Source organism: Xenopus laevis, chromosome 8L (genome assembly GCF_017654675.1).
Source record: "Xenopus laevis strain J_2021 chromosome 8L, Xenopus_laevis_v10.1, whole genome shotgun sequence".
Taxonomy (NCBI): Eukaryota; Metazoa; Chordata; class Amphibia; order Anura; family Pipidae; genus Xenopus; species Xenopus laevis.
In genome coordinates, this window is record NC_054385.1 from 10,344,878 (window position 1) to 10,455,055 (window position 110,178).

The 110,178-nt window shown below is 41.8% G+C and overlaps 3 protein-coding genes across 25 annotated transcripts; all 3 read right to left on the minus strand.

Moving 5' to 3' along the window:
- Window positions 1–5,235: 5,235 nt before the first annotated feature.
- gle1.L (GLE1, RNA export mediator L homeolog) lies at window positions 5,236–34,353 on the minus strand. 2 transcript variants are annotated; one of them, XM_041573209.1, is made up of 16 exons: window positions 34,172–34,353; window positions 25,306–25,512; window positions 24,628–24,744; window positions 24,307–24,455; window positions 24,166–24,226; window positions 23,690–23,935; window positions 21,569–21,797; window positions 21,016–21,128; window positions 20,864–20,933; window positions 19,768–19,913; window positions 13,110–13,300; window positions 12,429–12,558; window positions 12,177–12,281; window positions 7,737–7,819; window positions 7,585–7,648; window positions 5,236–7,093 (listed from the first exon to the last, which is right to left on the minus strand). In XM_041573209.1, exons 1-16 carry the CDS (start codon window positions 34,262–34,264, stop codon window positions 7,025–7,027), a joined length of 2,073 nt encoding a protein of 690 aa, XP_041429143.1. In that variant the 5' UTR covers window positions 34,265–34,353; the 3' UTR covers window positions 5,236–7,024. The 2 variants fall into 2 exon arrangements, with proteins under 2 accessions (XP_041429143.1, XP_041429142.1); XM_041573208.1 differs by having other exon boundaries at window positions 21,569–21,800.
- Window positions 34,354–39,332: 4,979 nt separating this feature from the next.
- Window positions 39,333–53,185, minus strand: odf2.L (outer dense fiber of sperm tails 2 L homeolog). 2 transcript variants are annotated; one of them, NM_001369851.1, is given in 20 exon segments: window positions 39,333–39,549; window positions 40,087–40,212; window positions 40,289–40,451; window positions 41,305–41,405; window positions 43,472–43,630; window positions 45,008–45,112; window positions 45,321–45,431; window positions 46,542–46,677; window positions 46,758–46,867; window positions 47,198–47,383; window positions 47,712–47,828; window positions 47,908–47,979; window positions 48,338–48,412; window positions 48,614–48,745; window positions 48,822–48,951; window positions 49,210–49,397; window positions 49,492–49,662; window positions 49,903–50,025; window positions 50,122–50,272; window positions 53,126–53,185. In NM_001369851.1, coding segments are annotated over 19 exon segments (2,484 nt in total). In that variant the 5' UTR covers window positions 50,227–50,272; window positions 53,126–53,185; the 3' UTR covers window positions 39,333–39,375.
- A 3,794-nt stretch (window positions 53,186–56,979) lies between these two features.
- LOC108704479 (dynamin-1) lies at window positions 56,980–109,817 on the minus strand. 21 transcript variants are annotated; one of them, XM_041573194.1, is made up of 24 exons: window positions 109,461–109,817; window positions 90,088–90,161; window positions 89,470–89,619; window positions 89,127–89,330; window positions 88,938–89,036; window positions 87,346–87,506; window positions 86,304–86,446; window positions 86,049–86,184; window positions 85,758–85,825; window positions 84,417–84,555; window positions 79,058–79,144; window positions 78,092–78,162; window positions 77,651–77,702; window positions 76,512–76,523; window positions 73,869–73,982; window positions 71,259–71,315; window positions 70,806–70,915; window positions 70,224–70,335; window positions 69,194–69,205; window positions 68,128–68,298; window positions 67,620–67,861; window positions 67,318–67,533; window positions 64,053–64,089; window positions 58,999–59,521 (listed from the first exon to the last, which is right to left on the minus strand). In XM_041573194.1, exons 1-23 carry the CDS (start codon window positions 109,619–109,621, stop codon window positions 64,068–64,070), a joined length of 2,613 nt encoding a protein of 870 aa, XP_041429128.1. In that variant the 5' UTR covers window positions 109,622–109,817; the 3' UTR covers window positions 58,999–59,521; window positions 64,053–64,067. The 21 variants fall into 21 exon arrangements, with proteins under 21 accessions (XP_041429132.1, XP_041429128.1, XP_041429122.1 ...); XM_041573192.1 differs by lacking the exon at window positions 58,999–59,521 and adding an exon at window positions 60,923–61,032; XM_041573193.1 differs by lacking the exon at window positions 58,999–59,521 and adding an exon at window positions 60,948–61,035.
- Between the last annotated feature and the right edge of the window lie 361 nt (window positions 109,818–110,178).

The following is a 110,178-nucleotide window of genomic DNA, read 5'->3' on the forward strand; positions in this document are numbered from 1 at the left end:
TTAGGGGGCTAAGTGTCATCTTAGTGTTCGGGGGGGGGCTAAGTGTCATCTTAGTGTTCGGGCGGCTAAGTGTCATCTTAGTGTTCGGGGGGGCTAAGTGTCATCTTAGTGTTCGGGCGGCTAAGTGTCATCTCAGGGTTCGGGGGGCTAAGCGTCATCTTAGTGTTCGGGGGGCTAAGTGTCATCTTAGTGTCCGGGGGGCTAAGTGTCATCTAAGTGTTCTGGAGGGACTAAATGTCATCTGGGGAATGTAGTGCAAGGATGAGTCATATTAGAGTTAGGAAGATGGGCTACAATTGTAAAAATTGCACCAGGGCCAGCAAGACACTAGTTATATTACTGGTCTACCCCATGTTTTGGTGCGATTTCTGCCAAACATTCAGCCCCTGGTAGCATCCAGATACTGCAGTGACAATGCTTTACTATGCCAGCTCCTTATTGAAGCTAGGGCCCATTTCCCTCATTCCTTACTGACATTTAAGCGGTGTGAGTGTGGACCCTGGATGTCCGGTTCTCTGGTGGGCCCTGAGTGCCATGTCCTCATATTTTAGGTGAAATCAATAAAGCAGCCCTTGATACGAGACACTGGAGGCATTGGGCGCACTAACAATTTAGTGTTCTAGGCAAAGCTTTACATGCACTGCAGAACATTTCATGAACAAGATGGATTTCTCTATTCCATTAATACAGCCATTTGCTTACAGACACACAAGTCACAGGCTGAAAGAAACAGCAAAATGTGTCACCGCCGATGCACTGGATAGCGACCGAGGATCTCTCCAGGCCGGCTCTTTGTGCGAGTGCAGCTGGTTGTAACATAGGAGGTCCCAGCTCATGTCTGGAATCCAAAATGTGCCAGGCATTTATTCAGGAGAATTTAACCCTGCCATTCCAGGGCGCTATCACTAGCCAACTGCAACCAACAAGGCTGATCCTTGCTGCCATTTTCCTTTGCTCTCTTCAATAAAAACAGGTACCCCAGAAAAAAAGATACATTAATTACCAATATTCAGGGGCTTTAAATTCAACTGCAATAGAAAGCAACAGCGTAGCTAGTCTATATTAGTGGGTTTGTGGCTTTTCTACCAAAACCCTCATTATAAATAATGATAATCGCTTCAGCCAGCAAGGATCATGGGAAATGTCATTCAGCAGCACTTGCAAGACAGGACTCAACTCTATCATTATCAGGCTACTTATACTCTGATCATACAGACAATATAAGATACTAACAATATACAATGGAACATTGTATATGCTATTCTATATAATTCCATTGCAACATACAATGAAACATTGTATATACAATTAAGCAAAAACCATGTATCCAATCCCAGAATAAAAGCAACAAGGATCTACGATGCCTTCCTGAGCCGATTCTTTGCACATCCCTCCATCTTGGGCTCAGGTTCCCCCAAAACCGATTAAAATGGTTAACTTATTTCCTAGAAAGATAAGGGGCCCCTGTTAAAGGCATTCAGAAAATCTGATATGGTTGAGCATTACATTACAGCAGCTAACACCCTACTCCACCCAAAGCACAGGCCCTACAATAAGATGTTACGCCGCCTTCACGAGAAAATATTATTATGATGATTAAGGTGTATTTTATTAAAGGGGTAACTTTTAGTATGATGTAGAGAGAGATATTCTGAGACAATTTGCAATTGGTTTTCATTTTTTTTATTATTTCTCTTTTTTGAGTTATTTAGCTTTTTATTCAGCGCCTCTCCAGTTTGTAATTTCCACAATCCGGTTGCTAGGGTCCAAATTCCAATAGCAACCATGCCTTGAGTGTATTAAGAGGATGGAATATGAATAGGAGAGGATCTGAATAGAAAGATGAGGAATAAAAAGTAGCAATGACAATACATGTGTAGCCTTACAGCGCATTTGCTTTTTTAGAAGGGGTCAGCGACGCCCATTTGAAAGCTGCAAAGAGTCAGAAGAAAAAGTCAAATAACTATAAAACTATAATAAATAAATAATGAAAACCAATAGAAAAGTTGCTTAGCGCTGGTAATTCTGTAACATACTAAAAGTTACCTTAAAGGGGTTGTTCACCTTTACGTGAACTGTTAATATGATGTACTGAGTGATATTCTGAGACAATTTGTAATTGGTTTTAATTTTTTATTATTTGTGGTTTTAAGTTATTAAGCTTTTTATTCAGCAGCTCTCCAATTTGCAATGTCTGCAAACTGGTTGCTAAGGTCCACATTACCCTAGGAACTATGCATTGATTTGAATGCGAATATGGAATATGAATAGGGGAGGGTCTGAATAGCAAGATGAGTAAGTAGCAATAACAATCAATGTGTAGCTTTAAATTGGCCATAGTCGCACAGATCCTATTGTACGAATCGAGGATTCGTACGATTTTCGGATCGTGTGTGGAGAGTGCCGACATCTTTCGTCCGGTCATTTGGTCGCCGGAGCCCATTGCGCATCGTAATCGGATCATACGTTCAGATTACGCGATGTCGCCAAACGAGCGAATATTTGCGTCTATGGCCACCTTTACAGAGCATTTGTTTTTAGATGGGGTCAGTGACCCACTTTTCCCTTTTGAAAGCTGGAGTCAGAGGAAAAAGGCAAATAATTCAAAAACTATATTAAAAAATGAATGAAGACCAATTGAAAGGATACTTAGAATTGATCATTCTGTAACATAATAAAAGTTAACTTAAAGGTGAACCACCTCCTTTAAAGCAGAAGGGTTTTTTTTACGTCAAACATGCAAATGACATGATGGTTATAAGGAGATAAATAGAGCTAGTAACTGGCAGCTGCTGCTAAACTACATTTCCCAGCATTCTCTTGGACACTATACATTCCTAGAGACAGGAAACTGATGTAGACTTTAAGCAATATAGGAGATGAGCAGGGTATATTTGTACAGCACCCACTGGGTGAAACAATGGCAGCTGCAAGGCAATCTATTATATGGAATGAATAACAAAGCCTCCCATAGGAAACAATGGGGCAAATAATGGAAAGGTCCCAGACATGGCTATATATTAATGCATCCTCAGCCCATTCAACTAACACAGGCAAGCAAGGGTTAATGATAAAGCCTCACACTTTAGCCCCTACATTTCAGGCCAAGGCACTGAAGAGGTTAAACATTAGTCCATTCACAGCATTTAGCAAGCAGGGCGCCACCACCCACACAGATATAGTCCAACTGCAAGTCTCAGCATCCACATTAGGAGCTGCTGCCCCCTATGCATCCCTCTATCACTAATTAGGAAGGTGTAAGGAAAGAAAAGGAGTATATGGGTGCGGCCTCACCGGCTCTGAGGGATTGTAGGATCCGGCTTGTAAGCTCCGACTGTCCGTGTGTGACTGAGCTCGTAGCTCACCAGCAATTCAGTTTTGTTCCGGGGGGGGCTCCGGCTCGGCTGACGTCACCCTCCGCAGAGTATCCGGAAATGCACGAACAGCCGATGGCGGGCTGGAAGAGAACAAGTGCAACGCCCACTCGCGGATACAAGTAGAACTCGGCACGAAAGCAGAAGCTGTCCGGAAATTGCCGAGTGCAAATGGGTCAGGCGCAAAAAAAAAAAAAAAAATGGCGCCGCTAAAGACTTCCGGTTTGAAAAGGAAGTCAAATAGGGCTGCTGCTCATATTGTGAAGGCTGTTTGTTGTTGAACATATTTGACACAACCTTCTCTTTTCCCAATTCATGAATGTTGTTTATATACCAGAGAACAGCACAGTTTCTTTGTAATCCGCTTGAAAAATGAAGTAAAATGTTCTGAAAGCTTGCTATGACTAAATTCATTAGCCAATAAAGATATCACTTTGGTTTTGTTTTTTTATATTGCAAAAGGATTGGCCCTGCCACTCAATTCATTAATAACATTTTTTTAAACTGTTATGTGAAGGATGTTCTATTTGTTGTTGAACAACATATTTCAGTTATCTAATCTTCTCTAATAATTTTTAATGCCAAAGCTATATTACAACTTGACAAATTTCATAGGGGACAAACATTCTGCACACAAACATCCCTGTGTACATGAACTTCCTCTGTGAGTGTAAACTAGGGTTGCCACTTTTTCTGCAAAAAAAAAATACTGGCTTTCCTATATATTTATCTTTTTTCCCTATTAATAACATTGGGATCCACCGTAATTTACTGACCAGGTGGCAACCCTAGTGTAAACGTCAGAGGTAATTAATATGTTTATGTAAGTCAGAGGCAGGGTCGGATGGGGACTGGGCCGGCGGGTAGGGTTGCCACCTGGCCGGTATTTTACTGGCCTGGCCGGTAAAAATGATGCTTGATACCAATGTTATTAATTGGAAAAACAGCAAGAATATAGGAAGGCCGGTATTTTTTCCAGAAAAGGTGGCAACCCTACCAGTGGGCTCCAGCTCTTTTGGGCCTCGCCGGCCCAGACCCGCTCCCTGCACTCCGTCTCCTATCTCTGAAAACGGTCGCACTAACATAATGCACTGGGAAAAGGTACAAGCAAGCACTAGGAGGTGGGATATTCGTTTTGTACGACTATACTGTATCTGTGCTCTATGGTCAGCTTTATATTGGTGCCAAGGGTGATTCTTACCAACTAGACAGGGATACCGTTTTCCTAGAAGCCTGCAAAGGAATGACTAAATTATTTGCAGTAGGACATTAGATACAGATAAGCGTACTGTGTAGAAGAAACCAAGGCATTATGTCAATCAGAGACACATTTATGGCCTTTTCCAAGTAGGAATCTCTTGCTTGGTTGCAAACTACTAGAAATTGGCCCACTGATACAGGGTTATACAAATAGGTAAATCTGGCCAGACAAGTGAATAAGAGCAGTCAGCGGTCCCTCCAGACTAATTGGCTGTGTATGGTGCTCTTAGGAGCAGTGGTGTAACTACCTATACACAGACCTTGCAATGGCAGGAGGCAAGTAAAGGTGTCTGTGGGGGGGGGGTAATATATTAAGGAGGGTACCTAAAATATTTATTTGCATGGGAGCCCAGCTAAGTCAAGTAATAGCACAGCTTGGCAGTGAAACATAATAAATTCTGTGTATAACAGAGCCCTCCTGACTTGAATGGATTCTGCTCTCAAGCTAGCCTTGGTCACTAGTACCCTAGCCTTGAGGGCAGAGCCATCTTCTAGGCTACAAGAGTTCATGTGAAATAAATCGCTTTTACCTCAACTGATCTCCTGAAATTCCACAACAAGAGGACCAACACCAAGCAGAAATCACACAAGGGCCCACATCGAAAGGTATCAAGTTTTCATTTTATTTTGTTAAGACTATATTCACAGTGAAACCTTCACAAAATTCAGCTGCTAAGGATAGGGCCAGATCGGCTACCTGACTGCTAGCCTTTGTTCGCGTCGGGAAGCCTTGTCCGGCAAATTTTGCTGTGAAATCCAAATTTTGCATTTCTTTGCTGAAATTTGCAAAGTATATTCACACACTGAAGCCAAAACAAGGATTTTACACGCAAACAAAGAGGATTCTGCTAGCAGTCAGGGGATGAAATGAGCCTGTGGATTTCAGCAGGCTGATTTCGGCCCCATCAGGCCCTAGCCTAAAAAACACAAAAACATCAAAGCCAGACAGTTGGTATTCAGTTTTTTCTGTCCGACCAACTTGATTTATCAGTATCTTTTTCATCACTGATCACATAGAAGGAAAGCTGGGGTGACATTTTTTATGAATCTTACCCCCTTCCCCAAACCTTAAAATACATCAGCCCAGGGTTCCTTCTATCAGAATACTACTATCATGGCAGCACTGAAGCTTCCATAGAAGGTACCATGGGGCAGTGTGTTTTTCAGTAAAGAAAAGTAGTGGCCCGGGTTCTAAGGCTAGCGACTATTACCTGAGGTGTCCCCAACAAGTTACACCCCCTGTTTATGACTTTCCTTGTCCTTTAATGAATACTGAATTAATGAACACTGAACGGGAACTATTTGCCTAATGGCTACGGCACACATAGAACTCTGACTACTGCTGCGCCAAACGTGACACAGAAATGAATGTGGTAGAAAAGTTGAACACTTCATACAATTTAACATTATACCCAACAGTATAAACATAACACATTATTTTCTAGGTCACCAGCACAAAGGCTCAGCAGAATTCCTGCCAATGTAACCTATACTATGCATATCATTAATAATACATTTCAGATTCAGTTTCATCTTTGTATATCTATAGGATAACTGGAAGCAGTTTTTGGCCAATTCCCAAAGTGCCTTTTAGTTGCAGGGTCCGGATATAAATGTCTAGAAAGTGATCTGCCCAGTTACAAATCAATCAACAGATAGAAGCACTGCATTTCTATGCCCCTGGGGACTCTTAATGGATTTTAATGCATGCATAGCGCATCCTACCCACTAACACACTTCACCAAACAAGTGCTTATCTAACTATGCTGGGTCCCCTCTATGAATGAGCATAGACAGCCCAGCTAATATGACAAATAAGGCACAAGCTATACAAGAAAATTCAGCATTCCCTTTGGTTATTGTAGGGTTAACAGATCATGTGAAATATGGGGGATATTTCTTAATTATTCAGCTGGGGAGGTGTCATTTAAATGCAACCAGTTTAGAATAAGGGTAACCCATACGTCCCACTCTTTGTTTTGCTTATTATAGATAGGACCATTAAGGCTGTTTCTAGTAACTAGATGTTGCATAACATAGGCCCATGCAGACTGCCAATTTTGAAAGGGAAATACAGCAATAGAGCTCCCATTGCTTGCTCTAGGGAAATAGGGTTCAGCAATGGTTGGAGGCTGCATCTATCTTAGGGGACTAAAACCAGGATCTAAATGTTTCTGATCCTAGTGCCCCTTCGGTATATGCAGCCCTCCAGCCATTGCTGAACTCTCAGCATCCCCGAGAGCAAGCACTGGGAGCTGTATTTCTATATCTAGAATGCCTCAGGTTGGGCATCCTTTTATAAAGTTAGGCCACATCTAAGCCAAAAAAAAAATTAAAACATAAATAAATGGCGGAGAAGGCTTCATCATGGAGAAAGGAACAGCACAAACTCAGGATCTCCAGAAGGACTGATTCAGATATCCTTTGGGTAAGGGAATTTCTCTCTTCTTCCTGGAGTTCTGTAATACACAAAATAAAATGAGAGCACATAGCTGGGAAGTCAGTTTCCTTGAAGGGATATGGGAGGCCTCCAAACCTTGTACTTGGTGCTATCGTAATAAGGTTAGGAGAGAAGGTTCCTCTGAGACCCCCAAAGTCAATGTATGTACATTTGCTGCTCATCCCTTTCTTACAACACAAACACAATCCTCACTGCTATTCTTCTTCTAGCCCACACTTGAAGTCTTCCTCATTCACTCCAGACACTCATCCTTCAACCCATGAATATATCTCATTCTTACCCTACAGTGCCTACCCCCTCTCTATTCACTCTTACTTCTCTATCACCTTATCACGCTTGCAACATGACTTGTTTCATGCTACGCATATGACCATACTGGTTGTGTTGAACAGACTGCTCCATAACTCAAGAGCTAACAGAATTAGGGGCATACTGACAACAGAGAAAAAACAACAACCCTCACTTCCCCCACTCCCTTTGGAGGCTCACCTCTAGAAATAGTTTAAGTCGAGCGACAGACCCCATTTGTTCTGAGGTGCTTATCATTTCAATCCTATGGAAAGAAGGAGGAGTATCAATATGCAGTCATTATATAATGGAAAAGGACAGAATGTTTAGAGTGGATGGGAGAAGCCCCAAACCTGGGTAAATATTCCTCTTGGATCAGCAGCAGTAATTTCACAAACTGGTCCTGGTATGTCAGCATCATTGCATTTCCACACACCTGGGAAAAGAGCAGACACAATCAGAACTCTGATCTGTTCTTCAACAACTCCTCAAGGCTGCAGGCTCGGCAACAATTATCTACTGAAAAGGGGATTTTATACTTACCGAAAAACTGAGAAAGAACGGTCAGTGCAGACGTTGTAGGATTTGTCATCCTTCACCTCTGGAGGCAGGAGACAATAAAGTTGTTGACTCCTGGTCCCTCCTCCTGTATATATATGGGCTGGCTCCACCTCTTCTCCTCAGTTTTATAAAGCTCAGTCAGTGGAGACAGTATAGTCAGAAAGAAGACCAAGAGACAACAGATAAAATCGAAAGCGAGAAAGAAGGTCCCTGTGCCCATACTAAAATCCACCTGGGTGGGACTTACTGTACTGACAGTTCGGGTCGACTAGAAGGTTTTTTTCTGTAAGTATAAAATAACCTTTTCTCTAGTCGGCCCTCCCGTCAGTGCAGATGTTGTGGGACGCCCAAAAGCTGTCCCTCTATCAGGGTGGATATAACGCTAGGATGCCTAACTTAATTTGCCCATTTATTGTGCTGGTGTAGCCTGTTAAACTTTTCGGCCAAACGCGGCCGGTTGTGAAGCAAAAACGTTTAACCTATAGAACTTTATAAGTGTTTGGTGAAGCCCAGGTAGCTGCTTTGCAGATCTGTTTGGCTGTTGCCATATTCTGTAATGCCCATGATGTACTCTGTGCTCTTGTAGAGTGGGCTTTTACTGCAAACGGCCTGGGCCTTCATTGATATAATGTGTTTTTTCCACTAGCCAACAAGCAATTGTTCTTTTTGATACAGTTGGTCCCTTGTGTATAGTCACATATGAAACAAATAAAGTGTTGGAACTTCATTACTTCAAGGATCGTTTTAAGTATATTCTTAGGGATTTCACTACATCTATGTTGGGTGAGAATGGAATTTTGTAGCATTGTTGGATTATTCTTAGGACCCATGCGTCTGTTATATGTGTCTCCCATACCCCAAATTAATTTTGCAGTCTACCCCCTTGAAGACTCTGCCCTTCTTGGAGCGAGTCAGGCCGATGTCATTCTATTGGTGGTTGTTTTCTTTGAATTGGTACGTCAATACTGGTCTGAGGGTGTCTGGTCGGTTGTAGATGTCCTGAAGTTTGAGTGAAAGGGCCGAAAAGGTCTGTTCTATGTTTACCACCCCTTTCTATTGGAAAACCTGTTTGGCTTGTCAAATCTTTGTTTTCTTGTTGTGGGGATGAATGTGCTTTTCCCTCCTGTTACTTCAGCTATAATCTGTTTGAGATCTGGGCAGAAGAGTCGCTTGTGAAGCTTAAGGATAGAAGCCTCAGCTTAGATGCTGTGTCTCCAGACCAGTGTTTGAGCCATAAGGCACGCCTAGTGACTACTGCGTTTGCTGTTGCTTTGGCCACTAGCTTGGTAATTTCCATGACAGCCTCCACTAGGAATGTAAATGCAGCCATCAGTTTGTCTACCTAGAAGCTTCTTTGTTTCCACTGGATGTGGTATTTCTCCCATCAATTTTTATAACCTTTATGGTCAGTTCCTGTACCCCGTCCTTGGTACTAGCAATCAATTGAAAGTATAGTTGGTGGAACAGATCAAGGTAGACGCAGAGCTTTGCTGCAAAAAATCATTTTATTGAAACTACGTTTCGAGCAAAAATGCCCTTTGTGTGTTAATGGTGACTAGTACACTTGACAAAGGGCATTTTTTCTCGAAACATGTAGTGTCAATAAAAGGATTTTTTGCAGCAAAGCTCTGCGTCTACCTTGGTCTGTTCCACCAACTATACTTTCAGTTTGTCTACCTCTCCTTGTAATTCCTGTCTTGATGAAGGGGCTGTTGCGTTAGTTCCTGTGCCCAATGTTTGGCTGTGCGGGCTAACCTAGCTGATGCCACTTCTGGACATAGTATTGCTGCAGCCTGGACATAGGATCTCTTCAAGTTAGACTCCATGCGGCGGTCTAATGGACCTTTGAATGCCACCTCCTCTGCCGGTAGTGCTGTATGCCTAGACAGACGGGCCACTGTGGAATCTACTTTGAGGGCTTTGTCCCATTTCTTCTGGAGGTCCTCTGATATTGGGTAGGTCTTGAAGAACCTTTGAGTGAGTTGGTTCCATTCCGTTTCAATAGCCTGTGTGATGGAATTGAATATTGGGAACATTAATTTTGATTTATTCTGAACTCCTAATAATCGGTCAGCCTTGGAAAGTGTGACTGTCTAATCCTTGACTTCCAATGTTTGCATCATCTTCCTGAGTAGTCTCTTGGATACCTCTGGATTAGAGATTGATGTGTGTTCTTCCTCTGATTCTGTATCTGTGGACTGAATCTGATCTGTGGTGTCCCTATCAAGAAGAGGGTCATCCTCTTCTTCTGAGGCCAACCCTTCTTCTGATTCTGAAGAGGATTCTAGTGTTGCTGGGACTTTTTGCTTCTTTGCTTTTCTGTTTGACTGCGTATTTCCCATAGAAGTTGTGGGTTGTGGCTTAACTGTATTCATGATCCACTGCAAGAATTCCTCAGCGGTACCTGAGCTGGGGAACTTGGTACTGGTTGATTCTATGGTGTAAATGTAGTGGCTTCCGCTGCCTCCGACTGAGGAGTGGTTAATGTAGTTGGTGCTGGTAAAATTGGCCCAGGTGAATTTCCCCTCTGCTCATTAATGGGCCCTTCAGCTGTCTCTCCCTGAGTTTGTGCTGGTATAGGTTGGGGTGACAATACAGGTGGCCCTTGTGTCTCTGCTCTCTTTAAACTGGTCTTACAGTCTGAGCAGTAGTTCCGTTCAGACTTTCTCAAAGAACGTCGGCAATTTTTACATTTGAGTAATTTGTCTGGCTTCTTCTTCCTTATGGTTTGCATGTCTGCTCTTAAATCAGCTAGAGAATCTGTTTTCTCCATTATTGGTTGTATACACGTGATGCCTGCCCTCCCGTGCGATGATACTGGGGCTTTGACTGGTGTTTATGCGTTCACTGGTGTATTCACCTCAGATGCGTCTCTGTTCTTGGCCCCCTGCTGTGTCCAGTTATAATTTGGTAGGGATAGACTGTCACTACTACTGCGCCGCCTTCTACACTCCTTGATTCTGGTGCGGTTATGCAGTGCCATCCTGTGACGTCAGTGCGCTAATGGCGAAATATCGCGAAGAGGTTTGGCGCGCTCGGTATCCTGTGCTCACTGTTGCCTAGCAACTGCTTGCATCTCGTGCCGTGGTCAGTTTGTAATGCGCCAATGCCTGCTTACCTCTGGATGCTATTATAGGTGTTCTGGCTAGTTCTACAGAACAACCGCTGCCTAAACTCCCTTACCGTGTACCCCTGTTGTATTATGCCTCCTGCATGTTGCTCTCAGATCCGTCTAGGCTCCTGATCTGCTAGCATCCGCCCAGTATGCTCTGTTGCCCTCTGAAACGTCATGGTTTTGTGCGTTTTTTTAGTTGGGGGTGAATACAACCTTTTTAATTTTGTGTGGGTAGCTCTGCATACCATCTAGGTTGGTAGCCTGTGATAGCTCTGTGCATCACGTATGGCTTCAGGCAATTCTTCCAGTGTCTCACTGAGATCTCCTCAGATATGAATACTTATCCCTGTTGCACCTAACAGACAGCTCTGCATGTCAAGGTGTTAATCCTTGTAGATAGTTTTAAATAATAGAAGAAAGAGAAAACAAAAACAGACATCAGTGCTGTCTGATATACTGTCCTATCCTCCAAGGCAGGACAAAAAACTGAGAAGAGGTGGAGCCAGCCCATATATACAGGAGGAGGGAACAGGAGTCAACAACTTTATTCGGTCCTGCCTCCAGAGGTGAAGGATGAAAAATCCTACAAAGTCTGCACTGACAGGAGGGCCGACTAGAGAAAAAGTGAATTACTGGTTTACTGTAAAGCGAGTTAATGTCACTATCTTGTCCCCTAAACTAACTACTGCGCAATGTGCACAGCCTACAGAAACCACAACCCTGGGTGACAAGATGAAAACGAGATGCTCACATGGGCTTAGGGTACTATTTTACTCTACTGCACAAGCACACAGCTTAAGGCAGCCACACGTTATCTCTGGGATAGATGACATGATAGAGGCAGGGTGGCCCAGGGTACTATTTCACTCTACAGGTACAGCAGCAGCATATAATCCCTGGGACAGATGACATGAATTTATTTTACTGCACATGTGCACAGCCTTTGGCAGCCGCAAGGGATCCGGGGACAGATGACAAGGGAGTAGGGTGCTAGCAAAGAGGAGAGCTGGCCGGGATCTTAGCTAGTAGTGGGGTAGCTATTGGTGGGGTAGTACCAAACAAATTGGCTCATTCCAGTCATTAAGCCTTTCCTTCTTCTTTTAAAAAAGGTCCTTACCTCTAAGAAATCGTAAAGAAGAGTAGAAGTGACGTCAGCTAAGGGCTCCAAGTTCAGGAGCTGGGCCAGCCATTGCCACGCATAATTCAGCCCATGAGGATGAGACTAGGAGACAAGAGCATATAATGACATTTGAAATTTTCTTGATTTTAGCAGATTAGGAGTTATCAACTCAAACTCAAACCCCTACTTGTCACGACAGCAAAGAAAATAAATCTATCCTCCACCAAAACAAACCGTTACAGTGCCTACCTCTTGCTTCAAGCCATACTGCCAACGTATCTGAATGACAGCAGCATAGAGGCGAATCATTCCCGACATCCTTTTTAGGAAGTTGTCCTGTGATTCAACCTGAGAATCCTCCACTTCGTATCCCAGAATCCTGCAAGAAAATACCAAATACTGAATCAAAGGAGGCCGAGACTGAGTTCTTCCATAACACTTTTATGAACAGAAACCTTTGAAAAAGAGAGGTTTATGTTAAAGGGCTGCTATTTTTATCTTCTTTTAGGATTTATCTCATGGGAGGATGTATGCACAGTATTATCTTTACTAATATAGCGCTATGGGAGACTTGTTAAATCTGTACTACAACTGTCCTGAAAATGCTTTCTGACTGTTTTCTGAACTCACCGGAATTTGTGAGTGAAAGCTGAAGCAAATCATATTTATTCCCAACTGGCAATTTACATTATTTTCGGCAGGAAAGCATTTTCGGGAGATTTATGGCCTACTGTAGCGCCAATTTAACCATGGGCAACAAATCTCCCGGTGTGTCATTGCTCTTATGTGCAAAGCAGATATTTCTGAAGTCTTTTTTAGGCTCTTCTGGGGTGAGGATTATTGTAAGATCTTTTGGATCTGTTACCTTGTTATATGAAGGAAGGACTTGTTTCATGTCTATAAACCTCCAGTGTGAATAGTAAGCCATACCTCCGATATTCTTCAATGGGGGTTCCTTTCTTATGTGCAGGGTAAAAAGGCACAGCATATGGACACTTCTTGTACAGATGTGCCAGAAACAGCTCCCCCACCTGAGGGTGGTGCTCCCAGATACCAGAAGCCACAGCTGCTAATGGAAACGCTGCTTCGTGATGGGAAGCTATTTCCTGCTCTCCTTGTTTCTGAAAGTTAAAAAATACATTACAATGGTGCAACAAGTAGCTTTCTAGGGAGGGAGGGAGGGAGGGAGAGAGAGAGAGGGGGAGAGAGAGAGAGAGAGAGAGAGAGAGAGAGAGAGAGAGAGAGAGAGAGAGAGAGAAAATTGTATTAAAGGAATCCAGCCAATGGACATATGAAAATATTCAAAGTGCCTATTGTATGTCTGCAAATAGTGTTTGTAAAGGGGTTGGATTCATCCTGAATCGCTCTAATGAATCGAAGATGATCATTTTCAGCACATTTTTCTTGGTTATAGCTAGAGCACAGTACAAAGCATGAAAATAATAGAGACGGGGGTAGAAAGAGAGAAACCACTTCAATAAAGAAAGAGAAAAGGACAAGATGGAGTGCCATGCGAGTTCAGGTTAATTAGAGGTGTCCTGACTTGTTCTTCAAACACCCTATACCTTATTAGACTTTCTGTGCATGTACAGAGTGCAAACTGTGTCGTAGAAGAGGATTGAACAGTACAAAACCAATCATTCTGATGTAACACAGAAGGAGTTCACAGATGCTCCACTATACCCAAATTAAGCCAGCTGAATTATACTAAAAAAAAGATTTTTGTACTTACCGTTAAATCCTTCTCTCTTGTCCTACATTGGGGGACACAGGCATCATGGGGACGAAGATCCTGTTGCTTGTAGAAAGGACACTAAAAGGTTAAAGTGGCTCCTCCTCCTCCTCCTGTTCTGGGCTTCATCCGCCTACCTCCTCAATCCTCAGTTTGACCGAAGAAGAGAAGATGACGAGCCCTACCAATTGCCCATGTGAAGAGAAGGAGCAACTCTCCAATGCAAACTAAGCACGGTATGATCCACCTGCTGTTTGAACTTGTTGGTATTTGAACAATAACAATTATAAAGATATTAACTGATCAACGTTAACTTTAACTAATACAGGGAAGGAAGGCCTATGTCCCCCAATGTAGGAAAAGAGAAAAGGATTTTACAGTAAGTACACAAATCTATTTTTCTCTTGCCTAGATTGGGGGGACACAGGACCCATGTGGAAGTCCTAAAGCTACCCGAGAGCGGGACTTTTTATCCCTAGTGTTCAGGGAATAACCGCCTGCAACACTTTCCTCCTGAAGCTCGCTTCGGCTGAGGCGAATGTATGCACCTTGTAGAATTTGGAAAAGGTGTGTGTGGATGACCACACTGCAGCCGTACAAACCTGTTCAGCTGAAGCCTGGTGGCAAACTGCCCAAGAAGTGCTGAGCGAACGAGTAGAATGAGCTTGAACCCTGAAGGTACATCGTACCTCATGGGCCTTCAAGATTGCTGACCTAATCCATCTAGCAATGGTGGCCTTAGATGCCTTAATGCATTTTCATGGTCCTTCTGGTAAGACAAAGAGGTTGCCCTCCTTCCTTGTGCTCTTGATAGCCCTGGTGTATGTTCTGAGAGAACGAACCACATCTAGGATGTGTAGCTTCTCTTCCAACTTTGTCTTTGATTCAGGACAAAATGTAGGAACCACCAGGTCCTGGTTAAGATGGAATTCTAACACCACCTTAGGAAGAAAATCCGGGGAAGATCTCAACAATGCCTTGTCCTTGTAAGAAATCAAAAATGGTCGACAACAGGTTAGAGCTGCTAGTTCTGAAACTCATCTAGCATATTAATGTCCTCCATACCCTGCAGTAGATGTCTGCTGATACGGGCTTTCTGGCCCTTAGTATGGTTGCTTTGGCCTTTTTTGGAACTCCTGATCTGGCTAGGATAAGGGCTTCAATGCCACGCCGTTAAAGCCAGCCGCGGTGAACTTGGGTGGAGGATCGGTCCCTGAGATAACAGATCCCTTCTGTCTGGAAGATGGAATGCTGAGAACCAAGTGCGGCATGGCCAGTAGGGTGCCACTAGAAGTGTTTCTACAATTTCTTGTCTTATCTTCTTGATTACCCTTGGCAGAAGTGCCAGCGGTGGGAAGACATATGCTAGGTGAAACTGCCACTAAACCACCAGTGCGTCCACTGCTAGGGCCAGCGGGTTATTGCTTCTTGTGATGAACCTCGGAAGCTTGTTGTTGTACCTGGATGCCATTAAGTCTGTTTCCAGAGTGCTACCACCTTGCCAGAATCAGTTGAAAAAACTCTGGGTGTAGGCTCCACTCGCCCTGATCTAAGGTCTCTCGACTGAGAAAATCTGCTATCCAATTGTCCACTCCTGGGATATGAACTGCGGAGATAGCTGGTACTGTGCTTTCTGCCCACAGAAGAATTCGCTGTGCCTCTGCGAGGGCCGCTTGACTCCTTGTGCCTCTTTGGTTGTTGATTTAAGACACTGCTGTCACACTGTCAGATTGTATTCTTACAGGTAGATCTCAAAGTCTGTCTGACCAGTGGAGCAACGAACGGTGGATTGCTCTTAATTCCAGGATGTTGATGGGGAGTAGTTCTTTCTGTGACCAACATCCCTGTACTGTTAGGTCTCCCAATACTCCTCCTTAACCTTGTAGACTAGCATCTGTTGTGATGACTGTCCACTGGAGATTGGTGAAGGGTTTTCCTGAAGTGTTGTTGGTTGAAGCCACCAATTGACTGAGGTTCGAACTAGTTCTAATAGGGGAATCCTGTGGTTTAGGTCCACTCGGTTCCTCCTCTGATGTTGGAGTATCAGTCTCTGTAAGGCTCTGGTGTGGAGCTGTGCATATGGAATCGCGAGGAAGGATGACACCATAGCACCCAGCACTCTTTAATGGCAAATTGTAAAGGTACCTGATCTGCTTTCTGCAGAGTTGACAGGAGCCCTTGCATTGAGGTGATCTTGGATTGGGGAAGGAAGGCTCTTCCCACTAAATAATTTAGGACAAACCCTAAATATTCTGTACTCTGAGAAGGTATGAGTAGAGATTTTTGAAAGTTTATCTGCCACCCTAACAACGTTAGTGTCTGCATCACTGTCTGGAGATGAGTTGCTGCCAGTGCCATGGAAGGGGCCTTTACCAGGTATGGTATGAGACTCACTCCCTGCAGTCGCAGGTCCTCTAGAGCCGCAGCCATGACCTTTGTGAATACCCTTGGCGCTGAGGATAGTCCGAAGGGGAGTGCCACGAATTGCCATTGTTCTCCTGCCACTAAAAATCAAAGGAACCGGTGGTGGTTTGGGATGTATGGGGACATGCAGGTATGCATCTTTGATGTCGATCACCGCCATGAGATCCTCTAAGTCCAGGGACATTAGGATTGACTGGATGGATTCCATCTTGAAGTGGTGCTTCTTTACATGGTCGTTTAGTGCCTTTAGGTCTAGCACCGGGCAAAAAGATCTGTCCTTTTTGGGTACTATAAATAGGTTTGAGTAGAAACCAAAGCCCCTTTCCCTTTGAGGGACTGCCTGTACTACCTCGGAGGCGGCCAGGGTGTGTAGAACACCTCGGAACGCTGAGCACCTGGGTTCTCCGGTAGGGAGCCTTGAGATGAAAAATCCCCTCGAGGGTAGTTGAGCAAATTCTATGAGATAGCACTGGTGTATGATCTATAGGACCCAGGGGTCCAGAACACTCTGCCGTCACAACTCTCGGAAGTGACTTAAGCGTCCGCCTAAGGGTAAGCGTTCGGGGGTGGGCATCATGCGGAGGCTGTTTTGTCCTGTGTGGGCTTAGGTGCAGCTCTGCTTTCTGACCAAGAAGTGCTCTGCCTTGACTGGAATCTGGGACAGGTTGGAGCTTGTTGTTTTTCACGTTGGGACCTTTGGCTCGGATTTTGGCAAAAGAGACAAAAAAATGGTCGCTTTTTGAAGGTAGTCCTCTTGGGTCTGTTTTTACAGAAGTAAGGTGCTCTTGCCTCCTGTAGCTTGAGAAATGATCTTCTCTAATTTGGTGCCGCAAATTTGTTTTCTAAAAAATGGGTGACCAACCAGAGACTGCTTCAAGGTAAGATCTGCTGACCAGTTCTTTAGCCAAAGGAAACGTCTGGCTGCAATGGATTGTGCCGAAGCCCTTGCGTCAAGCTTAGACGCATCCAGGGCCTCTTCACAAATATATGTGTTTGCATCCGCTATCTGAGCTAGAAGGAGGTCTGTGGAGAGGTCTACTGAGCCAATGAGTTGGGCCACCTGTTCCACCCAAAGCTCCATTGCCCTGGATACCCATGCGGTGGAAAAAATAGGTCCGCCTGCTGCTGTGAAAATCTCCTTGCAGAAACCCTCAAGACGTTTGTCGATAGGATCCTTAAAGGAAGCATCATCGGCTACTGGAATGGTGATGGTCTTGCACAGTCTAAAGGCCAGTGGGTTTGTACAGTCCTGAGTAAAAGGATAAGTTTGAGTAAAGCGCTTGGAAAATTGGACTATATGGTCCAGCATTTTCCATTGTGCTTTAACGGTCATCCAGCTGTTCATAGGCTGGAAAGACACAAGAAGACTTGTTTTGCCTCTTGAAAATGTTTTTGTTTGGCTCTGCTGAAGGCAGGGTGTTTTCTAGACATAGTGCCTGTAATACTGCCCGAATCAGGCTCTCGACCTCTCTTTGTGATCTAGGGGCATCCTGATCCGATTCATCTCCGGATAGGATCTGTCCATCTTCTCCGCATGCCTCTTCCTGTTCATCAGGCGATACAGGTGGGGAAGGGGGAGGTCACTTTGTGGCCGACTGCTGAGTGACCGGTCTGGGAGGCTGTGTAGATAGGTGCTGTAGGACCTTATCTAGAGTCTCTGGTATTCTGGCTAGGTTCTGTAGACCCGCTAGAGAAAGAGCGCACACCAATTCAAAATCCGATCAAGTTTGATTAGCCGTAGCAGAGCTGGCTGGTAGGGCTGTGTGGGATTGTAATTGTGCAGTGACTGCTGCAGGCTTACAGGTTTCACATATTGGCTCAGCCGAAACACTAGCAAATTTAGGTTTGCAAGTAGCACATGCCAAATACGAAATTGCATTCGTGGTACTTGCAGCTGCCTGCTTGGGAAGGGACTGGTCCTCTGCCCATCATGGCTATAGAGTGTGTGTGTGTTGCCAGAGAGGTTTCCTGGGCTTTGGTATAGTACCTTAGTAAGATGGTGCCTGTGAGGCAGGTGCGCAGTGACAATTGCGCAATGACGTAGGCGTGGCACCAGATATCGGTGGGATAGGTTGCTGGGAAATGGCACAGAGAACCCAGGAAGGAAGGTAAAAATTCAGTTACAGGCGCAAGAGGGAGAGGGATAGAAGACGCTGTGTCCTATGTCCCCCTGTAGGAAATTCTCTGGCAGAGAATAGAAGTGAAAGTGAAACAAAATGCCTTTCTGCAGAGAGAACAGGCAGCAAGTAATGGGGGGGGTAGGAGAGAGGGAATTGACTTGCCTCCTCGTGACCAGGGCAGTGGGAGTCCCCCAGCCTGCAGCCTCCGTAGAGCGGGAAGGCTGCAGAGCATCTTCAGATCAGAAGTCCTTGGCTGGAGGGGTTCTGGAAGAGAAACGCTGACCCCAGTAGTGGCATGATACTGAAATCTGTACCATTGTTCCCAGCCACAAAGTGTCCGTCTTCCTTCTGAGGACACTTAAAGAAAACCGAGGATTGAGGCGGTAGGCGGGGATGAAGTGACCTTTCTCCAAGCAACAGGATCTTCATCCCCATGGTGCCTGTGTCCTCCAATCTAGGTAAGAGAAATATGCAGTTACAAAAGCGCTTTATAGATTGACTGGGATACTTGGTGCTGCAAGTTTTAGTTTGGGCATGTCTATTTCTGTTTCCTGTGTGCTTGTGCATATGTGGGTGCTTGTGTGCATGTGTTAAGGTTGTGCATGTTAGTGATATGGTGAAGCGCGGTATTTAAAACAACAGAAAATATATGTATGCTGAGCACTTGATTTATTCCTTCCCTTAGACATCCCTCCATTCGGACAGAAATCTATTCCAATAACTATACAATAAGAAACCGATAAAAGTGGCCATGTTACTTGTTTTCCACATGTAAGTGGAAAGGTAAGGAACTGACAGTGTGAACAGATGTATTCTGTCTCAGGTCTCACCCCAAATTATTAAAAAAGTAGAAGCAAATAGTTAATCGCCTAGCTCAGATCCTAGAATCTAGGACCGCAGAAACAAAAGAGAAGATGAAGGGGTGGCTGGCCATTAAAATAGCATCCAGGGCTGGTGCACTTTTCAGCAAGGAGGCCAGAAGAGGGTCTAAATTAAGAGATTATAGTCACTAAGCAATGTCCAACATATTGACAACCCCTGTGGGTTAATGCTGATAATTAACCAAAGCACCTTTGCCTTTTTTTGTAAGCTGGTCTTGGGGAAGGGGGCAGACAAACAAATATAAGATAACACAAACTGCAAGGGTGGACTGAAATCTTTATTTTAATTATAACCCATAGCAAACAACAGTTATTTGTAACCAGTTAACTCAAGGCCAATGAAATACAATATTCCAATTGGCTGCTCTAGATTAGTATTCTAGAGTTAAAAATACTCCTTGTTTTGGGAGCTCTCCCATTCATTGACTTACCACAAACTTCTCTGCTAGCTTGTAGTATACAAAGTTCAGGGCTTGCGGATGCTGAGACACGGAGATCACAGTGGAGCCACAGGAGGAGACCCGTTTACCCATAAGCAGGTTATTTAATTTTTCAAAAGTCTCCTTCATTTTAGAAGCTACAAAAGAGGACATTAACAAAGAAAAAACTACAGTAAAGCACATTTAGAAAATCAGTAAATCATTTAAAATGAAAAAATTCGTATCTACTCTTATTTACACAAATACAGGTATGGGACCTCCCATAGACTTCATTTTATCTAAATAATCCAAATTTTTAAAAAAGGATCTCCTTTTTCAATGTAATAATAAAACAGTGCCTTATACTTGATCCAAACTAAGATATAATCAATCCTCATTGGAAGCAAAACCAACTTATTGTGTTTATTTAATGTTTAAAAAGGATTTTCTAGTAGACATAAGGTATGAAGATTCAAATCACGGAGAGATCTGTTATCCGGAGGACCCCCAAGTCCCAAGCATTCTGCATAACAGGTCCCATACCTGTACTTCTACTAGTAAAGCTGGCCATACACTGGCCATTAAATGAACAGTTCAGTCTTAAAACAAAAACTGTGTAAATAGATAGGCTGTGCAAAATAAAAAATGTTTCTAACATAGTTAGTTAGCCAAAAATGTAATGTATAAAGGCTGGAGTGACTGGACGTTTAATATAATAGCCAGAACACTACTTCATGCTTTTCAGCTCTCTAACTCTGAGCTAGTCAGCGACTTGAAGGGGAGCCACATGGTACATTTCTGTTCAGTGAGTTTGCAATTGATCCTCAGCATTCAGCTCAGATTCAAAAGCAACAGATAAGACCCATGTGCCCCCCCCTCAGGTCTCTCTATTATTACACACACAGTCACTCCAGCCAGAAACTTTTTTAATTTGCACCGCCTAGTTAGCCAGTTTTGATTATTATACTGAACAATTCCTTTAAAGCAGCGGACTTGGTGATATAATGTATACTTCTATTTCTGTAAATATATATATATGTTTATATCTAAACAGATAATAGACAAGACAATATAAAAAAAATGTAAAATGTGATACTTCTTCACTGACCAGATTCTGTAGAGATCTGGCTGACTGGAATATAGACAGCTTTCTGAAGTTCCACCCTGACGGCCTTAACCTGAAAGAGAAAATTATGTCAGCTGGACAGAGGTGGAAACTCTGTCAGGGACGTGAGGGTGGCTTTGCTCTGGGTTTTGTACCTTAGAGTCTTTGGAGTCTTGGAATGGGGCAATGTCATTCAGAGTCTGCTCAAGCAAACTCTGTAGCTGCTGATAGCGCTTCATTATACATGGAGAGGCTTTTACCTGCAGTCCTACAGAAAGAGAATTACAGGCAGTTATATGGATTTGGTCACTGCAATTGACTTTTAGATATACTGTAGCTCAGCCGTTCTAAGTTTTTGGCATGGGCAATCATCTGCTGGGTGCCTGCACACTTCGGACCACAAAATGTAATGGCTGTCTTTTACTACAGATGATTTCTATTGGAATGAACACACAAAACAAAGTTGTAGCCTCAATGCAGCCTATTGCATTGAGCCATACAATATCAATTGTTTGTTTTACCCACATCTGGTCTACACAAGCAACTAAAGTAGACATAATAATTTACCAACACCTTATGTGTCAATATATGAAGATGTGTTTAAACCTTTGTAGGGTATTTACCAGGTTAAGTGCATCTCTACCAGCTCTACTGAGCAGGTTTGTGTATTCTGTACCACAAATTTATGTGACCTGAACACATACTCACCCTCTTTTTGGCTTTGTTTCTGGGTCTGAGCAGGGGCAGGGGTAGGGGCTTGTGCCTTTGTCTGCTGTTGTTTCTCCAATTCTTTCTGCTTCTCTCTGTCAGCCACTTCTTCTGCTTTCCTTCTCTCCTCAGCTGCACTAACTGTCTGCTGCATGGCGCTGACCAGAGCCTGCATCTCCTGCAAGAATCGCTCCCCAATATTCACATCCTCCTGGGTAGGAAAACCGCTCTGCTGGGATAAACAAGCCAGAATTTGCTTGAGCAATCAAAATAATGCCAAAATAAATACCTTTTTTTTGGGAGGGGGGGGGGAAACTATCTGTAACGCTTGGGATCAGAGCCGGACTGGGAGTAAAAAGCAGCCCGGGCAAAAAAAAAGAAAAAAAAAATCAAAGCAGCTCACATGTAAACACACAATGCTCTTTTACTCAGCGACACATATATAGGGTTAGAACATATATATTCGTGTCCACCTCGTCGGTCTGTTCACCCTCCATGTTTGCCGATAAAAATGATCCTCAAAATAACTGTGATATACTGCCACAGATGCTATAATTCATCAGCACAGTTGCCTATATAAATCAATCAATAGCTTGAGGTGGGCGATATCAAGCTGATCCAATCGTGCACCCTAGGACCCAACGATCGGATCATAATGCAGGCAATATGGTAGATGAATAGATGCAGTCCGCGATCAGACTTGATTTTTATCCCTGCCTGATCGACATCTGCCCGACTTTCACCAGATATCGATCGGGGAAGCCCGTCGGAGGGCCACACACACGGGCCAATAAGATGCCGACTCGGTCTGTTGGCAGCTTTTATCAGCCCGTATATGTCTAGCTTTAAGTAGAATGCTATTAAAATCAAGCAGCCGCTGTGGAAAGGTTCTCCTTCCCATTCCAAGGCATATGCACAGTCCCTACCGCCATGCAGGTATTCAGCTAAACAGTGGCGTAACTACTCGCTGGCAGGCCCTGGTACAGGATGGGAACCCAGGCCCCCCTGTCGGGCCCTCTCCCCTATGAATCGCACAATCACCCCCACACCCCTGGTAATTACTCCACTGAGAGGGGATAAGCAGAACTGAACTTAAAGCTCAACATTTTTTCAGGATCAACCAGATTGCTGAAATTGCAAACTGGATTGCTGCTGAATAAAAAGCTAAAATAACTCAAAAACCACAAAAAATAAAACCTATTGCAAATGGAATGGCTTTCTCCTATAGACTCCATTTTATCTGAATAATCCAAATTTTTAAAAAGATTTTCTCTGTAATAATAAAATAGCTTGTACTTGATCCCAGCTAAGATATAATTAATCCTTATTGGAAGCAAAACCAGCCTATTTCGTTTATTTAATGTTTACATGATTTTCTAGCAGACTTAAGGTATGAAGATCCAAAGTACAGAAAGATGTTACCCGGAAAAACCCCAGGTCCTGAGCATTCTGTATAACAGGTCCCATACCTGTATTGGGCGCGGCAGGTGCAATAGGAAAAATGTAAATTACATAAATGTAAGTTAGATAAAATGTTTGTTTTGATGTCAATAAGCATAGGTAGGATATGTGGTTAAATTAAATGTAAACAACCTGTAGGCCAAATAAGCGAACAGACTACCTTCCTGAAATGACAAAGAGTGTCCTATAGCACACACACCCCTCTACACACACAATTGAAGAGTAAGACAAAATGCAGAACTTGCTGCTAATGCTTTTATTGGCATAGTGCATTTACGAGTATTATTCCCTCCAGCCACACTTCTCTCTCTCCCCCTTACCTCCTCTCTCCCCAGAGCTCTTATTCCCTGACCGCCAATCATAGGAGGGTGGAGGAAAAAAGGCTGCTCGGTATGTTTGTAAAGGGAGAAGCACAGCGTGCATGCTGTACTCTCTACCCCTGCGCAGATGCCCACGAGAACCTTAATCGCAGACGCGGCCCATTTTAACATAAAAAGGAGCGGCCCTTCGGGCATTTGCCCGTATGGGCAGATTCCCAGTCCGGGCCTGCTTGGGATGTATGCTTAATGGAGAGGAGATTTTACTTTGTAAGATAAAGCAGAAGCATTAATACAAAGTGTGCACATACAAGGTAAAATATTACCCCTGATAAATTATTACCTCACTGGAGCGCACCACGCTGGACAGAATTCCACATATCTGGTTCCCGCGCTGGCTATAGGTAGAGAGGTCCACGCGGAGAGTCTCCTGGTGTTTGTAGTCCATTTCAATTTGTTGCACTAGCTGGAGCACCTCTTGCTGCAAATCGCACAACCTGCGTTTACGCTCACGGCCTTCCTCCTGGCGGATGCGTTCCTGCTCCTGGTACCTCTGAAGCTCCGCTTCCCGCAACTTCCTGTTCAAGAGCTAGAGGAGAAAGTATACACAATACATTCAATACAAAGGTGAGATTTAAGTAGTAAACGTAGTGTGGCGTGCAGGTCTGGACTGTGATTGAAAAACAGGCCCTGGCATTTCAAATACACACAGGCCTAATAATCAGTGACTGTCTATGGCATCTTACAGTAGCCCTTCTGGCATTTGTCAGAAACCACAGACTGCCAGTCTGGGCCTGGTGGTGTGTTCTAAACACTAACCTTGGCCCTGGTCCGGTGTTCTTCCTTTAGCTTTTCCTGCTGCCCCAAGGCTTCCTTTGAACTAGAAACCAGACAGAAAAAATGGTGAGCTTTGAAGACAGTTTCTAGGTCCAGAAGACAGAGATTCCTGCCCATACTTACCCTGCCTCCAACTGCTCCTGCAATCTATCCCTCTCCTGCCTCTGCTTTAGCTCCATCATCTCCTCAAAGCGCTTAAGCTGCTCTGCAGCCTGGTCTGCAAAGTTCTTTTCATACTGCACACACATCTCTAGGCGCTTCTGCAGTTGATTCTGGAGGGAGAAAGGTTATCCAGCAACTGCCCAAAATAAACCTTTTCCCAGCATTGATATAGTTTAAAGAGAAATTCCACCTATAAACTGTTCTTTTGCATAATGAAGGAAAATGTGATAAATTACATCTTTTAGGTGCAGATACTGAGTAAAGAGAAGACACTCCTCTTACCTGCATTTTTATCCTTTCAGCCTCCCTGTACAAATAAATGGAGCCTTCCACTTCTGCTAATCTTTCCGAATGCAAGTTGATGGATGTTTGCACCTTCATCAATGAGGGTTGATGGCTCTAAAAAAAAAAAAAATGAAATTATAGATTATTTCCAAGAAAGATTATTATTTCATAATGAGTAACTTTACAAAATACATTGCTAATTTGCTATATCAGTCCCATAGTCAACAGCCCTATGGTTCTAAGGTTAGAAATAATCAAATCTTTCCAAGTGGAACTTTCATGATTCCCCTGCAGGGCCACCATCAGGGGGATAGACTGGGACACTTTCAGGGGCCAAGTTGCAGTAAGAGGCCTGGAAAGGTGCTACAGTATGATTCAGTGACCAGAAAAGGGATGAGGCGTGTAGGGAATAGACAGAGGTTGGGTTGAACATGGGCAGGAGTGCTCAAACATTATATATAGTTTTTTTTTCTTTTTTAAATAGGGCTTCATTCTCTTTAGTTGGCAGGACCCAAACAGATGCAATGGACTAAAGCCAGGACTCGTAGGAGGAAAAAAAGATTTTTCTCTATTACAGGATAAATATATATGAAACTGACATGAATCCTTAAGAAAAGGCTATTGTCTTTGGCTGTAGCAGGGTGATGGGATTTTGAGGCAAGTAAGATGAAGTACCTCTGGGGGCTTCTCTATAACAAGGTCTGAGAAATCTGTTCTAGAGTCCAATGAAACTGGTTTCAAGGAGTCATCGTCTCCGATTTCCTGAGCGGACAGGCTGTTGGTGTTAGAAGTTCTGCGTTGCACCGGTGAAATTATATTATCCAGCACCCGAGCTGAGTGAGGTGACAGCATGCACAACGCCATACTGCGTTCAAGCAATTCCTGAAAGACAAAGAACAGGTTAGAAAATCTGAGTTTGGAAATTGAGGAAAAGAGGTAAACTATTCTATAATACAAGAATCTAAAAATTTAATTCCATTGTGTCGTTAAGGGAATATAGCATCTGGAAAAACTGTTGTGTCTACATCAATAGGATGTTCAGATAGTTAGAATCTCAGCCATAAAGTAGGGCAGGACTGCTTCTTCCAATGGGGATCAGATAGGATCTGTACAGCCACTGGGACAGAATGCTCTGTTATACAGATAGCTAGAATCTCAGCTGCCATAAAGCAGGACAGGACTGCTGCTTACAATGGGGATCGGATAGGATCTGTGCAGCCACTGGGACAGAATGTTCTGTTATACAGATAGCTAGAATCTCAGCTGCCATAAAGCAGGACAGGACTGCTGCATCCAATGGGGATCAGATAGGATCTGTGCAACCACTGGGACAGAATGCTCTGTTATACAGATAGCTAGAATCTCAGCTGCCATAAAGCAGGGCAGGGGTGCTGCTTACAATGGGCAGATAGGATCTGTGCAGTCACTGAAACAGAATGCTCTGTTACACAGATAGTTAGAATCCTAGCCATAAAGCAGGACAGGACTGCTGCTTGCAATGGGCATGATAGTATCCATGCCACTGTGAAAAAATGCACTATTAAAAAAAATAGCTAGAATCTGACCTAAAATGTCACAAGTACCCAAGTAACCCTTAAAGGGGTTGTTCACCAAACTTTTTTCAGTTCAGTTGGCTTCAGGTAGTTTACCAGAAATAAAGACTTTTTCCAATCACTTTCTATTTTCTACGTGTGACTGTTCTTCTAATATTAAAGTGTAAAGCAGCTGTGAGAGAAGGGTTGCCAACTTTTCTGGAAAAAAATTACCAGCCTTCCTATATTTTTATGTGTTTTCCCTATAAATAACATTGGCATCAAGCAACATTTTTACCGGCCAGGCCGCTAAAATACCGGCCAGGTGGCAACCTTATCTGGTGTGGGGGGGGGGGGGGTCACTGACCCTGTAAACTTTTGTAAATTGACTGATACATTTAGCGGATACATTTCTTATCTTTGCCCCTGCTGAGCAGAATCCATAAATTTTTTTTTTTTTTAACAATTCTTTTATTGTGCAATCATAGCAATACAGAAATAAAGTTGTATAATAGCATTGCATCTCAATTTTCCTGCACATTAACCAAAGAAACAATCATTACAAACATTAACCATCTTGATGCCATCCTTCAACACAGGTTATTATACACAGGTTCATTCCATATACTGTTCCATAAAAAAATAATAAAAGAAAAACCAAAAACAGTGTAATAGACAGGTACATTCATCTACTGCAGTTAGCCCAGACTCTCATCCTCCTCCGACCAAGGTGCCCAAATTTTTATTAAATTTCTCCAAACAGCCCCTTCTCATATATGTGAGTTTATGCAGGGGGAGCGCATTGTTAATGAGTTGCTCCCAGCCCTGTACCGTTGGGCCCCCTCTAGATTTCCATTTCAAAGCTATAGCTTTTTTTGCGTACATACATAAAGTGATCAAAAGCGTCCTCTGCGCCCTGTTGTGGGAGATCTCCCCTAGCAGATTCAATATCAACACCTTAGGGTGCAGTGGCACCGGGATACCAGTTTTTACCCTAATGATTCGGCTGACCTCTCCCCAAAATGTCTGCATAACCGGGCAATTCCAAATCATGTGCATAAATTTGCTGGCGAGTTAGAACATCTGGGGCATTCATCTCTCAAAGCATGGTTCATTTTATTCAGCCTGTAGGGAGTAAGATATATTCTATGCAGGTAATTCAATTGGGTCATTCTATCCCTACTGCAGATAATCCCATCCAAACTCAATTCCAGAATCTCCTCCCATTCCTCCGAAGTAAGCCCCGGGATATCCTGTTGCCATCTAGCTAGCAGTTTGGTGAGTGAGGGACTACCGACCCTGACCAATTGGGCATAAAAATATGAAAGAGGTTTCCGAATAGCCTCTGAGCGAATATCTAATTCTACTTTCCTGGGGGTAGTGTCCGGTGGGCCCGACTGAAACTGAATAGCTATAGCATGCCTCAGTTGCAAATACCTAAAGAGCATTGGATTAGGGAGAGAGAATTTCTGCTTCAAGTCTTGAAAGGAACTGAGGTTACCATCAGGCATAACGTCGGAGACGTACTTAATGCCATAACGTGCCCATAGCTGCGGGTCTGGGATAGTGCGGAGATGCCGGAGTCTGGGATTACACCACAGTGGGGAGAATCCCGAACAGTGTGGCTGACATTTGGGGTAAAATTGCAAAACAGTGCGCCACACTGCAATTGTGGTAGACATTAGGGGAGACAAGGTCTGAGAAAGGGAGGTACCCCTATATAGCAGATTCCTCAAACCTTCCCAAGACCCCACTATTTGTGCTTCCAGGAGCGTCGCCGCATTAGTGGGAGAAGGAGTAACCCAGCTTTTCGCCACCACCAATTGTGACGCCAAGTAGTACCAGAAGGGGTTAGGAGCCGCCAAACCACCCTGAGTAATAGGGAGCTGCAGAGTGCTCAAGGCTAACCTGGGTGGAGCGTTGTTCCAAAATAGGGACAACATCGAACTCTTTAGTTTGGTAAAAACAGCTTTGTGTATGCCAATCGGGGCCTGTCGAAATACATATGTGAGTTTTGGAAGGATTATCATCTTAAACAAGTTAATTCTACCTAATAGGGTAAGGGGAAGATGCACCCAAGCCTCCCTTCTCTCCAGTATATATTTAAGGATGGGTTGTACATTCAACTCAACATATTTCTGGAGATCCGAATGTACCCATATGCCCAAGTATTTAAAGGTGTCCGCCCACTGAAGACCATGGACGTTCTGAGGTAGGTTCGGCGGGAGGGGGTCAATGGGGAAAAGCACTGATTTAGACCAGTTAATCTTCAACCCTGAATACCTTGTGTGTAAATTTATAATGGCCAGTGCTCCAGTGAGAGCATAATTCGGATTAGGAAGATAAAGGAGAGTGTCATCCGCATACATGGAGATAATTTCCCTACACGAACCCAGGTGTAACCCCTGCACCTCCTGCGAAAGTTTAATGCGACAGGCCAATGGCTCCATGGCAAGAGCGAACAGAAGAGGGGACAGGGGGCATCCTTGTCTAGTGCCCCTTCCAATTGCCAAGGCCTTTGACACTTTGGTGTTGGTTCTAATTTTGCCCACCGGGAAGCGGTAAAGTGCCTGCACCCATTTGATGTAATCTATGGGCACACCCACCCTCCTCATTGTGGCCCATAGATAGTGCCATTCCACCGAATCAAACGCCTTCTCATTATCCAATGACGCCACCACCCTCTCACCCCGGGTATCATGTACAACTGAGATATTAGTAAACAGCCGGCGGATATTAATGTCAGTAGTGCGGCCCGGCATGAAGCCCGTTTGATCCGGTGAAATAACCTTGGCCAGGTGTGGTGCCAATCTATTCCCAAGCACCTTTGCCAGAATCTTGGCATCCACATTAATAAGCGATATTGGTCTATACGAGGAGCATTCTAAGGGGTCCTTGCCGGGTTTGAGAATCAATATAATGAGCGTTTCCCTCATAGACTCTGGGAGGGGTGCCCCCACCCTAACATCATTATACAAATTAACCAACAGAGGGGCTATCTTTTTAACATTTTGCTTATACCACTCAATGGGGAGGCCATCTAAGCCTGGAGTTTTACCCCCCGGGAAGGCTCCAATCGCCACCTCCACCTCCTCTTGAGTAATTGGCTCGGCTAGCAGTGCTATTGTACCTACATCAAATTCCGGTATGTCCGTGTCAAACAAGTATTGGTCTACCTCCTCATTCGTTACCGTCATCTTGGAAGTATAGAGATCTGCGTAATAACTCATAAACCGATCATTGATACCCTCTGGAGTGGAATCAATATCCCCAGTGGAAACTTTTTATCGCTGGTATAGCCATTGAACCCCCTCTTCTTTGGACAATAGAGCCAGTAATTTTCCATTTTTATCTCCAAACTCAAAAATATTGGACCTCTGATAAAGGATATGCTTTTTTGTAAGCTCCACCTGGGCCAACTGTAGCTCCCTTTGTTTATCCTGCCATAATTTTTGAGTTTGGTCAGTTGGGTGTGCCACATATCTAATCTCAGCTTCCTGCACCGCCGCAGATTTTTGCATCAGATCTCTTTGGTAGCTATCTGACAGCGCCTTAATATTACTGATAAACTCCCCCCTAATAAAAGCTTTAAAGGCATCCCATGTTATTTGTGGGGAGACTTCTTCCTTGTTTAGTGCCAGGAAATTTTCTATGCTAGTATGAATGGATTCCTGAAGCTGGTCATGCTTAGCCCAGTAAGGACTCAATCTCCAAATCCGATCAGCTGGGGATTGCGAGGCCGACATGGTGAGCAGAATGGGGGAATGATCAGATATGCCTCGCGTGAGTATTTCTACCTTCTGAACCCATTTATTAAACTCAGGGCAACCTATCGCCAAGTCAATTCTAGACATATTATTGGAACCAGGAGAGTAACACGTGAACTGCCGCGCCCCCGGGTTACGCACCCGCCATAAGTCTACCAGTTGAAAAGTGTTCAGCCATCTATTCAAAATTGCCGAGGACACTCTGGGGGGGTGAAGTTTATCTATATCCGCATTAGCTACCGCATTAAAGTCACCCATGAGGAGTAGCGGAGTCACTGCAATGGTCAGAAGTTTGTTGGTCAGTTCCTGCAAAAAACCATCAGATAGCGGGGGGGGTGCATACACATTAATCAGAGTTATTTTCTTTCCCAACAAAGTGCCTTGCACTATTATAAACCTTCCAAGTCTATCTGAAATAATCGTTTCTGCTACAAAGGGGCACGATCTACATACCAGAACAGAGACCCCCCTAGAATAGCTGGAATATACTGAGTGGTACATCGTAGTTATCCAAGGCTTTTCATGGACAGCGTTTTCCCGCCCACTAAATGAGTCTCCTGTAAGAATATCAATTGAGGTCTATGCCTACGTATAAATCAAAGACTAATCTTCTTTTTATGGCGTCCCCCATACCCTCACATTCCACGATAAGATGTTAACCGAAGCCATGTTTCTCAGTTTCCTAACTGATACCTTACTCGATATCATGGGCAGTTGTCTGCCAAACCACAGCAGTAGAACCCTACATAACCTTCCATTACATGTGACATCAAGCAACAAAACATTCATAACCAAAAACCCTTTTCCCCACCCCACCCCACCCACTGCATAACATAGTACAAGTGAGTTTACTGCCCATAACTGAACAAGCCTTAACTTTGTCGTGGGGTTAGTACCCCGCACAGAGTCCAGTCCCAGGAGGTGCCACCGACAGTCCAACCGGTGCCCTCCAACCCGGGGCAAGATAGTTAAACTGAAAATGTGTCCCATTAGGCAGTAATATAAAGACCATTACCTGTCTGCGAGAAGTCACAGATGTAACCAGTAGAAATTTGGATAAGCGAATGTGTCCACCAAACCCAGGACAATAAAGAAAAAGGGGAGCCGGATCCTTAATGCCAATCGCAAACCGCCCATACACTAGGCATGGCACCTCCATATTCCAAGCTGCATGCAAATCCTCATCAATCTCTGCGTGGGGAGCCGCGTGGTCTCTCCTCCATCCATTGTATGACCTCCTCCGGCTTGGTGAAAGAAATAGGCTTTACCACTGAGATTGACCCTCAGTCTCGCCGGGAACAACATGGCATATGGTAGCTGTTTCTGCCGCAGGAGCCGCTTTGCCTCTGTAAACCGTGCTCTCTGTTTTCTCACCTCTGTAGAGAAGTCGGGGTATAAAGAGATTCTTTGATTTTCATACAGAATCTCCCCTGCTTGTCGAGCCGCTGCCAGAGCCGCATCCCTATCCCTATAGTTTAGCAAACGTGCTATTAGGGGTCGCGGGGGGCCCCTGGCGGAGGTGGCTTCCCCTGGAACTCTATGAGCTCTCTCCACTATGAAAGCCGATGAGAATGACGATTGGCCAAAGGTGCTAGTAAGCCACTGTTCAATGAATCTTTCAGTTGCAGCTCCTTCTGCCCTCTCAGGTAGCCCCAGGATCCTGATGTTATTCCTTCGGAGCCTGTTCTCCAAGTCATCCGCCTTAGCCTCCAATAAAGCAATATGCGATTCTGCAGCATTTAGGCGCCTGGAATGGGGTGAGTAAGGTCTTCCAGATCACTGATCCTCCTCTCAGCTTCCCCCGTTCTCTCTCTTAGCTTTTGGGTGTCATGTTTCAAAATCGCAAAGTCAGTTTTAAGCTCATCAATCTTCCCATGAGCACAGTGTGATTAGCTGTAATTGCAGACAAAACCTCATTTAACGTGGGTTCTATAGGCTCAGGGCTCAGTGAGGCCTGGGGTAATGGATCAGGCACTGCGGCCTTCCCTGGAGTTTCAAACCGCGAGGAATCAGTGCTCTGTGAGCAACCAGTCTCCCCTTTAGCAGGCCGTGGAGCTTGCGGGTCTCTGACAAACTGCGCGAGCCTCTGTGCAGCCGCATCCCGTGCACCCAGTGTATGTTCAGGCGTCATGCTGCGTGCAGACGGATCGGCGCCATTTTGATTCGACATGGTGCGCCTCGAGGATTTCGCTTGTGCTGCGCTTTTGCTCCGACCTCTCCGCACCATCGGGAGTAGCTGCCACCCTGGTAAGGTACTTGCCTCTTGAGGGGATTGCGAATTTCGCCGGGTATCAACAGGATAAAAGCAGTATTTTTGCGCCCCAGGTCGGAGCTCACACGACACACGTCCTAGCCGTTCCCCATGCAGGCCACGCCCCCCCAGAATCCATAAATTTTATTAAAGGCAGCTGTTAGAATTGATACAACAGTTGCTAATAATCCAGAGATGCTGCTGAGAAGGTATACAACTAAATGTTGCAAAATTGTAATAGTTTAGAGTCAGTACCTTAATTACCGAGTTGCCAGATAGAAACACCAGAGAAAGGGACATTAAACTTTAAATTTATATTTTTGAAAAAGGGTAAAAAGTAACAAATGGAAAGTAACCCTAAAAAAGTCTATTTCCTGAGAACAATCTGAAAACAACTCAACTGAAAAACAGTGTTTGGAAGGTGAACAACCCCTTTAATAACTGCCCAGCAGATTCTCGATGAAGAAAGAAGACACCCTGGCTGTGGTGGTGTGCTGGGCTTCCGTGGGTTCGCTGTGTCACCTGCTTTGCAAGGAAGGGTCGCTGTTGTGCAGGAGCATGTCAGCCATACGCGGGAAGAGTCTCCCCCGTGAAGGAACATAGTTTGAATTTCTGGGAGGCTGTGGTACATTCCATAGGAGATGCCTATAGAGCACGAACGCATGTTGTTCCCTCCCCAGTCCCTGCGCTGATACCAGAGTCTCTCCTGGCAGCATTGTGCGCAGCTTCCCCAGCGGCGGCTCCTCGTCAGAGCTGGGGATGAGGACAGAGGGAGGGCTGGGGATTTCCCTTGTGCCTTCAGAGACTCCGTTCCCGCGTATGGCTGCCCCTGAGCAGACAGCCATGCTCCTGCACAACAGCGACCCTTCCTTGCAAAGCAAGCAAACCCACAGAAGCCCAGCACACTACCACAGCCAGGGTGTCTTCTTTCTTCATCGAGAATCTGCTGTGCCCCGAAACAAGGACGAGAAGAAGCCGCATGCTGTCACTAGAAAAGCCAGGGAGGATTAATAGATTGCTGCAGAATGGATGGTCGCCTTTTCACCGTTTCTGAAGAGGACAGGAAGTGGACTTACTGTAAGTTATTTTTTAATAAAGGCTTTGCAGTTTTAAAATTTAATTTGTATTGGTGTTTTTTTTTTCATTGTATAGTATCGTATCCTTTAAAGGACCAGTAACAGCAACATTTAAAAAAAAAAAGTTTAGTATGCTACGAAAAAAAGACACAAACAAATCAAACTTTAAAACTCCACTTCAGAAAAGGCAATCGGTGATGCATCGTGTGGCGCTCCATTTCTCCTCCCTGCCTTCCTTATAGGAGATAGCCAGGGAGGTGAAATCGAGCGCCGCGCGATGAATCGTCGCTGTTTCTGAAGAGGAGCGCAAGCAGAGATTCACTAAGTTATTTCTTAATAAAGACGTAGTGATTTTAAAGTTTAACATGCGTTGGCGGTTACTGGTCCTTTAATTGATTTGATAACCGTATTGTTTTACTTTATACACTAATGCCCTTTTTTTCAGTGCACAAATTGGGCTATTTTTGGGCTACTTTTAAGATGGTTTTGGCTACGTTTGGGCTAGTAGTTTGATAGCTGGTTAGGAAATATAAACCTGGCAACCCTATTGCTGAAACTGCACACCGCAGAGCAAGGATGTAAATAACAAAAAATGCAAATGGTCTCACTCTTTACACCATACTTAATTTAAAGGTGAACAAGCCACTGTTACAGGGACCCATTGGCTGATCCACATAGTGTGGATATACACCAAGCAAACAGTGGGGGTCATTTATCAACACTGGGCAAATTTGCCCATGGGCAGTAACCCATGGCAACCAATCAAATTGCTGCATTCATTGTTCTACTTGCAGCTGGTTTCAAAAAGCTAATCACTGATTGGTTGCTATAGGTAACTGCCCATGAGCAAATTTGCCCAGTGTTGATAAATGAGCCCCAGTATGTCTCATGATTTGAGGTAAATATATATGATACCTCCTCATCCAGGCTCCATTCCGTCTCATATCTAAGCTTCGCCTTGGGAGACTGCTGCAGGGCTTTAAGAGTCTTCCAATCCCGTCTCGACATGATCGCTTAGATTCCAAAACAAGCAGCACCAGAAAAACTCAGCCACACAACCGAGGGGGGGGGGAAGCGCGCTTTCACTTCCGGGTCACGTTATTACACACGTGACCGCGCCTGCGCGCTGTTTCCTGTCAATTGTAGGGTTGAGGTAGATTTGTTGTGGAAGGGAAATAAAACGGCTAGTCACTGAGTATTTGGTGTCATAGACGCTGATTATGTGACTGCCTAGTTGCCGTGTCTTCCTATGAAGCAGTCAGTGCTGCTCCCCTCCCTGTGTTCTGTGGAAATAAATAATGTCACTGCTCCTCTGGTACCATACCTTGTTCCACCTGCCCTGCCCACTGGTGCAACTTATGGCTCCCATGTCCTCCCCTTAACTCTATAATACCACTTGTTTAAATGTGTCTTCTTCATCCTGGCACTGGCAGTTTTTGTGTAGTGAATTGTCAGGTGTCTCCCAGTCCCCTTCATCCTTGTAACATTTCTACAGCAGCACCTTGATGTGTTTGGTGAAGAAATGGCTCAGAATTTACACCCCTGATACAGCTTCAAACTGGGGGTTCCAGGGCCCAACTTGCTTCTGCATCAGGCACCCCAGCCGCAACTAGGGTGCCACCTGGCTGGTATTTTACCGGCCTGGCAGGTAAAAATAATGGCCGCAACCCCCTCAGGCACTCCTGCGTCTCAAATAGGGTTGCCACCTTTTTCAGAAAAAAAAAACAGCCTTCCTATACATTTATCTTTTTTCCCTATTAATAACATTGGGATCAACCATCATTTTTACCAGCCAGGCCGTTAAAATACCAGGTGTCAACCCTATCCTCACATACCTTCTCTCCTTGGGGCTGAGGCAGGGTTACCACCTTTTCTGGAAAAAAATAACGGCCTTTTAGTGATGTGCGGGCCAACCCGATACCCGCGGGTGCGTTCAAGGGAAGGTCAGGAAGCAAGCAAGTAGTGGGTCTGGGTCACCATGGCCCACTAGGTTTTTTCCTGATGTGCCAATGGGCCCAGTCCGACCCTGCCCTGGCAGTGGCATTTTCACGGGCTCCTGCCCCGCGCTTTCATTTTTTTTTCTGCCAGAGACGGTCCAGGGGGGCTGTATCAATAGTACAGAGAGCTGAATTTCTATGTTAAAAAATGGAAATTTGGCTCTTAAAGGAGAATTCAACCCTAAACTTGAAAAAACGCCTACCCCCCTACCCTACATAGACCCCCCTCCCTCCTCGCCTAAGTGTTACCCCAAGCAAATGCCCCTAACGTTTTACTCACCCCTTGATGCAGATTCAGGCATCGGAGTTCACAAACGCCATCATGTTGGTGCATGCAATCCTCAGTTTTCGCGACAACTGCGCATGCACCGAAACTCATGAAAAGAGCCAGTCTCATTACGAAGACTACCAAAGCAGCTGAAGATGGCGCCCGTGAACTCTGATGCCTGAATCTGCACCAAGGTAGTAAAACATTAGGGCCATTTGCCTGGGGTAACACTTAGGCTTGAGGGAAGGGGGTCTATGTAGGGTAGGGGTTTTTAAAGTTTAGGGTTGAATTCTCTTTTAAAGTTAACAGAGGCGGCTTTTTGCGGCCCCTGGTTACTGGCCGTTCCATGCTGCCTGAGGAAAGGTTCATTGGTAGCCTTACAGTAATTTAACTAAAATCTACCTCAGAACACCACAAGCAGAGCAGTCATCCCCCTTATATTTTGAAACTCTGCATCAAAATTCCAATTTAAAATCAGAACTTTGGCTCTTAATTACCCAGAGCAGATGTTTGCCTCCACTGGTCACCTGTGGCTCATTTATACAATACTTCTGCCCAGAAGAATAGCAGCTCTGGATAAAATATCCAGTGTGAGGTGCACAGCTCCTTACTATGTCCTTATTGAATTGTTATAGGGAAAGGACACAGTCCTATTGTGGCTTGTAGTCTCTACAACTCCCTCAACTCAATGCAGTAGTGATACAGCACCCCCCTTTGACGCCAAAGAGGTAAACAAAGAGCAGGTGAGCAGTATAAGGGCCACTGCCTCAGGTGGCAGCAGCCCCAGAAACAGCACTGAGGAGTGGGCATGCAGGACATTATAACAGGTGTTTAACTCTCCTGTGCACCCAGTCCTCTGAGAATGCACAAAACTAAGGAATAGGTAGACATGTGGAAGAGAACCAATCAGTTGCTGGTGAGGCTGAAGCAGAAGGTGGGGGTACTTATTGCCATGTGCAATTCTCTGGGTATATGAAATTGAAAACACCCTCAAACAAGCTTTTGTGAAAAAGGTCTAAAATTTTATTATAGCACCTTCAGATATTTAGAATTTTTTCCCCTTCCTTTTTTAATACACAATTAAAAAAATGTGGTTGTTGTAAAACTGTAAAGCGCTACTCCGCGGCTTGATTATAAATAAAACATATACATATCAAACACAACGTACAAAAACACACACAGTGAGAAGCACAGACTAACTTAGTATGTCAGGGTAGGGACACGAGTAACATTCACATTTTAGTACAGTCCATGGATTTGTATCCTACAAAAAGAGAAACAAAATCAAGTATGATTAGTATTGAAGGGAAATGACGATGAGTGCCGATTGTGTTTTATTGTTATTTTAAAACATCATTGTTGATATCTAATTCATTTAAAATAAATTCTCATTTAAGCATCTGTATGTGTTTGTTTATGCATTTTTATAACATATGGGTGCTTCTATGACACCTGGGTAGTTATGACTGATAGCTGCCTCCCTTTAAAGGGCAGTATACCCACTTAACGAACAGGGCTTGTGCAGAACATATTTTTGATTAAAACAATATGCAAAATGTATGTATTGGTTTTGTTTTGTCTTGCACTAAACAGGGCAACATTTGAATCAAAGTAAAATCACATTTTATTTACTGGTTTGTATGAGCACAGTCAAATCAAATCAGCAGTCCACTAAGAAGCCTCTAGATAAACAAACCCACCTTCTACTACAGTGAGCAGCACATTATACTCATGCATCTCAGTGGAATGGTGATTTTTTTTATTGTGATTGTAATTATACAAACCAGGAAGTAGAATGTGGTGTATTTGCTAATTGCAACAACAAGCAGAAACTATGTTCAGCCCATGCCCTATTCATTTCACTCACATTAAACAAGGGGGTATATTGCTGCTTTAATCTTGAAAATGCCCAGGGCCAGTTTTAATGCCGTTATCGCCTTATACTGCAGGTATTATGGCACATTGCTCACAATACTAGTGAATTAAATTTACACTGGCTGATGCACATGGAGAAGGAAGAGGCTGAACCTCAGTGGCCTGTGTAGAATTCTGCTAGTTTCCGCTCTATGCACACTTTTAATTTACTACTATTTAAAGTGATAACAGGTGGAAGGGGGTTGGTTCCACTGGGTAGCAGCACCAGACAAATACTCCTTGAGCCATAACTTACTGCCACTTACTGTACCTTGCTAATAAAGTGTTCTGCAGAAAGCAAATTGTATTGAGTCTGAGGCAACTTATACAATGATTTGAATCCCTGAGCAGTAAGCTACACAAATATTGTATAATGCCAACTCATATGTGATAAACAAGCACACATTAATGCATAAATGGGAACACTTACAGTTATCACAATCCATTTCATTAGATAGAAACAGTGAGCTGGTAAAAGAAAGACACACAATCAGCACACAACATATCCCATTAAGGCTATGCTTCATCATGGAGTTCACAGCACACGGCTCAGTGATAATAATGGAAAAAGTCCCTCCTTAGCAGCTGTAAAGTGCCACTAAAGTCCCAAACAAGCATATCTGTGTAGAGTGAGTTGCTTGCATAAGGCTGTCGTACATGTGAACTTGTAAAGCAACCCAATGCAAGATTCTTTAGGGCTCCAGCTGATCTTTTACTTTTCTAAAGCAGCATTTTTTATAACCAGTGCTTAGTGGCATCCAACAGACACAATTAAGAGCAAAGAAGGTAAGAAGTTTATCATCATTCCAGAAGGCATGGTCTATAATCAGGCCCATGTGCAGGCCTCCTTGAGAATCTTTTTTTTACAACCCTACCTTAAATCAACCACCTTTGTACACCCATATACCTCAACACCAACGGGATTGTACAATGGCTCTGTTATACTACGTTAATATTGGTCTTTTTTTTTTGTTTGTTTGTTTAAGCAAAAAGTATGTTCAGCACCAGCTTCATTAATTGGTCCACCCTAACCCTAGTGCTACAATTATGACCCATGTAGTTATGCCCCTAAAATCAAGCATACTAAAAGATAAAAATCTGGAGCTAAAACTATACTTGTTGGTTGCCATTAAAGGAAAATATACCCCCCTTTTTGACATGCACTTTTTCTGTTTAGGCTTATGTAAAAAAAATAAAGTTGCATAAACACTATCTGTACCACCAAAATAAAGGAACATAAGAATTTCAAGTATCAGAGTAAATCACTTCACCATGGACAAGGGAGAGGTTGAATAACCCTGACAGTCATTGATGGGGCTGATCAATGGTTTGTGTGAGTGAAAGGAAAACTATTGTGGTTTCTTTTAACTCTGTGGGGCCAGGGAAAAAAGGCAAGGGAGTTGTTGAATGACTCTGTGAGCCTGTGATCCTGCATGTCAGAGGCAGGTAATCACGGCTTCCTTTTAATCTGTGGATTTATATTTATTTCTGGCATGTCAGATAGTGTCTAATGCAACATTTCTACATAAGCCCAACTGAATGAGCTTTTCAAAAAGGGGGCAATATTGGAAACCTTTAAAACTGGAACAAAACTAAATACTGAAAAATACACAGAAAAAAAAATCCAAATGATCAAACATGCATGTTTAAAAGACTGATTTATCTTGAGGGCCTTCAACCGGCACATGGTAGTCCTATGAGTTCTTTTTGTAACAGTCCATTTAGATTAACCTTTTGTGGATGGCAGCAGGATGGGAGCTGATGAGATTTGTGAAAAGGTGAATGGAGGGCTTATTGTTCTTATAATAGTCATAAAATCAGCTGCCAGATCTTTGTCACACACTACCAGAACTTCGTTAGATTAGTGATCTATCTATAAAACAATCCAACAGGGAATTGAGATGGTGATCACTATGTTGTGTGAGTTAAGCAAAGCACCCTTAGAGTGGAGTGCGAGGTCGAATAGGGGAGCTGGATAAAGTGGCATCACCAAACACATTGGCATAGGAGGATTTAAGGAACTGAACATAGTTCTGCATGCTTCGATTGGTGCTTTCTGACTGCTCCAGTCTATCTTTAAGATCTTGCAGGCGGCTCTGAAATCTTCGCTCAGCCTGGAAGAAAACAACAAAAGCAGAAAAATAATTGCAGCATTCGTGAATTCATTCTAGAAGACAACATACCCTCCAAGCCACTCAACCGCCCGACGGCACATAAAGTATAGGTACAAAAAGCCAATCAAAATGAAGATTCTAGTGTCCTAGGACACACATGCAAAATCACCTGCCAGAACTCTTCCCACTGCAACATCCAGAGTATCGGGGGTTAAATGGGGTTAAAAAACAAAACAAAAGTAAAAGGTATATATTGTAAATTTAACAAAAACAACCGATTTGGCCTGTTTTCAAATGAGACGAATCTGACTTCAGACAGGAACTCCCAGAATTCCACTATGTTAGAAAAATGAAGTATTCTGGAAGTTGTACTTCAGTATTATTTGTAGTACTGATGGTTTCCTGTACTTGATCATGGTTCCCTATTTCAGACCACCCGTTGCCTATGGATCTAGTGATAATAATGGAATAAACATCTCTGCTGCAGACCATATGAATGTGACACTTATATGGCAGTTTTCTTCCCTTGATACTCACATCATCCTTGCTACGTCGGAACTGGTTCAGTTCTGTCTTGGTTTTGCTCAGCTGTGTTTCAAGGTCCAAGATTTTAGACTGAGTTACTCTCTCTTTGGATGTGACACGTTCTCTTGTCTGATCCACCTGTGTGCAACAGAAAAAGGACTCAGTACTGCTTCATGGTAGCAAATAAAATGGTTCCTTTGTTTGAAAGTCTCACCTGCCTTCTGGAGTCCTCAATAGCTGCCTCTAGTTGGCGAGCCAGGGCAGAACACTCGCGAGTTTTCTCGTCCAGCCGCTGTTGGTTCTGATGCATGGATTCATCCCGCTTGGCTACAGCCTGCAGAAGTTCTCTGTTTTGGGTGCTAGCATCCTCCAGTCTCCTAGTTCAGCCAAGACAAAAACTCACTTATATTATAGAATTAGCATATGGAGAAAGGGAAGATGCAGAGCCAGACTGGGCTGTTCCTCAGTCTTGTTTTGGACAACTGCAAGAAGCAGCGGTCTGATGCAAGAAAATGCAGTCATCCTTGCTATCCCTACTACTTGCACATTGGATTTGGAGCAAACTGTTGGCACAATGTTTATTTATCAACAAAATTACACAGGCTGTGCACCCGTAGAATTGCTCTGATCAAACAATTATAATACTGCACTGTACTACCCTCCACTATGGAGCAATCTTTACATAGTTTTGCTGAATATTTCCATGGCTGAAGTGGCACTCAGGGTGAACTGGTAATGCAGCTGAAGTACTCATATTAAAATTCACCTTTGAGCAATACAAGGTACATAGAGGGTCATATTTTACCCTCTCTGCATCCTCAGTATCAAGACACATTCCATCTTTTTTTTAGGAAGTTAGAACAATGCATCCCAACTGATGCACACACAGGTGTTCCTTCAGGCATATTGGTCAAATACTTAGAAGCCTTCCTGCAGCAATTAACACCATCAGACACTAGCCTAGGGGATCAAAGTAACCCCTCTTTAAAACTGTCCCACTGCACCCTGTAGTTCTATACAGAAGTGGACGTGAAATGTAATTGTACAGTAGATGTGAATTCACCAATAACAAAGCAGCTTACAATGGCAAGGGGGCCCCTTAGGGATCCAGCATTTGCACCAGTGCTGGGCCCCTTAGGGCTCCAGCACTTGCACCAGTGGGATTTGTAAATAAGACCCCTGTGTGAAACTGTGTATTTAATAATATTAGTAGACATCTACAGCCATCACCTTTCAAGTTCTTCAAGTTTCATGACCAAATGTTTGTTCTCTTCCACTGCCGACTGATATCGGTCCCTTGTCGACTCCATCTTGTCTCCCTGCTGTTCCATCTGAAAGGTTAACATTTTAAGCAAAAGTCCAAAAAAATATTTTCAAATGTCTGTAGAACCCTGAACCAGCATGAGTAAAAGCTTGGACCTTCATTTGTATTTTTTCCATATGAAGGATTAAGAGATTCTTTTTGAAACTGCTGCAGGATAGACGATAGGTAGCACTGTGAAAGCCAGTTCCCCTTGATGGGCCTGTGACTCAAATTACAAGGCAGACACTCTGACAACTAGACATTTTATTTCTCAGGCGAATGTTCAAAAAGTTGTTTGATGACATTTAACCTATTTAGGCTTCTCTTGTTCAGTATAGTGTGGTTTTTCCTATTTACTGAGAGATTATACATTCCCCTTTAAACAGACCTGTCATCCCCTGCCATACCGGTGACAGAAGAGCATGGAAACAAACAGTGGGGATGGACAGCACATGAAGTAAAATACATTCCCCTACTCCAATCTTGTAGTCAGTTACTGCCTAATAAAACAATAATTGTTAAAGGAACAATAACATAATAAAATGAAAGTGACAATATAATGTACTGTTGTCCTGCACTTGTAAAACTGGTGTAAAACTGGTGTAAAACTGGTGTAAAACTGGTGTAAAACTGGTGTAAAACTGGTGTAAAACTGGTGTAAAACTGGTGTAAAACTGGTGTGTTTGCTTCAGAAACACAACTATACTATATATAAAAAAAACTGCTGTGTAGCCATAGGCGCAGCCATTCAAGCACAGGATACACAGTAGATAACAGATAAGTACTACTATAGTAAATATAAACAAGCTGCTGTGTAGCCATGGGAGCAGCCATTCAAGCACAGGATACACAGTAGATAACAGATATGTACTACTATAGTTTATATAAACAAGCTGCTGTGTAGCCATGGGGGCAGCCATTCAAACACAGGATACACAGCAGATAACAGATAAGTACTACTATAGTTTATATAAACAAGCTGCTGTGTAGCCATGGGGGCAGCCATTCAAGCACAGGATACACAGTAGATAAAGAGATAAGTTCTGAAAAATCACATTGTACACTGCAGAGCTTATCTGTTATCTGCTGTGTTACCTGTTCCTTTTCTCCTTTTTCAGCACACCAGTTGCACCAGTGCAGTGCAAAAGTAAATTATAGTTTCATTACTTCAACACACTTTCATTTTGGTGTCACTGTTCCTGTAAGGAAAAAGTTGCAGTCTACTGGAGAAAGCAAGGATTGGACCCTTAACGTGGATAATCTGGTTACAAAATGGACCAAGATGGGGAGAGAAGAGGTTTTCTGGTTCCCTGCTGGCAAAAAGGGACCTTTAACAAAAGGAGAGCAGTGTCCACAAACAAGTTACTTGCAGGTATACCCAGTTTAGTGCTTGGGTTTCAAGCTGAATTGTTCTTAGGACAGAGGACAATCCATGGTAGCAAAAATGCAATTATAATACTTCTAATGTATTACAAAACCTAGCAAATTTCCCCCTGCTATGGAGTTTATGGTCTAATTTGGCTGACAACACTCTGGTAACATTATGCCATGCCCCTGGGCTTCTAGGTCACAACAGCCCTTCTGGTTTCTTGTAAAGAGATTATAACAAAGCAGGTGGATTAAGGGAGGTGATAAAACCCTTGTGGCTTCCCTTCTTAAAAGACCATGGCAATTTAGGCAAGACTCACACTGCAAAGTCACAGAGGCTAGCTGCGTTCAATTTGTAATATCAAACAGATAATAAAGGTCTACAACCATGACACTGCTAGTAGATGTCTCATCAAGGACAGAGAAAGTCTACCTGCAAAAGTTCTTAGAATAAGTACAAAGGAAAATGGTTGAAAAGAAAGACCTCATGAAGCTTATTAGTAATGAAAACATGCAGAGAAAATTAAACAGTACTGTTAGACATGAAAACAAGACACAGTTAATCGCACAGACATTTTTATTTAGGAATAGGGGAAGTTGATGTGAGCCATGAAGTTCTGACTTCAGAGCCTTGCTATGAATCTGGTTCAGAAAGTTCCTATTAATGATTCTGAATCCTTGTCTCTGCACCTTGGTTTACAGGGCACAGTTGCGCCAATTTCTTACCCGGGTTCGCAGGTCAGAAATAGTGGATGAGAGCTCACTGCTCTTCTGCTCATATGAGCGCAGTTGTTGATGACACTCCTGCAGGTCCAACTCTGTGCTTTTCAGAATTTCTGGGAGGTGCTCCAGTTCTGACAAACGATTCTGAAATTTCCTACGCATCTAGAGATTAAAGATAACAGGGCTTATTAAAGGTAATGAAGAGTTACGGAAAGCACAAAATTGGTTACTGCGTTGTGTCCATTCAAATGCAAGTACGCGTGTCTATGCACACTACTCCATTGCCTTGCCTTAAAGGGGAACTAAAGTCTAAAATAGAAATGCTAGAAATGCTGTATTTTCTTTACTAAATATAAACATGAACTTTCTGCACCATAAGCCTAATTAAACAAAAGATTTATGCTTTCAATGTTGGCCGAAAGGAGCTGTCATCTTGTAACTTTGTTAAACATCTTTGCAAGACCAAGACTACGCACAAGCCCAGTCTGGTCTCAGATTTAGTTGGGAGGTTAAGCTTGGGGATCACCATAAATTATCAAACCAGCACAAGTCAAATAATATCTGCTATAGAAGCTGATACAGCAAGACTGATTAATAATCAGAATATGCAGACTGCACTGGGTCTGCGGATACAAAACTCTACACAGTCACCAGCTGCTTTAGAGGAAACAAACAAAGCTGCTCGAGGTCAGGGAAGTAAGGTGGGGGGCTCCCCCCTGCTGTTTGAAAGTATGATTGTTTCCCTGCAGAGCAGTTCGGGATCGTCTGAAGTTTCCTATCTGCAGCACTCAGAGCAAGTAAAACAAAAGGGGGAATTTCACTGCATACAGTCAGGGTTATTATAAAAATTGTACACATTTTTTAACTAAAGTATATTGGAGATAGATTTAATTTTCAAAAAAAAAAGCAAAAATGGGATTTAATTTTTTTGCCTTTATATCCCCATTAAACTTAACAGTCAGTTGTGTTCAGTATTAGTTTTAGGGTGCATGGAAGCAAGGGAGCCATAAAATGAACACCTCCCTAGACAATGGTTACCTTTGTGTGCTAAACCTACATATGCTTGTACTGACTTGCACTTAATGAATCGAACACTAATACCACTCTACTCTACCTCAAGTGTACCTACTTGGTCACACTGTTTATATACCATACTTATGTCCTTGCAAGCCCACACATTCAAATATAAAGACTGCTCTCAAAGAGAATAATGGGTAAAAGATTGTCTGACCCAGCAAAGGACTGGGCCGGCTGGACAACGGGGAAAAAAAGCTGTATTTTTTCTAGTACGTCTACTTAACCCCTGGCAAGGGTTTCTGGACTTTTGCACCCAATTCACAAGGTTATACAAGGTTGTTGAAGTACACACAATTTCTATTTTTTTGGGGGGTAAATGGGTGGAGTCTGTAAACGGTACAATACTTGATATGAGGTGTTCATTATATTATTTTATACTAATACCATGCATTTCCAAATACCATATGTGTGGTTTCTACGGATATGCCAGAGCCCTATATTTGCATGTAGATTGATGATCACCTGTTCCAGCTCCAAGTTCATATCTTCTTTTATGTTTTTGTTTTCCTTCTCAGACATTTCCAGCTGCAGGCTTATACTATTTGCTTCCTGGCGACTCTTTTGTAACTGTTAGAGGAGACAGATACAAAATGATATCAGGATCTCAAAAACAGTGCATAGGCAGTAGCACCTGTTCCCAATTTGTACTCCAGTCACCACACCAGTGCAGCGCTTTTTGGCTGACAGAGAAAAAGTTGAGGCTTTTGCACAAATCTTATTTTTAGTAAAATTACCCCCACCCAGGACAAAAATGACTGACTATAAATGTACGTACCTGTTCTTTGTAGGTATCAACTAGACCCTCGTACTGCCGTAGTGAGTTTTTAAGCTGTTGTACCTCACTTTGGGCCAGACTTAGTTTTTCCTCTACTGTTGTCAGACTTGCCTACAGGAAGACCAAAGAGTGTCTGTAAGAATTCCTATACCGCCATTAATTATTACAGGTTGCATATAAAACTGTAGAAAGAAACACAACAGGAGTCATATACAACCTCCAAGGCAGTTTGCAGAGTACATCCCTTAGAGCTCTTGCACTTCTTTCTCCAGTTTTCAAATTTCTACTGTGGTTTTACAAGCATTAAATCAAATGTAAAAGCTTCCTAGAAGTCACAACAGAGGTTTCTTTAAAGGGGTGGTTCACCTTCAAATTAACTTTTAGTATGTTATAGAATGGCCAATTTTAAGCAACTTTTCAATTGGTTTTCATTATTTCTTTTTTATTGTTTCAGAATAATTTGCCTTCTTCTTCTGAATCTTTCCAGCTTTCAAATGGGGGTCACTGACCCATCTAAAAACAAATGCTTTGTAAGGCTACAAATGTATTGTTATTGCTACTTTTTATTACTCATCTTTGTATTCAGGTCTCTCCTATTCATATTCAAGTCTCTTATTCAAATCAATGCATGATTACTAGGGTAATTTGGCCCCTAGCAACCAGATGGCAGAAATTGCAAACTGTAGAGTCACTGAATAAAAAACAAAATAACTCAAAAACCACAAATAATAAAAAATGAAATTGTCTCAGATTATCACTATCTGCATCATACTAACAGTTAATTTAAAGGTGAACAACTCCTTTAAGGTAACTTTTAAAGGAGAACAAATGCCTTACTTGCTCTTTTCCCATTTGGTAGTCCTCATATACCACTCCATAATCGCTATGTTTATTTTTATAAAGCATATTTATGCTTTTAATAAAACCAAGCTGTGAAGTTGCTGGCTGGTGGAGGGAACGCAGCCACCTTCTGACTAAAATCTTCCCTTTCGCCTCTCTGTGCTACAGAGCTTATTTGCTATCGGCTGTGTGACCTGAGCCTTTTCTCCTTTAAATGGCTGTCCCCATTGCTACACAGCAGCTTGTTTATAAGAATTTTCTTTACTTTAAAACACTTTTGATGTTACTGTTCCTTTAACACAGCATGTTTATTAACCTTTCATTGTCCTTTAAGAAATATTAAATATCTGAATATAGCATAAAGGTATGCAGAATGCTAACCTTCAGCTTTTCATGTTCTAGTCTCAGGCATGTATTCTCTGTGGTCTGCTGATGCAGCTTCTCCAGAAGGGAGTCCCGTTCCAAGCGGCCCCTCTCTTCTATACCGTGACTCTCTCCAAGCAGGCCTTTGAGTCGACTGGTAGGGAAAGACAGAGTCTTGTAATCTGGAATTAGTGGATACAGTTACCCTTTTCTTTTTCTATACCATTGCCTTACTTGCTCAATACTGCAACCTCTTCTTCATGCTGACTGCTCTCCTTCATCAGTTTATTGTATCGACTCCTCCACGTTTCAGCACTGGATAAGGCCTTAGCCAGCTCAGAGTCCTGAAACAAGATAAATAGGAACATGCTATAAAGCTCACGCTGGCCACATTAAACAGAAGGAAAGTAAAAAAAAACAAAGTAAGCAGGTGCAGTAAGTCCTACACAGCACAGGAGTACACGTCAGCTGCAAGTACCTGTACAGTTATATACGTATGTTGTTTGTTTAGAGATACATGCACTGGGTTATTGAAAAAAAATCATTCTACTAAGCGATCATTAAAAGTTACTATGTAAATGTGTCTCATACACAGGTCTCCATTTATTCCAGGCAGAATTGCAGCAATCTAATGAAAATATATTCTTTATAGGAATGTGTTGGCTTGCACTTACATTACCCACGAGCTGCCTGTTAAGCATCTCTAAGGTCTCCTCACTTCTCTCTGCTCGTTGTTTCTGTGCTCTTACAGATTTCTTTAGGGCTTCCTTCTCGGAATCCACTTTCTGCTTCAACTCTGTTAATTGCTCCATCAGTTTGACAATTTCTTCTTTTTGATGAGCCTCATTACGCTCTAAATTCTGCATATTAAAGAAAAAGCTGGTGTTAAAAGACCAAATGAAACACACACCCACACACAAACACTATGGAGCTGATGAACTGTTAAATGGCGTCTTATATGAATGCTGTTATCACATAGGCCATATGGCTACACACATGAGCTAAAAATTAGTTCTTTGTTTCAGTCCATCAATTATGGAGGACATTCACTAGCAAAAAATGCACCAAAGATCACAACTTTACTGAACAGGATGATTGAGACATGCATAGTTGGCATAAGGTTACAAAATTATTTATAGGTATTCTTGTACATAGAGGGCAAGATGCACTAGGCCTCATTCATCTTACCCTGATCTGCACAGACAGGCGATTGTTCTCAGCCTCACGCGTTCTCAGTTGTCCCTGTAAATGTGCTTTTGTAGATTCTATGGACTTGGAGACTTCAGATGCAGTTTTGGACAGATCCTGTTAAATAAATCACCAACCGTAACTAAAAAGGTCTGACATAAAAACATAATAATCAGGTCTCAGAATATGAATAAACCTTTTCAGTCTTCAGCTGTGCTAAAAGATCCTCCACTTTCTCTTCTTGCTCATGAAGCTTTAACTGTAGATGCTGTGTTGGGGACATGGTAGAAGTGGTTAGTTTGGGATCATTATACAGCAAGATCTATATATCACTTATACATTAATTTAACTTCTTGCATTCTAGAAGCGATACCAATATTTAAATGGGGTTTTACCTAACCCTTAGTAAATACCCAGGCACTTCTGCACTCAACTACTGATGATATGAAGTCAAGTTATCAATACTAAAATCATAAACCCCAATTCATCTCCTATATAGTATGGCAGGCAATTCTGTTGTGAGATTCCCTAGTCTGTCCTTCTCTGCTGGAATCGATGGGATGCCTTGCACATAGAATAGACTTCTCAGAAATCTATCTCGTATGTGTACCACTTTGTAGACCTACCATTTTCTCTGTGTCAGCATCAGACAGTTTCTTCAAAAGCATTTCCTTTTGCTCCATCAGTCGGTATGTCTCTGTCTGAGAGGGACAGAGCAAAATTCACAGTCATTAGCAGCCATAACAACCTGCACTGTCTCACCCCAGGTCTGGACTGAGAATCAAATTAGACCCTGGCATTTCAAGTAGACAAAGGCACAAATAGCCCCCCACTGGCCCAGAACTGAAAGATTGCCAGTCTGTGCCTGCCTCACCCACTACCAACCAATATACAGTGCTTACCTCTTGGCGGTGCTGCTCTCTCAGTAGCGTTCGCAGGCTCCTGTTGGTGTCCTCAAAGGTGTTCAGTTTCTGTAGCAGCAATTCCTTTTGCCTAGTGAGCAGGTTAATATCTGTACTTGTCATTCTTTTTTCCTGCAGACAACAGGGAGGATAAGGAATAGTTTGCTTTAAGTGCAAAAAGAGTGTAAGTATCCCTGGGGCTTCTTACATGCTTCAGTCTTTGGATGGTGTCACTCAGCAGGGTCACTTGCTTCGCTGCCTCTGCCCCATCAGTTTCAGCCTCTAATAGCTTAGCCAGAAGGTGAGCTTTCTCTTCCTGCAACTGCTGCTTCTGAAGTCTAAATATAAAGGCAATACAATATTAAAACCTAAAGAATAGCCATTTATCAAGATCACAGCCACAACAAAAAAATTCATTACATTACCAACCTTACTACACACAGTTTTTTTGCCCTAACATGGTAATGGGAAAGTTTTCAGATAATAAGTGCCACATTCATAGAGCATTTCCACAGATTATTATAGAAAGTGATTTGAAGATTGATTTGTAAGAGCTGCCATGGAATTTTCTGCATATAATTGCTGCAGATACTTACATACTTAATCCCTTCTCTTCCTGGATCCGGTCAAGGCTTCTCTTCAGCCAGACGTTCTCATTCTCTGTCTCTACAAGTTCCTGGGACACCTCGGCCAGCTCCTCCTGCTGTGCCTCCAGTAAACGTTTGGATGCAGCTAGTTGTTCCTCACATTTCCCCAGGTATTTTTCCCTTTTCTGTAGCTCTAACTAACAGCAGAAAATGTTGGCAGGGACAATGGTCATTTCTTATTTATGCTCTGACTACACCAAAGCAAGTCTGCAGCCCACCCATTACCCTCACCTCATGCTTCAGAGTTCCCATTTCACTCATCAAAGTGGCAATCTTTTCCTCATAAGAGTTCATCTTGCTGCGCTTAATTTCTTCTTCGTCTGTAGACAGGTCACTCATTCTCAGAGCTGAAAACATTCTTTCTGTATCTGGAGGTGTGATGTCCAAGCGATGGGTTAAGCCCTGGAGGTGGAAGGCATAAGCAACTGCCATTTTAAAGAAGTCACTTGAATTTAAACTTTCATGTTACATAGATTTGAATATATTTAATTGCATTAAAAGAAGCAGCAACTGTCTCTTCAGTGGTCGGGTTTGAAGGCCAGATGGCTCAGCAGCACCCTGAGTAGTTCTGTACCTTCCCAAAGCCCTAAATACCGCAGAGTTAAAATATGTGTAAAACATAGGTAGAAGAAGGCAATGTACCTCCCACTTTAAACCAGCATCTCGCAAAGAGGACTTCCCAGGTGGGATCCATGGAACCTTGGTCTTCACAGTTGCACTCCTCCTGAGATTTCCCATCCCTTTCTTTTTTAGCTTGGCTCCTTGCTGCACAAAAAAAGGTAAAATAGTTCAGGTTGCTTTAGTTCTTCACGCAATATCATGAAGGGTCTAGAAGATAATCAGTATCTGGTTATTTCCCACCTGTGTCTTTGCAGGGGGTCTGGAAGACTTTTTAATGTGGACATGGACTGGAGTACTTTCATCAACATGAACATGCAGCGGTGGAGAGGGAGAGCGGTTTTTCATTGCCCTCTTCTGGAGGGAGTACTATCAGCTGTAACAGGTGGCAGATCTAAAACACATGGCCAAAAAGAAACAGTTTGATGAGTATAAGGTGTTCATCTGCTGGATTCAAATGTCACTTCTGGGAGTAGTGGTTTCATGATGCCTGCAGCATTACATTCAATGTTCTGGTGCTACATTATGGAGTCATCACAGAGAGGACATCTTTTGGTGCTAAATTACTATAAAATACCCTGGCTTGTCCCTGGATTAGTGCCCAGGAGTTCTTAGATGGGCTATTATTTTGTCTGATCTCTGATTAATCGACTTTTTGCCTGTTCCAGACAATACTTGTCATCTCCCTGCAGTTTGCACTATGCAGATACTTTGATGCTTGGATCTTACTCTTATGTCCATACTTCCTGGTCCTGGCAGCCTTACAGCCCAAAATATGAAGTTACAAAAGAATAGTCTGGTCATTAACAAGACATCTCAGCAGCCATCATTTCACTATTGCCTCAATTTTTCTACATTATTTTTGGGCCTACGTACTGCATTGAGAAAGGCTATATGGAACCTCCTGTGTTATGACATTTCAGTCCCCTGCTTTGTGAGGAGAACAGGAATATCATACACTGTGCAGTTCTTGCATGTAAATTTTCCTTCATTGCAAGTCTGTGTTTCACTGAGCTGACACTCAGGGTGTTGGTGCCCAAGGCACAGAAATATGACAGAGGAGACTTTTCTTCTTCTTTTGGGATTTTGGAAATGAGTCATTTAAACACAAAGGAAACACAAGACTCAGTAAAAGGCTAAACCACAGTTACTCAATTTCAAATTCATACCAATCGCTATTGAGCATGAATGTTCATCTGTGAATACAAATCCAAACTCTTGGCAATATGCATAATATAAAAGGAAAAAACCTAGGCAAGATACAGATCTCATATGTGAACAAAACTAGAACTAGAGACTACAAAATAGGGTGGGGTTAATGGAAAATAAAACAACAGACATGGGGTGGGCCGGCAAAGTGACTACCTGATGCTAAAAGGTTCCCCCCTCACTCATTTCAAACTTGGTTACACACATGAATATCAATTAAAAATAATGCATTCTAAAAGCATAGGAAACCTTAAAATATTTTACTGCTAAATTGCTACCAGGCAGCAAGAAATAACAATCATACTGTATATCCGTAAGTGTTTCCAACTCCCATATTAGCCAAAATAACATAACAAAATAACAATAGAATTAAGAATTTTTCTACCTTTGCAAACAGAATAAAACTTTAAAACCAGAGAAAAGCTGCAAGCAACAATGTAGCATCCCAGTCTGTGCTAAATGAGGGTTATTAACCGTTGCATGGGTTGAGCAACTTTCAATTGACTCTAAACTACCAGCATACAGTTCCCATGGATACCCCTACACTAGTCTAACACAAACCCAAGCTTACATTGCAGATCAGGAATGTCAGAACTCAAAGGGAGGAAACCAACTGATATTAATTACAATGAAGGGCATGGGTAACAAGAATCAGGCAGATACTGTACAAACTGAACTGCACAAAATGAAGCTTATTAAATTAATCTTAATAAGAGTGCAGCTTCCTACCATGCAGCAAGTGGAAATAAACTACAATCCATTAGTGCAGTCTACATTACCGTAAGGGACCCATGTTACCCCTTTTATCACAGAACTATGGTCTGGGAAGCTGTTAAAGGGGTGGTTCACATTTTATTACTTTCTATTTAGGTCTCTCCTATTCATATTCCAGTGCCTTATTCAAAGAAATGCATGGTTGCTAGGGTCATTTGGACCCTAGCAACCAGTTTGATTAAAATGCAAATAGAAGAGCTGCTGAATAAAAAGCTAAAAAACCAAAAATAATAAAAAATTAAAACCGATTTCAAATTGTCTCCAAATATCGCTCTCTGCATCATACTAAAAGTTATCGCAAAGGTGAACAACCCCTTTAAATACTTTCTAAAAGCTTTTGTAGTAGCCAATGCTGAACAGAAAAGAACATCTGATCTTTAGTTATCAATCACATCTATAATGTGGTGCTGTTACGCTCCAAGAGGTTCTGCAGCAGCAAGAGCTAGTAAAGAACTGAAAGCTCAGGGTCTAGGGCAGGGGTACATACGAAAGGAATGACAGCTGTTAACTGGTATTTCCCAAGAGGCTCTAGTTCTAGTATTTACTAATGAATAGGAAGTGCAGTGACCAGAGCATAAAAGGGAAATGACAGGAGTCAATATGTACTGCCCAAGAGGTTCTGCAGCAGCAAGTGTCTGTCATAGCACAGGTGAAATGACAGCTCTTGATTGGAATTTTCCAAGAGGTTCTGCAGCAGCAGCAAGTTCTAGTATGTATTAATGAATGGGAAGTGCAGTGACTGGAGCATAACAGGGAAACTACAGTGGGTCGATCTGTGCTGCCCAGGAGGTTCTGCAGCAGCAAGTGTCTGACATAACACAGGTGATAGAAATAATTGCTGTTAATTGGGATTTTCCAAGAGGTTCTGCAGCAGCAAGTGTCTGACGTAACACAGGGGATTGAAATAATTGCTGTTAATTGGGATTTTCCAAGAGGTTCTGCAGCAGCAAGTGTCTGACATAACACAGGTGATAGAAATAATTGCTGTTAATTGGTATTTTCCAAGAGGTTCTGCAGCAGCAGCAAGTTCTAGTATGTATTAATGAATGGGAAGTGCAGTGACTGGAGCAAAACAGGGAAACTACAGAGGGTCGATCTGTACAGCCCAAGAGGTTCTGCAGCAGCACCAAAACACTACATTAGCCCCAATGGGTCCGTATCAATGACAAGATAAGGACTCCATCCAGAGCACCCGGGAACGGATGGAACTGATCCATTTCAACAAAGGTGACTGGCATGAGAGTGCCTGGCGGCTATCGCTTACCTTACCAACCGTATCCAACTCTCAAAGACCCTCTGGATGCCCACCGATGTTTAGCTCCGTTCGCTTCTCTTCCGGGATGCTACTCCTAGGCGGCTGATTGGTCGGTTTGAAAGCCCTCGCTTTCTTCCGCGCTCTCCTATTAGCTAGCCGGAAGCTGTGCGGCGTTGCCTGGTAACAGACGCAAGCCGGTTCGCAAGGGAGGTTGGGAAAGGATAAAGTCACGTGACGGACAGTGCTCCGTTCTTGGGAAGTAAATAAACGAGGCAAGGCTTCATGAGGGGACAGTGACACAAGGGTGTGTGGGGAAAGAGAGAATGACACATATATCATGCAAAGAACCACATAGGAAGAGGCTAAATGAAAGGCAAAATAAGAGATTGCCACAAAGAGAGAGAGGAAAGAAAATGGTCTGAGAGAGAAGCTGAGAGAGAAGCTGAGAGTGCCACAAAAAGAGCACAGAAGGAAGTGGTGCAGGGGTGAAGCTGAGGGAGAGACTGTTGAAGAGAAGAAATGAGTGCCACAAGGAGAGAATAGGAGATTGGCACTGGGAAGGAAAAGAGAATGTCACAAAGGGGAAAGGATAAAAGGCACAAATGGAGAAGATACAACAATGGTACATAGGATGAGGAGAATATTGCCTCAAGGGAAAGATTATAGGACAGCATAAGGGGACAAGAAGAGGGTGTTACAAAATGATAAGAGAAGGGCACAAGGAGAGATGCAAAGAGTGTCTCACATTATCACATAGAGAGGGAAAGACAATGACACAAGGGCAGAAATAGGGTTGCCACCTAACCGGTATTTTACTGGCCTGGTGGTTACAAATAATGGTTGATCCCAATGTTATTAATAGGGAAAAAAGATAACTATACAGTAAGGCCAGTATTCTTTTTTTTTTTTTTCGGAAAAGGTGGCAACCCTAGGCAGAAGACGGTAATGCCACAAAAAGAGCAAATAAGAAAGTGGCACAGGGGAGATGATAAGAGAGACATGACAGAATGGCACTAAGAGAAAAGAAGTGGTGTCACAGGTAACAGAATGACAATGGAAGAAGAGAAGATTGCCTCAAAGGAAGGATTATAGAATGGTATAAGGGTAAAAGAAAAGATTCCCTCAAATAGAGAGGGAAATGCAATTACACCAGGGCAGAAAAAGGGAGTGCCACAAAGAGAGCAAATAAGAAAGTGGTGTGAGAGACATGATGAGAGATACATAAAGTGGAAGGATAACACAATGGCACAAAGAGAGAAGAAGTGAGTGACAAGTAACAGAATGACACATAGGCAGAAGAGAAGTTTGCCTCAAGGGAAGGATTATAGAGTGGCATACAGGCCTGGATTGGGAGTCAAAACAGGCCCTGCCATTCCAAGTACACAGAGGCCCAAACAGCCCCCTACCAGCCCACTATATGGTAACTTTCTATGGAATCATTCAGCAGCCCCTCTGGCATTTGCCAGAACCCACAGATTGCCAGTCTGAGCCTGGTGGCATAAGAAGAGAAGAGAGTGTCACAAAAATGTCAGAGAAGGGCACAAGGGGAGAAGATTGCTTTAAAAAAGAGTGGACAATAGAAAAGTAGAAGGAGAGTAAAAGTGCAACAAAGGGAAAGGCAAATAGATTCGCAAGTGAGAATGCTGCAAAAAGAGAAGATAAAAAAAGCTCAATGGGTTTGAGGACAGAAGAGAACTATAGTAGTAGAAATGTGAATTGTACAAGTGCAATAGTTATTTTGTTGCCTCCCCTGACCTGCTTCTGCACCCAAAGCTGGTTTTGACTTAGCTAACTCCCAATCAAGTTTAAAGGCAAACAAATCAAGGACATTTTACCATACAGCAAGCAGCTTTGGGAATTGGAACTCTTTGTGAGTTTTGCTCTCATCCACATTCCATCTTCATACAGCTTTGACCACTTGAGTTTTCACAGTAGCAAGGTAATTCGTTTTTTTCGATACCGCTTAAAAGGGGTTAACGAGATTTCCCCTGATTCATTTGCTGTTAATTTTATATAGACAGCGGAAAGTGATTGGAAGCCTGGAATGTAGTTTGTTTTTTCTATGCCTTGTGAAACATGTATTTCTCTTGTTACTGTGCAGCTCTTATTATGGGGCTTTGTATTTTAGGTGTTGAAAAAGTAATGTTCTATTGAGTCATTCTTGGTTTGTGCGAGTGGCTTATTATAGTTGCTAAAATATATCCAGTTTAAATAAAACGACATTACAGCTAGCACAGAGTTGTTTCATTTGTCTTAGGGGAATTGTTGGGTGTGGCTCTGCTGCTTCAGTGTAGTGTAAAAAGCTGCGTTGCCACTTATGGGAATAGTGGGCATGGACTGTCACTATGGGGAATTCTAGGAACTTGTGCTGACAATTGTGGTGGATTATTGCATTTACGACTTTTTAAGAATATCTAAACAGAATTGTGTATGTTTGTTGGTTAGTCACAGGCCTGGACTGGCAATCTGTAGGAGGTACTGTACGATACCATAGACAGTAACCATTTATTCACCCCATGGAAGGCTGTTTATGCCTCTGTGTAGTTGACATGCCGGGGGTTATTGAATTTTAGTCCAAACCGTTACTTAGTCAATCGTTTATATATCAAACCCATATGAAAAGAGCATTTGTAGTAGACACCTGCCTATGACACAGTCATTTTGAGAAAATGGAATCAGCAATTTCAGAAAACTGATGTTTATCTGTGTAAGTAGGACTGTTTTTGCCACTGTTTCTGCCAGACAGGAGGTAAATGTATGATAGTACAGACACACCACTTGTTTCGTTTGCCAAATTTCCTTGACTCAGCTCTGTTCTAAAGGGAATTTTAAAACATCAGTAAGAGGTTCCACTTCCACTACCAAACAAGTTCCCTCCTCTTTCATCAGGTTTTATTGGGTCTTAAAGGAAAACTATACTCCCGAAATGAATATTTATGCAACAAATAGTTTACATCATTTTAAGTGTTATTTTAAAGAATCTCACCAAATTGATGTATATCTTTAAGTAAATATTGCCCTTTTACATCTCTTGCCTTGAGCCACCATTTCGTGATGGTCTGTGTGCTGCCTCAGAGATCACCTGACCATAAATACTACAACTCTAACTATAACAGGAAGAAGTATGGAAGCAAAAGACAGAACTCTTTCTTTTAATTGGCTCATGTGACCTAACAAGTACGGTTTGTTTGGTATGTTTGTGTGCACTGTAAATCATACGATCCCAGGGGGCGGCCCTTATTTTTTAAAATGGCAATTTTCTATTTAGGACTACTCAATGGCACATACTACTGAAAAAGTATATTATTATGAAAATGGTTTATTTACTTGAAGCAGGGTTTTACATATGAGCAGTTTTATGCATTATATTGTTAAAGAGACATCATTGTTTGGGGGGTATAATTTTCCTTTAAGCTGAATATTTAATTTTGTGCCACATTCATACGAATATTAATTAGGTTTCTGTACATAATTGTAAGTCCATAGAACTGCAAAATTTTCATTTAGGTTCTAGTCCCTCAGGAAGTTTTATTAGCAGTTTTTCTAATGTCTGAATTGAAAATTCTCTCTTATCATTATTATTCTCAATCTTAAAATTTGGTTCCAAGTACAACAGTCAGGTACTATGCTACAAACAAATGTCATTACTTGTAATAAGCAATTGAGCTGAAAGCATGTTGGGAATGGAAGTAGTGGAGGTTCCTATAACTGGGAAGTAGATTACTGTATGTACAATATTTTCCTATATGTTCTCTATTTTGTGTTCTATACCCCTCTTTGTTTTTTTTATAAATCTAAACACGTAAAATGCAGCAGGTAATGTATATGATTATTGTCTAGTATTAGGCAGGCACTGGGAGCGATTGAAGAAAAAAATCTTTATGTGGCCACCATTGGTCATGTAAAAAGCAACAGCAATTTAAGGAGGACAAAATATGATTTTTTTTTTAAACAGAAAAGCTAAACAAAAAATAGAAAACATTTGAATATAGTCATTATTTTCTTGTACAACAGTAATTGAATTGAAAAAAGGTGAACTGGTCATTTAATGCTGTATAGTTTGACTACGGAATTTACAGTTATGATACCCTACAGCATTAATGCAGGTTATCACCAAAGAGCTTTTAATTATCCATTTTGCATTTCTGTATATTACAACATTCAAATAATTTATTTTGTTTTGACAGCTGCACCATACCATTCAGACAGTCTCCTGCCAATGGTTTATCTCATTCTGACAACCGCCAACTATTGAGCAATGAAAATGCACCAAAAATGAAAATTCCCTGAATGAACACCCATCTGTTATAATTCGTGAGTGCCACTGACCTGATATTGCAAGTAAATGCTGCTCTTATAGATAACGTTCCAAACTACTAAGCATAAATATAACTATCAATGTGCTTAATCTAGCCTACTGTCATTCTAAAATATCTATCCGTGTGTGTGATTGTTTATTATATATACACAAAAACCATTAACAATTTTTAAAATGTATAGTAAATATTTCCAGTGTGGTAAAATACATAGCAGATGTCCTTGTACATTGATAAGATAACATTTTGAATTTAATTTTTTTCTCACTTTTCATATATTTTATGGAACCAGTGTTTTTGTGTGTGTTTATTTGTGGATTAGCTTCCGGACAGAACTGGGATCCTAGGCTTTGATTCAAGCCAGGGCCTCTGCAAGGAGTGATTATGTTCTCCCTGTGCTTGCGTGGGTTTCATCTGAGTACTCCAGTTTCTTTCAACACTTTGAGAACTTACAGGAAAGTTAATCGGCTCCTGATGTAATTGACTTTAGTGTGTGTTTGTGTGATAGAGACCATAGATTGTAAACTGAAAGACATTGTTTATAATCTCTATAAAGTACTACAAATATGCTAATGCTTTATATATATATTTCAGACTGATTCTGTCATGTCCTTATTAAGAGAGGTAGAAAGGCAAATATTGCATGTAATGTCCGCTTGATATCCATATTATTGTTTACTCACCATGCCTTTTCACCATACTTATTGGCTGTAATGGTGTTTGGATGTATTAACTAGGTGCTTGAGTGCAAGCCATCTGTCCCATTATCATGCACCATAACTGAGAAATGATACCTTGGTAAAAATGTATGCATTCTGCTAGCCTACTAGTTGTTGTCTGCTTGTAAGGTCTGTATTTTGCTAGAAGAATGTGGTTGGTATAGGTGGTTTTATGAAAGTGCAAAATCCAGAAAGAGGTTGTAGACTGGACTGCCTCTTTCTATGTGTTACAATGTGACAGGAGAATATTGTGGTGTTCAGGCTGGTGGAGCTTCTGGTTTTCCCTTGCGTCCTGTGTGTTCTCCCCTTGTCTACATGTATTTCCTCCTACAATCCAAAAACATACATGAATGTTAATTGGCTTCTGTTAAAAATGAATCATAGTGTAGGTAATAGGGAGCTAAGATAGATTGTAAGCTCCACTGTGTTAGGAACCTTTGAGGTTTTTGGAACTATAGAGCCCTTTGTGCACAAGTTAGGGCACTTAGTCAGGGCCTCCTTTATCTGATACTGTAACATGGTTACAGATATAAGAAATGTAGTTTCATTCTCCCCACTGTAGTCCCAAGATTGTAGGGAACAAGCAATATCAGAATTAATCCAATTAAAAATGTACTTCTGAAGAGTCGATTGACACTCAGACTTAGCTTTTATCTAAAAGGTAAGACTGGGCTTAGGGGGGTGGGTCACCTAAAAGAACCATTCCATTTTTACACCCAAATATATAAGCAATCTGAACCTTTAACATGATAGAAAATAACAAAGCATTTTTAAAGTGTATGTATATCATTAAAATAAATGTTTTCCAATGTGGGTGCATTAAAAAGAAGGGGCACATCACTTTGAATTTTTTTAAAGAAACATATTTTATTCAACGCTCTGACATTTATAACAGCTAAACACCAGCACCGAGAACATTTTTTCCAAAAACTGAGGCTTCTTTACATGCAAAGATACAGAACCAGCTGCTAACTGAGCAACATTAGTCATTTCCCCAGACTTATGATATACTAAAGACTCAAATCGACATGGAAGCACATTGGCTTACGTATCATGAAACATATATTTAAGTTCTCATATATATATATATATATGTATATATATATAGGATTATTTATAGTATATATAAGGATATCATACTACCACAGACATAATTTTCCGTAATGCAACTGAGAGGATGACTTGTTTAATTCATACCAATAATCACATTTCATATGTGTGTAGCACAACTATTGTACAACAGAACAAATAGTGTGGTTAATGTCACACAGTCCAAGACAGAACAGGTAGAAAGCAGGCAACAGTCTGAGCCAGAGGAGGGTTACAGGTCATACTGAGTCTTAGGAGATTCTGGCCTTGAAGGACTAACCCTGGTGGGAACCAAAGACGGGAAAAGATAAGAAAAGGAAGGAAAGACAAGAAGTGATCAACTTTGTAGAGGACAAAAAAAACAATTTAGTACCAGCATTTGTGCGCCCTTTCACACTGAATGTAGTACTCTTCAGAAGAGCTATCCTCAAGGATCCCTTGATATGCCAAGATCTCACAAGTCACTTGCTGGTTAGTAATGGGTGAGTGTATTGATTCTGACATGGCAAGAGACTCTGGACTATATAAACCTCTCCGGCACTGTGTTTCCTGTGGCTGTACACTTTAAATACAAGCTTTTGAATTTCCAACCCTGAAATGGGGGTTCAGCCTTAAAGTGAAAAGGAGCTGGCAGATACCACCATTAAAAATGTGTGGGCAGGTATTCAGTAGGAGGTGTGCATTGCATATGCGAATCTGGTAAATATATGGTTTGCATAAAAATGAAATCCTTTCTAAAAATATATATCTATACATCTCTTTAGGCAAAGAATGGTAAAACCAGTATGATTTGGGATAGCAAAACAAGGTTAGGACTGAGTATGCTGCTGGTTTTCAGCCGGTGAGGTACTGTACTGAAGCACGTGTTGGGCAAGAAATGATCAAATACAGATTTTTTTTATTACCAACCTATATGCAAATCGGCAGAAGCATTCATATTTTTCATTTCCGCTTTTAAATTAAATTTGGAGTGTCCAACCACACAATTCTAAACCCATTGTCACCCACCCCTAGAGTGCTTTAAACATTCCGTTTTGCTTTCACCTTTTGGTTACGTTGATAATATCTAATCTGCAAGCACTGGTACTTTTTATTTTAAGTTATATATTCATCCAGTCCTGGTCTTCTTGCAGCTTTCCTGATAATTTTTCACTCTTAATTCTTTTAGGTTCTGGCACCACAGTCCTTAATATATGGAGTGCAGAAATGTAAATTGCTCCTTCAAGATGGAGCCATGAAGAAGAAGGTATGAAACAAGAGCTATAGACCACAGTAAGCAGCAGGTAGATCAGTCACATTAAAAAGGAGCACAGTTTAGGATATGTTAAAGGAAACACAGGCCAAGTTCCTGTCTCTTCCTTATTGAATATGCCTAGAAATTCAATTGTTTTGACAGTTGTCAAAAAATTCTGCTGTAGTGGTGGAGGTAATAAGGTAAATCAATTTTGTAAGCAAGTGAAATGATAATGCATAAGGGCATTGTGAGGAGAACAGAAAAAAAACATTAACCAGAGATTGCTGGCACGTTAACATTACAATATGGTGGAAGGAACAACACTACACTTCTGTACAGTACAATACATTGGTGCGACACTGAACCAGTGTTTACAACACAGTGAAAGAGAGGATAGAGAGAGCGAGAGATTGCACCATGCCTGGGAGAGGTGTAATGAGTGAGCAGAAAGGGAGTGAGAGAGTTGTATTCAGCGGCCAGGCCTCCATTTAATAATCTAAGAGGGACGGATCGGCAGATCGAATAATGGTGGGTCGTGTAGGTGATGCGGGAGCCTTCCTGCTGGATGGAAGAAAAAAATAAAACAGACAAGAGAACACAGAACGTGATTAGCATTGTTTACACCCAGAAGCAGTCAGCCCAAATTCCCCAGGCAGGCGGTGAGACACCTCTAACCACTTATGGAGATTTTGATGTTAAATACATGTGCAAGTGGCTTTCTAAGCCATTGGCAAAAAAAGAAGAAAGTTGAGACATAAAAAGGATAAAGGAGCCATATAGATAAAGAGGGGTGTAACATGTCATGTCATTGAGATATCCCTGTTTATAATGAGGGGTTTGCCAGCTTGGATGGATGGTAAGCTTCTTTTGCCTACAGCACAAATCATAACCTGAGGTTCTGTTCTGTCCAAAAGCAGTGCGTAAGGGATATGGCACACTGAAGGGCACATGGGAAGAACCCTTGTTAACTGTCTAGGGTGCTCCTTAAAACAATAGAAGGGGGACTCGAATAATGTTTTAATTTATTTGTATATATGAGCTAACTGGCACTTTACCCAAAAAATCTTCAGCTTTAAGTACAATAATTTTTGAATGAAGCATTTTCAAGTCATGCCAGGAGTTTGGAAGTAAAAAAAAATCATATCATGGCAAATATTGTTCACACACAAGGTAGCCATTGGAGTTGGAGCGGTGCACAGACATAGGGGTGTTGTACAGTAGCTAGTGCCATGGACATGAACAGTGTTTATTCGTTGTGTCAGTTACTTGTATGGAGCAAGCAGTAATGGAGCCAGTAAAACATTGCCGCTAAAAAGCGTGTCATGTCCTATTTATTAAAGAGAAAAGTTGGCTTGTCTACTGAAATATAAGCTTTTGATAAATTCTGTAAGATACCTGCTATCTGATTTTCATTGTTTTCTGTTCTCCTCAGATTGTGGGATGGGACACTACTGAGCCTTGCTGCACTAAATAATTTAGCTTGGTGCTGAAGAGTGGAGCCTGTCTGGAGGAGGAGTGGAGCCTAAGGGCTATTCCACACGGGGAGATAGCGACGCGTTTGCGGTCGCGGCGACAAAGCGCCGCGACAGTCGCCGCGACCGGCGCAGGCGACAGTTTTGTATGGGCGCCTATGTAAAAACGCCTGTGCTAACCACACGAGGCGATGCGCTTTTCAACAGTCGCCTGAAAATGCCTCGCCAGGCTTTTTCAGGCGACTGTTGAAAAGCGCATCGCCTCGTGTGGTTAGCACAGGCGTTTTTACATAGGCGCCCATACAAAACTGTCGCCTGCGCCGGTCGCGGCGACTGTCGCGGCGCTTTGTCGCCGCGACCGCAAACGCGTCGCTATCTCCCCGTGTGGACTAGCCCTAAAGCTTGTACAAGGCCCACAGAGGAGTGGACATTTATCACCGAAAAGTAAGTAACTGATAATAAAAGCAAAGAGATATAGCCACACTAGAAAAATAAAGATGCTGCATGCTATGGTGGTGGTGGTGGTATATAAGGGTAAATATTCACTACAAATATTCACAACAAAAGATCTGATCTCAACTAGCCACACATCAGGAGCAATTGGTCAGATGCATAAATGGCCAAATTGCCTTATCCATTGTGTCAGTAGTTGGATGGGCCATCAGCCAATCAATATTTACAATTGCTCCAAAGAGCAATTACACGACTATACATTATCAATGTAATCAGTTGTTGTGTCCAGCTGTAGGAATAGTCACATACTACTATATTGGCTCTGTGTTGAGATCAACAATAGCCATTTACAGAATAGAAAGGAACCCCTTGCCTATCCTGGACTTACAAAATAGAAGCTTCCCCACATGGTGAACTTTTATGGGATTTTGTGTGCTAAAAAAAAGTCCCATGTGACTTGAAAAATGTTAAAGTAACACACCCAGAAAGCTCAAGAATGACACTGTTAAGCTGAGTGAAACTAACTACTCAATTTTTGAAGACTACAAATATTTAACCATTGAGGTTGTAATAGTTTTAGTTGTTAGTACTAACAAGCTCCTCTCTGTGTCTTTATTGTGCGGGCCACAATTGTGATCTGCTTGTGTTGTCTTTTGTCAGGATTAGGTAACCCTAATATTAGCCGTCTTGTCGCTGTCAGGACTAGGAGACTAACTAAGCAAGCTGAGCACTGAGCCAAGGGCACAATAATACAGTCAACACCAACACGAGGACATGCAGTTTACTATTTGAGTGAGTGAACTGTAGTGAGTGGGAGAAAGGAAAGGAAGAGGTGAGCTGAGGCAAGCATGGGAGTACTGAGTGGGGAGAACTGTATTTGAGATGGTCTTGGGAGCACTATAAAGTTGAAAGGGGCATTGTGTGACCGAGTTGCCAGGCACCGTTGATATTTTGGAAAGTAACACAAGAAATTAACACAGAGAAAAAGGTAACAGGAAGAGAAGGATGAAGGTCTGATTTTAGGATAAGTAATATATGTAGAATAGGCATGCGGGAGTCAAGTTTGGAGAGAGGAGTAGTTAAGAGAGCTTTTAACCAAAAAGCAGAAAGACATCTACAATAAGAAGAAGAACTACAACATACTCACAAGTAGAATATCATCCAAGATATTTTTCTCCCCTCACCTCAATCGCCCTCTAATTGGAAATCATCCCTCCGTTTTCACAATAAACTATTATATTTAGACACCAGTTGGGAAGCTATGTGGCACTGTACAGTAAGTGGGTTCTTGGGTGACTAAGGACCATGTAATGGAGATAGTAAGGATCTTTCTAATTGTTTGCCCCATGGATCTGAACTGAGCCAACATTTTTCTAAACCTAGTTTTCTGCACTACAGGCCAATGTACCAGTAAGATGCCCAATTTGTCTGGAATCCATTCTATATCCATCTATCATCCAGTACATTGGGTTCAGCCCTGATATGTAAATACCAAAAGGTATGAATCTGTAAGAAAACAATTCCTGAAATCTGCCTGGCAACAGGGCATCAGACAATAAATGGATAGGAACTTATGCATCACACACATGAAAATCACATGACAGGGGAACAGGAAGCACACAGGTCACATGACTGAAGATGTGTGACACATACCGTAACGATTGCTCCTCAAGGGTCACTGATAGTTATTCTGAAAGATAACATGAAGTCAGAGGCTGACGGCAGCCAAAGCTACAAATACGTGGGGGTGGCATGCATGCATACACACAGCTATCAATGACTCCACTAAAGCTTAACCTCCACACACACACAAACACATTTATATAAATGTATACTGCATGCCTGTGCAAGAAACATGTAATTGTCAAGTAACTGATGTGTAAGAGCCGAGTTCTGTAGCCTATAGCCCTCCAGATGTTGCTAAACTACATTTCCTACAATGGCCTGAGAGAGGCAGGCTGTTAAGTAGTACTTTAGCAACAGCTGGAGAACAAATGGATGCCACTTGTGCCTTTCCAGCTGCCCAGCATTCCCAGAAAAGAAAATGCCCATGTGTGCAGAAACATACATACGGACACATGTGTTTATGGGACAGTACACACATTTCCATACACACCGAATCCTTTTATTTATAAATGCATTACCGAAATACAACAGTGGATATTCCTTGGCTAGACACAGACATGAATAGGTACAAGTGCAGAAGCATGCACAAATACGCATGGAGAGACAAACTGAGCAAGCTATAGTGTTGTCTGTGAAATGCAGAACAAGCTGACATATGTGAACTGGGTCCCATATACAGGACATAGGATCTTCCGTGTTGGCTGCTTACCTTGTGGCCACATTGGCTTTTAGTATTGCTACCTGTCTGGTATTTCACCATCTTGGCTACAAAGATTGATACTGATACCAATGTTATTAATAGGGACAAAAAGTATCAGATATAGTAAAGCTACTATATATAGATATAACCTCTACCTTTCACCTTTCAGTGATTGATGGCTTTTCCTGTGTACTTATGATACACAACAAATTCACAGTCTGTCCCTGTAAATAATGTATTTTGTAAAGTGTGATTCAATTATTTTCATAAATTTAGTGAATCAGGGTGCTTTATGCAGGAAAATTGTACATTGCCAATAGGATCATAGGTAACAATTAAGATAGCCAATCAGAGCAATCGTATGAAAAACACATACACCTACTGATATGCTGCAATGTATCTGGCCACATTACTTATACATTGGAAGCAGTTGGGAATTAATCAGTTGGGAATGTATGCCCCTGAGCTGAGAGTCTGTAAATCTGCTCCTATAAAAGACTACAGTATTTAAAAACACATAACTGTACTACAATAAAGTGACTAGAAGTGCCCATTCTATACATCACACATGTACAACTAATTGCCTGATGCAGAACAACAGAATGATCCAGAAGTTCTTGAGTTGCTGAGGACAAGCAAGGTCACCACAATGTCATCAATGACCCTTACCTTGATGTCATTGATAACATTGGCACTGGGAGGGGAGGAGGTTGCAATGAGATCTCATTCTATATACAAGAGAACGTCAGGGGATGCAAGGATCGATACTTTTATATTAGCATGGGGGTTAGTGTAAAGAGACATAAAAGGACAGATTTGCTGTTACCGACAGCAACCAAATGGCCAAAATTTCTGATGAGTCTACTACAAGTTAGAAAATTAAAGTAAGACTCTGGTTGCTGAGATCAACTGCACTGGTCCAATTTAGCATAAAAGCGTGATTGTACAAAGACACTGGCATTCCTTTTACTAAATTTGCGATTGTAAGTCATACTTAGTGCCACATATTGCTGTGCCATGTATTCTAGGCATTTTGATCAGTGTGTTTTATTTTCCTGAAGTGTTTAGCAACCAAAATAACTCACAGTGCTATTATACAAAGTTGTTTGTACATATGTATAGCATACAAAATAACCCTATCACAAAACAGTGAAGCACTGGCCATAAAATGGTTTTATATATGTCGCCCGTTAACCAGTAACATTCTAACTGCTCCACTATTAGGGTCCCCTTCCTTAAAAGCCAGTACAAAATAGTTCTAATTTAGGAATGGTCATGTGGATCACTACATCATAGGCCAATGATTCTATATTATATGGGATAGCATGGACCTAGGGTTCTACCACAGGAAAAAAAATAGAAGGCAACAGCACTTTCCAAGGTTTTTAATTGCCAAGCGTGTTGACTGAGGACGAGTGAATTACAAGATAATAGAAGGTGTTAAGAGGACTACCTTAAGAAGAAGGATAAAGAAATTGGAGGTCGCAACAAGAGTTGACGATTTTAGTTCTATCTAAGGCAGAATAATGAGGCCACAGTTTGCATGTAGGGTGTACTATCTAAGGAAGAAAGATTAGGAGGTCACAGAAAGGATCTACACAAGGAAGAAAGGTTAGGATGCCACAGTGAGGACTGAAAGTTCTGCTTAATGAGGAAGAATTCGGGAGTCACAGTGAGAGCAAAGGGTTCTACCTACATGCTACTGAATATCACTGTGAGGACTGAGGGTACTCTAAAGAAAAACGATTACAACAACAGGTGCTCAGGGAGGTTAAGGAGGGAGATCTATATAGAATAGAGAAAGTGATTAATGAATTAGTAAAATGATGATCCATAATTTGAACGTTGGTGTAGAATGGAATGGATTGAGAGAATGAATGAGTGGGGTAATGGAGGCAGTGGTATATATATCTAGAGGATGATAACCTGCGTAGATACATCGAAACGTAATTGTTCTGCATAAAATCACTTTTCATAGTCATTACTATAGCATACAGTTGAAGTACAATGGTGTGTAGAGACACAAGTCTAAAAGAAGGACCCTAGTACCATGGTTAAGAATCAAGTGCTGTAATTCAGTTGGGCTCATTTATCAAATGTCTGCAAAACCTGGCACAAATGGCCATGCATTTTCCCTTACAATGCACTTTTTTTCTCAATATTCAACATTATTGTTTTAATCAGGTGCAAATGTTGTGCATGTATGCCTGGTTAATAACAGGTTGCAGGTGGGTGCATTGTATGCCTGCCACATGAGGATTGGCAAGTGGATTGGACAAGGACAATCACCTGTAAAAGCCCCTTACATGTGTGCTATTCCGTAGGCGCAAAAGAGAGCACAGCACTCTAAGGGAGCTCTGTTCTTGATGCCTTTCAATGTGCAAGTACTGGTGGTATGATAATAAGTGCAGTTCTGAGCCCATGATTGCACACGACGATTGTGTCTGTTTTTAGTATGTTATTCAAGTGTTAAATTTACTTTATTTTTGTAACAAAAAGCTCCATTTAGCAGTCGCATGATAGTGATTCACCTTCTGAGGCACAAGGGATTTAAGTATGGTACATTATTGCTCATATTTTAGGTACACTTACCTTGGGACACCAGGAGGTGCACGGTTAGGCCTTGATGGGATTTGGGGGGGAGGCCCAAATGGGTCTGGTGATGCTCCAGGTCTGGAGGGTACAGGGGGAGCACTTCCAAGTGTGGAGCCTGGAGGTGGAGGACCAGGAGCAGGACCTCTAGAGCCAGGCCTTGTGGGTGGCACAGCAGGAGCTCTTCTCTGAGGGGTAGGGCTTGATGTTGGAGACCTGAAAGGCATGTGACACACATTTTCTAAGCCTCTTGGTTTTTTAATTTAATTTTTTTTTTTTGCCCCTGAATAAGATCTAATTACCTGCGGCCCGATTGCATATTTTGCACATGTAGCCAAGAGTCGTCCACTGGTGGTGGCATGGGGGTGCTGATTGTAGTTGTGCTGATGTCGCCAATAATACTCAGAGCTTCTTTCAGTGCACGGTACATCTTTAACATCTCATCCCGATGCTGAGCCTGTTCGGCTGACTCCTCCATCAATGTATTCTGATCACCGCAGGAGTACAGGTTGGCCAGGAGGTCGGAATGAATGAAATCCTTGGTCTGCCACATATGGAAATGTAAAACTACAATATGCTAAAACAAGACTGGAGAATCTGGCTACTGTTACAGGGCAGGAAAGGTAGAATCACTGGGGGATGGCAATTTATTATTCACTCCCGTGACGCGAATTGCTACCTAGCATTCACTACCTGGATAATTCTAGATTTTATGGATTTAAGTAATAGGTAACATTGTAATATTTCATTGTAATGTTACAGTAATATTGTATAACATACTAACATTTAACTTAAAGGTGAATTACCTACATTGATTATCATAAGATGCATAATGGTTTTGGGCATCAGGTCTCTGATCGTCTTGTTGACAATAGCCATGTAGGAATCCACCAGATTGCGTATGGTCTCCACCTGCCTCTCCAGCTGAGGGTCCATGGAGTGCATGAAGCTGTCTGAGCCATTCTCTTCTGACTCACTCGCCTGCAGAACCATGTAGAAAACACAGAGGGAAATGAGAGACAGGTTTCAGGAAGTGTCCTCCTGTGCCATGGATTTAGCTACAGAGCCAGAAGCACAAATTTACCAGCGCTTTATGTTGTTCAGTGAGCCAGCGTTTTGGGTGATGACCAAGAAATTAGAAAGGGTGTAATATACCTACACAGGTGTCAAATTGCACCACCACCCATAGCGAGCAATCATATCTTTGCTTTCATTGCTTAACATGTTGTAGATGGGCATGTGTTAGTAAATGAGCCCCATTACAATAAAAGCTGACTTCACTGGTAATTACATTTTAAAGTAGTCATAGACTGAGAATTCCCTTGGATGTTGGTCTCTGATACCGAAGTGAGAGTTATATGTAGCCATGTATGTGCATGTACACAACAGCACCTCTAATGGCCAAAAATAGACAGTGCCTTAATCTACAAGTCTGTGGAGAAGACTTTTGCAAAAAGAAAATTGGAAGATGAACCCTGCATGCATAGGGTATAATTTCCACTTTAAATCTCTCAGTTTGGCTCAGGTACAGACAGAACAACCCTTAAAGGAACCTCATACTGGAAGAAGGTACAGTTATGCACCTGCTGGTAAGGTTTAACGTCTCGTGTCAGGCATGCAAAACAAAATTAATGTTAATGGAAGCTCGGAAGGACTGCATAGCCATGATAGAAAAGTGGGGAAAGACCCCCAACTTAAATGTTCTGTCTAGATGCAGAAAAAGACCAAACTGAAAATAAAAATTGTGAAAACTGCGGGAGGAAGTTATTAGTCCCCCTCAAGGGCTTTCCTCTCAAGCAGAGGGTGAAAGGAGGGTTTGGTTACAGAAGCAGAAGAGGAGACTCGGCACTCCTTTGTAGTTGTTTGCAAAACTTACTTTATCTGCGTCCTTTGAGGTCAGATTGAGCCACAAACAGAATACAAATAAAAACACAAAAAAGGGACAAAATAGAAAAATACCATTGTTAGATGTTAAAGATGAATCGTTTGGCCTCAATATTATCAAGAATAGGAATGTCAAAGGAGGGGATGGACTATGGAACAATCGGATTTGATATGAGAAGAGCTGAATTAAAATGAATGTCGAGTGGAGAGGGCCTTGTGTATTCTTAGCATATATATGTGAGGAATTTTGGTGGTGATTGGGTATACATGACGCTTCCTTGTCTTCCTCCTAAAGGAGCATCATTTATAGTATTTGAATATTGGCTAGAGTCTCTGAATCTTCTACCTGAGAGTGATATGTATTTCACAAGACCAAGTGTAAGAGGTTCCTTGACATTTAACTTCATAAGTAACATGGCCATTGCTTGCCCCAGCAAAAGCTAATATCTGATTCATTGCTGTGGGTTACTGGGACATGGAAAGTTAGGTTACATAAAACCCCCATGTCCTTAGTGTATCCTGGCAGCCAACATAATATTACCTCCATGTGCTCAGGACATGCCTTCAGGAAAAAGTGACCTGTTATATCTGTCACAGAAATGGAAATGCAGCAACCTTGAAAGGGGTGAAATTGATTCATAATCGGTAGTAAGGATTTTGATTCTGGTGTATCTGTTTTTTTAAACTGGTGAATTTATGTCGGTAAAGGTGCTGAAGAAAACAGGTCTGTGCTTCTTTGGCGGGGCTCACCATGAAAACAAAGAGGAACTGTCACCCTTCCAGACAATCTTCAACTTTCTATTTCATGTGAAAAATCTTCCCTCTTGAGATTATATTATGGTAAATACATAAGGACCTGTGTATATTTTCCTATAATGCCTATGGATGGAGGAAGTGAGTTGGCAGGGTCCATGATAAAATGGAAAGGGAGGGCATAAAATCCATAGCTCTTGATATGCCAACGTGGAGGGCATTGCTAGTTTTAATGTAGCCATGCATTTCTTCGTTTTTTTTGTACTCACCCCAGCTCTCTCTGGGTAGACCCCAGCACGCAAGAAAGAAGCCTTCCAACTATCCACCTCCTCCTGAGTTTCACAGGCCAACTCCAGTTGACGGTAGTCCTTGTAAACATTTCTGTACAGATACAGGAGAATACAGTAAACCAGCTGATATGCTGTATTCAGTGACTCATGCATGCTCAACAGCGGTGATGGCCTTGGTGTCGACCCCTAGCTTTAGCACAATATCAAAAAAGTCAACTGGAGATCCATAACTTGGCTATTTTCTACTGAGCCACTATTTCAGGAGGACAGAGAGATCTCCAATCCAATTTTTGCCATACGAGGGAGGCCTGCTTGTTATCAAACTGATTGATCAGTGGATGGAAAATTCAGATATTGACTGTGTTTTTTAGGGGATTATGACTCTTTTGCACATAGCAATTACACACTTCACCAACATTTGAATGATGCTGGTACTAGAGGAAATAGTGTTATTGTGTGATGTAGTGGCCATCCATCACATTCTCACAATTGCTGTGTGATGGTATTTTGTTTTAGCAGTTTGGATCATGGCATGTGCTAGATGGCTAGGTCTCTACCCACCTTTGCTCAGTGTTGAACAGTGCGAAGATGTGCTTGCTGGACATGAATCCTTTCTCAATGTCCCTTAGCTTTAGGTTGTCCAGTGGCAACATGTACTTTTTCTCCTTCTCCTATAGACATTAATTAAGAAACATGAGTGACAGAATTCCCAGTGATTTCAAATATCCTTATAATTTACAGTAAGGGGTACATTATCCATTATAATACACCAGTGACAATCAGAGATCATTGACCTAAATGATTCAGCCTGCAAACTTGTGCCTTTATGTGGTCTCACAACTCTCAGTGAATTGTTATATCTTTATAATTTCCAATAGGGGTATATTATCCCTTATAATACATGTCATAATCCCTGACATGTATATCGTAGCTTGTGGCCTTATATGGTGATACAACTTCCTAGTGATTTTTTATATCCTTATGATTTATAGTAGGGGGTCATTATAATACCACCTTAATGTCCCTCAGCTTCAGGTTGTCCACTGCCAACATGTACTTTTTCTCCATCTCCTACAGACATAAATCAAGAAACGTGAGTGACAGAATCCTCAGTGACTTATTTTATATCCTTATAATTGATCTTATGTCCTCATAATTTATCTTATTTATACCTTATTATTTACAGAAAGGGATACATTATTCCTTATAATATATGCCTTCAGCTTTTTGCCTTTATATGGTCACAGAACCCCTCAGTGACTTCTAATATCCTTATGATTTACAGTAGGGGATATAATAGCTCTTATTATACATCAGGTATATGCAGATCTTCAGTGACTTCAAATATCCTTATAATTTTCAATATGAAGTACATTAGTTCATATAATAGAACTGTATACCTTTGTATAAGTTCCTGTTGATGCTTGTAACTACAGCTGGGCATACATAGTTCATTTTGATTTAATCATTCACCAACAATTAAATCATTATGGGAGTCTAGGGAGACCTGTTGGGAGAGGACTGCATAAACACACTGAAGCAGCCCTATCCCAACGGCATTTTTTAGACCTGATCGTTTTTGATCAGGACAGACGTCCCATACTTGGCCCGATAAGATGCTGACTCAGTCAGGGGCCAAGCGGGCAGCTTTTATTGACCCATGTATGACCAGCTTAACCGTATCTGTTGTACACCATCCTTTCACATAATGAAAGGTAAATCCATAGGGTAAAAGTTGATTCCAGAGCATAAGACAGAGATGGAAAAAAAGCAGCTCAGTATTAACAGCTGACCTGACCAAGGACATAGTTTTAATTACTAATGGTGGCAGCATTCCAGCCACAGCAAAATGTTGGGCTCTATCTACTGTAACTGCAGCTTAGAGTTTACTGAAGAAAGTTTGTATGTCATAAACCTTCCATGACTGAATCTCCAACAGTGAAGGGGGGTCTGGTGGAACAGAGCATTTACTTGGCTCTCCATGTAGGGTTTCAGTGGTTGCTATGCAAATCCTTTTATATTACAGTTTGGAGAGAGACAAAATAGAGTCATGCAAGTGATGAGTTTCAGGAAGGGCAGGTTGGAGAATCAGGGGTGTGGCGATACAGGTGTATGGGGCCCTATTATTCCCACCAACAAGCTTTGTTTCAAGCCATGAAAAAAAATATAGGCAGTTCAATATTGAGGTATCATTTTAAAACCTGCAGGTGGAGCTGTAAAGCAGCTGCATTTGTTATAGGGATAGGCCTTCTTTTAAAAATGCATTATATGGAAAAAATTAAAGTCACATGTCAACCTCCCAGAATTGAATTCCAGGAGGTTTTTAAGCCATGTCTCTTGCTCTGCTCCTGAGTGTTACTACAGGTGACACCTAAAAATTGCGGGAGGGTTGACCTTTGCTCCAACAGGAACCACTGATTTGATCTAGGGTGTAACTACAGAGGAGGCAGACCCTGTGGTTGCGGGGGCCCAGAAGTACAGAGCGAGGCCCTAATTAATGAGTATGTTTAATATATCATGGTAGAATAGTTCAATCCACCAATATTTTCGGGCTCTAAATTGAATATATCTTGGTAGAATAGTTACATTTAGCAATATTTTAGGGCTCTACATTGAATTTGCTAAGGGGCCCAGTAACATCTAGTTACACCTCTGGATTTGATTTGTGCATGGCATTCATACCGGTGACCTAGACCTCCCAAAATCCTCTGTGGTAGCACAGTGGCAACAGGCAAACCTTACTTGTGGCTTGCAGAGAAAGCTGGTAGATATAGTAAAACAAACACGCATGTGTGTCTGCAGAGTGCAAGTCAGGAGAATGAGTTTATTTATCCTGAGGGGGCTTTGAAAGGAAATACCAGGGAGGAGACATCCAACATTTACAGCTGTGAGTAGTTGTGGGTATGACAAGCAGAAAAGAAACCTATGCATCAGCATTTTGCAGGATTTCAGTCCTTCTCAGTATAGGGATTTTAAGGTTACAAGACGGCTTTATATATAAATGAAAATATTACTCCAGCCCAGTGGTTTTACTAATAGGGAGAGCCCAGGAGGATCCATGACTCCTCCTGCCCACTCACATCCCATGATTTACGCTGTCTTACTATATAATCCTGTTTGTCCCCTGATGCAGGGACATCTGTTGCTCATTCTGAATTCTGTTGAGTGGTTATGTTTACGATCAGGGCTGTTACCTCATGTTGGCTTGAATAAAACTAACTCAATGATTCAGAGCAGCAGGCCAGCCAAGAAACATACAAGCTTGCAGAGAGTAAGGCCATTTCAACCTTATTGTGTTCCATTCCAATGAATACACTGCATAACAAACTGAAATAAATAATAATAATAAACTGGATAATAATACTTTTTGTTTGGTAAAAAATACACATAAATAGTGTCTTGTACTATAGGACCCTTGGCTCCAGGACATAAGAATATCAGGTGACGGTAGTGCTGCCTCTCCCTGTCTCTATGCAATTATTTGATGTTTTGTATAACAAATGCTATAGAAAGGTGCCCACCCCCACATATTTACACTGTTTTTAAATAAAGTAAGGTTTAAATAATATAAATAATAAATAAGCCAATAAATACATATAATAGGTGAATAATAGCCGCACATACCTCATCATCTTTGTACCAGGAAAAGTTTTCTGCAGTTAGTACAAACCAGTACTCTTTGGAACCACCTTTCATTATGCCAATGTTGTTGATCGTCAGCCATCCCTTGCGAATTACCTGTCCAAGAGAGGGTGAAGCATTACAGCACATATAGAATATATTCTTACACTTTATTTGCTCCTAATATCGCCTTTCTTTCTTAATTGTTGCAAAATATGGCCACGCTCATGCCAAGTAATCAGACTGCCTTATATTTGGCCATGCACAGGAACTGGAAAGAGAGTTTTGTTTGGCCATGGATTTGCTTCCCCCGAAACCAACTTTTTAACATTTTCATCAGTTTTTTTGTAATGTTAGTTGTTCAAAGGAACACTACACATCTATGGAGAATTATGTTACAATATTTCCATTAACAAATGTTTAGGCCATATATTTTTATATAACTATCACAGGAACTCTTTAAGGTAAATTGAGAATAAGCCATTTTATGTGTGTTCCTTGCTCACAAGATGCCATATGTCATAAAACAAAGTTGGCACAGAAAACAAAATGGCTACCGTGAAACCACTGGAAGCCACAAACTGCAATACCAACAGGTGACCACACCATGCAGAGTTTTTTTTTATCTGTCATGGGTTTTCATATTTTTGCAAGTCTAGTGTTCCTTTAAGAACCGGTGGGGTTGGATTTTCAGCCAGTAAATACAATGATACAAATGGAAGGTAAACCAACCGTGGCATCATTCCTTTGGAGGAATTTATTTTAACTTTATAGATACTCCCTGTGGAGGGCACTTGGCAAGGGATGAATAGTGTTTTTGCTTAACAAACAGTTAAAAGGACTATGGGTGCACAATACCTAACGACTATCATTTGTCTGTTTCGTCCTAAAAAAATTATTTAACAAAGGCCAAAGGATCTTTTGATGGGAAAACTAATAGAAATAAACCACCGGTTCCCTTGATCCAAAACATCACATTTTATGAGACCACAAAAGGAATAAGTATAAGAAAAAAGATGGGGTGAAAATGACCTTTTGTAGAGAAAGATGATAAGCCGTCAACAAGAGGCGCATGCACACACACTTCAGACAAAAATCAGCACACATTCAGAGAGCACGATGACTGCCATGTTTTTGCAGTGCAAGGCCAAACGAAGACAAAGGCATGGCAGAGGAGCAGCTTTGCCTTGATCTCATTTCCCTTCGAAGGTGGGAACTGCAAATCTTGGTTTTCTTGCAGCCCAGCAGAAGGAAAGTGATAGAAAGCAGTGCTGTCTTCTGGTTAGCACTCCCTTTCAGTAAAATATGGAGGGGAGATGGAATAGCAGCTTAATGTGTGCAAGAAGCATTCTCCAGTCTCATTACAGCACAAAGCAGTAAACAAAGCAATTGACCTAAGCTCTTAATACTGTGCTTACTGTGATGTGACCCTCGTTATGGGGCTTGGAGCAGTGGTATAGGGGCTTAACTTGAAAATTGGTGAGCATGGTCATTTACTCTTCTTGATACACCAGAATCCTACTTGAAGATGTTACAGTTTTGCATCCATTGGCCTAAGAAAATGGCAGAAGATTAGTTCAGGGGTGTCTGACTACCAGACTTCCATCTGTTTGAGTCAGCTCTATCATATTCAACGAATATTGCAAATTGAACCTAAGTACGGGCCTACTTATCAAATACAGCAGTGTTGTGTCTGCCTAATGATACCCAGGAATGGCACAAACCGTGAAACAATATGATGAATTTAACAAGAAACATGGTGGCACATTTAAGTATTAAAGGATTTTAAATTTCACTTATTTAGGGTTTTTAGGGGCATATTAATCAAGGCGTAAACTCTCAGTTTGGCCCCTACAATTGTTTCAAGGTCTATGACATGTCCATCTGAAACACTGTGGTACCCTACATATTGATTCTTCTAAAAAATATACCCACAGTGTTGCAGTTAATTTTCACCCCAAGAAATATGATGCATTGAGAAGACTGGAGCATTACTCTTGCCCACACTGTTTGCAGTTGGCAAAGGAGGAAGAGGTGTGGGGAAGGGTAGAAAAACACAGTGTGGGGGGGTTACTGAGCACAGAGATGGTACATCTGGGGAATCCATAGGACCAATTTTAGAAAACACCATAAACACCTTTACAAACTAAATCATGTGTATTTAAAGTGTAGTAGAATATACTGCAAACGGAATGTACCTTCATTCAAACCTTACTTCAGAAGAACTCTACTTAGGGTTTTCTTGAGAAGGGGCCACAGCAAAACAGACTCTGCAAAATACACCTGCTATCCCCTACACAAAATTGCTAGTTATCAGGGCAATGTTGCCTGTATTTACACACCTCTAAAGCCAGCTCTGACCTAATTGTGTCTGTTAAATCATTATGTTGAATTAATAGTGTCTGTAAAGTATAGTTACTGTAATAATAGGACAATCACAGGACAAGGAAGTCCCCAGCCCTCCGGCCATTGCTGAACTATAATTCATAGCATTGACACCTACTGTGGATGGAGAAGTTCCTTGTGCATATTTCTGTAAGAATAATTGTAGTGGTCTCTCTAATACAGTAGTGTTAAAGGTCTATGGTCTGCCTTCCCAGATGTACCATGGTGTATTAAGGGCATAGCCACTGCCTGTCTACTCACCAGGATCTCATCCTACACAGGGTAACCATAGCAACAGCAGCAGAGAGGAGAAAGAGGAGCACAAGAAGAGGGATATATATATATATTACTAGCTTTGCGGGATGCAGAACCCTCAGCCCGTGCACTACATGCGAATTCAAGTCACACACGACCATCATACATACTTGCCAAGCCTGCGGTTTCAGGCGCTGCAGAGTGATGACCGCAGAGTAATGACATGAAGAGACTGACCCCATAACCTACACACTAACTTGGGTACGGCCACTGATAATGAACTCAGAACTCTCAGAAACATATATCCGGATCTACAATAGGCATCATTTTGAACATGAGGATCAGCAATTGTGTGGAAGGGAGCTTCTACACAAAAGGAAAGAAGCTCTTATACTTGTGCCACTGGAAGGTTCAAGTTGCGTTTCACCTTGTGTCAATTTAAAAATTAAGAGCAAAGGGAACTATGTATTTTCTACATGATAAAAGAATAGTTTACTCCAGCACCTTGCATTTCTCAGTGCTCCCTAGGTCTTGAACCATGTGTAAGTTAGGGGAGTTCTATGGAATGCCCATTAGTCACCCACCTTCTTGACCTTTCTGTATGCAGCCCAGCTGAAGGCACACGATGCTGTATCTAGAGTGAGGTGCAATTCTAGAAAAGCCTCAGGACACAATACAGAAGGCAGCATATAGGACATACTTTTATGTAAACGAGGGAGACCCTTAGTTGGTGACAGTATGGCAGTGATGAATCCAAGCTTAATCAGTATCTTTAAATACAGGCCTAGTAATGTCCATATTGCCTAAAGTCTGGATGTTATATCTTGTAATAAGTAATCCCTCTACCTTAGGGCATAGTATTAGCATGAAAAACTGGGCAAAATCACAAAATATAACCTACAGTATATCAACCCAGCACTAATTAAAAAATATCTCCTAAAGGCAACCATGCAGTTTGGGTGTTTTTTCCCCTTGGTATTTAATGGGAATATTAAGAGATGAGAGAAATAAATTAATTTCCAATTTTAGTTTTCCTGAATCCCATGTCTCTAGTCCCGTCCCCAAAGATTTAAGAAATGGATGTAGTGTGATTAGCAGAGATTCATGAAGCCCTTGTGGTGCTGAATGTAACTCTTTGTACTCACCTGATTTCCAGAGGCCTTCTTCTTGTTAGTTTGGCTGCTCCTTTGTTGAGCGCTGCCAAGACAGAGTAAGGGATTTAGACTCATGTGTTAAACACGCTATTCCTGGACAGGCCAGATTCATACATTGAGAGATATGAATTTAAGCATTATCGCCCTTTCAACCCACTCTTAATGGCAACACTAAAATTGGGGGTACACATCCAAAACACTTGCCCCAGAAAATCAATCTGGATATGAGTCATTAAAATGCAGCTTGTTGTTTATATGTACATTTGTATCTTCATGTGTTAAGCCTCTCCCAATTCTTGACCCCATTCTGGTTGTATTCATATAAATCCCCAAATTTATTTCTCAGTCATGTCTTCATGTGTTCCACCTTTCCTAATTTTTGATTCATACTGGTTTTTATGTAAGCAAATTTCCAAATACACAGGATCTTACTTAGCAAAGCCAATGAAATCCTCATGGTTTGTGTTCATGTAGGATAGTTCTATATCAATCAAGAGCATAACCTGCAGAAGGAACAGAAAGGAGAATTTGATTGGAATGCTTCCTACCCCTGCCATGGTGCATTCAATTACACAATGTAGCCATATGGTAAACAAACTTGTAGGGTGCATTTTATTTTCAATAATTCTATGTGACTTGGTTCAAAAACTAGAGACCTGAGGCAGTTAGGGTTGCCACCTGGCTGGTATTTTACAGACCTGGCCGGTAAAAATTATGGTTGATCTCTATATTATTAATAGGGAAAAAAGATAAATATATAGGAAGGCCGGTATTTTTTTCTGGAAAAGGTGGCAACCCTAGAGGCAGTGAATAAACCCAGTAAAATACATAAAGCTACCAAAGATGAACATAGAATTAACTGATGTTTGGAGGACGTTACCAGGCGCATTCTTTCTTATCTAAATGCTCCACATACAGTTCACAGTTCCTTTATTTAGACAAAACAGCTTCTTAAGTAAATTACATGACTGGATGTCTGTGTGCCTCTGGCATTAAAGTAGAAGAAACTCCCCTTCTGAAGCAGAGCTGAGCTGGGGTTCAGCCTTGTCAATTGTTTTTGGTTTACAGACTATTACTGCCAACAAGGGGTGTGTACCAGGCCTGGACTGAAAATCTGTACATGGTTGCAAATGCCAGAAGGGCTGCTGTAGGCTGCCATGCACTTTGGTGCAAATTAAGCTTTGAGTTCTTTTTTCCACAAAAATTCAAGTTGTATTTTTTGATCAAAACTCACATTTTCGGGTTAAAAAAGAACTCGAATGATTTGAGGTCCCTTGAACCATTTAAGACTTAAATAAGATACCATTTGAGTTGCGAGTTCATTAAAACTCTTAAAACTCGTTTTACTAGAAATTCCAATGCTATGCTATTTGGTGATATTTCTCTAAACATTTTTACCTGGTCCTTTGTCCGCCCCTCTCGTTCACGGATGTGCGTAGTGACTATTCGTTCCATTTCCTCTCGTAAATGAGGGTACTGACTAAGCTGTAATAAAGAAGGCAGGTACTGTGTGGGACATTGCAAGATTAACCTTTCTGCAAAATGTATTAGTGATCTAAAAGCTCAATGCCCATGATACACTTTGCCCTTATTTCTGGTATTATGCGTGGCCACAAAAAAGGTATAACCTAGATAAACTAACTAGGATTAAATAATTAATCATAGTCGCATAACAGTAGAAGGAGTAGACCCTATTCTCCATCTCCTGTGGACTACTAGAAGTTGAAAGCAGGTCATGGACAGGGTGGTGGTTGTGCCCATAAATATACTTTTCTAGGATGTCCCCCCAGCCCAGCAGCCAGCTTGGTTGCCAAACTGGGCAAAATTTAGTTTATTTGCTACTTCGGCTAGCTGCAGAACTGGTTCTAGAGAAGTCTAGAAGCTTATGTTTTTCAACTGAAGGCCAGTGGCTTCTATATTATATTATTAGTTATGAACGTTAATTAAGGCAAACAGTTGCAAAACTGTCAACAACTCCATTTTTATCACAAAAAGGCATTTTATAGCAATTTCATTTCCATGTAAGTGACAATTTAGGTCACCTCTCAAAAACTAAAAAAAAACAAAAAACAGAAAACCCGGAATAAGCTTACCCTAAAGCTTTGCATATACTCAGTCAATTGAATATAATGAGAAGTTTTTCAGATAATTTTGATTCATTTCCTGACTTTGATGACAGGGCCTCTAGTTGCCATGCTGATTATCCTTCCTGTTTCCTACTCGTAGGGGAAATAAGGGCATGTAGATTTGGGAGCAGACAGGAAATCCCCTTCACTACTTCCAGACACTTAAATAAGATTATATAGACACAAATTATTTTCATGTGCATTATTTTTACAAGCAACTGGTTGAAGCCCAATTATCAAGTTCAGATCTGTCTTTTGCGGAGCCGTTTGGTAAATCTAGGGATTTCTTTATTACTGGAGAGGAGCCACTATCGGTGGCTGCAGGATATTGTACTTCCAACAGCAGCTAAAGGATTGCAGCAACACTGATATTGCTACTGTCTCTATGTTGATCTGCTATACTTGTTGGGTACAGTATAGGGTTCACTATTCCTTATAATACATGAGTAATACTCAGAGTTCCCTGTATAACTCAGCCTACAGCCTTGTGCCTTTATATGGTCACATAACCCCCCAGTAACTTCTAATATCCTTATCATCAGTGGCGGAACTACTGGGGGAGCAGGGGGTGCGAGCGGGCCAGGGCAAGCACCCCCTCAGGGCCCCCCGGCAGCTCGTGCGCCACTGTGATCCGGCCTGAAAATCACGTATGGAGGGGGGCGGGGGGCCCGGCTGCACGTCACGCACTAGGGCTCGTCCCCTCTAGTTACATTACTGCTTATCATTTACAGAAGGGGGGGTACATTATCCCTTATATGATATTTAGAGTTCCTTGTATAACTCAGCCTGCAGCATTGTGCCTTTATATGGTCAGAGAACCCCTCTGTGACTTCTAATATCCTTATCATTTACAGTAGGGGGTACATTATCCCTTGTAATACATGAGTGATACTCAGAGTTCCCTGTATAATTCAGCCTGCAGCCTTGTACCTTTATATGGTCACAGAACCCCCTCAGTGACTTCTAATATCCTTATTTACAGTAGGGGGTACATTATCCCTTGTAATACATGAGTGATACTCAGAGTTCCCTGTATAACTCAGCCTGCAGCCTTGTACCTTTATATGGTCACAGAACCCCCTCAGTGACTTCTAATATCCTTATTTACAGTAGGGGGTACATTATCCCTTATAATACATGAGTGATACACTATAACTCAGCCTGCAGCCTTCTGCCTTTACTGTATATGGTCACAGAACCCCTCAGTGACTTCTAATATCCTTATTTACAGTAGGGGGTACATTATCCCTTATAATACATGAGTGATACACTATAACTCAGCCTGCAGCCTTCTGCCTTTACTGTATATGGTCACAGAACCTCTCAGTGACTACTATTATCCTTATAATTTTTCAACAGGCATATTGTATATATTGTATTAACATTGTACATAAGAAATGTGTCCTGAAATTAATACGGAAATCATCCATGTGCAAAAAACATTATTCAGATGCACCTACGTTTTCAGACACTAATCAGATTATTCAAATTTATTAAGGACACACCGCTTATTTCTCTCAGTTTTGAAAACAGCAAAGACAAAACATAGACATGTGGGATGTTAAAAAAAAAAATGGAAATATCATTAGGTTCATTTCCCTCCACTTATGCGTTTTTAGTTAATAGCTCATAACTTTTCATATTAACTCATGCCCAAGCTCTACTTAATATGTAAAGGAAAATAAATGGATGCAAAAAGAAAAAATTAATTGACTTTAATGACATTTTCCCATAAATTGGTTTTAATCTCTGGAACTGTAATATGATTATGGAGACATAAACAGTAGGTTCTTGAGAGCTGAGAAACTCTGTTGTAAGGAAAAACAGAGAACATACAGTAAACACATAACCAGCACAAGACACCAACAAAGGGAACACAAAGACATGCAGCATGCACAACCTGACACCTCCATCTCAAATGAGAGCAGGGCTGGCATTCATACTTCCCAAATTCCCAATATCTGAATTTTAAGAAGCAGATCTCTTTTGCCCACAAACAATTCCCGCTTTCTTGTCAGTGCCACTCCTTTTGTTAAACAAATTTAAGACTCTCCTACCATTGTGATTTATGGGCTTTGGAATAGGGTGGCATTGCCTCACCCTCATGTTGCCTAGAGTTAGGTCACTTATGTTTGATCATTTGACCTACTTGCTTAATAATGCCAGCCATGTCTCATTCAGAATTTAGACAGCATTTGATCCGATGATTTTAAAGAGTCATTTTCCATTTGAGGGATATGCTTGGCCAAAGCACGGCCATATCGTTTAAGGCTGATATGCCTATTTTTGAAGGCATATTATTGTTAAACAGATCTGACCAGGTATCTGATATTGACCTGGAGCAAATCTCTCCAAATTTAGATGAGCAAGTGATTTAAATTTAGTTACAATCACACATATTCACACACCCTTCCAGCAACCACACCTGAAAAAGCCCCATAGATCAACAAGACCACCCCAATAGGTATAATAATAATTTGGAAGAAAGGGAATCTCTGGATAAATTCATTGCATGGAGTGGATGAATAGCATGGTTTGAAAATGGTTTCAAAGACCTAAAGGAAGGTCTTATTTGGATTTCTGGTCACCTATTCCTGTGCTAAAAATCTGTGGCATGTTAGCAATTCCCCTACATTATTCTTGGTCAGTATATTCTACCATTTAGCAGTAGTAAACTGATTGTCTCAGTATTGTTGTGGAGTATTGCATGAAAACTGGAGGCCTATGGGCTGCATAAGGGCCTACAACAAATTTTTATGGTGCCCCTTATACTCAAGATCTCTGTGGACCTCTTAGTATAACCTTAGTATTTTATAATTACCCAATCCCCAAGCCTGACAAATGGTGGATAACAGCCCACAGCAAGGAAATTCTAGGTCAGAACTGTTCTAGAACATTTCTAGGAGTTACTAAATAATTATTGATGGGCACTCAAGCAATGGCAGACGTGTTTTATCCTAATCAATTGACAGCACTTGTAATATTAAAGTTATGCCATGTTGTTGATTAGAGTTTGCATTTATTCAAAAAGAGCTTGTATAATATGTAGTTGTTCATATGAAGCACAGCTAACTTGAACTATAGTTTTACTATAAGTAGTACTTATAGTATTTTTATTTTTAATTTTTTTACCTTTTCACTACACCTTTGGATGGTGGAGACCAGCTCACCCGCTACCATTTCTACACACTTCAGACATGGCTCCTTCAGCTTGTGCACCTGCTTTTTCACTATAGCTTCAAAAGCGAGGTCGGGTGTGAAAAGTCCAGTCCTGTGTGAACCAGGAAGGGGAGGAGCCAGAGTGGGTGGGATAAACACCAAGACAAAAAGGGGTTTGTAAACACAGAGGAAAAATGGGGCCTCAGAACAGGAAGGTAAGGGGGATCGTACCGCCAATGAAAAAATTGAGAAAGGGAAGTGAGAACAGCATGGAGCAGTGAGTTGGAGGCGAGACAGAAAGAAGGAGAAGAAAAGGTGAGTAGAGAGAGCATGGGTAATTTTAAGAAGGGAATACAAGCAGACCGGACAAAGAAGATAGGAGGAAAACAGAAAGATAGGGAGGGGAAGAAGTGAGAGAGACAAACAGGTAAATACATGAGGCAAAAAATTATAGGTGAGATCTGGATTAGCCTGGGTAAGGTCAGGTAGAAGAATCTGGTTTGATAGCACTAGATATGATAAACTGTGGTCAAGTCACCAAAGAAAGGGTCATCTCCATTGACCTGTCTCTCTTCTGGAAGGTGTTGTAGGGCCAAACACTGGGTGTATAAGGCAGACGAGTCACTATCCAAAATTCTGGGAGGCCACACTATTACTACATGAAGCACATGAAGGAACTCAAACTAAGACTAAGTCTAGGACTGTGGTTGTAAAAAGGAGCAAGTTTTACTTTCTCTATCCCCTTCCAAAGTAAAAAATATATTTCTGCTAAAAGAAATATAGCAGGTTTACACCCCCTTCAAGAATCATAGCTTTCATTTACATGCAGTCTGCTCATAGAAGTAGGGATAAGGCCACATACATAACCACAAGAATGTTCTTAATATTCACTGTTGATGAAAAAAGCCCCCCTAGGATATGGAGAAATGTAAGGGCTAATGTATGTCTGGCAGCCCATAGCAATCAGCCTGTACTGTTACTGTTCAGATGTTTAAAAGCACACATCTTATTGGTTGGTTGCTTTGGGGTTACTAATTTATTATATTTTTTATTACATTGCCCCAGTAGAATTTTAACCAGAGATAGGTATTTCCTGTTATTTGTATCAGGTTTTTTATGTTTGTTGCCAGCAGGGTCACATCTCTAGGACAGTTCTGGCAACAAGGCCTTGCCTCGATATCTGAAAAGAAAACCTCTTTACATACACTCTTACATACACTCCGAATTCTTATATATTTGAAATCTGTTACTTTACCATGCTCATCACATGCACAGAGCCATGAGACTGGGTTGTCAGGGACATGCTCTTTTAACAAATAAGCTCAGCCAATCAGAAGTTGAGCACCTACTCTCTGATTGACTGTACCTTACTGGTTGGAGAGGGGTTGACGATTTCATGCTCTACTTTGGGGTAAAGGGTTCACATATTCAGCCTCCAGGTCTCAGGCATGACCCGAGTCCAGAAGGGTTACCTTCTTGGTGCACTGTCTAACGGTACCGATTAGCTCAGAAATGACCATGTCCACGCATTTCAAACACGGCTCTTTGATCTTCTTGATTTGCTTCTTGACGATGGTTTCGAAGGCCATGTCAGGTGTGAAGAGCCCCGTTCTACATACCCAACAAGGTAAGGCAGGTAATAAGGAAAATATAGCGTTACCCACCATAGGTGGCAGGGAAGGAGAAGCTGGAGATAGGAGGGTGACTAGTAAGGTAGTGCCACTGGTACTTAAAAGTCAGGTTGATAGTAAGGCGGATTCTTGATTTTAAATGATGGTATAAAGGGTATGTTTGTTGCTTAGCCTATAACTGATATGTATGTATTTTCTTAAAAGTCATGTGCAATACACCCAAAAGGTGGTTAAGAACAAAAAAGTCAGAGACCTTAAAAAAAAATAAAGAAAAATAGTAAATCATATGTCCAAGTGTCAAACTCACGTTGTTGTACTGCAACTGCCAGCAAACCTGACTGGCCTTTTGCCTTGCAGGGAGCTATATCACCGATCTCTTCTGAAGGAGTCATTTACTGTGTGTGGTTATTACTCCTCCTGCATGCACTAAGCAGATTGTACTACTGCTATAAATACCAACATCAGGCTGCCTGCTGGGAAACCCTTAGATGACTAGTGCTGTGATTTAACTGGGGGCTTAGTTTGGGTGGGTAGCTTAATGACAAGCATCTGCCTTATTCTCCCAGTGGCTGAACCTATAGATCTAGAGAGAGGGGAGGTGGGGAGCGGCCATAATCAGAAATTCCAACAATGTTAACAGAAGTAGTGCTAAAGGATAACTCTCTTTTATTAAATGCAAAATAGTGTAACACTGCTTTATTTAATGGAAAATATATAATTTTATAGGAAGAACTCTTTTATGTGTTCTTTTTCTTCAAAAATAATACATAGAGTAGCAAAGTGGGTACAGCTTACTACTACTACAGAAATTTCCACCTTTGGGATTTGCATGTATGCGTGGAAACCGCCATGTTCTTTGGGAATGCAGAGGCAGAAAATTAATCAGCACCCACCCATATGTAGAAATACATACAATTAACGAAGGGAAGCTATGTACACGCAATGTACACACTGCACTGGTCTATTTTTTTATACTCTGGAATAAAAATATATATTAAGGACAATTAGTTAAAATGACAAAGTAGACATTTTGCACTGAATACAATGAAGTTATCCTTTCTTGCACTGACTTCTTTTAAAAGGCCCAGTGAGGGTTAGTGAAATGGAATTGTGAGTCTTAATAGGGTTCTAGGGTCAAGCACTAACTAGAGTAACAGCAAAGCCATCGCATCCTATACATGCCTGATGCCATGGATGTTCTTGATTGCATAGCTGATTTCTCTTCTAAGTTCCTTCTCGTCAAACTCCATCTACATCAGAAAAAAAAGAAATAAAATTATGAGTCCGTAATATATGGATTGATTGCAGGAACACTGAAAAGTAAAGTGGTTTCTTTATATAAAACTGCAAAATTTTCCCAGCTCAGTGACCAGCTGATGAGTTGTTGGACCTCTTTATTCAACTCATATCCAACGGGGGGGGGGGGGGGGTATGCAGATATCATTATCAGTATGAAACTGTATTGGCCTTTACCTTAACCAGTTCAAACGGGAAGCGCTCATGGAAAATCCGGTTGATGCGGGCTCCTCCAGACAGCTCATATGTGTCTATCTGATCACCTGAACCCTCAATTCTTTTCTCAAAGTCAACAGCAAACTGCTGCACCATTCTAGAAAGAAGAAGAGAAGCTGGAGCAATAAGACTAAAGGACATTTCCTTTGACAATAATAATTTGCCAACCCCAGAGCAAGCAAACAAGGTTTCTGAAAGCTAAATGTGATCACTTACAGTAGCAGTGCCTTGGTTTTACGGGATGGGTCATCAGGACGGAAATTTTTGTACTCATCTACTTCCTTCTCTATGGACAGCAGCTGGCTCTGCAGCTTGTTGCGCAGGCCAGGGAGAGTGTCCCGAATATGATTGGTCAATTGCTGTAGGTAAAACAAAGAGCAAGAAAACAATAAATACAGCTACACATAATATTTATCACAGCCTATGATTAAGTAGTTTCTGGTCAACATGGGTCTTGCAAACAAGAGTTTTCAATTAAATAGGCAAAACCAAAAACTTTGTTGACTGAGGATTCGTCAAATTGCCAACACCAGATGGGTCTACTCTATGTTTTCATGTCATGTCATCTGGTTGCCCGTATAAGTGAAAGCTACCTATCCGTGAGTAGAGATATCATACATTGGGCCAGATTAAATTCAGTGATAAAATGGTTTATCATGTGAAAACTCATGAATCAGATTCAATTTGAGATACAATTCAATTCAGAAAAACGTATCTCACAGTTTATTACGTGAAAACTCTTGAAATCTATAGGAAAAAAATTGGGGTTAAGAGAAAAAAAATGTTCTCCTCGAATTGAATCTATTTCATGAGTTTTCACATGATAAAGCATGAAGTAACTATTTCTCACTGAATTGAATCTGGCCCAATATCTTGAATGTTGGCTTGAGCATGGATTGCTTTAGGCTGGGGGTATTCCTAATTGGTTCCAAGGTTGGCTCAAAGTAGGCTTTGGCTTTGTACGTTTGCTACAGTTCTGGATTGAATAGTCTGGGATAAATTCCTAACCTAGATTTCACATTTACTGCTGGTGATGAATTATGAACACAAATTTCATTTATAACCATTCTTTTGATAAAAAGATGCCCATACATAGTTGGAAGCTGCTCAAGGACTCAATTTACATCTATGTATGTCCTAATTTCCCACCCCCTTTAGTAGATAATCATTCTTCTACATTGGAAATGTTGGAAGTACTGGGCTTCATTATTTATCACTTTTGTAAATCACTGAAAGCTCTGTATTTCTCTACAGTTACCTGATTAAGAACTTTTTGGAGATAGGGTGTTCCCATACGTTCAGCAAATTGTCTGTAGGAGGGGTGAGACAAGAAGAACTTTCTCTCGGCTGCCAGGGCAGCTTTAATATCTTTCCTTCCATCGATGTCCTTTTGGCTTCGGTTCACTACCCCAACATAGCCTTTAAAAGACAATTCATTATGAATATTCACTAATATGGCTGTTAGCTAAATGCACAAATCTTAGAGGACACCTTCATCTAACTTGGTGATTAGAAGCCTATGGTGGTGGATATTTGATTAGTCCTTACATTGATTGGTAGTACTATGTGCTGAGCACTAATTTTAGGTGGTAGATAAAGTCCCTTTGTGCCTATGGGGCCCCCACTGAGATCTTAGGGATCTTACTGATAAAATACTCTAGATTTCTAGTTTTACAGAAAGTAAATTGTGGTTCTAGAAATGATAATGTTGCCTTTTGTAAATTATATAAAGATTATTGCAGATGTAAACACACTGGAAGTTGTAGACCATCCACATCTGCTTGGGAAACACTGGCTTTCTTTTGGAATGGTGGGCAAGTGAGCAGAGTGAAATGGAGCTCTGCCAGCAATTTAATGGTCCCTTTTACTGCCAAAACTCTTTCTCTGTTACAGCCTGTATTGATTCTCTCAGCAGAGACGTGCAACTAAATTGGTTAGAGGGATGAAAGACTTAAATTATGAGGGTAGACTGTCAAGGTTGGGGTTGTTTTCTCTGGAAAGAAGGCACTTGCGAGGGGACATGATTATACTTTACAAGTACATTAGAGGACATTATAGACAAATAGCAGGGGACCTTTTTACCCATAAAGTGGATCACTGTACCAGAGGCCACCCCTTTAGACTAGAAGAAAAGAACTTTCATTTGAAGCAACGTAGGGGGTTCTTCACAGTCAGGACAGTGAGGTTGTGGAATGCACTGCTGGGTGATGTTGTAATTCAGTTAATGCCTTTAAGAATGGCTTGGATGATTTTTTGGACAGACATAATATCAAAGGCTATTGTGATACTAAGCTCTATAGTTAGTATAAGTATGGGTATATAGAATTTAATTAAAAGTAGGGAGGGGTGTGTGTATGGATGCTGGGTTTTCATTTGGAGGGGTTGAACTTGATGGACTTTGTCTTTTTTCAACCCAATTTAACTATGTAACTATGTAACTTTTTAATAATCTTAATAAAATATATAATATATCACAAGCTATTTAGGTATGACTTTCCATGTGGTATGTTTAAATTCTCTGTATGCCAGGACACCATTGATGCCCTGTCCAATACACCAAGATGACAGAGGTAATTTAGAATGACCACAATGCATGTGCTAGAGCAAAATAGCACCACATAATGCTCATTTAAATATGGAATTATTCTCTATACAGTAGAGCAGGAGAATATAGATGTGACTGTATTCCTGGCTAGTACAAAACACTAGTATATGAATGTATAACTAGATAAAGGAAAGAAGTTTATATATTATCATAGGTACTTAAGTATCCCAATTCCTTATGTAGCGCCATAAGAGTGGATGAACCACTGGTTTACAAAGGATCACAGGACATGACATGTTCCTCACCTCTTCGAAGAGGCAGCAGCTTGTTCTCAAGAATATCTCTTGCATCAGTTCCTTCATCCATTAAGTCCAGTTTGGTGATGACACCAATTGTGCGTAGACCTGAAAGAGTAATGCAATAAACTGTGAACAACTATAGGACTAAAAATGGTACCACTCATACAGAACACAAGAAGAGATGATTGAACATACCCTTGGGATCCACTTCTTTGGCTATTTTCAAGGCATCCGAGTTTGCCAAGTCAGAATTTGCTGGCGATACAGCCAGAACAAGACAGTTTTCTTTAGTGACAAACTGCATGAGCATTTCGCGGATCTGAAATTCGATGTCTGCTGGCTGGTCACCCACTGGGACCTTTGTCATTCCTGGGAGGTCTACCAAAGTCAGGTTAAGCACTGAGGAGAAAAAGCTAAGTTGTTAGGTCTGGAGGCCAAAGGAAGGTGAAGTGGTTGAAACTGAGCAAACAGAACATGTTACTGGGAGAAAGGGAATGGAATGAAAAGGAGATATAAAGAGCCGGCCAAGATATCTTACCGTTAGGTGAATAGACCCGCAGGTTAATTGGCACGGGGGAGATACCCTTGTTTGTTCCAGTGATTCGATCAGTTTCAGCCTCAATCTCCAGGCGTATCTCTTCAAAATCTGTGAATTTCTTCCCCTTACAGTGTAGGAACTCGCCATATTCTATAAAAAAAGGGACCCAGATGTTCAACTGCAATGTTACAGAATGTGCAAGATAGTAAAGTTGGCCATACATACTTAGATATAACTGGTACTTTGGATGATTTAGGCCATACTGCTTTAGTATCTGGGTATATATGGCCAGTTGTAGGGCGCATCAAACTGATATTCCTGTAATCCTGGTGGATTGAGGATTATCGGGCCCGAAGGAAAATCTCTGTCTGTCAAGGGAAAGGAGGTGGAGGAGCCACATCTCTGTATCTGTTCATTTGTTCCATGGGCCAGGCATATATGGCCACTTTTACTTTCAGAGATGTAAAAGGAAACTGCGCAGCGGGTAATGCCAGTGCCCTGGAGTTTATCCGATAAAAAATATTTCCTTGTGTGATGTGATGATGTTTTTGATCATGTGATTTTTGCAGACAGTCATATTACATTAAGCAATGCTACATGGCAATGAGATTATCTCACCTGTTAAGCTGGTTACCAGCTGCAAGACAAGAGGTCTTCGGGTCACGATGCCAGACCCACGGGGAAGAAAATCTCTATAAACAGAAAAAATTAGGCTGTTAGATACTGAGAACGTTCTGCTTTTATATAGCACCAAAATGGTCTTCAAGCCTTCTCCAACTGTCCCCAGGCCAGAGAGGGACTAAAAGATGAAAAAGTGAGATTTCACAGGCCACCAAAGAAGCTTGCTTGTTGCAATGCCAGTTGGGTTTGGGTGGATTGTGGGCAGATCAGAGGTGTGGCTGTACATGCAAGAGACTTCATTTAGGCCCAATTTTACTTGTTGGCAGGCCCCACTACCCAAGGGGCTGAGATGACCAGTGGGTTAATAATTGTAGACCCATGGGTGGAGGATCCTGCTCAGCAGTATGAGGCTATCATTACTGATGGTGGCCCTGCTCCACTGGGCCCCCAAGCCGTCACAGGGTCCGCTACCTCTATATTTATGCCCCTGGTTTTGACCATTTCTGCAACAGCTACTTATGGTCTTCTCCCTTTTGAAGATAAAAACCAAAAGGATACTTGTCACCAGAGTAAATAGCTGAATATGCTGTGAAGCCAGACTGTGATATCACTTTAGAATAATAGGAATATGAGAAGCCCCTGTACCCTTCAGTTATCTATGCCTTTAAACTGATATTAAACAAATACAGAATATAGGTATATACATATACATCATTAACTAAAATAGCAGCATTGAGCAAATTCTTGGCATTCCTATTGTCCTAACAGCCTTAAATTATTTGTTTTTCTTTACTTCCATCTTTTTCAGTGGTTAAGGTTAGGGTATTTGCTTGACTGGCTGATCATTTCCAACCACGCAGGACTATCTTGTGTATGGAAGGGCCTTAGTTATACTACATGGTCACACATCAAGCTATACTCTATATTCCGGGGGTAATATAACTGGGGTATAAATACCTATGTGTGTGGGTAGAAGAGATTTGAATCCCAAATTTATTGGGATTTTGGAACAATGAAGCCCATGAGGACCAGGCCAACTGGTATTTTTGGCAGAACTCCAGTAGGCCAATCTGAAATTGGCTGAAAAGTAGGTATAGACTATAGTAAGATAATAATAATTACTACTGTAGTCTAAAAATAAATCAGTGTGCCTGTTGTGCACGGAGAAGACCACAAGTGACCAAAGAATGTAGCTAGTGAGAGGCTTTGTGGGAAGGATGTGACCTTTAATAAAAACAGGAAGAGGAAGTGAGATATGAGCCCCATGGTAGATCCTGGCCTTGGTAGAAGGCCAACATGTGCGCCTGTGTGCGGTGGGAGCTGTTGGGTGTCCTTTTCCAGTGTGACAGTCACACAGTTGTAACTAGAATATAATTCAATATGTGACATGATTATTGATGCAGAGTGGGATCAGATAATGGACGTTTTAGAACAGTTACAAAACTTCAATGCAGTTGGTCATCTTTGAGAAAGAGAAAATAAAACAAGGACATTTCTTAGAACAAACATTTAAGACACCCAAGGCAAAACTGGGAGCATCTGCATTCAAAATGAAATAGCAATGTAAATACAAACGCCTTCAGACATCGAGTAATTTAAACATGAACTGTTTGGCATTATGGATTCAATCCCGCTGATCCCCGGGAAATATAATTGTACTGATGCTCTGTATTTTCTGCTGCATTAAGTGTTTAACCCGCACGCTTCTGGCAATGAGTCAGGATCCCTGCTGAATGAGCGACTTAGTGCAGGCCTGTGCCTTTATGATAAAGCCGGATTAGACAGCAGAGGATGGAGGGGGAAAGCACAAGTCATGGGAACAAATGCAAGAGGCAAAACAAAATACACAACAAGGCTGTACTCTATGGCACATATTTATCCAAAGGTGACATCTAGATCTTACTCCCCTAAAAAAATGCCAAAATAGTGAATAGAATGCTGTGAAAATCCCCCTTTGATAAATATACCTCGATAGGGTGCAGTGAGTTGTAGATGTATAAGATCTGTTATTCTGAAAACTTCGCATTTTGGGAAAGCCATCTCCCATAGACTCATCAAATAATTCAAATGTTTGAAATGATTTCCTTTTTCTCTGTAAAAATAAAACTGTGCCTTATACTTGATCCTTGCTATGTATATAACGAATCTAGTGGCATAACTAAATATTACTGAGCCCCACAGCAAATTACTTTTCAGGCCCCCAAACATCTAGAGCAGTGATTCCCAACCAGTGGTTTGTTAGCAACATGTTGCTCACCAACCCCTTAGATGTTGCTCTCAGTGGCTTCAAAGCAGGTGCTTATTTTTTAATTCCAGTTGTCACCTTTTCTGGAAAAAAATACCGTCCTTCCTATATATTTATCTTTTTTCCCTATTAATAACATTTTTTAAATACCGGCCAGGTGGCAACCCTAGCTGGGAAGCAAGTTTTAATTGCATAATAAAAAAGTATACTGCCAAGTAGAGCCGTCTGTAGGCTGCTAGTTCATATAGGGGCTACCAAATAGCCAATCACAGCCCTTTTTTGGCTCCCTCAGGGGCTTTTTCATGCTTCTGTTGCTCCCCAACGTTTTTTACATTTGAATGTGGCTCACGATTAAAAAAAATTTGGGGACCACTGGTCTAGAGGTTGACCTGTTTTACCAATATTTCTTGAAATTGTATACGGTTTAGGGCCTCATGGGGCCCCTATACTTCCTGGGCCACCCTGCAGCTACAGGGTCTGCTTCCTCTGTAGTTATGCCATAAAACAGATCCTTATTGGATCCTATTGGGTTTATAATGTTTAAATAATTTTTTAGTAGACTCAAGGTATGGAGATCTAAATTACAGAAACCTCTTCAGGCCCGGACTGGCAATCTGTGTGTTCTGGCAAATGCCAGAGGGGCTGCTATAAGGTGCCATAGAAAGTCACTATTTAGTGGGCTGGTGGGTGCTGTTTGGGCCTCTGTGTGGGCTGATCGGGCCTCTGTGTACCTGAAATGCCAGGGCCTATTTTAATTCTCAGTCCAGACCTGAACCTCTTATCCAGAAAACCCAGTTCCCGAGCATTCTGGATAACAGGTCCCGACCTGTAGTGCAACCACATGCTACCCCTCAATTCCTGTTTTACTAATTCATAGCTGAACGCACAATACAAATGATTGTGCCCAAATAAACCCTGCAATGCGGTCGGTCTGGTACCTGCAATTAATTCAGATATTGTTCAGGATGTGGGTGCTGCAACAACTAGGGGTGCAGCTGAGATCAGTAGACATTCCTTTCCTGTCTTCCTAGGTGACCTCAGGATCACATCCTTTCTGATTATATGGCATGCAGTGGGTGGATATTAGGGTGCAGTTCCAAGCAATATGACCCATGTAGGTCAATACCCTGTGCATTGAAGCATTAAGTGCACATGTTAAATGACAGACCAGGAGACGGAGGAAGGAACTGGGAAGATAAGTCACTCCGGTTGCAAGTCATGCAGTTAGCATGACAGTCACACTTTCAGTCCTGCCCACGTGTTTGCATGTGAAGGGGGCAGAACAGTGTGTAGTTTCTCTGCCTGTCAACAACCTGATGTCTAGGTAATTCATTGTCAAACAACTTGACCTGGACATGGCAAAATGATTCCCACTGCACCCATCTCCAGGGAAGAAAAAAAAAGTGACTTGGTCTGGGGGAGTTAGGGGAAACAGTCATTGCACAGACACTGGCTCAATTGACGGAGCAGCAAAGGAGCCCTGTGCCATAAAACTATTCACTACAGGGGTTATTTGCCCTTTACATTTTGCTATTTATCCTTTAAAGATAACAGCCAGTCAACTATGCAAAATTTACTTAGTACAAGGGAATACCTATGCTGCCATAAATTTATGGGATCTCTCTGTACAGATTATGAGCAAATTTAGGGACTGTTCCTGCTGAATTGTGCTTAGTACAGAGGAATACCTATGCTGCCATAGTTTTATGGGATCTCTCTGTACAGACTATGAGAAAACTTAGGGGACTGTTCCTGCTGAATTGTGCTTAGTACAGGGAATACCTATGCTGCCATAGTTTTTTGGGATCCCACTGTATGAGCAGACTTAAGGACTTTAAGTGTTGGACTAGATCCACCACAGGACCTGACCTCCAGTGACCACCTCTCCTTTCTGCTGCGCACCTCTTGCTCTGCTACCACCGCCAATGCACCCTCCTGCTACGCATAAACCTGGAGCAGTGAAGCCCACTAGGGCCACACTTAGGGGGGTGTTCCTTTCCTGCAGATGTGTGTTTAAAGGGGCAGTTCACTTCTGCAACATTTTGTAGTTGGTCTTCATTTGTTATTTTAATTTAATTTTTTTAGTTAATTGCTTTCCATTCGGAAGCCCCTCACTTTGTTATTTTAGCAGCTGCCAGGCAGTGGTTTGAATGAGAGAGAGGAATATAAATAGGTAAGGGACTGATAAGCAAGATAAAGTTAGAGAATCCTATCCAAAGTCATTTTTCATTGTCATGTGATCATTTTCATAAGGTGGCGCTACCATGTGACACTGCAGAACTGGCGGTGTCTGTTTCTGCCTGTGAGCCATTTTACTGTTCCATATCAAATATACCAAGAAGATCAAATGTGTGGTTTCCCCGCAATGGGTAATGCAAACCATTGATACCAGGATAAAGTATTGTGCCGTAAGCTTTTCTTGATTTCTTTTTTTCATAAATAATGTAATATATCGGTATTTTTGTGTATTCCCTTTGTGCATGCAAAATCTGTTGGTATATTGAATCATTTCCTTTATTTCATGCCTGCCAGCTCATATTGACAAATTTTTAATGTTTTACGAGTACATGAGGACACATCACCTGCAAACAAAGACATATTCATTTTTTGACATGTAAAAGGATATTGTAGATTACCGGGAGCCGTCAAGGAAGTCAGTCTCCTTGAAAACTCCATGTGACAGTTGCGTGACTGTCACAGCAGTGTAGGGGGAAGGGGAGACTGGAGCATTATTTAATATTAAATATATATATTTAATATATATACACACACACACGAATCTTCGAACTGGAGAGAGGTGTTATTTCACTCTAGCGGACTGTGGTGATCTCTAACTTCACTCTTTGATAAATATACCCTAAAGCAGTGTAGGACTGGCCCGGTGGGACACCGGGAAAATACCCGATGGGTCCCGACCCTTGATGGGCTCCCACCGGGCCAGACCCCTCTCCAGATCTCTCTTATAGGTGCCGCGCAGCGCCATCTGCGCATGCGATTGGCACCAAACACCCAGGAGCGGCGCCTTCACGCAGGTGCGCCGAGCGGCGGCTTTATGTGCGCACACTCGGCACGTCACAGTAGGCGGGCAAGGGGATCTTTCCGTAATTTGGGTCTTCATGCCTTAAGTCTACTAGAAATTCATTTAAACATGAAATAAACCCAATAGGCTGGTTTTGCTTCCAATAAGGATTAATTATATCTTAGTTCGGATCAAGTACAAGCTACTGTTTAATTATTACAGAGAAAAAGGAAATCATTCTTAAAAATTTGGATTATTTGGATAAAATGGAGTCTATGGGAGACTTCCTTAATTCTGAGCTTTCTGGATATCGGGTTGCCGGATAAGGGATCCTATACCTGTATAAGAATCTAACGTTTCTGTCCTCATTAGGACCTTTCTCGAGGATAAAGGATCATTATCCTTGAGAAAGGTCCTAATGAGGACCGAAACATTGGACTCTTTTACAATGTATTATAAATAAAGAGACAAGAATTTTACACGGGTGTGCCTGAACAAAGATTCATGTACAGTATGTACAAGCTATAACCATGCACCCCAATTATCTACATAAAAGGATATTTAGCCTTGGAGTGCGGCTACTCATCAGATGTTGTAGGTTCAGATGGGGTGTTTAGGATGTGAGTTAGGCAATTTCTGATCCGAGCGTCTATGGCTGAGATATAACTGGTTATCAGAGGCGTAACTAGATGTTATAGCAAATTTAGGGCCCCAAAATATTGGTTCATTGACCCTTTCTACCAAATATATATAAATTGCTCATTAATTAGGACCTCGACCCTCCTGGGCCACTGCAACTGCAAGGTCTGCTTTCTCTGTATTTACCCCCCATGCTGATTGGGCTGGTAACTAACAGTATGTCAGATAAAAGAATGGACACAAATAGGCAGTTAGGGTAGGACTCCATGAACGAGTTTGTTGCGATCCGACGCGCTGCGACAAAACACATACAACTTAAATAAAGTAAGAGATAGAATTGTCACATGGTGTCACAGAGTTGATCCGACGCGACACGACTGTCGAATGCAGACGCTGCAACTGCATCCGACAGTCGCGTTGCATCGGATCAACGCTGCGACAATTCTATCTCTTACCTTATTTTTGTTGCATGCGACAAGTCGAATGTGTTTGGTCGCAGTGCGTCGGATCATGACAAAATAGTTAGTGGAGTCCTACCCTTAAATAAGATTCATTTTCGATTTAATAAGCAAAACAATAATCAGCTCTCCCTCTGTTACAAAGTAATATGACAAAGAGTGTATGTTCTATTCGGATATGTATATTGAGGGGGTTATTTATCAAGGTCTGAATGTATCTCAGTATTTCTAATATCCAACTCCGAATTCCCAATTGGACCTTATTTATGAAGTAAAAAGCCAGAAAAAAAATAGGGTCGGGCTTTCCCTGAAATGTACTATATACAGCAAGGGCAATTGTGGCTTGTTATTTACACACCGGCCAAGTGCCTTTCCTGTATGTGTGTGTATTTTTTTCCATGCTAACCTGCTCCTTTCATCAATACATTTTCCAGTCTGTATGTGAAGTGATGATGTATGAGCTGGGTCATAGGCTCAAGCATAGATAAATAACCTTTTGAAAACACCTTGTTCAAAGGTAATGCGCCTTTGAAGCTGTCAGTCTACAAATACAAAAAGTAGAAGATCCTGGTTAGAATCTCCAACCTATAGAATATTAACAATATACCACTAAACTGATCGATGTAGTACCAACCTTGTTATAGAAACACATTTCTTAATCAGTAAAGCAGCCACCAAGCATATCTTTAAATACATATATTTTTTGCACATTATACACACATATATAAGTATATACAACACAGGGGGAAGAAACCAGTTTTCTCCTGGGTGCCCAGCCTTTCTCAAGGTACAGTAATTGAATGCATCACAAACAATATAAAGGCTGCCTGACACTTTACAGTGCAAGCTCCTATAAAGGCCTAATAGCTATAGGCCCCATAGAGAAATTTCAAGGTGTTAAAGTGGTTGTTCACCTTTAAATTCGCTTTTAGGGGCAAATTTACCAAAGGGCGAAGTGACTAACGTTAGCAAAAATTTGCCAGCGTGATGTCATTTCGGTACTTCGCAGATTTACTAGTGGGCGCTGGCGTAACTTCGATAGCGAAGGAGATAGACTCTATCGCTACTTCGCACTCTTACGCCAGGTGAAGTTTCGCTCTGGCGAAAGAGCGTTACTTCACAAATTCACTATGCAAATGATGCAACGCTAGCACAACTTCGCTTTGCGCAGTAACAGTAGCAGAACTTCGTCTGATGGACCAGGGGCCCTCGCACCCCCAAGGCGCCCTCACCATTCCCCCCAACTCCCCTACAGGAACCGCGCCAACCTGCCCTACCTAGGTTCAGGTCTGGGTTGCCAGGGCCCACCGGGTTTTTTCCCGGGGTCCTGCCGGCCCAGTCCGACCCTTATCTTTTTGTTCAGCAGCTTTCCAGCAGGAGCGTAACTATAGAGGAAGCAGAGGGCCCGGGGAACAGGGGGGCCTGGTCTGCGGGTTCTGTAGTGCTAAAAACCTCCCTCCGGTGCTATCTGAAAGAAAATTTTGCGTGCACGTCGCAGGTGTGCAAGCTCAAGTGACAGAGGGAGGAGGAGAGAGGGACTGTTACAATGCGTGCCGGGCCCCTTCAAAGATTTTCGGCTGGGGGGGCCCAGCAAGCACTCATTACGCCACTGCTCTCCATTTTGTAATTTCAGCAACTGTTGCTAGGGTCCAATTTACCCTAGCAACCAGGCAATGGTTTGAAAGAGAGAAAGGAATATAAATAGAGAATGACCTATTCATATATGTATCCACATTCAAGGAGGATTGTATTCTGCCTCCTCACGGGGTCACTACTTGGCCTGCTGCACCCCCCATACACACACTCCCAGGGCAGGCATCACTAGTGTAGAGAATGCAAATGCTTGTACATGGTTTGTATGGTTTTAATCGTATGGTTTAGCAGCAGTGTCGGCTGATTATAGTAATAATAATAATACACAGATTTGCGGCTTCTGTCAGAAATGGAAATATCCATTCCTACGTTCTGCTGATGTGAGAAACAAGTGAGTGCATAGCTAGAATGAATAAATGCTCTGCAGAATAACATTAGTGCAGGTGCCATTACTGCATCTGAATGCAATGCTCTGGGCGCTAAGTCTTCTTTCTTATATAACTGCTATACAGAGGAAAGCCCAGCACCCCGTCGGGCACTGCAGTGTTTATATTTCTATGAAAGTGATATCAGTACAGGGAATTGACTGGCAGAATTCAAAGCAGCAGCAGTTCAGCTCTTGTGTGTCCTTCTTGTGTCCTTGAAGAACAAATAGTATCTTGCTCTGCTTCAAGATGGTCTTGCACAGCATCCCTACCAACAGCAAGCAACATGCCCTTGTATAGGTCAGATATGTGGGCTTCTTGTGATGAACTAAATATATTCATTTGTGGTTTTTGGCCCCTTTGGAAGTACAGTTGCACCATGGTGGTGGCTGCCTTAATTATTGGAAAATTTGGTTGTCCAAACCCAACAACTAAGCAGGTATAAGTTAGCCAATAAGTCAACAATCAATCAATATATATCCAGGCTTACTGATCCACATACACTGGCAGTGCTTTCCCAGGCAGAGTAGATGTTGCACCTTTCTCAGTCATAAGCTATCTCATCATAAAAACTGTTTTTAACATGACTATCATCAAAACGGTGGGTGGCGGGGGGCCTGATGTAGCAGCCCCGGTGGGCCCAACACCCCCCCAGTTCAAGTAGTTCAATCAGCACCCAGCAGAAGTGACATCACACGCATACCTGAATCGCCATGATGTCGCACTTCACGCCTAGGACTACAGGACCTGAATTCGCAACTGCTCCTAGATATACCGAAAAGCCCAGCTAGAAGACCAGTTAGGATGAGAATTGAGAAAAATGGCCATTTTCTCTACTAGATACACCCAAAAGCGAGTGAGATTTGGGGTGGATATATTTGCTGCATATTCTTGTAACTATGACTGATATAGTGAATAAAGTGTACCCCCTATTGTAAAATATAAGGATATTATAATATTTAGGAGGGGTGTGTGTATGGATGCTGGGTTTTTATTTGGGGGGGTTGAACTTGATGGACTTTGTCTTGTTTCAACCCGATTTAACTATGTAAGACACCTCGGAGTTCCATGACCATATAAAAGCACAAGACCGAAGGTCGAGTGCTTTTATACAGGTCATGGAACTCCGAGGTTACTTCTAATATCCTCATATTTTCCAACAAGGGGCACTTTATTTATTATAATACACACGTTTTATTGAGTCGTGTGATAAAAATGACATCACTACTCACTATGCATCAAATCAAACATGTGGAAGAGTGGTAGAATGGAACAGGTCTTACCCAAAAAAAAAAGAGACAGGATTAAGGCTGTTTAGGTCATTACCAAAAATATCCCTAATATAGATTAAAGCTGGCCATAGATGTTGAGATTTTTAAAAGATCCGATCGTCATCGTGAGACCACGGTTATCTCGGAACGATCGTACGAATTGTCCATCAACTAAAAAGACCAATTTGCCAGGAAAACAAAGGGGAGCTGCCTGCTTGGCCCTGCAAACATAGATAGATTGCACTGGGGCCAACAAAGATTTTTTAACCTGGCCGATCAATTTCCTGTCGGCCGAAAAATCGTAAGATGTCCAATCATTCGAATCCCACTAACCGCACGATAATTTTGAAGGATTGGTTGGACTTCGCTAAAATCGGTTGTTCGGCAAGCGAAATCTTTGCGTCTATGGAGACCTTAAGACTGTAGTTACTTAGATATACAAACATAGTGTGGAATAATAAAATGGATTAATAATAGCGTCAGGGCTGTGAAGAAGGTCCCAGCACAATACTACTATTATACATTTGAATGTTACAACCATGTTATCTGTTTGTAAGGGCAAAACAATTTCCTGTGAATGTGGTAGGGACTTTAGATTGTAAGTTCTGCTGGGGCAGTGGCAGATGTGAATAATGTATAATCTCTGTAAAGCGCTGCAGAATATTTCAGCATTATATGAATAAATACTAATAGCTGCAGCCCTCACGAGCGCAATTGAGCCGGCCGCCCTTTATGCAGAAGCTGAAATATTGATGGTCTCAGATACTTGACGTTGTTATCAATTAGACTCTGCCAGGCCTATGTTATTAGCAAATGCAAATTAGAATCAGGCAAATCTCTTTGTAGGGGAGTAATTATACATCTGGAACAATCTTATCACACTCGTTCAAGGTTCTAGTAACGGAACAATGATGCGGATGCTAAAAGTCTATCAAGCACCTATTCTATTATTCGGATGCCGACAACATCCCTTTATTGTCAGCATTTTGTGTTTACATCCTATGATTATGGCATCCTGCGTCTTGGCCAATCACACGGCTGATTCACAGGGTGGGGGGCTGTTATCTCCTTCCTTCCCAGAAGCTGATGGGCGGTGGGGAGTGAAAAATCACCAGTTTCCATGGAAACCAGCTAGCTAAGCAGCCAGCGCTGGGATACTGTCATTATAGATAACTGTCACAGCAACACAGCGAGGTGCCGGGGGAAGAAAGGATGAAGAAGGGAGCGTGAGGAATAGAGGGACACAAAGATAAAAGAATGAAAAAGATAAAAAAAAGAAGGGTGTAAGCATGGACTAGGGGTTCAATGGTAGGATTGGCCCCCCTAGGGGGATATGAAGCAGACATTTTCATTCTGTCCTAGATATTCTTGGTATTATAGATGAATGGATGATACAATAGGGGCCAATAGGTGCAAAAATGGGAGCAATCTGTGCATAGAAGAATTGCTGCAGATCCATGTTGGTTATATGTTCAGCAGCACTGTGTTAATAATATAGTAACATAGTAAGTTAGGTTGAAAAAAAGACACACGTCCATCAAGTTCAACTTTTTAATTTTAACCTGCCTAACTGCCAGTTGATCCAGAGGAAGGCAAAAACCCCATTTGAAGCCTCTCCAATTTTCCAGTCCCTGGATGTACTATGAGTTATCTTCCATAATCCTGTATTTCCTCCCCTAAAACCCCGGGCCGGTGCTCCTATCAGCAGAAACTGCACTGGCCCGGGGTTCTTCCAGTGAGCACCACTGAGCGATCCTCTCCCGTCTTCTTCTTTTTTGGTGCAGCTGAGCATGCGCAGTACAGCAAAAAGCCGAACTTTTACTAAAAAGTTGGTTATTTCCTTCTACTGCCCATGCATCTGCCCCGGGAAATTTAAAGAAATTAGAAGCCAGAAGAGAAGCGCTCCATGGTGCTCGCTGAAATAACCCCAGCTGGTGCAGTTTTCTGCTGATAGGAGCACCGGCTTGGGGTTTCAGGTAAGTCAATACAATCACTTGGGGGTGCCTATTATTTGGCACCCCCAAGTGCAAGACGACTATCCTTCTCCTTTAAAGTTATCTAATGTATCAGACTGTGCGACTGATACCGTAAAAAGCCACTTCTTAATATTTAGGCAGGCATAAGGTGCAGGCAGTGGGTGGCATGTAGGTGTCCCTGCCCTCCAACTGTCCCCTAACTTGCATGTTATTCAGATACATCAGTTAGGGAGCACCAGTGGGTACAGACTGCAGTGGAGCCCCATGGAAGCCAGTAAAGGACAGGGCCAGCTTTGTGCTTGCTGAAAATTTGCTCTGGACCCGAGTGCCTTTTATATGAGCACTAAGGGCTACACTTTGCACCCCTGAAACAAATGGCACCGTCACATCATGAATCAGCAAAGGCACAACATACCTAAGTACAAAATATACTTGGTATGTGCTCCCATCATGCAATAGGGACACCAAGCAAAGAGAAATAAATGCCACGGACTAAGGCAAGCAGTTACAAACGGAGGAAAAATAGGGCCGTCAGTGGGGTTGAGTGCAGTGGCAGGTGAGTGTAACACTCAAGTCAGTGCGAAGTAGCTGCAAACAGAGCCAGTGACGCACGACTAAGTGTGACTTTCAGACACAGACTTGCATGTCAGCTGGGGGGTGCTTAATGGAGCTGAGGAATAAAAACAATAGGGCTATAATAAACACAGCTAGGAGTAGAAATAAAACAGAATATGCTAGGCCAGGAGGCTTGTTTAACAAATATTTCAAAGGGGAGTAAACCCAAAAAGGGCAACAATAAAAAGCAGCTTTCCACATCCAACAATGGCAGGCACATTTGTGTTATTCTCCTTCTATACCGGTCGGTTCATTACAGAATGTGCAAGGCATGGTGGCAGCTGGAGGAGAGAAAATTGATGATACATGTAGTCATGACCAGCAGTGCAAACAAAAGGTATATTCAGATTATAAAATGGATCGCTAACTATGGTATATAATCCATATCCACGTATCTATCCAGATGGATATTTGAGTGATGTTGGGTAAGCCAGTAGGATAGCAAACAATTGTCTGTGTGCCTGAATCTCCACCCAGTCCAACCCCTTGAAACCATATTTCCCTATCTGTGCCTTGACCCACGACCTCTGCCTCCTTGACACAGGGGATAACAACTGAAAGGCCATGTCCCCAGAGTTTCCTCTATATCAGCTTCCTAATGTAAATCACAGGCCAATCCATTATGGACCTTGTGTGCTGGTGAATGATTCACCCTGTACATCCGAGGTGTCCTTCACCCTCCTCTGAATGCATGTGTTGTCATTTGCACATTAATCTATAGCCGGCCATACAGCAGCCCTGTGCTGTTCCTTTGGCCCTAAGCCCCAACCCATATGGATGGACAAATAATACAATTTCATAAAGACATTTGTTCTTTACCCTTGAAAGTGGACAGGCCAAGCTAAGGAGTCCATTAACATAAAGGGGACCACATTAACCAGACAGACATCAGAAGGTTCAGTTTTGTTCAGATGGGAATACACTTTACAACTGTACTGTACGCTTATTCTAGTTTTTAAAAATGACCCTGACTCTTTCCAGCTTTCAGATAGGGGTCACTGACCCATCTTAAAAAAACAAATACTCTATAAGGCTACAAATGTATTGCCATTGCTACTTTTTATTACTCATCTTTCTATTCAAGTCTCTCCTATTCATATTCCAGTCTTTTAGTCATATCAATGCATGGTTGCTATGGTCCCTAGCAACCAGATGGCTAAAATTCCAAACTGGAGAGCTGCTGAATAAAAAGCTTAATATCCAAAAAACCACAGATAATAAAAAATGAAAACCAACAGCTAATTGTCTTAGAATATCACTCTCCACATTATACTATAAGTTAACCTAAAGGTGGACAACACTTTTAAGTTGGCCAAATTGGGCTGACTGTTGCCCTGTGGACCAATGATTGAATCATATTATGGGATTCATCACGTAAGGAAGTTATACATGGAGCCAATGAGAGATTCAAACCTATCTGATAAATATATATATATGTTAGCGTCAATAACTATGCAGCTCTCAGATCTGAATAATTTCCCTCATAATTATACATTTCACAAAATCTCATCCCTTGCCATTATGTCTGTTGCTTGGGAACAATGTAGCCATCTGTGCCAGCCAGTGTATTGTTTTATGTTACAAAATTGTATTTGTGTTTTTGATGAAATGATAACTGATCTAACGCATCGGCACCCAAATCACAGCGGTGCACAGTAGTGATGTGCGGGTCGAGAAAAACTCAACGATGGGCTTCACCGATCGAGATCGCGGCCGCATCTGTGCGTTTGTGCAGTCCTACGATCCGACAGCCTGTATTGGATGCATTATGATCTGATTGTTGGGCATCAGCCTGATATCGCCCACCTCAATTTGGGCATATCGAGAAGACATCCGCTCGTTCGCAACATCGCCAAACAAGCGGATATCTACGTCTATGGCCACCTTTAGGATCCGCAAGAGGAGCAGTGAGGTTGGCTCGAACTTGCCCGACCCACGGCTATTGGGCACACACATCGTAGGCACTATTTGCATGGGGTTTGTATGTTCTCCCCATATCAATGTGGGTTTCCTCTCATGCCCCAAAAGCTTAATTGGCTCCTGATAAAATTGCCCCAGTTATAGGGACCTTAGATTGTAAGCTCCACTGCTGCGCAATGTCAGCGCTACATAAATAAGGAATAATACAATAATAATCGCTATACATACAGAAGAACTGTAGTTACACCATTTTCAAGTGACCAGGAAAAAACGGTGTCACATCCGGGAAAATGTATATTTAAGGAAATGTGTCAAAGCTTCCAGTATCTAAAGCAAATAAGGTCGAAACCCATTTTCCCTTTTGTGTAAATGGAAAGCTTAAGAAGTAAGGCTCTTTGCATGACTGCTTGTACGTCAGGTGCCCGGCCTGTCCCAATACATGATTCATAGGTAGTCGCAATAGATGCAAACTACCCAGAATTCTCTGTTTCCAGCAGAGGAGAAACCGGTATCATTAAAGAAAACTGTACCAAATATTGGTACAAAATGAAGAATATTAGATCCAAAATCTGTGGGGGAACCAATATCAGACATAGTTGTCTATAGAAGTCATTGCTGAAGGCAGTAAGACACCTCCTCATCCAATAATGAGTCTTTGTTGGGATGTTGTTGATATATATCAGCATCATATACTGTATTTTTTACTTAAAAGGTGTTAATTTGCTCCACAGCTGCAACCTATGAGCGATCTGCTTTCCATCCTCTATAAAACGGCACAATATAGATCCGAGTTAATTGCTGATGGGTTACTATGGCTTATTGAACGGGCTGTTGAAATTGCACTCTTGTTAGTAAATGAGGGTCACAAAGGCAAATCTGTCAGTGCTGCTGTGAAACACAGAATTAAATGGATAACACATGCGGGTTAGTTTATTGACGAAGATGAGCAGATGACTGCAAAGTAACACAAAGGATGATCTAGAGGGGTTTGGTAGAAAGTGGATGCAACTGTGCTCTTAGTGCTGGGGCCCCTGATCGTTCACATGTGCAGAATATTAACATTTCTGATATTACAGCCGTGTGCATGTAAATAACCCTGGACAAGGAAAAGTATACATTTTTCAAGGACACTTGGGATCTTTGATTACCCCCAGTAAAACACTTTCCTTGTTCTTTACAGTCACTACCAGTACATACTATAATAGCAGTGCTTTGCATTGTCCATGGATCCATCCATGTATATGAATTCAAGGTCCCAACATACAGGCCTTCAGCTGCCGTCCAACTGCAAATATCAGCCCCCCCAACTATGTAAAGCTGTAACATCCACAACAGTTGAGGAGATATAGGTTAATAGTTTTTTTGCCATAAAAATTGTTTTAGGCCCCCAATAGACTTTGGGTATGACATTTCTCATAAACCTATATTAATTGCATATCAGTCCCCATTAGGTCCCCCAGCAGCTGCAGGTTCTGGTTCCTGGTAACCACGTTGAACCACTTCTTACTAGGGATGCACAGAATCCACTATTTTGGATTCGGCCGAACCTCCGAAATCCAAACTGGATTTGCATATGCAAATTAGGGATGGGAAGGGGAAAACTTTATTTACTTCCCTGTTTTGTGACAAAAAGTTACGCAATTTCCCTCCCCGCCCCTAATTTGCGTATGCAAATTAGGTTTCGGTTTGGCTGGGCAGGAGGATCCGGCCGATCCAAATCCTGCTGAGAAAAGCAGAATCCTGGCCGAATGCCAGAACGAATCCTGGATTCGGTGCATCCCTACGTCTTACCCCTCTTTGCCTACTATCCCACACTCTTGACCCTTATATTGACCCCTGAGAGATATAGCTCTGTATAGATTTGTAAAAAATATATAGTGAATAAAGTACCCCCTATTGTAAAATATAAGGATATTATAAGTCACTGAGGGGTTCCATGACCTTTTATACAGGTCATAGAACTCCGAGGTTATTTCTAATATCCTCATATTTTACACCAAGGTTTAGTGAGTCATGTGACAAAAATGACATCACTACTCACCGTTTATAACTGATGACATCACTAGTCACTGTTTATAAGGATATCATTTACAAGATATTCATGGCTTTTGTGTATTATATATGTATTCCCTTGCATCCATGATTGTTCGAAAAGTAAGCCTCATCCCAAAACTGTAATGAAGCAGTGCCGTCCTGGGGTCAATAATAGTGGACTCATATGATTATATTTTCCCCCACCACCAACACCAAAAAATAAAAGCCTGCCTCCTTAGAACATGCAGATTACAGGGACAGGTTAAAGCACAAATCTCCTGCTGGTGAGAGGAGCATCTGGTATCCCTTATTGCGCCCAGCTCTCCCGAGACTCTGCACTCACAGCCTGTAATCTCATTTAACCCTGCAGTTCATTTGGAGGCCCCGCTGGTGCAAAGCAGGTAGCAGGGTAATTAAAGGCAACACGTAGCTGTTTGCCAGTCACCCTGCATCTGGTTTGCCAGGGAATCTCCACCCCAAAACCTTTTGTTGTTGTTTTTTTTTATTTGTAAATGGAATTGCTATTGAAAGCAGCATCTGTCTGGCTCTTTAGATTCTTTATATTTTCTGCACTGCTGGTTCTGACTCCCAAAACAACACAGCAGAAGCCTGTTGTTGAAAGAACAAGGAGAAGGTTTATTACTTGGGTTGGCAATTTGGTAAGCACCCCCCCCCCCCAGTAAGTGTAATGGCTAACCTCAGACCCAGCTGCTCTTTGCTGACAAATGCACTGGTCAGAGGTAATATTCTGCCATCAATTATCTTTTCTCTGTCCCACAGATCCCTTACAGCTGCCCCAGGCACTATAAATTTTGGATTTTACCCTACTGTGTATTTACACAGCCAGTGGCACCCCTGGGACAAGACAGAAGGGGCAGTGTATCCCTCCATACAGTAGTACAGATATGGGATCCGTTATCCGGAAACCTTGTTATACAGAAAGCTCCGAATTACAGCAAGGCCATCTCCCATCGACTCGATTACAATCAAATAATTCAAATTTTTATAAATGATTTCCTTTTTCTCTGTAATAATAAAACAGTAGCTTGTACTTGATCCCAACTAAGATATAATTAATCCTTATTGGAAGCAAAACCAGCCTATTGGGGTTATTTAATGTTTACATGATTTTCTAGTAGACTTCAGGTATGAAGATCCAAGATCTGTTATCCAGAAAACCCCAGGTCATGAGAATTCTGAATAAAAAGTCTCATACCTGTACCACAGGCCAGGGCATTTTTCAGCAAAGAGGGGCACTGGTGTGAGATTAGAGATTATAATCACTGGTTTGGAGGGGGGGGATATGCCCCTAGCTATGAACCCTTTCCTCCTCCATTAACAGACTAGGAAGTGATCCAGGCAACAAAAAACTGCAACTAAATTTACTTGGAAAATAAAGTACTAAAGTAACTTGGAAACCCCTGAACCAATGTAATGTGTAATTAATATGTAGTACAAAGTTACTTTGAATGGTATTTTCATTCATTCATTCATTAAACAACAAAAAAAAAACAAGTTTACTGTTGTAGTTCCCCTCTAAGTGTTGCATATTAATTGTACAGTATAGGCTGGTTCCTGCTCAGGTTAAGGCTCTGGGGCACATCCTGTTTAACAGCGACAAAATATTTATTCAGTGCAGAATCCCTGCACCTCTCTCCCATGTCAGTAACTAGGCACCGCATGCAATTCCGTCTCACCCCTTCAGCCATATACGTAGGAATGGTGCCCAATATTCCCAGTGTCACCTTGAGAAGCCAAGCGCTTCCTGTATCCCGTTCCAGCCAGTCCAACTGCACATCACTGCCTAATGCACCAGCCAGGGATATCCCATAATGACTGCAGTGCCAGCCTGGCACATCAACAGACACATACTCTACTGGAACACCATGTGTTTATCTATCCATCTATATCTATCATCTACATATCTCTACTATCTATCTATCTATTTATCATCTCAATCTATTTATCTCCTCTCTATAGCTATCTATCTCTCTCTATCATCTATCCATCCATATCTATCTATCTATTAATCATCTCGATCTATCTATCTATCTCCTCTCTATAGCTATCTATCTATCTATCTATCTATCTATCTATCTATCTATCTATCTATCTATCTATCTATCTCTTTATCTCTATCTATTACCTATCCATCCATTTATCTCTCTCTCTCTCTATGTATGTATCTATCTCTATATCTATCTACTGTATCTATCTCTTTATCTCTCTCTATAATCTCTATCTATCTATCTGTCTCTCTGTCTATCTATCTATCTATCTATCTATCTATCTATCTATCTATCTATCTATCTATCTATCTGTCTCTCTGTCTCTCTATCTCTCTCTCTATCTATCTATCTATCTAATCTATTTATCTATCTCAGCTCGAAGGCCAATTAAGGAGATATTTTGAATATGTTCTGTCCTGGTTTGGCACTGAATAACAGACAGTTCCCCTGATATATTGGTCTATATTTCAAAGAGGAGGGGGGGCAACAGCCTGGACTAAAAAGAAAGGTGCATTCAAGCTCACAAATCATATATTCCAGCCAGTGACAAATAATACTGCAGCAGAACCATGAATGCAATGAACTGACTAATCAGCTTCATTTTGTGGGTACCTTCTATTTCCCTATATGTGCCCTGTATAGCAGAGGGCTGTAAATAGCCTTTATTTCTATATAGCCTTTAGTGTAAGCAGCAGACTGACAACATTGGCCATATAATTCCTCCCTCCTCCCCTTTCCTCCATTGCAGAAGAGACATACTGTATTCTAAACCACCTCCCCCATCTTTATTCCTCCCTTCCTCTCCATTCTCCCCATGTTTATATCCAGTACCCGCTAATAAGACAGGGGTCGGAGCCGAGAGCATGCAGGAGAATGCCATGCAATGCCTGTTAGTGTACAAGGAGAGATCTGATGAGCCCTGTATGTGTTGTGTCTGTAGCACAAGGTGAATCCTAGCCCTGGGTCTCAGTTGCACACATATACATTATTCATCGTTATTCGATTCCACCGGATCGCGATAAAACATTCATTCGCGATAATAAAATGCCAAATAAAAGTCTAGGCGCCACTGATAGATGTCTGCTAATAAATATATAACATGGACCCCCTCCTTCTCCTGAGGTTATTACAATGCAGGTAGGTGAGCCATCATCTTCCTCACTTACCTGCCAACGAAATTCTCCAGAACTGAGCTCTTGCCTGCGCTCTGACCCCCAACCACAGCGATCTGGGGCAGGTCCAGATTGGAATTCTGTCCGATGGATGCAAAGGCATCTTGGAGCCGGTTGACCAGAGGAATCAGATCCTCCATCCCTTGGTTGCCCATGGTCGAAGGCTGCCTTGTATCTGCCTCAGCCTGGGATCGTCGATCTAAATAAGCTTCTTACACCTTTTCCCCAGTGACAGAGGGAGGCGGCGGGGACAGATGTGTAGGACCCCCTAAGATCGACTCTCTCTCCTGCTTCTCCTCCTCCTGGATGTTCGCTCTGTGCCTTCCCCTGACTGCCAACTCAAGCGCATGCGATGCTCCTTGGGGATTTAAACGGCAATGTGCAGCAGTCGCCACTAGAGGGAGCCTGATGCTAAAGAGTGTTTCATAGGCAGAGACAGGATGGAGAAGAGGGTGGGCTTTAAACTGCAATGTGCTTCTGCCACCACTAGAGGGCTGGTGTTAAAGGGACAGTAACACCAAAAAATTAAAGTGTTTTAAGGTAATGAAAATATCATGGTAAAACTGGTCTCTTTGCTTCAGAACTATTTTTGCCATTGCTGTATAGCAATGGCCAGAAATTGAAAAAAGGCTGTATGGCACAGGTTAAATAGTGCATAACAGATAACACTATTATAGTGATCCACAACCAGTAGCTCATGAGCAACATGTTG

Coding starts and splice junctions, on each gene's coding strand:
- gle1.L (XM_041573208.1), bottom strand. CDS start 34,264: ATGTCGAGACGGGATTGGAAGACTCTTAAAGCCCTGCAGCAGTCTCCC. Junction 24,227..24,306: donor CAGGAGCAGTTGGAGGCAGG/GTAAGTATGGGC, acceptor TCTGGTTTCTAG/TTCAAAGGAAGCCTTGGGGC. Junction 21,129..21,568: donor GAAACAAAGCCAAAAAGAGG/GTGAGTATGTGT, acceptor CTCTTTCTGTAG/GACTGCAGGTAAAAGCCTCT.
- LOC108704479 (XM_041573188.1), bottom strand. CDS start 109,621: ATGGGCAACCAAGGGATGGAGGATCTGATTCCTCTGGTCAACCGGCTC. Junction 78,163..79,057: donor AGGGGCGGACAAAGGACCAG/GTAAAAATGTTT, acceptor TTCCTTCTGCAG/GTTATGCTCTTGATTGATAT. Junction 61,036..67,317: donor GCACCTCCTGGTGTCCCAAG/GTAAGTGTACCT, acceptor TCTTCCATCCAG/CAGGAAGGCTCCCGCATCAC.